The sequence below is a fragment of the Somniosus microcephalus genome, chromosome 12 (genome assembly GCF_052327205.1).
Source record: "Somniosus microcephalus isolate GS21.2 chromosome 12, FLI_Smic_1.0, whole genome shotgun sequence".
Lineage (NCBI taxonomy): Eukaryota > Metazoa > Chordata > Chondrichthyes > Squaliformes > Somniosidae > Somniosus > Somniosus microcephalus.
The window spans coordinates 74,822,643-74,966,821 of NC_140998.1; the positions used below are offsets into that span (position 1 = coordinate 74,822,643).

Below are 144,179 nucleotides of genomic sequence, written 5' to 3' on the forward strand. Positions count from 1 at the left end.
AGCTTTCCAAGTTTTCCAGCTGCATCTTTTGCAAGTGGACTCGATTCACAAAACAGCAAGATGAATACCAACAGCAACACTTATCAGTAGAACATAGCTTCCTTGGCATCAGGTCCTCACTGAGATACATAACCAGAGGTGAGAGCCACTGTATTGCCCAGATATACACCTAAATGCAATTTCAGACACAAATATTTTAAAACATTAACAAATTAAGAAATACATGCACATTCAAATGACTTGTTAAAAGTGACACAGGCAATTTTGAATGTTTAAGTAAAAATTAAGACTGGGTAATTTATTGATCTTATTAAGGACACAGATACAAAGTACAGTTGAAAGGCCACATAACATTAAATGAAAAGACCATCATTACTGCCACTTCAGAAAAGCAGCTACAACACTACTGGTAAACAACAAATTCCTTCACCTTTTCATACACCACCAGTTATAATGGCAAGTAGGCAATTTTAAGTCACAGCTACTATATTTAAATGTTTTAGTAAAGCTTTGAAGTGTACGCTGGTTGAAATACAATACTGAAAGAAGTCTATAGAAGATTTAACAAAATGCTACAGCAGAGCCAGTTTAGCACTGAGATTTGCATCAGAAGGATTTTTTGTTTGTTCTTGATCCACAGCAGTTAAGATTCTGACTTTACACACAGATAGCAGACTGTTTATGTAATCCAGTTCAGTCTATACAAAACAGCTGTCATTATCTGTATGTATACACTAAAAACAAAACTGTACATTCATGTAAATTACTTTTGTTCTCACTTTTGAGCGCTTAGGTGACTTGATAATTGAAGATACTCTTGTTTGCAAATGAAATCAAAAGGCACATCTGAAAAAAGATGCATGCTTACAACAATTAGTGAAAGAAATTCTTATTTTCTTTAGTTATTACTGCTTGTTTTTCATAAACCGACTACAGTATCCTACATACTAGTGCAGGTTAGACAGCTTTTCCCATTCAAAAATTCCAAATTAGTGTTATAATTTCTTCTCTAATATTTGCAGCAGCCAACCAATAGAACTTGAGATACAGAAACAACAATTTGAAAAAAGCGCCATATTTCATAAACTTTCTCAGTCCATTGTTGATCTGCAAATATTTACTGTATCGGTAAAATATCTGTAAAGCTCATACTAACAACTGAATAGTCACACATGATCAGCATTATAATAACCTTCCTGATGTCTGTAAAATTCCATCACTTAACAAGGCCACTAGAGCGCAAATAAGTCTCAAGGATTTATCTCGTTGGCTCAGTGCAATGATTGGTTCAAATAATTTAATTCATTTGTACAGTGCAAATGCAAAGTTGTGTTACACTTCAAGGTAATTACGTTGGCACTGCAAGTCTGAGGAAAGAAAATGCTACTGATCACCTGAGAGGAGATCACAACAGTGAACTGTGCTGTGGTCTGAATGAAAGAAACATGAAGATTCAGTTTTACTCCAATATCAGTTTCTTAATTGCACAATCTTCTTGAGTGCACAGCTACCAACAAGAAGGAGACAAAAAAGGTTAAAAACAGCAATACATTTTCTTGCCCCAGTGCCTTAATACAGATGCCTGATTTCCCACAGTGCTGGCAAGAAAATTTAGTGTCAGTGAGGAATTTCTGCATTTTCCAGCAATGACAGTCCACCTCTGTGCAAAGGAGGATGTGATAACTCTCGTTTGTAAGTCTTTGGTGGAAGTTTTGGCAGCTGCGGACTAGAGTTCTGTCTGGGAGGTATAGGTGGAGCAGAAGGATAAGTAGGGTTGTTGTGGTTAGAACAATGCCGCATAACCCTGGGAGAAGGTATCGGAGGAGGAGTACTGGGGGAACTGAGGTTAGTGCTGGATTCTCTGTACCAATCTTGATCCCGATGAAGACGGCCCTTTGGTGCTGGTTGAAGATTAAAGGGATCATTCATGAAGATCTCAGGAGGCCTTGTTGGTATGGGTGGAGGTGTATCAGGCAGTGGATCCCTTGGAGGAGGTGGAGGCGCACTGTGTAGTGGCCCATCAGAGGGACCACATAATACAGGAATCCTAGGCAGCCGGGGTGGAATAGCAGGAGGGCTATCTGGAATATTTGAACCTGTCTGTAAATAAAGAGATAAATTGAAGTTAGAAATTCTTCCAACTAATTAAGTGAGAAATGTCAACAGTGAAATATTGAGAATTCAACTGAAAAGGACAAAAACAGCATCAGAATCTGTAAGGGCTACAATGGTGAACAAATCTCTTTTTATTCCATATTCGTGCAGGACATCCACTTCAAGCAAATACCAGTTAGTCATGTGCAGATGTGTTTCCGACGCAAATCATATAGCTGAACTATTACACAACAACTTGTGTTAGGATCAAAGTGAAAATCAACAGGAAAAACCGACAGAGAAACTATCTGGGCTTCTCTCAATTAGTAAGGACATTGTCCAATGTGGAACTGACCCATACAAACCGGGAAGATGACAGGTTCAATCCCTCACTTATACTCATTTATGCCCCCTACAACACCAAAAACTCACCAAGTCTGACAAACTGGTTTGGTTCTTTACACAACGACAACAACTTGCATTCATATCTAACATTGCATAATATCCCAAAGCGATGTTGATGCAAGAAAAAAGTTATGGGAGATGACCAAAGGCATGGCCAAAGTGGTAGGTTTTGAGGGGGCTTTTGATAAAAAAGAGTGGAAGGATAGCAAAGTGGAGGCGTTTCGGAAATGCATTCAGAACGAGAGAGGAAAGGACGAGATGCAAAGTAGGCCGGTGTTGAAAGAATGCATTGGCACATGGGGCTAGAGGAGACTGCTGAGTTAAGGAGGGGCAAGTCCAGGGAAAGATTTGTAAATGAGGATAAGTTTTTTTGAATTCAATCTGCTGGGGCAGGGAAGCCTATTGCCACCTCCGTAACATCGCCCATCTCCCAACCCTGCCTCAGCTCATCTGCTGCTGAAACCCTCATCCATGCTTTTGTTACCTCTAGACTTGACTATTCCAATGCTCTCCTGGCCAGCCCCCTATTTTCCACCCTCCAAAAACTTGAGCACATCCAAAACACTGCTGCCCGTATACTAACTTGCATCAAGTCCCATTCACCCATCACTCCTGTGCTCGCTGACCTACAATTTTAAAATTCTCATCCTTTTTTCAAATCCCTCCATGGCCTCGCCCCATTTCATCTCTGTAACCTCCTCCAGCCCTACAACCCTCGAAGATCTCTGCGCTCCTCCAATTCTGACCTGGTGTGCATCCCCAATTTTAATCGTTCCACCATTGGTGGCTGTGCCTTCAGCTGCCTAGGGCATAAACTCCGGAATTCCCTCCATAAACCTCTCCGCCTCTCTACACCTTTAAGACGCTCCTTAAAATCTACCTCTTTGACCAAGTTCCTGTCCCAATATCTCACGTGGCTCAGTGTCGAATTTTGTTAATAACACTTTGGTGAAGTGCCTTGGGAAATTTTACTATGTTAAAGGCGCTATATAAATGCAAGTTGTTGCTGTTGTTATGATGGGGGTGATAGGGGAGCAGGAAAGGATGCAAGAGGCAAATTTTGGACAAGTTCTATTTTAACAGGATGCAATCCAGGAGGCCAGTAAGAAGAGTATTTGAGCCTGGAGGGATGAAGGCACAGATGCAAATTTCAGTGACAGCTTGAGTCAGGTAATGGTGGAGGTGGTGGAGGTGGATGGTGATGTAAGGATTAAAACTCAGCTCCGGTATAAACAGGACACCAAGGTTGCACACGGACAGGTTCAGCCGGGGTAGAGCTGATGGGGAGAGGATTGGAATCACAGGCTATGATGAGGAGCTTTTAGCGAGAGCTCAATTGGATGACTTTGTTAAGTTGGAATAGGTCTTCATGATCTACTACTTAATGTCAGACAAACAAATAGACTTTGATCACGTAGTGGAGGGTGGTGATGGAGAGGTGGAATGGAGTGTCATAAACATATGCATTGTTTCGTAAGCATACATATAGAAGCTGACTTCATGCCTACAGATGACGACACCGAGTGAGAGTATACTGTCATGGAAAAGGCAGGCCAAGAGATGCCACTGTAGGAGATATGAAGACTACAGTGGACAGGAAATACTGAAACCAAGCGGGAACATGGTCACAGAGATAGACCAAAGAGGAGAGATGGTGGAGAGCAATGGAATGGTCACTTGTGTCAAATACCATGGAAAGGCTGCAGAGGACAAGGAGAGACAGCGTACCATGGTTGGAGTCACTAAGAAACAGATAACTAACCAAGGCTGTCTCAGGTGTAGTGGACAGATTGGAAACAGGACTGAAAGGATTTGAACAGGCAGCAATGGGAAAGGGGACACAGAGCCAGGTGACTTCATCTATGAAAACTTTAGAGAGGAAAGGGAATTAATTGGAGAGAATAAAAGGAGTCGAGGGTGAGCTTTTTGAGCAGAATGGCATTTTAGCTGGGGAAAAACTGCCACTATGATTCCAGCCCAAAGACTTTATACAAGGTGGAAGTAGATGATGACATGTGACAGTGTCTATCTGTCACACCATGATGATATTTTTATGTGCATGCTACGTACAGGATTTCCCCAGAAACAATCAAACTAGGTTTATTCCTATATTGTGTGGGGGAAACTTAATGAAGAAAGAAATTGTTATTTCACTATTATTCCACACTGTACCATGAGGCACTTCCTTTACCTTAGAATTTGCCATGTCTAGATCAGGCTTCCTTCGTTGTGGGAGAGGTGGAGGAGTAGGTGAGTCTTCAACTGGCTTATTAAGACTTGAAATGGATTCTGGAAACAGACGGTTAAAGGAGAGATTAAATGCAAATCATTTATATCATGTTTATATTTTAGTAGCCCAAAAAACCCCAAAAGTAACTTGCATTAATATAGCCCCTTTAACTTAGAAAAATGCCCCAAGGTGCTTCACAAAAGACTGTGCCAAAAACTGATGCTGTGCCAAAGTAGGAGATATTAGAATGGGTGACCAAAAGCTTGGTCAGAGGTGGATTTTAATGAGGGTCTTAAAGGAGGAGAGGAAGGTGACGGCGCAGGTGTTTAGGGAGGAATTCCAGAGCATGGGGCCTAGACGGCTGAAAACACCACCGCCAATGGTGGGGCGAAGTGAGTGGAAGATGCACAAAAGGCCAGTGGGAGAGGAATGAAAGAAAGAACTTGCATTTATATAGCACCTGTCACGACCTCAGGACGTCCCAAAGCGCTTTACAGCCAATGAAGTACTTTTGAAGTGGAGTCACTGTTGTAAAGTAGGAAACGTGGCTGCCAATTGCGCACAGCAAGCTCCCACAAACAGCAATGTGATAATGACCAGATAATCTGTTTTTGTTATGTCGATTGAGGGCTAAATATTGGCCAGGACACCGGGGATAACTCCCCTGTTCTTCTACATCCAATAGAGCAGGATAGAGATGGGGGAAATAATAACCAGAGTGTGACAGGAAGGGACAGAATGTTTAAAAATAAGAGTGCAACAGAAAATGGGGCCAGAACAAGAAGAAATGGTAAAAAGACAAAGTTAAAAGCTCTATATCTGAATGCATGCAGCACTCGTAACAAGATAGATGAGTTGACAGCACAAAGAGGTACAAATGGGTATGATCTGATCGCCATTACAGAGACGTGGTTGCAAGGTAATCAGGGCTGGCAACTGAATATTCCAGGGTATTTGACAATTCGGAAGGATAGACAGAAAGGAAAGGGAGGTGGGGTGGCTTTGTTGGTAAAGGATGGGATCAGTGCAGTGGCGAGAAGTGATACTGGCTCAGAAGATCAAATATAGAATCGGTTTGGGTGGAGTTAAAAAATAATAAAGGGAAAAAGTCTCTGGTGGGCGTAGTCTACAGGCCTCCTAACAATAGCAATACTGTTGGACAGAGTATAAAATCAACAAATAATGGAAGCCTGTAAAAAAGGTACGGTAATAATCATAGGTGATTTTAATCTCCATATTGATTGGACAAATCAAATTGGTCATGGTAGCCTTGAGGAGTTCATAGAGTACATCTGGGATGGTTTCCTAGAACAGTATGTAATGGAACCAACCAGGGAGCAGGCTATTTTGGATCTGGTACTGTGTAATGAGACAGAATTAATAAATGATCTCACAGTAAAGGATCCTCTAGGAAAGAGTGATCACAGCATGGTTGAATTTCAAATTCAGTTGGAGGGTAAGAAAGTTGTATCTCAAACCAGTGTCCTGATCTTAAACAAAGGCAATTACAATGGCATGAGGGCAGAACTGGCTAAAGTGGACTGGAAAAATAAATTAAAGGGTAAGACAGTTGAAATGCAGTGGCGGACATTTAAGGAGATATTTCATAACTCTCAACAAAAATATATTCCAGTGAGAAAGAAAGATTTTAAGAGAAGGGAGCACCATCCGTGGCTAACTAAGGAAGTAAAGGATGGCATCAAATTGAAAACGAAGGCATACAATGTTGCCAAGATTGGTGGGAGACCAGAGGATTGGGAAATTTTTTAAAACCTGCAAAGGATGACTAAAAAAGAGAAAGATGAATTATGAGAGTAAACTGGCAAGAAACATTAAAAGAGATAGTAAGAGCTTCTACAGGTATATTAAAAAGGAAGAGGGTAGCTAAAGTAAACGTTGATCCCTTAGAGGATGAGACTGGGGAATTAATAATGGAGAACGGGGAAATGGCAGAGACTCTGAACAAATATTTTGTATCTGTCTTCACGGTAGAAGACACGAACAACATCCCAATAATGGATAATCAAGGGGCCACAGGGAGGGGGGGGAAACTAAAGACAATCACTATCACTAAGGAAATAGTACTTGGTAAAATAATGGGACTAAAAGATGACAAGTCCCCTGGACCAGATGGCTTGCAGCCCAGGGTCTTAAAAGAAGTGGCTGCAGAGATAGTGGATGCATTGGTTGCAATATACCAAACTTCACTGGACTCTGGAGAGGTCCCAGCGGATTGGAAAACCGCAAATGTAACACCCCTATTTAAGATAGGAGGTAGACAGAAAGCAGGAAACGATAGGCCAGTTAGTCTAACATCTGTCGTTGGGAAAATGCTGGAGTCCTTCATTAAGGAAACAGTAGCAGGGCATTTGGAAAATCATAATGCAGTCAGGCAGAGTCAGCATGGTTTTATGAAAGGGAAATCATGTTTAACAAATTTACTGGAGTTCTTTGAGGAGGTAACGAGCAGGGTGGACAAAGGTGAACCAGTGGATGTGGTGTATTTGGATTTCAAGAAGGCATTCAATAAGATGCCACATAAAAGGTTACTGCATAAGATAAGAACTCACGGAATTGGGGGCAATATATTAGCACGGATAGAGAATTGGCTAACTAACAGAAAGCAGAGAGTCGGGATAAAGGGGTCATTTTCCAGTTGGCAAACGGTAACTAGTGGGGTGCCACAGGGATCGGTGCTGGGGCCTCAACTATTTACAATCTACATTAATGAATTGGATGAAGGGACTGAGTATAATGTAGCCAAGTTTGCGGATGATACAAAGATGGGTGGGAAAGCAAGTTGTGCAGAGGACTCAAAGAACCTGCAGAGGGATATAGACAGGCTAAGTGAGTGGGAAAACATTTGGCAGATGGCGTATAATGTGGGAAAGTGCGAGGTTATACACTTGGCAGGAAAAATAAAAAAAGCAAATTATTTAAATGGAGATTACAAAATGCTACAGTTCAGAGGGACCTGGGGGTCCTTGTGCATGAAACACAAAAAGTTAGCATGCAGGTACGGCAAGTAATCAAAAAGGCAAATGGAATGTTGGCCTTTATTTCAAGGGGCTTGGAGTATAAAAGCCGGGAAGTCCTGCTACAAATGTACAGGGTATTGTTGAGACCACACCTTGAGTACTGCGTACAGGTTTGGTCTCCTTATTTAAGGAAGGATATTGGAGGCAGTTCAGAGACGATTCACTAGGTTAATTCCAGAGATGAGGGGGTTGACGTATATGGAAAGGTTGAGCAGGCTGGGCCTATACTCATTGGAATTTAGAAGAATGAGAGATGATCTTATTGAAACATATAAGATACTGAGGGGGCTCGACAAGGTAGATGCAGAGAGGATGTTTCCCCTTGTGGGGAAATATAGAACGCGGGGGCACAGTTTTAGAATAAAGGGTCGCCCTTTTAGAACTGAGATGAGGAGGAATTTCTTCTCCGAGGGTCGTAAATCTGTGGAATTCTCTTCCCCAGAGAGCTGTGGAGGCTGGGTCATTAAGTACATTTAAGGTGGAGAGAGACAGATTTTTGCAAGATAAGGGAGTGAAGGGTTATGGGGAGCGGGCAGGGAAGTGGCTTTGAGCCCAAGATCAGCCATGATCTTACTGAATGGCGGAGCAGGCTCGAGGGGCCAAGTGGCCTATTCCTGCTCCTATTTCTTATGTTATGTCCACCTGAAAGAGCAGACGGGGCCTCGGTTTAACGTCTCATCTGAAAGATGGCACCTCCAACAGTGCAGCACTCCCTCAGTACTGCACTGGAGTGTCAGCCTAGATTTTTGTGCTCAAGTCTCTGGAGTGGGACTTGAACCCACAACCTTCTGACTCAGAGGTGAGAGTGCTACCAACTGAGCCACAGCTGACATTTATGGTGTGTTCGGGGAGGGTTCTAGGACTGGAGAAGGTTGCAGAGATAGGAGCGAGGGCATGGAGGGATTTAATGGAGTAACAAATACTCAGCATCATTTTAAATTTCATCAGCAACTGATGAAGGTGAAAGCATTGAAGGTAAATGTGCTCAACTTACTGGATGGCGGCAGCAAGACAGGTGCAAAAATGCTGTTACTACCTGTAATGGAAAATGACAAAGGTTTTAGAAGTATGACTGATAATTAAGTCACAATAACATGTAAATTATGTCAGGACTATGCAAATCAATACTTGGGCATGTTTTGGAACACAGTGATTTATACAAATGGAATGTCTTGAACTCTGAGTCTTTTTATTCCAAATCAACATAACCCATTAAATTATAAATCATGGTCCATGGAGGTGCACATGTAAATTATGGCAGGCTTACCTTGTTGAATGCCAAATGTTTCTGCATCAAACCAATACATTTTTAAATTAAATTGTAGCTGTTCTCCCACAGCATTGCTCACACACAGCCTAGAGAAGCAGTGCATCCCCATGGTCTCATTCTGAACCAGGAAGAGAAGCACATCGGGGGCTGGAAAGTGGAGCAAGGTTGACAGGGGGAAATTGAGTTTCAGATTTTTTAAAATGAATAACCACTGGACCTTGAGAGAAGTAAGAGCTTACCTGTTTAATAATGCTGAAAACTGTGATGGCAACTGTTCTCAGAGATTTTTTTTTTTAACATAGTGGTTGGTTTTATGGATACTTTTAGCCTTTTTCACCCAAAATTTTCATATTTTTTAGTAATCCTTATATAAATGTTATTTATAGAGCTTTATATTTAGTTGGGTCAGAAGTCATTACAGTGACTGAAATCAATTTGAAAAACTAAATTGAATGACATAATTGCTTCATTTGTGTGCTAACTTCTGCTGGTTGGTTTTGTGCAGGATCTATATTCAAGACTAGTACCTTTCTAGATCTGTATTTGAGCAAATCAGTATGGTTCACTTAATAGAGTTGTTATTTGAGCTAAACAGAAAATCGTGACACATATTTGTGCTACAGACACATCTAAGGTGCCACCCTACACATTTAATATGTAATGTACTATACACAAGCCTTTTAATTAGATGTGTAGTTCTGAGTAAAGCATACTGTTATAACACTAGACTTGATGTAAATGCATCTTTTATAATAGGATTCAACATATGGTTAGCTAATGCAACAATATGACCAGTAGCACTCAGTTGTCATATCAATGGGCAAATGCAAATAAAATGAAGGAATTTGAATGGCTTTGTGAAAATTGCATATTATATTACTTTAGTGGCATTTAATTACAACTATGGTAGCAAACAATGAGAATGCTCAAAAATACTAGCACTCATCTTTGTAGATACAAAGTGATAAGAAAAGTGTTCATATTCTTCAGATTGTAGAGAAAATATGTGTTACTTATCTGCTAAGTAACCACAGCCAGACAAAAGCAGCAAATTAGTAACATTCATGCAAGTAGACTATGAAGAGGCCAGTCAAGAAAACAAGAAAGCCAACAGCAGAAGTGGAGACACTTAAAAACCCAGCATAAGCACGGTGGCATAGTGGTTAGCACTGTTGCCTCACAGCGCCAGGGACCCGGGTTCGAATCCGGCCTCGGGCGACTGTCTGTGTGGAGTTTGCACATTCTCCCCGTGTTTGCGTGGGTTTCCTCCGGGTGCTCCGGTTTCCTCCCACAGCCCAAAGATGTGCGGGTTAGGTTGATTGGCTATGATAAATTGACCCTTAGTGTTAGGGGGATTAAATACGTGGGGATAGGGTGGGATATGTGTTGGTGTAGGGGTTACGGGGATCAGGTGGGATATGTGTCGGTGCAGGCTCGATGGGCCGAAATGGCCTCTATCTGCACTGTGGGGTTTCTGTGATTCTGTGATAAGCTGACATACCACCAGCAATGTGAACAGGAGCAAAGATTGTGGAGGAGATGGAACTTGAACTACCTGCAGAAAACACACAAATAAGAGGAAGTGACAAGCACAACAGCCAGCAAATTAGTCACGGTCTGTGGGCTAGATTTTCAGTTGCTTGCGCCAGCAGTTAGCGCCTTAAGAGAAGTGATTTTCGGGCGCTATGCGTGTAGCGCCCGGGCGCAGCGCAGTTTGCGCCCCGCCCCAAATTAAGTTGGCCGTTAGCGCCGGCGCAAAGTTTAGCGGCCGCCCGGATGCGCGCGCAGAAAATGACGTCACATCCTCGTGCAACGCCGTTTGGCCGCCCCGAATCCAAACTTCAGTCGGACCGCCCCATTGTGCGGCTGGCGTCCAGAGCGTTTGTACAATGGAACGCAACACACCCTGGGGAGCGCACATTACAGGGCACTCCTCCTGCACTGTAGACGGCTGTCTACATGTGTCGTGTGGAAGGATCCAGTGTCGTGTGGAAGGATCCAGTGTCGTCTGGAAGGATCCAGTGTCGTCGTCCTCCTCCTCCTCCTCCTCCTCCTCGTTTCCCTCCCCCCCCAGACTCTGCCTTTGAAAAACACACATGCACCCTTCCCCTTTAAGAGCTCACTGGCACCAGAGTGTCTGCCGTGTGCTGCGCCCGAGCTCGGGTGTTGCGCTCTGCACCGCCGGCTTAGCGCCTAAAGATAGTAGTGGAACGCCTCTTTTAGCGCTCCAACAACCTCTTAGGGCGAAGCCACTGAATTTCCGGCAACGGGGCGCTACTTTGGGGCAGGCGCTAAGGTTAGCACCCCAAAACTGTCTATACTGAAAATCTAGCCCTGTGTGTTTATTGTCCCTACCATGTATCTGTCCAAATAGTTACTAATCACAGTCATTTTCAGTAAGGCAAAGTGCGATTTTAAAATTCATTTTTAACCTACTCTCCTCAAAATACCAACTTTAGCTGCGGTACGGTTAGACAGGCACCACCTGTCCTCCAGTACCTCGTTCAAGTGATAATTTTTCATGCATAAGCAAAAACTTCATGTGTCAGCAGGTTATGTGACAATGGAGGGTATTACAACCAAGTCTGAGGCTGCACACCATCAAATATATATAAATGGAAGGCAGCATCACCACCAATTTTTTCCCCTCCTGACCCCAAGGATATCCACTACTTTTGCGGCTGGAATGAACTAACTCAGCATGTACCGTGAATTAAACCTTCTGGTTTGTATGGTTTATTGCGAATCCAGTCAGTGCCATTACCTACTAGACTGTTGGGGAGCTCTGAAAAATACACCCGAGGATTCCCAAATATCCTAGCAAAAAAAAAGACTCGAATAACAAAACTCCACTTGAAACTTTATGCTTTTAGGGGAATAGTATAGGCATGTTAATTAACCCAGTGTTAATTTCAGTGACATTATACAGTACAAAATTACACTCACTGCCAGAGCTGGACAATTCCACATCACCAAAGACACTATCAGAAGAAGCAGATACATGTGGGGTTGATGGTGTGTTTGGAGAGTTTGGAACAGACATTGTTGATTCGTTCTCAGTTTCGGGAATTCTACTGAAGCTGATCTTGCGTGGCTCCCGTTCTAATGGCATGGGATTTCTTAAGGTTCCAGAGGTAGAGGTATGTCTCGTGGGATTAGGTCTTATTCCTGGAGATTTTAAAGAATATGAAGTTTTTCTTGGCTAAAGAGAAAAGGCAAAGATGATTTAGTGTCACTGCTCAAAATTAACTTCAATTCTTGCTGAATAATAAAATGTAACCAATGTCTAATCCTATAATGTTAATGTTTTTATATGGCATAAAAGAATGAATGTGGTAGACCCAACCACAATTTTGGGTTATTTCATTCTGCAGCCTTAATATCTAAAATGCTGCTTATTTAATTTTTGTGTCTTCTCAGTTTATAGAGATAATACAAGCGATGCCAGGTTCTGAAGAGATTGCTCATTGGTTGAGCTCCTCCACAATAATGTTTTTTGTGCCATTTATCATCATTTTAAACTTTCAAAGCTCATTGTTTTTAACCAGAATGGCACTGTAGATGATATATTTGACTAAAAAGAACAAATTTAGCCAGTTTTCCTCAAGTTCTCTTGAGCTACATTCACCTCGAGGAGCAGTGCTGCCACAATGTCAGACATGACGGGGTAAATTTTTATCCCCAATGCATGGCCGGTGATCTGCTGGTGGATTGCCTGCCCATTGTAGAGTGGACTCGATTGGGCAGGTTCCACAATGGGCACATGATTTGCTCCTCCAGGTTAGCTACTGGTGTGGATAAAAGATACAGTAACATTCCCTTTGAATGGAATTTTTTTTAAATTCATTCATGGGATGTAGGCGTCGCTGGTAAGGCCAGCATTTATTGCCCATCCCTAATTGCCCTTGAGAAAGTGGTGATGAGCCGCCTTCTTGAACCGCTGCAGTCCGTGTGGTGAAGGTACTCCCACATTGCTGTTAGGGAGGGAGTGCCAGGATTTTGACCCAGCGATGATGAAGGATCGGCGATATACTTCCAAGTCAGGATGGTGTGTGACTTGGATGGGAACTTGGAGGTGGCGGTGTTCCCATGTGCCTGCTGCCCTTGTCCTTCTAGGTAGAAGAGGTCATGGGTTTGGGAGGTGCTGCCGAAGAAGCCTTGGCGAGTTGTTGCAGTGCATCTTGTAGATGGTACACATTGCAGCCACAATACGCCGGTGGTGGAGGAAGTGGATGTTTAAGGTGGTGGATGGGGTGCCAATCAAGCAGGCTGCTTTGTCCTGTATGGTGTCGAGCTTCTTGTGTTGTTGGAGCTGCACTCATCCAGGCAAGTGGAGAGGATTCCATCACACTCCTTACTTGTGCCTTTTAGATGGCGGAAAGGTTTTGGGGAGTCAGGAGGTGAGACCCTCGCTGCAGAATACCCAGCCTCCGACCAGCTCTTGTTGCCACAGTATTTATGTAGCTGGTCCAGTTAAGTTTCTGGTCACTGGTGGCCCACAGGATGTTGATGGCGGGGGATTCGGCAATGGTAATGCTGTTGAATGTCAAGGGGCGGTGGTTAGACTCTCGCTGGTTGGAGATAGTCATTGCCTGGCACTTCTGTGGCGCAAATGTTACCTGCCACGTCATCCAGGTCTTGTTACATGCGGGCATGAACTGCTTCATTATCTGAGGAGTTGTGAATGGCGCTGAACACTGTGTAGTCATCAACGAACATCCCCATTTCTGACCTTGTGTTGGAGGGAAGGTCTTTGATGAAGCAGCTGAAGATGGTTGGGCCTAGGACTCTGCCCTGAGGAACTCCTGCAGCGATGTTCTGGGGCTGTGATGATTGACCTCCAAACACTACAACCATCTTCCTTTCTGCTAGGTATCACTCCAGCCAGTGGAGAGCTCCCCCCACCCCCCCCACCCCCATTTCCCATTGTGAGATAGGCAAAAGAAATCTACTTGAATACTTGTGCAAAATGCAAGGGATGTTTACTTTTGGCTGGCCAGTCAGCAACACTGATAATTTCGATCACATCCATATTGGGCGATGAGAAGCATCACTTTTCAAGTAAACAGTTTTTATTTTATAGAGGCAAGATTTTAACATTCACTAGAGGGACAATTGAGGTTCTAAGTCGATCTATTTTTGTGAAGGAGCCATTCACTTATAGAAGGAATACTTATAAAATATTTTATATTTACTGAGATAACAAGTTAACATTATACATGGATAGATACATTGAGTTACTATATTCTACTAACTTTACAGGATTTTAACCACTGAAGAAATGCTAATTTACTGTAATATTAAACAATCTAATTGCATAGTTATTCATTAATTGACATATCTTATTGACATACCATTGAGCTTTTAAAAAAAATTAAATAATAATTTTAAATGTCAAACTAAGTGACACACTGTACCATCTCTTTGTCCAGATACTGTCAATTGATTTAAAACGAAATGACTGACTCCTGAAGTAAAGTGAATAGCAAAATTAAACTAAACTTTAGGATAACTTACAAAACGTGGTGGTTGTTTGCAGTTACGTGGTTCGATTTCCAAGGATTTGTTGAACAAATAGTCTGTAAACTCTTTTTCATTCATATTTCCCATTGGATTCAGATTCTCAAAGAATTTCTATGCATCAACACAAACAGATCTTCAATGTAACTTTTAGTGAACTACTGTAAAGAAATTGATTCTCAAAATGGCTATAAAATGTGAACTTAAAAAAAGTTAGTACCACAATAGCTACCTTTATATCTGTTTCCACTTGTAGGCAGTAGGGCTGGTTTTGATACTGTTGGATTTCTCCTGTGATTTCAGCCACTTTCCTTCGCTTGCTAAAATTTATTAATTCTTTCCCACATCTCTTTAGGAAATCTGGGTTCCCTACTTCGGTCTTCAGAATATTTGTCAAATAAATACCTTTGAACGGAAATAATTTTTAAAAATTGGACTTAAACGCTAACTACAACATATTTAACCAATAATTAAAAAATCAAATCAAATTAATGCATTAAATTTTACAAATTACTGAAGAGCTGGAAAAATTTGAGAGAAAAGACTGGTTAAAAACCAATTTGACATACTACACAAGTTTAATTACATATAAATGTGGAATAAGTGGCTTATGGAAATAACGTGCCACCAATGTATGAACACAGAGAAGAGAAATTGGTATGATGCACAATTCATTGTTGAATCACATCAAGGTACCAAATTGATAAGTAGTTGAATTGCTTACCAAAGAAAGGCACACAAGGTGGGTTTATTGACTTAAGTTTAGCTAGGTACTTCTTGAAGTGGTCTTGACTTAGGTCCACTGCTTCTTCTAATGCCTTTTTCTTTCTCTCAGGCAATGCCTGTGTAAAATATACAATAAAAGGTGTTATAAAGAAGTTTAAACAAACTGAGTGCGAATACCCCAAAAAACATTCCTAGAAGTCAAATTCCATTAAATTGCATGACATGGTTATGATAGAATTTCAACATTTATTGGAATTAAAAATGTAATAAAAGAATGCAAAAACCTTTAATGATAATATTTCTGATGTTACACCCCAATTTTTCATACAAGAGTCACATTTGCCAAACAGGAAAAGAGGATAGGTGAGATTTTCAGCATTCCCAACAGGGAGGACCAGAGGAAAAGCACAAGGCTAAACACCATGATCTTCACCCTCAACAGAATGAGAGGATGATCTCAAAATTGTGCACTGACATCTCAGTCAGCACATAGAAACATAGAAAATAGGAGCAGGAGTAGGCCATTCGGCCCCTCGAGCCTGCTCCACCATTCAATGCGATCATGGCTGATCATCCAAATTCAGTACCTGGTCCCTGCTTTCTCCCCATACCCCTTGATCCCTTTAGCCTTAAGAAATATATCCAACTCCTTCTTGAATATATTTAATGAACTGGCCTCCACCGCCTTCTGTGGTAGAGAGTTCCACAGGTTCACCACTCTCTGGGTGAAGAAATTCCTTCTCATTTCTGTCCTAAATGGCCTACCCTTTGTCCTTAGACTGTGTCCCCTGCTTCTGGACTCCCCGACCATCGGGAACATCCTTCCTGCATCTAGTCTGTCCAGTCCTGTCAGGATTTTATAAGTTTCAATGAGATCACCTCTCATTCTTCTAAACTCCAGCAAGTACAAGCCCAATCGACTCAATCTCTCCTCATACATCATTCCTGCTATCCCAGGTATCAGCCTGGTGAATCTTCGCTGAACTCCTTCCATGGCAAGAACATCCTTCCTCAGATAAGGCGACCAAAATTGCACACAATACTCAAGGTGTGGTCTCACCAAGGCCCTGTAACAACTGCAGCAAGACATCCTTGTTCCTGTACTCAAACCCTCTCGCTACAAAGGCCAACATACCATTTGCCTTCTTAACCGCCTGCTGCACCTGCATGCTTACCTTCAGCGACTGGTGCACAAGGACACCCAGGTCTCGTTGCACTTCCCCTTCTCCCAATCTATTGCCCCATTTATTTTAGATAATAATCTGCCTTCCTGTTTTTGCCACCAAAGTGGACAACCTCACATTTATCCACGTTATATTGCATCTGCCATGTTTCTGCCCAATCACCCAACATGTCCAAATCATCCTGGAGTTTCTCGACATCCTCCTCACAGCACACATGCCACCCAGCTTTGTGTCGTCTGCAAATTGTGCAAAGCTCCACAAATTTCACTCCATCTTGCCAAAAATTGACCATTCTGTAAGTTGACATAAATTGTAGAGACAGAAATTTGCATGAATTAAACAAATTCATTATTTGTTTAACCCAGGATCAGAAAACAGGGACAACTCATGACCACAAATAGATGCAGTACTGTTCAAAGAGGTTTTTAGTTTTACACCTCAGACAGAAACAACTGTCACCAACAATGAGACAGAAGTGACAGGTAACAGACTACATGGGGCATTTTATATCATGCATGAAGGGGAATGTGCAATGCAAAAACAATCCTAGCTTAAACTGACATGTTCGGAAAACACTTCCTTTCTCCTCCTTCCCCCCCCCCCCTTAAAATACGATTTGTTGCTTTGTATCAATTGGGAGAGGGGTGGGATGAAGGAAGAAGAAAAACATTGATTTGTAATAAAGTAATACAATAAAAAAGTCAATGTGAGCATCACAATCTTTCAAATCATTGACAAGTTAGTTTTATGCTGAATATTAGGTAACCTACGAAGAACAAAACCAACATATATCATTTTCTGAATTGTGCAGCTTTTCTCTAGTAGCTGTTTATTGATCTGGTATTATAATGAAACTGTTAATTTACAGGTTTAAAAACTGTAATTGTCAGTTGCAGTACATACTGAGTGAAAGATTTCAGACTAGTTTTGAACAGGTCAATTACAAATACTGTGACTTTGATTGCCTGTCACTTACATACATTAGAGTAAAACAAACTAAAACCATCCATATACAATACTCACCTCAAAAGTATGATCCAGCCTATAAACTGGCACAGAGTTTACTGTACTGACAATCTCCAGCACACCATTAAAATTGTTGAGCTCTTGGAAAATCTGTAGGATCTCTATAACTCGACTTAAAACAGCCACTCTTTCCTCAAAACATTCTGCCTCCACAATACACCTGGGGGGGGGGGGGGGGGGGGGGTCAGGGTGAGGGGTGGAACCAGAAAAAAATATTATTCACAAGCAGAGAATCTGAAAAATGTCATGCATCAGAAAATTAATGCTGTACATTTGTAAAAATCTTTGAGTCACCCTGAAAAAACATTTAAATCTCGTCTCTCTTTTCTAGTTTGTATTGCAAGCGCAGTTAGCTGCCAAAATCAGACATTTTCACAACGTAGGTAATCAAATTCTGTAAAGAAAGTGAATAGAGCTGCCTGATTAGGCCACTTGGCTGAAAAGTTTTGCACAAAATCCCCCTGCTCAGCAGGGAGAGCTGTTCCAATTCAACACTTTCCAATCCAGCACTTCTATTTTGGGCTCCTTCTATATCTGTTTTCAATTTCAACCTAATTAGGTTATGGTCACTATTTCCCATCAGGTAGCTTACTTGTCCTGCTTCATTACCCAGAATCAGATCTTGTACTGCATCCTTCCTTACTGGAAGGCACTGCTCAAGGATAGTTTTGGCTATATTCCAAAGCTTTTCCCCATTTTGGCTATAAATTGTCAACGCTAGGGCAAAGTTGCTTTGTAAAAATGTATGTTAATTAATATATTAAAAATCTTACATCTGTATTTTGTCCCCGTCAACTTTTCCATTATTAAATTCTGATGTCCATGGAAGCTGTAATTACACTCTCTCCCCAGTGGAGGTCTCTGGCCTCTAACTCGGCTTCACACCTGATCTTCACTCTCAATGTACAACACTACAGGCGATCAACTGGTGCTTTAGCTATCGATCAGCTGCATGATCTTTGGAACATACCACTTGCATAATGTGTGGGATTGTAACCAGTTTAAAAATCGTCAGCTTCAGGAATTGATATTCTCCTGAAATCCAAAAAGGGGCAAAGGATACTCAATTTTTCTTATTTATTTATTTTGATTTGGCACTAAGTAAATGGGAGTAAAATCTGGCATTTTGGTGCTTGGGGAGGACACAACAGATGGCCCCTAAATTTAGGAGGTTATTTACTTTGAATGCTAAAGTCATGATCAGAAACATCACTCCCCCCAAAAAATTAAACAGCAGCCTGGGAATGAAGTGGTTGCCCTAGACTGACTGCCACTAGGGCCCACAAATACATGGTTATTGCATTCAGCCTGCCAAAAAAATACTAAAGGCAGCCACACAATGGAGTCAGAAGTGGGCCGAGAGGCCTCAAAGTTAACGACAGAGAACGGGATCCTAGAACAAGCACACGTTTCGCACCCTCGGAGAAGCCCAGCCTCGTGAGTAGAGAAAGCCTGCAATAAAATGCTTAATACTCCTGCACCGTTCAAAAGGGCTATGGATATGGAAGCAATTTAAAGTGATCCTTCAATGTAGCGTGACTCCTAGGCCTCATTCCTGCCTTAATTCTTAACCCCTTTGAAATTATATTTAGAGTTAAAGGCAGCTAGCACTACTTCCAGCAGGCCAGCAAAACACCTTTTCCATCAACTAGAAACTAAATTAGTTTCTTTTGCAACTCCAAAGTCAAGATAGGAAGGCATAACCCAGACCATACGATGGAGCAAAATATTACAAAATAGGTAACTAAACACTGAGGTAAAAGTTACACCACTCTTGCTGCTGCCATATTGTTGCCTGTATCGGGCTGTCACAAGGGAAAAAGAAATGTTCCCTAAAAAAGGCCTGGTTAAACATAGCCATGGACTGAAACCAAGATGACCAAAACCAGCACACTGCACCTAATTACAGGCTGTATATATTTGGCAGGACCCTCGTACCCATATTCTACACCAAAAAACACCCATTTTTTTTACTCTCATTCAGATGGTTCAGGATGATCCTCTGTAACAAGAAAAGACTTGAAGAATGACTGCAGAGTCAGGCACTTGATTTAGATGATCCACTGAATTATACAACCACTCTAGCCGAAAGGTGAAACCAAAAAGCTTCCCAAATATAGACCATACTCCTATAGCATTCACCCAAAGGGGTAAAGGCATTGGTTGAGCTTAGTGACAACGGGGCTCTATGCAGGTTATGGAACTGTGGGAGGAACAACACTAAACCCCCAGCTTTGAAGGTAATATTCACAAATATGTGGTTTTACCCATTTATACTCCAGGAACAGTCACATCCTCATATAGATTAGCATTGTACTTACTTTTCAAACCAGAGAGTAAGGTTTGTTGTATGACGAATCATTTTCAGCAAATTTGGAGAATTTAACTCTTTGTTTTCTTTTGTCCAGACACTTCCTACAAGTTCGGATGGCTGAACAGCCCTATTAAAAAAATAAAATGTAGAGAATGCTAAAATAGATTTCTAAAAATCACTGTCCATAATCAGAAGAACAAAGTCACATCTAATTACAAGGAGGGCTGAAAACAAAAAGTTAGTAGTTCAAACTTTATTCTGTGAGATTTGTAACATCGATGTTTTGGCTTTATGGAAATGTTATATTTTTCAAATTTACAGAGGTCATAAAATTATACATCTATAAAACACCTGAATAGAGAACATTTTCTGTAATTACCGGAGGGAAAAAGTTTCTGTTGTGATATTTTCTGACAAGTTTAATATCACAAATTGTGCATGCATGAAATTCCTACAACTACTACCCTGCACCCACTGCACAAGTGGAAACAATAATTAAATCAAAAAATATTACTGAGACTTGGCTCACCCTGCTAGATTTGCCTGCAAGTTGTTGTCCAGACCGCTTCTTCTGTATTTGTACCAGTCTCATTTCTCATTCATTGTAAGATCGTGCTTCCCTTCACCCAAGTGATTTCCTTAGTACTCCCCATTATATATTTCATTATGTTTTCACCAACTATTTTACTGATATTCCCTACTTGGTGCATTTTATATCCATCCCCTCCAGTTTGATTCCACTCAGGTCTCTCTCATTAAGTCCTTATTACTTCTAATGTAAAGTGCATCTCTGTTTCCCAACCCGCTTCTTAAAAGAAATAAAACAGAAAAAAATAAAATAATTGACGAGAAAATAAAAAGCATGATAGGGAAGCAAGTGTTAAAAAATAGCTTTTGTAAAATGTTATGCAGAATTGTAAGCACTTAAAATATGACATTACCTGAATTTTTCAAATGGATTATCACATTTCACTATGAAATTAATTAGCACTGCATGGGACTATATTATATTTAAATACTTGAGTATCAATACTGATCTTCAGCAGAGTACAATTTGTGTAATAGCCAGCAAGATTTAATGGCAATACAGGATGTTCATTATTGAATTAGCAGAAACTATTTTAAATGTGCTATTTTCAGGTACAAAGATACTTAAAAACATACCGAGTCAAAAAACACTATATATTAAACAAGTATTCAACTTTATTTAACATTTTTCTCAAGTATTATCAAGCTTTCAAGCTATCAGCACACATCTCATCACCTTTGACATGAATGGGTGTGTCATTTTGGGGTCTGTAGATGAATTATATTTGAGTGGTGTGCTTTAAAACAAAGTCTGTTTACACAAGTTTAAAATTCTCTTCACAGCATGTACTATAACCATAAAGAGAGAAATGTATTTGCTAATGGGCCAGGCTTTTAAGATATGTATTAAAGCAAGACAGACCAGTTTGTGGAATGTTAGCACTCAATATCTACTTCAAACTGAGGCAATGAGAAACTACTGATTTATCCCAGACTCATTAAGACAGGATGGTCCTATCATCTTGAGAATAGCAGATGGTTTCTTGAGGCCCACACACCAAGGGCTGAATTTTGCCGGCACTCAGAGGGCGGGTACGGAGGCGGGTCCGCTGTCAAAATGGCAGCGATTGACAGCGGGTTGAGAGCCCGCTCCGAACTGCCTCCTTGTTAATTTCCCAAGTGCCTGCGGTTTGCAGAGCTGGCACTAAGCGGCGGGTCAAGCAATTGAGATACTTAAGTAAGCTGCTTAAAGGTATTTAACCAGGACTTTACCAGATCCTAATGATTTTTCCATGTTTTTTTTTAATGAGGTTCCCAGCGCTCGGGGATCACGTCAGGTAAGTGCGTCGGGTTCTCAATGACTCTGCATTGCTGTGAATAGTTGACTGCTGCAAAAGTGGTAGCGGCTGGAGCCTTCAGGATTTGGAATACACTTTTCAGCTTTATGGGGGTTTGAAGTGTTTGGAGCAAACTCTCTATCCAGTATCACCTCCTTGGAGCAACCTCTCTCACCATTGACAGATCGCTTCGGTCATCTCAACTTCAGCTGCTATCTATTCCATCAGCATCGGCGCCCTTGAAAAAAATCTCACCTTGGTCCTCAGAATCTCACCATGATCAGCCCCAACACCAGCATCACCAGGCACACCAGCAGCACCAACAACAGCACCGACCTTCTCCACAATCACCTGATGCTGCATAGGACACAGGGCATCAGCACCCGAGCATATTGCTGTCCAGGATGCCAGGGATGGTCTCATCATGGCCTGATTTACTTCACTTGACGCTGTACACCCTGGCTGCCACATGATGTGCCAGGTTGGCACCACCCCACACCAACACCATAAAGCATCCCTACAATGCCCAAGCCATTCCTTTCACACTCATCACCATTGGGGCCGGGGGGGGGGGGGGGAATGTTATATCTCACCATTCATTGCAACTCCCTAAGCCACTTCCAAAGGTACACACAGATCTGTCCAAGAAGGCAAAGTGTTAAAAATAAAGATTTCAATGTTTGACAACACATTAACAGAAACTTTACATGAACATTGGTGATAACACCCAACTGCCTGCCCTTGTGTGTTAGTTGGTATGATTGGACAAGAAAGAGGGTGAGTGTGAGGGATGGCTAGTGAGATGGGGAAGTGATAATGTAGATAGCGAGGGATGCGTGGAGCTGCAAGGTAAGTTGGTGTGAGTAAGGATGTGCTGGAGTAGGGTAGGGAAGGCCGAGTGATGGGGATGTGATGTTCATTCCAGGTGGCAGTCACACCCCTTAGGATAGAGTCTTCTGATTTGATCAGTGGTCAGGGACAGGAGGATGTGACTGCGAGTGAGGCAGGTATGGGGACCCAGGAGGTGGAGGAGCCTCAGCCTTTGCAATTGTCCAACAGGTTTGAGGTTCTTGTGGCCTGTATGAATGAAAGCGGTGGCTGCAGGGTGGATGAGCAAACTGACCATGGCACCGAGGTACAGGAAGCCATTCAAGTGGGGGGGAGTTAATAGGAATATAGTGATAATTGGGGACAGCATAGGTCAGGGGGATAGATACAGTTCTCTGCGACCAAGAGCGAGAGTCCAGACGGTTGTGTTGCCTACCGGGTGCCAGGGTTCAGGACGTCTGCTCTGGGCTGGAGAGGAACTTGCAGTGGGAGGGGGAGGAGCCAGTGGTCGTGGTCCATGTAGGTACCAATGTCATTAGGTAGAACTAGGAAAAAGAGGTTCTGCTGAGAGAGTATGAGCAGCTAGGGGCTAAATTAAAAAGCAGCACCTCAAGGGTAATAATGTCTGCATTATTACCTGAGCCACGAGCAAATTGACATAGGGTAAATAAAATTAGAGAGCTGAATGCGTGGCTCAAAGAATGGTGTGGGAGAAATGGGTTTCGATTCCTGGGGCACTGGCACCAGTACTGGGGAAAGTGGGATCTGTATCGTTGGGACAGTCTTCACCTGAACTGTGCTGGGACCAGTGTTCTGGCGAGTCGTATAACTAGGGCGATAGAGAGGGCTTTAAACTAAATATTGGGGGCATGGGATCAAATCTGGGAAGATGTGCTAATTTAAAGATTAGAGACGAGGCAATAGAGAAAGGTACTAATATGGGAAATGATAAACCGACCGTGACAGGAAGGGATAGAGAGTACAAATCAAAGAATAAATCAACAGATAAGGCTAGAGGTTACATAAATAATAAAAGGAAAAAACTAAAGGCTCTGTATCTGAATGCACGTAGCATTTGAAACAAAACAGATGAACTGATAGCGCAAATAGAAATAAATAAATATGATCTGATAGCCATTACAGAAACATGGCTGCAGGATGACATAGATTGGGACCTGAATATTGAAGGGTATATGACATTTAGGAAGGACAGGAAGGTGGGAAAAGGTGGAGGGGTGGCTCTGTTAATTAATTATGGTATTAGCACAATAGGAGGGATGACCTAAGTTCAGGAAACCAGGATGTAGAAGCAGTTTGGGTAGAGAGGAGAAATAATAAAGGCAAGAAGTCACTTGTGGGAGTGGTGTACAGGTCCTCTAACAGTAACCACATGGTAGGATGGAGTATAAAGGAAGAAATAATGGGAGCTTGTCAGAAGGGTATGGCAATAATCATGGGGGATTTTAATCTGCATATAGACTGGAAAAATCAGATGGGCAAAGGTAGCATAGATGAGGATTTCATGGAATGTTTTCGGGATAGTTTCTTACAACAGCATGTTCTGGAGCCAACCAGGGAGCAGGCTATACTAGACCAGGTATTGTGGAATGAGATAAGATTAATTAGTGACCTCATAGTGAAGGCGCCCCTAGGTAGCAGCAATCATAATATGATTGAATTTTACATTCAGTTTGAGAGAGAAGAGTGGGTCCAAGACTAGTATTTTAAACTTAAATAAGGGCAATTATGAGGGCATGAAAGCAGAGCTAGCTAAAGTGAACTGGCAAATTAGGTTAAGGGATAGGTCAATAGAGTTGCAGTGGCAGACATTTAAGGGGATATTTCAGAATACACAGAATATAGACATTCCAACAAGAAAGAAAAATTCCAAGGGGAGGACCCACCATCCGTGGTTAACTAAAAAGGTTAGATAGTATTAAATTTAAAGAAAAAGCATAATTGTGCAAAGATGGGTGGCAGGTCAGAAGATTGGACAGAATATAAAAATCAGCAAAGAATGATTAAAAGATTAATAAGGAGAGAAAAATTAGAGTACGAGAGAAAGCTAGCCAGAAATATAAAAACAGATAGTAAGAGTTTCTATAGATATTTTAAAAAAAGTTAACAAAGTGAGTGTTGGTCCTATAAAAAGTGAGTCTGGGGAATTAATAATGGAAAATAAGGAGATGGCAGTTGAATTGAACAGGTATTTTGCATCGGTCTTCACTATAGAGATTACAAGTAACATCCCAGAAATAGCTATAAATCAGGAAATGGAAGGGAGGGAGGAACAAGAAAATTATAATCACCAGGGAAGTGGTACTGAGCAAATTGTTGGAGCTGCGGGCTGACACGTCCCTGGGTCCTGATGGACTTCATCCTAAGGTCTTAAAAGAAGTGGCTAGTGAGATAGTTGATGCGTTGGTTTTAATTTTCCAAAATTACCTAGATTCGGAGAAGGTTCCATTAGATTGGAAAATAGCTAATGTAATTCCTTTATTCAATAAGGGAGGGAGACAGAAAGCAGGAAACTACAGGCCAGTTAGCTTAACATCTGTCATAGGGAAGATGTTAGAAGCTATTATTAAAGACATTATAGCAGGGCACTTAGAAAAGTTCAAAGTAATCAGGCAGAGTCAACATGGTTTTGTGCAAGGGAAATCATGTTTAACCAATTTATTGGAGTTCTTTGAGGAAGTAACATGTGCTGTGGATAAAGGGAAACCGGTGGAGGTACTGTACTTAGATTTCCAGAAGGCATTTGATAAGGTGCCACATCAAAAGTTATTGCGGAAAATAAAAGCTCATGGTGTAGGGGGTAACATATTGGCATGGATAGAAGATTGGCTAGCTAACAGGAAACAGAGTTGGCATAAATGGGTCATTTTCTGATTGGCAAGATGTAACGAGTGGTGTGCCACAGGGATCAGTGCTGGGGCCTCAACTTTTTACAATTTATATACAGGAAACTTTGTGTTATCTGGAGGCTAACTGTGCAGAATGCTCAAGCCACCGGCAAAAATCAGGAGCCATTTTCGTTAGTTTTTTTTTCTTCTCGTTGCTTTTTTCCTCAACAGTCAAGCTCTGCAAGGTCAGCTGAAGCTGTTGCTAAGCTACAGAGACGCTTGGACTGTTTAGAAGCTGTTGCTAAGCAACAGGGTTTGTTGACAGATACGGAGCTCAAAAGCTTCCGTATCTTTCAACATTAGTGCTGGAGTGTCCGGCAGTTTTGAGGGAACGGCAACAGCTCGGTCCCGTATAGCACAAAGTTTCCTGTAAATGACTTGGATGAAGGGACCAATGGTATAGTTGCTAAATTTGCTGATGACACAAAGATAGGTAGGAAAGTAAATTGTGAAGAGGACATAAGGAGGCTACAAAGGGATATAGATAGGTTAAGTGAGTGGGCAAAGATCTGGCAAATGGAGTATAATGTGGGAAAATGTGAAGTTGTCCATTTTGGCAGGAAGAATAAATAAGCATATTATCTAAATGGTGAGAGATTGCAGAGCTCTGAGATGCAGAGGGATCTGGGTGTCCTAGTGCATGAATCGCAAAAGGTTACTATACAAGTACAGCAAGTAATTAGGAAAGCTAATAGAATGTTATCGTTTATTGCGAGGGTAATTGAATACAAAAGTAGGAAGATTATGCTTCAGTTATACAGGGCATTGGTGAGACCACATCGGAGTACTGTGTATAGTATTGGTCTCTATTTATGGAAGGATGTAAATGCGTTGGAAGCCGTTCAGAGAAGGTTTACTAGACGAATACCTGGAATGGGCGGGTTGTCTTATGAGGAAAGGTTGGACAGGCTAGGCTTGTATCCGCTGGAGTTTAGAAGAGAAAGAGGTGACTTGATTGAAACATATAAGATCCTGAGGGGTCTGGACAGGGTGGATGTGGGGAGGATGTTTCCTCTTGTGGGAGAATCTAGAACTAGGGGTCACTGTTTAAAAATAAGGATTGCCCATTTAAGACAGAGATGAGGAGAATTTTTTTCGGAGGGTCGTGAGTCTTTGGAATGCTCTTCCTCAGAGGGTGGTGGAAGCAGAGTCTTTGAATATTTTTAAGGCAGAGGTAGATAGATTCTTGGTAAGCAAGGGGGTGAAAAGTTATCGGGGGTAGTCGGGAATGTGGAGTAATCGGATGAGCCATGAACTTATTGAATGGCGGAGCAGGCTCGAAGGGGCAAGTGGCCTACTCCTAATTTGTATGTTCATATGTGTGGCACAGCAAGATGAGGCTGAGTGTGGCTTTGCAGTAACATTTTGTGATCTACTGAGATCATTGAAAAGTTTGCGCCACTGCAGCCAGGTCCTCCTGACGACATCCCTGCTTGTGCCCTCCTGTTCAATGTGCAACCAGGCTGCGTTGGTCTCCTAGGGAGGTCTCTTCTGCCAATTGGAAGGGAAGAGAACCTCCCTATGTGCTGTGACTTCCTCCATAATCATATGGAGGGAGTAATGGGAGAGCAGTGCTGGTCAGTGTATGCAGCATCTCAATGCTGCACAACACTGACAGCACAACTGTCAAAATGATTGTGGTCATGGCCCCTTTAAGGAAACCGGCTGATGACGCGCCATCAAGTGACATAATCAGATCCACTTCCTATTAATTGGCCAGGAACCTCGCAGGGCGGGCTTAACAAGCCCCATCAACGGAAAATCTTGTTGGAGGCCAGGATTGAGACAGATGTGGGGTCCCCACATACCATGGACATCGCCCGCCCCGGACCTGCCAAGGTTGGAAAAAAAGAAGCCCCATGGGTGGGAGGGAGATAGCAGTTTTATTGAAAGGCTTACTGTCAAATCAGTGAACAGGGAAGTAGTCAGTGGGACAGCCCTCTACTTCCTGGGAAAATGGAGAAAAATGGCAAAAGGACATGTGTGAAGGTCAGTCACACCAATTAGGTCTGGAAAGGGAGCCTTGCCTAGTATGGGAAGACTAGCTCATCTCAAGTTCGGAGCTTATTAGAACCAACAGGCTGACCAGCAAAGGTTAAAAAAAGGGCTTGCATTTATATAGTGCCTTTCACAACCTCAGGACATCTCAAAGTGGTTCACAGCCAATAGTGAAACATAGAAGATAAGCGCAGGAGTAGGCCATTCGGCCCTTCGAGCCTGCTCCGCCATTCAACCGCAACTGGAGCGAGGTGCTCGGCGAGTTGGGCAGAGGCAGCGCAGCGCAATGAGCAGCAGCAGCAGCAGCCAAGCCAACCCGCTGGAGCACATCGGCCAGCAGCTCCTCGGCGGGAAGGAATTCCGACTGGGAGGAAGGGAGCCGAGCATGGCGGCCAGAGGCCGACCCGTGAAGAGAGAGAAGTAGGCCCCGGGCCGTGGAGCCGGCGACGGTGAAGAGGAGGCCGCATTGGAGCATTAACATCCCGACGATGTGTTCGGCGAGTCGGGCAGAGGAGCGCAGCGCAACGAGCAGCAGCAGCAGACTCACGACACGCTGCAGCACGTCGGCCGGCAGCTCCTTTTCGGGTAACTCGCAGTCTGGATGGGAGGAGGAGAGCCGGGCATGGTGGCCAGAGCGGGAGAAGCAGGCCACCACACGTGGAGCCGGCAACAGTGAGGAGGAGGCCGCGGTGAGGAGGAGGACGGAGCGGCTGAGGGACATCGTGCTCCCACTGCCAGGGGAAGCCATTGTATTGACTCTGAACGCGGCGCTTTATGTATAGCTGACGTGTCCCTGCGGGGAACAAGCATTCCATTGTACTTGTTACATATGGCAAATAAATCTAATCTGAATCTGAATCAATGAGATCATTGCTGATCATCCAAATTCAGTACCCTGTCCCTGCCTTCTCCCCATATCCCTTGATCCCTTTAGCCTTAAGAAATATATCCAACTCTTTCTTGAATATATTTAATGATGAACTGGCCTCCACCGTCCTCTGTGGCAGAGAATTCCACAGGTTCACCACTCTCTGGGTGAAGAAATTCCTCCTCATTTCAGTCCTAAATGGCTTACCCCTTATCCTTAGACTATGACCCTTGGTTCTGGACTCCCCGGCCATCAGAAACATCCTTCCTGCATCTAGTCTGTCCAGGCCTGACAGAATTTTATAGGTTTCAATGAGATCCCCTCTCAATCTTCTAAACTCCAGTGAGTATAAGCCCAATCGACACAATCTCTCCTCATACGTCATTCCTGCCATCCCAGGTATCAGCCTGGTGAATCTTCGCTGCACTCCTTCCATGGCAAGAACGTCCTTCCTCAGGTAAGGCGACCAAAACTGCACACAATACTCAAGGTGCGGTCTCACCAAGGCCCTGCACAACTGCAGCAAGACATCCTTGTTCCTGTACTCGAACCCTCTCGCTACGAAGGCCAACATACCATTTGCCTTCATAACCGCCTGCTGCACCTGCATGCTTACCTTCAGCGACTGGTGCACAAGAACACCCAGGTCTCTTTGCACTTCCCCTTCTCCCAATCTATTGCCATTCAAATAATAATCTGCCTTCCTGTTTTTGCCACCAAAGTGGATAACCTCACATTTATCCACATTATAGTGCATTTGCCATGTTTCTGCCCAATCACCCAACCTGTCCAAATCGTACTGGAGTTTCACGACATCCTCCTCACAGCATACCCTCCCACCCAACTTTGTGTCGTCTGCAAATTTGGAGATATTACATCCAATTCCCTCGTCCAGATCATTAATATATATTGTGAACAGCTGGGGTCCTAGGACTGATCCCTGCGGTACCCCACTAGTCACTGCCTGCCACTCGGAAAACGACCCGTTTATTCCAACTCTTTGCTTTCTGTGTAGTTACTGTTGGAATGTAGTGAAATGCAGCAGCCAATTTGCAGACAGCTAGGTCCCACAAATGGGATGAATGACCTATTAAACTGTATTAGTAATGTTGGTTGGCCAGGATACCCGAAAAACTTCCTTTCTCTTTGAATAGTGCCGTGGGATCTTTTACATCCACCTCGGTTTTATGTTTCGTCTAAAAGTAAGCCAGCTAATAGGGATAATGTGGCATAGTTTTATTATTTTTCTTGTTCACTAGGAGAGATCTGAAGTTAATTGAGGTGAGATTTGATCCTAACTATTACTAGTTACAACTATCAGTTGCTATCTGCAAAATAAAGCAGCTAACAATTCAAATCAGCTTTATCTCACTCAAGTATTTTCAGTCTGCCTACTGAAAGATTGGAGAAGTGCACGTGTGGCCACATGCAAGAGAATATACAGTTCAAATCACTCGGGGGTCCTATCGTTATATCCCAGGGTTATACTGTACTATCATTTTATGAGATATTGGGCAGTCTGGGCACACTCTTAAAACCCTAAACCATTTGCATTGCTTATGGGGAATGAACAGCACTGAAAGAATATCAAAGACAGATCCAAAATTTGTAACGGTGTGTCTCAATGACAACTTTATAACTGTTTGTTAGAACTAATTATGGAGAAGATACAGCATTAACAGCGGGTACTCCTTTGCAAATATGCAGGAAATTATTTTAAATAGTTCTGGAAATTACTTGGTAATATTTACCTTTTGGATGTCAGACTGCAACAACCTCAAAAACCGATGATGTTGAACTTCAATAAAGTCTAAAGCTACATACTAAAAAACTGTTACTACTATTTTACCTGTAAAGGTCAGATTCTAAAAGCGTAAGCTGCCGTGCTGTTTCAATTGGATGAAGAGTCATGAGATCAAATGTCTCAATTTGTCCAGGTCGACTAACATGCCATTCAATTTGAGGTGGTGGGTTCGCAAAAGTAATGGCATGGCTGATTCCATTTACTTGAGTTTGTCCCTTGCGATTAATAATTTTTGTAATAGATTCGACCCACTTCTTCATGGCTTTCCCTGCAAAAATAAAAAATATTAACTTGTGTTATTTACAGTATAGATATGCAAATGATTTCAAAATGTATGCACTAAATTAGCCTAGTTTGAATGCTGTCTGCAAAGTTTGAACATCCATTATCCCTAGAATGGCATGGATGAATTTTCTCGTCTTGGTGTAATCAGGCTACTGGCACCACAGACGAGACAACTCATTCAACATCTTAGATTAACTTTTGACTTGTTGCAAGGTGTTAACAGTTGTGACTATGACAATGAGTCAATATGTAATACTACGGACGTTGAGTGACTGCACAGCTGGACTTAGTTTTCGGCCATCAGGGTCGAGAAAACGGACCCGCAGGTGGGCGGGGCATGGCTGCAAATAAAATAGACAAAAACAAGTACTTTAAATACTTCTTTAATAATAGGGAAGTATACAATTAAAAGTACTACAATAAAGAAAAAAAAGTTAAAAATAGTATTAAAAACTCTGGCAGAAAAGAGAATGGGAAATTGACAACAGCTTGAGCAGAAGTGGAGTTTTTAAATATTACATATTTTATTTGAATAAAGTTGGTACTTCAGGAATAAATCTATTCCTGAGATATAAAATATCAGCGTCACAGTGCATGATCTGAAACTTTTTACGGGTCGGCCTCCGACCTGACAGACTTAGTTTTTAATAATACGTACCTCGCACACTCGAAATAAATGCTTCCAACCTATTAAGTAACATATTATCTCGTTCAAAGTCATAGAAATGATGTTCTACCCAATGTCGAAAAACATTTAGTACCCTAAAAAGAAAACAAGTTTCAAAATGTGTAACAAAACACCACAAAATCCTTTTAGTTTAGACAGATTTCATCTATCATAAATTTTAAAGTCTTGCATCAAGCACACAACCTTCACACAGGTGTCACATTGGCCTGGAATTTGCAGTGGGTAATAACAGCGAACAAACAGCGTTCGCTGTTATTACCCCTTTGAAACTGACTGCAACTTCAGGATTTAGTGCATGCGCATCCTAACGCGGAAATCCTGAAGTTGTGGTCAGTCATTCACTGCTCCGACACTGGCTACGCTGTGGCTCCTCTCCCATAATCGGCAATTGGTGCAATCAGGGAAATCAGTAAAACTGTCGAAAACTTCGGCTTTTCCGCAGTAATATCGCTGTTAAATACCCCATTAAAAGTTAGACCTTGTTGGATTAGGTGTAACTGGGGTTTTAACAGCCTACTGACTGCTAAACAAATGCTATGGCCTTGAAAAACTGATTTTAATTTTGTGGAGCGTCAAATTTATTAATTTTAATAAAAATTACAATTTAAGAAAATATAATTTTTTAAAAGTTTGTTCCTCTTTATTTCAGGTTTACCTTTTCCCCATGTGAGAGCCCCAATCTTTGTTTTGCTCTCTATAACATTTTTAAAAAGTTAGAATAAAAGGAGTTTCTTCACTTCCTCGTTCCCTGTCTGTGAGAATTCTGCATTGTGATTGGCTGCTTAGACAGCTGGTTGACTATGGGATGCCCACTAAACCACGCTGATCTCAATTGCACGTCAAAAAAGCTGAACTTCTCACCACAGAGATCGTGAGATTTTTGTGGGAAGCTCTGTTCAGAGTCAGCGGCGAAAGCCTTTGCTTCGCCGCTGATCGCAAATTACAGGCCAGTTGCAGAATTTTTTTTTTTTTTTTTTTTTAAATAAAAGAGAGAACCAACCATGGCGAATGACATTTAGAATTACAAACTGGCCTCTGAGTGACCAGTTTATAAGTAGCTACAATCACCTGGCTTTGCCCATTTAGAGCAGTGGTTTTAACAGCAAGCTGCTAAACACTACGACCGTGCTCTGCACCAGAGACTAGTTATCAACATCATCACAAGAAATCCATCTGTTTACTAGAAAATTCAGTCGCTTCACTATTTTACAATAGTCATGTTGATACAAATACTGAGATTTACAAATAATACAGCTAGCATCTAATTGCCGTTCATTAAAGAGTACAACGGGACAGCTTATACACCACATTTTTCCCTCAAAAAACCTGTAAAAAATTAATGTTGTGAAAAATAGAAACCTGGAAAATACAACAATAAAAATACAAAGGGGTCATGCAGACTATTTCAAACATTTGCACATTAACAGAAGAGTCTTTCAATGTACAAGTACTGTCCTCGGGTGTTGCCATAGGTAAGAGGTGGTGGAAGAAATGCTTTTCCTTACTGAACCCTGTTGTCCCATGCTGTGTGGAATACATTCTTGGGACAAAGTCTCTCGGTTCAAATGAAAATTGGTTCCCTTTGACTGTTGCACTGCAGATTAGATACGTTACCTGTTGAATCTGAACTTTTTCAGTAGGAATCCCAAAACAACTCAAGCATTTTTCTGAATCAGTTCCATGTACCTTCCAACTTGCTTGCCAAACTCTGTTGCCAAACTCTGTTGCCAAAGAGTGACATCTTCAAGAACTTATTTTGGAAGGCTGCAGGAAAACTCTACAAGTCACACACATCTACTAAGGATAATATCTTGAGTTAACATCCCAGGTCCTGTATCAAATAGAATCTATAGCAGAGTGCAGCAGCAGTGTAATGTCCGAGTAGTTACTGATATTTGCCTGCACCTTATCCTGACTGTAGGGATGGTGTGGGTAGCAGCGGTACCAACTTGACTATATTTCTGTTGAAAATATAAACAAACCTGAGTTGCACTGGCTGGATATACTCCTTACGAAACCGTTTCAATTCTGCACTGATTGGCTGTTCACCCTTCTCTCTGGCAAGCCTATCTGCTTCAGTGGGCTCTGGGTCAGGTATTTCAAACCTACACAAAACAAAAATGTACATGTTTAACAAAAAATATTTAATACAAATGGAAAACTCCCAACAGCCCAAAAATGCAGCCTGGCAGAACAAGTATTGAAAATTATACATACCCGCCTTTGGCCTAGAAATTAGCTATAGCCCCGCCAGCTCGCTGGCGGCCAGAATTTACCGCTGGGCGCGGAGCCACTCGCGCCCAGCCGATATTCAGTTTCAGCGCCCAAAGTCGAGGACGGCCGCTGTTCAAGGGTGTGGCCGCCCCCGCTTGGGGCGCTGAAACTGAATATCGGCGCGCTATTGGCCGCAGCGCCACCCGCAGCGGAGCGGCAGGCTGCGGTACTGCAGGCCTTCCTCCCTCTCTTAAGGGGGAGGTGCCTGCAGCAGCCGGAGCCCCGATCGTGAGTGCCGGCAAAAGAGCCCGGCACAACGGAGAAGTGCCGGGCTCCCGGAAACCAGCCGGCAATGCCGCCGGGGGGGGGGGGGGAAAAGGAGGTGCGGGCAGGCGGCCGCCGAAAAAGCGGCCGGCCACACCTCCACCTTAAAGCGCCCCACTAAGGCTGCTGTACGGACCCGGTCTCCGAATGTTATTAGCGGCCGCCACAGAAGAGGCGGCCGCTACTGAAGATGGGGGTCGGGCCGGTGTTGGGGCGGTACCGGGGCGCTGCGCACACCGATGGCGTCATCGGTGGCGGCGCAGTGCTAACGGCTACCGCCGCAATTAGCGCGTCAATGAAGTTCGCCCGAAGTTTGCAGACTGGCGCAGAAGCCCTCTTTGGGCGGTAACTGGGCGCAAAGCCCACTGAATTTCTAGGCCTTTATATTTTATTGAAATCCTAGTGACAACACACACCATTTTCTAAAAATCTTTCTAGACAACGTTTTACAGGGTACCTAAAAGTATACTCTTACAGGATCTAGTTAAGACTTTATTTACTTACTTACCTTTCTATTAACAAGCTCAGCAACTCCTGGGGCTTGCAGAATGAACGATATGTCGTCAGAAAAGTGCGCACAAAATTAGGATCTGTAAATAAATATCAAATTACTTACACTGCAAACACAACAGCAGCATATTTATCAAAAACATACGACAAAATATTGACTCATGGCGCACCAAGAAACTAAAGGAGATAACTTAATCAGGTACAATGATGGGTGGATCAGTGTTGCAGGGTAGGATACTGTCTTTTAAACTGGTGGAATCTGAATTTGAATCCAACCAAAGTGGACTGATTTAAGTCTCCTCTCTCAGAAAACTGTAAATGACTAAGTGAAATTAGGTGATGTAGTGTCAATTAATTGCAGGTGCAACACCACAGCACAAAGTCAGTAGTACATGGATAGTTGGAATGAGTAAAATGTACAATATAATCAAAAATGTAAGTGACTAGCAAAATATTGAAAAATGTTTTAAAAATCACAATGGTGCAAGTAGGGGTGCTCTCAGGAGATTATGAATAAAGCCGATTGATGAGACAGTGTGAAGTGAATTCCACCATGAAAAGAGGGAGAGAGAGGCAGGAGGGAGGGAGAGAGAGAGAGGCGAGAGAGAGGAGAGGGGGCGGGAGAGAGAGGGGCAGGGGCGAGAGAGAGGGACGGGGGAAAGGGGGGGCGAGGGGGAGAGGGAGAGAGAGGGGCAGGGGAGAGAGCGGAGAAGTGGGAGAGGGAGAGGGGCGGGGGGCGGGAGAGAGAGGGGCAGGGGGCAGGAGAGCGAGGGGAGGGGTTGAGAGAGGAGGGCAGGGGAGGGGGGGGGAAAGAGATGAGAAAGACGAGAAGGGTAGAGACAGAGAGAGTATAGAGTAGCAGGGGGAGGGGAGTTGGGGTACAGCAAGAATGGGGAGAGTGATAGGAAACAAACTGAACAGAAAGGAAGATCAGACAAAGGTGGACCGGCAAGCACAAATGATAAAGAACAAGAGGAGAGCAAAAGAACCAGACTTCAGTAAAGGATAGGGGCAAAAGGAGGAGGCAGCAGTGGAAAGGACTAAGTAGGTGGGCGCCTTTGTACGGAGGGTATCAATCTTTGTCTAAGGTGGGAGGCTCATTATTTTTGCAAATGAGACTGGCAATCTTTGTGCACGGAGGATCGCATTATTGTGTATGCAAATCACTCCTTGGTTTTGATATGTATTTGAACCCCAGTGCTAAATGTTAGATCTTCTCTATTATCTAGATATTATCCTATGTACACACATTAACCCAATAGCTTTGTTCTCAAGTTTGCTGAATTACTTGCGATACCTGTCCAAACCCCCATTGTTCCCCTTCCAATTTTGTCATCTGCATTAAATTATTACAGGAAGTAAAGGTCGATTTAGGGTTGAGGACCCTTTTTGACAGGTGTACAAGACTAGATTTAAATTTTATTTCACATATCTGTCTGAAACAACAATAAAAAACTTTTTTTGCTATGTTTCCAATAATCAAGATGCATTCAGACAACAAGAAAAATAATTCCGGAGTGGTTTAAAATGAGCATCATTTGATTGAGTGCTGTAGAGGGTGACCCAAATAACACCACCATGGCACAAATTTATTAAAGAAACAGTATTCCCAGCTATCTTCTTCTCTTCAGATAACTACAATATCCGACTTATATTTAAAACAAACACATTTTTCCTTTTTTCCACATTCATTTACTTTGCTGCACAACTCAAGGACTTTGAACTAGTCAGTCAGAACACCTGACTAAAACTACATACTGTACACAAACTAAAAGCTACAGCGTTGATTAAAGTTGCATCTTGTTGTGGTCAAATTATTAAAAAGGATAAAATTAAATCCAGAATTTTTTTAAATGAGAAATTCCATCAGTCCCGCAGCAAGACATTTACCTGCATACATGTGGTACGTCAGTCTCTCAATTAATTTTAGCACAGTTCCTCCTTTTATGATTGGTATTCCAGATTTAGTTTGCACATTTTCTTCAAACACTATGTTCTCTTCAGAATCTTCTTCTGCGAAGTTATAGGCATCTGGACTCGGCAGTCTCAGTGGCTGCTCCTTCTCCTCATGTAAGAGAACCGTGTCCAACATTCGCTCCAGTGTACTCCGATACTGAAGTGAAATCAAAGCCGCCATCCAGTTGTTTTTATCTTCTGCAGATTTGGCAGCAAATATTATACTATTCTCATCCTTGGAGAGGATTTCAAACGCATGCTTGTGTTCACAAGAGTCATCTTTGTCAATGATTTGCACTTTTCGTATTAGAAATTTTTCTTTGAGTCTGTACTCAACATTGCTATAGCCCGGTAGCCTGGACTGACAATGATTGGTCCTGCAACTGATCATTAAACCATCCAAAAGGAAAATGTGTCGCTCATGCTTTGCTCCAATTCGCGTTAGTGCTCCTTCCATTATAAATTCATTGCAGCACTGTCCAATATCCTTCCCCTCCCATCCATCAATGCTTTTCTGAATTTCATTCATTTTCTTGATGGCAAGGTGTTTACTTCTTATCTGGTGGTTGTAGAGGCGAGGTAAAGGTTCACTACATAACAAAAAAAGTCAAATATTATTACATTTCATTGCATAAGAAACAGACCAACAGGAAATTAAGCTAAGCCATTTGGAAGTTATGGCAGACTATACTATAATTTTATCATGCTGCTGCAGAAGTGGGAGAGTTCAAAGATTAGCTGATTTTAAACAAAAATTACAAAAGAAATCATCTTAAAAAAAAAAAGTATGTTCATCAACATACAGGATGCCAGTGCTGGAGACTGGAACACATTTTCCACTTACGTAAATATCAAGCACTCTGAGAAGTACAGTATGGTTCAATGCAGAGTATAAAACCCATTCTACTCTGTCCTAACAATGTGCTTTTGTCCCAACTTAATACTGCAACAGTGTGAATTTTTCCACATCCTGCACTCGCCATCCTATGGACTCAATGAGATTACTGATTTAGCAGCAGTTTATGCTAATTAATGCGCACTTCTTGCTAGGGCCATACATCCACTAGCAACCGTCTTGAGACAATCCAAAACTCATTTAATTAAAAACCTTTACAGCCAGTAGAGACTTTCATCCCATCAGTTTGACAGATTCAAATCAGAGCTCGAAAGATGAACTGTGCAACCGCTTCTTTCCCTCTAACTCTTACAATTAAAGCTGGCTAAGAGTAGTGACTAGACCACTGTTAACCCACAGAAAGATCCAAATAGTATTAGCCTTTTTCCCCAAATTTCTATCCAGGCCTCCCTTATTTTGGATGCACTAATGTTAATGACATAAATTTATTAAAGGGACAGCATCTGCAAGTGACATTCCTGTTCATGTAACTAAAATATCCTATTTATATGCAGAGGCTAAACAAGATGCTCAACAGCGAAAATAAGAATGCCACATTAATCAATTGCTATAATACACAAGTGCCAATTCAGTGTAGTGCTGATTTCCATTATCAGAGCCAAAACAGTCAGGATGTGTTAGAGGACAGTACTGTGATGTTGTGCCAAGCTGTCATGTTAAAAAAAAAATGACCCTGCATATGTACGAAAGCAAAATGGTCCATTTTTCACATTTACACGAGTGAGCAGGATGTTTCACGTGTGCACACAGTCTTCTTTAATATCCAACAGCAGACAACTGCAGTTCTCCGGTCTGATTTTCAACCTTCACAGTTACTGGGCAACTAGTCCTGAAACCTGACTGACAGGTTAAAAACTGTCCAGGTGGTCACCCTAACTACCTCAGAGTAAAAATACTTGTTAAAAATGGAGTATACACTGTTAGAATGTATATATATCAAGGTTATACAGAATAAAGATAATTTTGGACTCACAACCAATTGTTTTGTATTTGTAGCCAATCTGACCAGGTTTGTCAAGGGGGGTCAAAATGCCAAAATAATTTAGCTTACCCTGCCCTGCGTTTAGGTAGATGCTTATTGCAGATACGTTCCATACTGCACTGAAGATTCAGCAAGGTAGTAATTGCTTGTTTCAAACACTCCCTGTCTTCTTCATCTTTACTTTTCTCCTGTAGTTGCTACAATTGTACACAAAAGAATGAAATGCTTGGATATAAAATTACCACCGCAGGAGGAAAACCAGGTCTCGCACTGTGAAAAATCAACATGCAAATAATCCCTTTACAGGCATTTTTAATGTGATACCAAGGTAGTGACCATATGACTTTCCTTTCCTCCACTGAAAAAAGGCATCTCTACTGGACTAGCATCAGTTCTTGTGGAAAGGTGGCAGAAAAACACATGAAAATATAATTACACTGAAACCTGGTCCTACGGACACTTGCAAACGACGCACAACCGTAAAATAGACAGTTCATGACAGTCCCAAATATTTTACATCATAAAAGATACAAGAGGCACTCTGGACACTCGCAAATTATGAACTATGGGCCTTCAATGTAACAAGTCCTATTTACTTAGTGTATTTTACACCTTAAAACCCAGGACATAGGCTTCTGTAAAGTTTTTCACGAACAATGTCACTGCTGCCCAAGTACAAGTGGCTGGTTGCAATTAAGTATCCCCATGTCTAATGACCATGAAATGTAAGGCATATGTTTTAAGTCAATTTCAGGAAATATTTGAGAAAGTGGCTGTTAATCCCAAGCGTAATGAGTTATCACGGGACCAAAACATCAAACTCATCAATCAGTCTGGATGACCAGTGCAAACTTCACTTCCTGGCCTCTCTACCCTGCTGTCCCCCTTCGCCCTGCCCACCCCCATGTCAGCAGGAGTTTGTCTTCTTTGACAATGAACTTCCCATTGAAGAATCCCTGAACGAGTCCTGGGAGCAAGATGTCTTTGACTCCTACACTCGCCCAAGTGTCTCAGTCTGTGGCGATGATGTCAGTGATGACCCAGAAGACGAGCAAGCACCCGACTCCACACCTGTGGAAGTTCCCATCTTCCAAGAAGTCTTTTCCATGATAGCCAAGATCCTCCCATAAGGGTTACAACACGTTGCTTTCCCACATTAGTGCAGCTAAATCTGATGCAAGTGACCATTACATGGAGTCAAAAGCCCATGCTGTCTAGGCATCAATCACTGACTATATCCTTACGTGACTCTAGACGAATTACAAATGTCTTTTATTTGTGTGAATGGGTAATTGATTGCACTTATTGATTGCACTTATTAATTGCTGACTTTATGAAAATAAAAATACCATTTAATAAGAGATTTGTTTGCAGGAATATCTGAGTATTTACCTGGTAAAAATCATCAACTGACCACTTGACTACATAGAACCTGACTAAAACTACATACAGTACAATTACCATTTAGACAATACAGACACCTGCAAAAAACTGACAACTGACAGCAGTCCCCTAATCTTTCGATTAGGCACTTTACAGCCCTCTGGACTCAACATAGAGTTCAACAATTTCAGATCATAACCTCGGCCCCTATCATATTTATATTTTTTATCCACACTTTTTGTTTGTGTTTTTTTTTCTCCCTCCCACATGGCAGCTGTCTTTCATTCTGCCAGCGCAATTTACACTTCATCCAGAGTCATCCTTTGTTTCTTAACCTGTCCCATTACCATCTCCTCTTGCCTTGAATATCTCTTAATGCCTCTTTACTTCTCCTGCCTTCCATCCTATCACAGACTTTCCCTTTTGTTCTTTCATCCCCTCCCCCATTTCTCAGCCCCTAAACTTGCTTTTAAATCTGCTCCATTTCCTGCTTTTTTCCAGTTCTGATGAAAGGTCTTCGACCTGAAATGTTAACTCTGTTTCTCTCTCCACGGATGCTGCCTGGCCTGCTGAGTTTTTCCAGCGTTTTCTGTTATTGTAGTCCCCTAGGTGTCTGTAATTCATAGGTTTCACTGTATTTCCAAATAGGACTTAAAGATAACAACAACAACTTCTATTTATATAGTGCCTTTAATGTAGTAAAACGTCCCAAGGAGCTTCACAGGAGTGTTATAAGACAAAAAAATGACACCGATCCACATAAGGAGAAATTAGGGCAGGTGACCAAAAGCTTGGTCAAAAAGAGGTAGGTTTTAAGGAATGTCTTAAAGGAGGAAAGGGAGGTAGAGAGGCGGAGAGGTTTAGGCAGGGAATTCGAGAGCTTAGGGCCTAGGCAACAAAAGGCACGGCTACCAATGGTTGAGCGATTATAATCAGGGATGCTCAAGAGGGCAGAATTAGAGGAGCGCGGGGTGGGGGGTGGTTGTGGGACTGAAGGAGATTACAGAGATATAGAGGGGCGAGGCCATGGAGGGATTTGAAAACAAGGATGAGAATTTTGAAATCGAGGCGTTGCTTAACCGGGAGCCAATGTAGGTCAGCGAGCACATTGATGAGTGAACGGGACTTGGTGAGAGTTAGGACATGGGCAGCCGAGTTTTGGATCACCTCAAGTTTACGTAGGGTAGAATGTGGGAGGTCAGCCTTGAGTGCGTTGGAATAGTTGAGTCTAGAGGTAACAAAGGCATGGATGAGGGTTTCAGCCGCGGCTGAGCTGAGGCAGGGGTGGAGACAGGCGATGTTACGGAGGTGGAAATAGGCGGTCTTAATTATGCTGCGGATATGTGGTCGGATGCTGATTTCAGGGTCAAATATGACACCGAGGTTGCGAACAGTGTGGTTCAGCCTCAGACAGATGTTAGGGAGAGGAATGGAGTCAGTGGCTAGGGAACGGAGTTTGTGGCAGGGACCGAAAACAAAGGAACAAAAAGGAAGCGGAATACAAATGGAAAAGTCCAACAGACAAACAATGCACCCTGACCGAGCAAGTATTGAAAACACCAGAATCAGAAAGAACTTGCAAAATAGAGGATTCAAGTGACTAGCTGCACACTTGAGGCCTTCGAGAAGGTGCAGAGGAGATTTACCAGAGTGGTTCCGGGAATGGGGGATCTTAGCTACAAGGACAGGTTGGAGAAGCTGGATTTGTTTTCATCACAGCAAGGGAAGTTGAGGGGTGATTTGATAGAGGTTATGACAGGATTGGATAAGCTAGACGGGGAAAGGCTGTTCCCATTAGTTGATTGTACAAGGACTAGGGGACACAGGTTTAAGGTTTTGGGCAAGAGATACAGGGGGGAAGTGAGGGAAAACTTTTTTACGCAGCGAGTGGTGATAACCTGGAACTCGCTGCCGACGGAAGTGGTGGAAGCGGAGACACTCAATGTTTTCAAGAGGAGACTGGATAGGCACTTAAGGGAAATAAACTTGCAGGGCTACGGGGATAGAGCGGGGGAATGGGACTGACTGGATTGCTCTACAGACAGCCGGCACGGACTCGATGGGCCGAATAGCCTCCTTCTGTGCTGTTATGACTCTATGACACCAGATAACAGATGACATCTCCCCAGTCTGTGGTTAATTTTCTCCTGGACTCACAGTAAAAGCTGGCTAATGGAAGTTTTTTGTGCGTGTGGAAGGCCTCTATCACCAAAAGCAACACCTCTGTTGCTAGTAATTCCTCCCGTTCAACAGCCAAGTCATCAAAGAGAACCCTGCTAGATCCAGGTAAAGAAGAAAACAGATTCTTCCTGTGGCCAAATAAAACCAATTTAGCTTTGTTCAATGGCAGGATTCCAGAAAACAAATAATTTCAAACCCAATATGGGATGACCAATATAAATTTAGTGCCCTCTATATTTTATCTTTTCAGTAATTCAAAGTCAGAGGAAAAGTAAGGGACATACGTAAGCTTCCAGGAGAACAATGAGTTGTCAAGCATCCACACTGTTAAATACCCATTTCTAGTTCTCTGCAGTATGGCCTTCTGCCAGCGACGTCCACAGCACATGGACCCCCCCTCCCCCGATGTTTGAATGGTGATGAAAGTTGCACTTCAACATGATCCTTTGGGGCTTCTTTCCTTTACCTGGTGATCTCACGCTCTTTAATTCCACATGTTGAAACCCCCGTCAGGCTGGTTGTGTCTGTGGCTACAAGTATATGCTTCTCCTTCCTAAGTTAGCATGTATGTGAGTCAATGAATGAAAAGCCTTAAAAGGCTAGTTTCCCCATGAATACCCATCTTGGAAGACAGCGTAATCCATTTGTACATGGAGGATGGATGAGGATGATTCTAACAGTCTTTCACTTTTAACACCCAAATTCTGTATCAAACACTAGGGTGGCACTGGTTACAGAAGTTGATGCTCTTTCATACTAGTGCCTTGAACTTGGTGCTGGAAGAATTGTCCTGACTGCACAATGTGAATTTTGCTTTTCCCACCTGAATTATCCTAGTAACCACTTATGTGAAGCTGCCAATTAGTACTAAATTATGAGTACGTTTGTATTGTGATTTCAAACATGGAAACTGGGTCAAGAGTGCTTACTTATTTCACTTAGCAGCTGCAACAGTGAAGATTTACATCTGCTCATTACCAGCTAAATAAGTTGGAGAGAATCATTTAAGCTCTAGGTTTCAAAGATCTGCAACATCTGTCTAGCATTGGTATATATTGTTTATACAATGTTTTAATCCACTGGCCTAGTAAACAACCTACACACACCAGTTTTTAGTGGTGGGAATCAAAGTGGTTTCATTAGAGCTAGTGTGAACGCAGACATACTGCTGTCTATTTGGCAATCTTAATCTTTTTAATCCCCTGCTCCTTCTGCGCTGTTCTTTACTTTCCTATTTTTCTCTGATCTTTCCTTTAACCCCCTTTGCTCTCTTTTCTGCTTCCTCATCTTGTTTTTACCCCCATGTAAATCCTGAGCAAAATATGGTGCCAGTGTGTCCCTGGAACAGATCCCCAATGGCATACCCCTGGCACGGGGTGGTGTTGGCTAGTCCTCAGCACCAAAGGGTGCTGCTGAGTGCTTAACAATATGTAATTCAGAGTGAGCATCTTTTTTATGCTTTTTCGGGTTTTCAATTTCGCCATCAGTAATGTGAAACATATGGTCCAAGTGCCCTTTATGGCATGTTTGTAGAACTCAAAGCAAACGTGGCAGGCAGTGGCATCATATTTTGACAACAAGAACTTTATACTTTAATAAAGCTCATTAGCAATCATGAATGGTTGGTGTTCACATATTGCCCCAACTGAGCAAGCACTTGTTTTGTCTTGCCGCAGGTCAACATTGGGGGCCACAACAAAACAACAGCAGCCCTGTTCTGAATGCAAATTCCAATTTTTGCATCTCAAGCCCCTTTGTTTGTGATCAATTTTGTTTTTGCTTGCTTTATGGGTCTTTTTGAAATGGTCACCAAGATCAGTCAAATGATTATTGCCATGAACTGCTTCATTTTGTATTATTTAATTGCAAAACATGGTTGCTATTTTAGCATTTACAAGCTTTTTTAAGGGACTATTTTGCAATAGCATTAAGCACCTGATCATTTTGGGAATTATGCAAATTTAGTAGTATTTTGGAAAATTAAGTTCATAAATCCTGTAAAAATAGAAAATCTGCATGCCTAAATGTTTCCTTTGTTTTTTAAAAAACTATTTGGTGACCAATGAGAAGTCAGTCGCTTATGATTTTGGTTAAATTCTTTTTGAAGTCTAATTTAGAGGTCAAAAGTCTATGTTTATTTGCATAAAACTTATCCAGAAATAGTTACAGCTTGCAAAAAACAACAGGAACTAAGGGTACAAGAAGAAAAAAAAGTCCCCTATCAATTTAGTGTAAATCTGATTTTAAAAAGTCTTTAAATAGTGTTCTAGTATAGATGCATCAATCTGATGAACTGGCAAATTCAAAAATGCCTGTGTTACTCTAAAGTGCCTGATCAGAGAGGTGTAGAGTAAAATTTAGTTGAAATCTGCCTAACCATTTAAATTTTCTAATTTAGTTTCACAGATGGATTAACAGCACTATAGCATACATCCCTTACTAAGTATCGTCCAATGTACAAGTTTATCTTAGAATTTAATTCTTTGCTGGAAGCAAAAATATTTGTAAATAAACAGCATTTAGCAGATTACAGTCTCACCTAGGAAGTTCCAAATTGAAAATTACATCAGGTTTGAAACAGTGGACTGTCAGAAGATGGCAGCACTGCTCAACAATCTTTAGAGATCATTTTAAACTAAGCCCAGCTTTACAATGAATATTCATGAAAAAGCAAAGTACTGTATTAAAAAACTACAGTACAATGGCATAAAAAGAAAAATGATTTTCCACTTCAAGACAGCTGAAGAGGAACTGATCAATTTACATCCTATAGAAAGAAAATCATTCATTTTCTTTTTATAATAATTCAGCATGCTTTAACTCAAATAAAAACAATATGTCTTACCTGTAACAGTTCGAAGTAATGCAAACAATGATAAATTGGGACTAAAAGTAGTTGTGGAAGTACATACTGAACAGCTTCTTTGAATCCTTCAGCAATAGACTAGAAAGCAAAAATGATACTGTAATTAGCAATGGACAGCTCTGCAAATTATTTGCATTAGATTGTAAAACATGAAAGAACTATGAAACCTTACAATAAAAATCCTAAATCTGTGAATGTAATTTAAAAAAAAATTATAACTGCAGATCTGTAGAAAATTAATACACCTGTAATGCTAGTGAAATTAAATATTTAAGACAGTCCTTTTATCTTTATGTCCTTTAACCTACTATCGAAGTGGAAAGTTGATCAGGTAATCTCACGGCAACAAAAGGTCAGTTCTCACACAGAATATAGTAACTTAAGAGGAGCAAAATATCAGTAGTCAATGCATCACTTATAATGCTAGCCTTCCACAAGAGACAGCAAATCAATAAAATTATTTCTGCTGGTAGGTCTACTGCAACCAAATTTTAAAAATGCAACCAAGAAGTATTGAACTTCTTTGATCTCTGATCATGACAAACACGTAGGACCAATGACAAGAACATTTACCCTTCAGCATTTTCTTGGGTTGTGCAGCTAGAAGCACAAAGGTCATATTAAGAATTTGTCCCTCTTTTTAAAAAAAAAATGTATATAAATGCTGCGTTTTACAAAGAAACATAATTTATCATCAATCTCAGCAAAAACTAAGATACTCCTCTCAAGGATTAATTTGACTGCATGTGGCAATGGTTTTGGTCTGCAGATTGCTTTATGGAGGAGAGGGCTTGTGTTGATAACAAAGTTCTCTTCTCAGGTTACATAGCTCCTGGGAAATCCTCAATTTTTGTGTGTTTTTCTTTTTGAAAAAATCTCAATTTAAAAAACAAAATCCATTTACATCTTCTCAGCTTAATGGCAATCATCTCCACAATCAACAGTAGTCAAGCAACTAGAATTGGGCATCTGGCCATTGGAAACCATTCTTATTTGGAATTGTTCTACTGTAAATTTGGTCAATTGCACCACTGTCATTAGTTATATTCCATGGGTTTATTTCCCTTTTACAATGTGCAAGTGCTAATTTGTGAGCAAAATCATGGAGCAAACATACAAAATCATACTTTCCACTCTACACCTGTGCAAACTGTGCATGGCCAGAGGGGGCACCTTCAGGTAAATGTGGGAAAGTGCTCAAAAGGACACAAAAGCAATACCTGAAAAGCTGCAGCAACATTACATGGCATACTAAGAAAATTAACCCATCATCAAATCCTCACTTAAAGATATAGAAGGTGGTCCAAATTCACAAAAATTATGAACACCAATAGAGGAGCCCAGCTTCTTGCATCAAACTTTCTTACTGGACTGGGAAAGATTAAAACCTGCTGCTCAAGGACAGCTAAACTACCTGAAAATACCTCAGCATGCTTCAAATTCCAATTTTTTTAGTTAGTTCTAACTGATTGACAATTTGGAATACTTTGTGCTTGAATAAGCCATGATAAACAAACAAATATACCACAATATCGTTCATGGACAATTCACACATCATGCATCTATCAACGGCATTGCTTTGTTTATATCTGTAAAGTGCACATTTCAAATTTAATTACAAAAATGATTCAGATTGTTAAAAATATGCAATATATCAATGCTGATGAACCAAGTATTTGTACACTTTGTGACAGAAACAGAGCTCCATCATGCCTCAAACATGAAAATGTATGCATTATCTTTTTATACAGTTACTTTGCATAGACAGAATAATACAATTTGAAGTTTGGCTTTGGGCAGTTGCATCTTTAAAATGAATTCTGGTTAGTGCCCTGGGAGAAAAGCAATACATGAAACAATCTAGAGGATAACTAGCTTGGCTAGTTTCCCATGTTTTCAAAATGTTAATGTATCCAAGTTTGCAGATTGGGAGAGAAGAAACAACATTATTGTAATGAAATGTGTTTGTCTTGCCTGTATTCGTTTTGCACTCATGTATATTACCCTCCCCCACACGGTGTATAGTTTCACTTCCTCTTTCCTGACTAACCTGGAATGTCCCAGGTCTTGGCTCTTGGCTCCGCCCCTGACTTCTCTTACATAAAGATCCCAGGATCTATATGACTCATTCCTGCGAGCCAGTCAGTGTGTTGAGATGTTAGCTCTGATCTTAGTGATTAAAAGCCAACTTGTTAAGGTCTATAACTTCTAGTTTTGTGGTTATTGAAGGCACATCAATTATCTTTTATGGCTGACAGTTTAGGAAGTTTAACTCTAGCCGATATGCATTGCTTTATGCTTCAGCAGGTGGGATACAGCAATATGCATCAGATTGCTTCTCATCATGCTGCACCAGTACTTTATATAATCTCTTCGATCTTGGATATTGAAATCGGTCTTTGGAATCTCAGGAAATTTTATAAGAGTTGTGGTGGTTTTCCTAGGATCTTAGATCCCTGTTCTGCACTGTTTTACAAAAGACAGTGAAGAGAAGCTCATTGCTCAGGTAACAATTTGTCAGAGGCTCAGTTAAAAGATTTCAGAAAGAACCACAAAGATTTATCCTGTTCCTAAAACAGTTGCAGTATAAGTATTATGTAGGTCAAGTATTGTAATACTAGTTACAGTATTTGCTGAGTTTCTTCTGTTTCTGTGTAAATTATCTTACTTGCAAATAAATTCTACTAGTTTTAGCTTTAATAATTTGGTAAGTGTGATATTTACCAACTTTTGAAGTGGACAGACGAACATAGTGGACAACTCACAAAGTGTGTGCAAAATTGCTTGGTAAAAGGGTACAAAAATATAGGTAGCTTGTTGATGCTGTGCACCTCATTACATCTACTAATTTGGCACAACACAGTCCTGATGGCCATTTCCTAGGCACTTTTGAGACAGACAGTCTTTATAAAGGGGTCTACAAGGTGTGCATGTCTCTCTTCAACTGGATTAACATGACTGAGTGGGCAGTTTCCTTAAAATCAACTACTTTCAGCTTTTAGAATAGGTGGTGTATATGAACTTAAACCAAATTTATCCACTGTCTGTTTCCTATATTGCTGTAGGACAAAAACTACAATGAAGCACATCTGCTAATCAGACTCCAAATGCAACTTTACAAATTCCAAGTTCAGCAAAGAATTTAATATTGTACTCCTATTGGCAGCTATGCTTCTAAGGCCACTCACTGCACTTAAGCATAACACAAAAAAGCTCATAATTTAATCAGTCATCCATTCTCATCTTCAGCCTCCCAACTCTCTCTTTCTCTCACTGTAATATTATTCATCACTATTTCATCAGTACTATGAACTTTCCTCTTACTCCTAAATTCCAAAAACACCATCCTACATGTTCTCCATCCTTGTATTCTCATCGAGTATCTCTCCTACTCTTCATTCGTGGTGATGTCCTGCACTATGGGCTTAGGCCTTCAAATAGGTTTTCAATATAATACTTTATTTTTAAAACTCAGGTAAACTAATATTGCTTATAGAAGCGAGAGGTGAAGGTTCACATCTGTATTTTCCAGATAGGGTCAGCCATTTTATCCAGAAGCTCCTCCGGGATTTTTATGGGCCTGGACTCTTTCACTGCTCATCTAATGCAGTGACGCCCAGCCTCACACGGAGGCCCATCTCCCAAAGATTATGATATCAAGGCTCAATTTCCCTGTAAGCTGTTCAGCCCTAGTTTTTGGAGAAGCAGTCAACTTCCTCCCGAGTGTTATTTTTCAGCTGGTTCAGCCAATTGTACTGTCATTACACACACTGGAAATGAATTGGTTACTATGGAGAAGAGGCCTCTCTCTGATGCTAGCTGGAAAAAGTGAGTGAAGACAGAAGGTATTATTAAAAATAGCACAGGAAAGCAAAATCACAAAGACCAAACAATTTCAAACAGACTTCCCAGTTTTCAACAATAATTAACACAGGTTAATACTTGGAATTATTTCACTACAATTAATCTGGACACTGAATTCAGCAGTAATACACCGAGATGAAACATGGATGTTTCATTAGGTCATTATGTGTACATGTGGGTCTCTTCCAGTAATTTAACAAAATCCACACAAAGAATGTTAATCCCCCTTAGAACCTCAAATTTTCTAATTATTTCACAAGTTCACTATTAGTTTTGATTTTAGTAAAGCCTTTCAACCAGGAACTCCATCCTCAGGTCAGTTTTCATAACGGAACAGAAAATAGCTGTATGATAAAAGTGAACAAAAACAGCTTACCTGAAAGTAAAAGGCTACCGGTGACCTGGACATCAAATTGTTGAAGTGCTCATGAAATTGTGGTGAAAGAATGTCTTGCGCACACACTTCATATGGGTCAAATACTTGTTCCTGTACACAAATTGTTTCACTTTTACTACATCTCCGATTTTGCTTAAAAGGCCGTCTATTTAATTGTAAGCACAGTACAATAAATATGCTGTTTGTTACGAATAATATTCTGCCGTACAGTTTGTATCCTGAAAGGACAACTCCATTTTAAAAGTTACAATGGACAACATCACTTTGAAATTCTCAGTTTCCCAAACAGCAAATTACTAATCTCAGTTGTGCCATGGAGAGGGGTGAAGCAGGGGTTTAAGCACGTCCCCAGAGGGAAGGAGGAAAAAACATATAGGGAGACTTCCACAGTTTGTTTATAGCAAAATCTTAAAAGCGTTCTTCACATGCATTTTTATGATTTTGTTATTCTGCCCCAAGGCGAGTGATAGGAACTGCTGTTGTAGCTTTTGATTCAGCTGTGAGGAGGTGCACATCAGTAAAGGCCTGAAGCAGATTACCTACATACGTTCTTTGTTGGGGTATGATGCATGACAGCCTATAGATGGATGAGGGAAATGACCAAAAGGATAGCAACAGAAATGCACCGGACTGGAAAAGACTACTGGAGTCCTTTGAGCCAGTCGCAAGATAGAAAAAATACCAGATGATAATTTCTCTCTCATATCCCTCGACTGAATTTGGCAAAAAAAAAATTCAGCGCCCTCCTGAACTGACCAACATTCTCCAGCTTGTGCCCCTCCAGAGCTAAATGACAATTTTTGAAAATGAACCTCACCCACAAAGTGAACACGAAATAAGTTACGGTTTAATCTTACCATGCTGACAAGGCAAACACAAAAAAGATCAGGGTCCCTCACCTCTAAAATTAAGAAAGGGGCTTAGAAGAAAAAGTTTCACTTACCAGTTCTGGCCCTGTCATTTCAAGCCAAATTTCCCTTCAGTGCTGAATTGTGAATTGGCCCAAAACTCCTTCCCTTAAATGCTCACACCAAAAAAAGCAGGTTGCTTTTCTTTTTAATTAGTAGGGGAATAACAATCCAGTAATGTTTTGCCAGGGTTTTTAAGCAATTGGTCATCTGCTGGCCTGGACATCCAGCTCAGTGACTCCTAATGCAAATAAGCTGTTACAGCACATAATTTTGTGTGGAATTTAATATGAAACATTTAAATCATATTTGTAAATTATATATATATTATAAAATTTCTGCTTAAAAACTACTAATCCTCTACAAAACTTTATGTAGAGTAGTATAACTTTAATTCATTCCTGCAATAATTCACAACACAGCAAGTTCTTATATTCTCTTAGGACGCAGGCTGCTCAAAGTGAATACTAACTGGGTCGAAACATTCGAAAAGAAAAAGAGCAGACTCTCCATTCAATATGGACTAGAGGGATATGAAAAGTCATCAGTGTGGGTAATGAAAGAGGGAAAATAATGGGGAAGCAGGATGAGGCAACTGCCCTTTCACATTCCTACATCTGTATAAAGTGATACCAGCATATTTTTTCTTAGAACTGAAGCCATCTTGAGAAAGAAGTGAAGAATGGGAATTTTTAATCTTAGTAATATTCTAATCACCATTACATTTTTAAAAATATCAATGTTTTCTTTTTAACCTGAAAGAAATCAAAACAATAGAATTTCTGTCCATGAAGAAAGTGATGCTAAGAAATGTCTTGGTATAACAGAGAATTAAATAAATATATGATTGTGCAAAACCCAGAGTGAGTGACAAGTGGTGTATATACTGGTTTTGCATAGTTGAGGGAAAACATCCAACAGTATCTGAATGCAAAGGAAAAGTGCCAATGTATAAGCTATATTTTACACAAATAATTAAGAGCTCTTCAAAGTACACTAGAGAAAAACATAAAAAGCTTCATTTATCTGTTGGATGAAGAGCTTATCAAACACCAATGTATGCCAACATATAAATCACTATTGTACTGTACCTCTGCCAGATCTTCAAAGCAGCTGCCAACTAATGGGTAAGGGCTGCTTTCATCCGTCATCTCAACAGTGTCCTCCATTAAACCTAGTAGCTTCACAGTCAGTTCATGAATATCCAAGATGTTACTGAAGATCACTTCAATATCCTATCAGAAAACAAAGTATATAAGTATATTTAGCCATTAGGTGTAGTGAACTTCTAAACAAAAATATCACAGGTCAAATGTGAGATAATGAAGAGCAATTAACCACGTGGTTTTCCTTCCCAGATCTCTACCAGCCATTCTCAAAAATCAGTCACTGAGAAGTATTGGATAGTGGCTGTGAGTAGTATGTTCTTCGATTTTTCTCTTTCCCAGTGGACACTCAGCAGCTGCAGCCTGGCACAGATCATAAATCTCATGTGTGGGAAATCAAAGGGCTGGATTTTAGCACCCAAAAGCGGGTGGGTTGGGGTCAGCTCAGAGGTTAAGATTTTAAAAATCTCAAACCTGACCCCAACCTGCCCACTTTCAGGTTTCACAGAGGCAGGCAGCCAACCTGCTCCCAGGAGGCAGGTTGGTAATTTAAATATTTTAGCGAGGCTGCGTGCCTCTGATTTAACCTGTTTTACAGGTTTAACGGTGGCATGCCTGGTTTCCCAGGCCTCAGGAAACCCGGCAGTTGAAGGGAGGCAAGGACAGCTTCGGGGAGAAGGTAAGTGCCTTTACAACACTGCTGTGGGCCGAGAAGCAGCAGTAATTCCCCCTGGATCTCCCCCCCCCCCCCATACAAAGACCCCCTGGATCAGACCCCACCCCCAGGATTGGACCCCCTTCCACCAGACCTACCGGCTCCTACAGCCTGCTCCGGAGTCCTCCCCGCCCAACTGGCAGCCAAGCCTGTCAATCAGGCTGACTTCTGGACAGTGAACCTGTCAAGTACAAAAGGCATACGCTGTGGAATTAAAACTCCACAGCCTGCGGGGAAATCTGTGTTCCCCGTCTGAAACTCCGCCCTCCCCCCTTACATAACCCACCCCACACCCACTACCGACATAACCCATCCCTGTTAATATCCAGGCCAAAGGCAATGAAACACATTTTACAACACACTGCCTTGTAGCCTACAGAATTCTACTCTTGGTTTAGGTTTACCCATATTTGGAGTCTATTACAAATTTTCAACATCATTTCCCTTAAGGAAAAGATAATCTGAAAATGGTATTTGTTCCAAAAATCAGGGCAAATAATGTAAGATAGACATGTATTTGTTAATTAATAACAAAAGTATCTTCATCACCATGACCATTTCAGAATCAATTAAACTATTTGGAAGATCTCAGATATTCAAATAGAACAACAGGCCTAACCATCATTTCTCCAGTACAAACATTCTTCTCTTTAGTTTATAAATATGCGTTTTACTTTTAAATAAGCTCGGGCATCCATGGGAATTGGGCATATTCTCCTACAGAACTGTTCCACAACTTAACAGTTTTAACTTGACCAGCTTTGTCTTATTCTTTCTAAAAGGATTATTCTGTCCATAATTTGAACCAAAACATATTGGGCCTGAATTTGCGGTCAGAGTTTTCCCGTGGGCAGATGCCTCTGAACCGCAATAAATCTACGCACCTACCTGATGGTCCTGGATCCATGGAGACTCGCGTTCCTGGGCCTGCAGGAGTAGGCCTGCGTAGAGGCCCACGTATCCCAGGGGCGCATGCGGTTCGCAAGAGCCCCTGGGATCACATGGGCCGGCCCAACCATTCAGAAAGGGGATTCCCATTATGCTTATAGGGTTTCCATTTACGTACGGAATCTCCATAAGCTTAACAGGAATCACCCAAAAATGCATGTACACAACCTTGAAATAAAAAAATTACATGTTTAAAATTAATTAAAATACAATTTCATTAAACATTTAAAACAAAAATGTAATTTTTTGATAAATAAATGTAAACATTTTTTAAGAGACCAAAAATAACAAGCTTATTTTACAGGCTTTTGAATGTTAAATTGATTTTTTAAATTTTATTTTAATATTTATTTTCACCTTTACGCTGGTAAAAGAAGGCCTTTCGCCTGTTTTTACCAGGCATAAGGGTTTCATGTGCATTTGCTGGGCAAGAGTTGGGCAAATAGCCCAACTCTTCACCAGCGAACGTTCATTTCCTGCACGTGCGGAGGATCTGTCAAGAAGATTCTTAACAGATCGCAAGTTTCGGGTTTTCGCCCATGTGTAAACCTGGAACTTGCAAGGCACATACAGCCATGTACGCGCGTACACAGTCATAGGCCACGGAAAATCCGGGCCATTAATATGATCACGTAGACACTTCATGCATGATGATTTCTTAGTAACATTTCATTAATGCTGTTTTATCTACAGCTCATTAAAATTCAGAGAAAGACAACCAATGGGAAGTAAACTCGTTTCTTTACATTTTGTAAGTTAAGAGCTACCAGTGAAAGCCATGAAAACAGAGATAGGCTTTGCAAGAGGGACGTGCTAGTTTTATAAGCAAGAACTATTGCCTAATTTAGTTCTGTACAAACAAGATTTTTGGCTTTTTCACAGCAATTTCACTCTCCCAATATCAACAGAACATTTTCAACAGAGAAAAGCTTTTAATGACATAAATGAGAGAATGATTTCTCCACTCACATTTTACTATACTGTACTTCATTCAGGTTTAGAATCTTAATTTCCCTTAATTCATCTACTCAAATATTCACATTTAATAGTTTTCTTGTTTTATCTTTGTCTTTTGCTGCTCTCAGAATCAGCAATAGATTCTGCCATTCTGACAAGCAATTATTTTAGTTACTGCTATTAATAAACACAGACTGCATATTCTACAGCCATTATCAGGCCAGCTGTGCGAAATTATGAGAACAAAATATTATAAACAAAGGATGGTGATTTGGAGGCAATTCTTTAAGCAAACCCAAAAGGTAGGAGAAAGACTAGCTGAATATTTATACAAGAGGAAGTGGTGGAGCAATTGCTATAGACAAGGAACTATTACTGCAAAAGTTGGTGGAGTTCCAGTGGAAATAAGATGAGGCTTTGATGGCTTACATCCTAGAATGCTGAGGAAAGTCAAGGAGGAAATAGCAGAGACTCTGACCATAATATTTCTAACATCCTTGGATACAGAAGTTATACCAGAGGACTGGAGATACACCAAAATAACACCTCCGTTCAGGAAGGGAGAAAGGGTAAACTGGGTAACTATAGATGTGACAGTTTAACATCTATAATGTGTACATTTCTAGATGCCATAGCACAGAATAAAATTAATATGCACTGAGAAAACATGCTAATTAAGGATAATCAGCAGAGATTTGTAAAACAGGTTGTATCTGACAAATTAAATAGAGTTCTTTGAGAAAATAATGGTGTGTTTTGACAAAGGAAATGCATTAAAAGTTGTGTGATAGAAACATAGAAGATAGGAGCAGGAGTAGGCCATTCGGCCCTTCGAGCCTGCTCCGCCATTCAATGAGAACATGGCTGATCATCCAAATTCAGTACCCTGTCCCTGCCTTCTCCCCATATCCCTTGATCCCTTTAGCCTTAAGAAATATATCTAACTCCTTCTTGAATATATTTAATGAACTGGCCTCCACCGCCCTCTGTGGCAGTGAATTCCACAGGTTCACCACTCTCTGGGTGAAGAAATTCCTAATTTCAGTCCTAAATGGCTTACCCCTTATCCTTAGACTATGACCCCTGGTTCTGGACTCCCCGGCCATCAGAAACATCCTTCCTGCATCTAGTCTGTCCAGGCCTGACAGAATTTTATAGGTTTCGATGAGATCCCCTCTCAATCTTCTAAACTCCAGTGAGTACAAGCCCAATCGACACAATCTCTCCTCATACGTCATTCCTGCCATCCCAGGTATCAGTCTTGTGAATCTTCGCTGCACTCCTTCCATGGCAAGAACGTCCTTCCTCAGGTAAGGTGACCAAAACTGCACACAATACTCAAGGTGCGGTCTCACCAAGGCCCTGTACAACTGTAGCAAGACATCCTTGTTCCTGTACTCGAACCCTCTTGCTACGAAGGTCAACATACCATTTGGCTTCTTAACCGCCTGCTGCACCTGCATGCTTACCTTCAACGACTGGTGCACAAGAACACCCAGGTCTCTTTGCACTTCCCCTTCTCCCAATCTATTGCCATTCAAATAATAATCTGCCTTCCTGTTTTTGCCACCAAAGTGGATAACCTCACATTTATCCACATTATAGTGCATTTGCCATGTTTCTGCCCAATCACCCAACCTGTCCAAATCGTACTGGAGTTTCACGACATCCTCCTCACAGCATACCCTCCCACCCAGCTTTGTGTCGTCTGCAAATTTGGAGATATTACATCCAATTCCCTCGTCCAGATCATTAATATATATTGTGAACAGCTGGGGTCCTAGGACTGATCCTTGCGGTACCCCACTGGTCACTGCCTGGCACTCGGAAAACGACCAGTTTATTCCAACTCTTTGCTTTCTGTCCGCCAACCAGTCAATACCTTGCCCCAAATCCCATGTGCCTTAATTTTGCACGCTAATCTCTTATATGGGACCTTATCGAAAGCCTTCTGAAAGTCCAAATACACCACATCCACTGGTTCTCCCTTATCTATTTTACCAGTTACATCCTCAAAAAATTCCAGTAGATTAGTCAAGCATGATTTACCTTTTGTAAATCCATGTTGACTTTGTCCGATCCTGTCACTGCTTTCCAAGTGCTCTGCTATTACATCTTTTATAATGGACTCTAGCATTTTCCCCACTACCGATGTCAGGCTTACCGGTCTATAATTCCCTGCTTTTTCTCTACCACCTTTTTTGAATAGTGGGGTAACATTAGCTACCCTCCAATCCATGGGTACTGTTCCAGAGTCTATCAAGTTCTGGAAGATGACCAGCAATGCATCTACTATTTCTAGGGCCACTTCCTTAAGTACCCTGGGATGTAGATTATCAGGCCCTGGGGATTTGTCAGCCTTCAGTCCCATTCATTTTCCTAACATCATTTCCCTACAAATACTGATTTCTTTCAGTTCCAACCTTTCATCAGACCCTATGTTCCCCGGCATCTCTGGGAGGTTATTTGTGTCCTCCTTTGTGAAGACAGAACCAAAATATGTATTTAGTTGGTCTGCCATTTCTTTGTTCCCCATTATAAATTCCCCTGATTCTGACTGCAAGGGACCTACGCTTGACTTTACCAATCTTTTTCGCTTCACATATCTATAAAAGCTTTTACAGTCAGTTTTTATGTTCCCTGAAAGCTTACTCTCATATTCTATTTTCCCTTTCTTAATTAATCCCTTTGTCCTCCTTTGTTGATTCCTAAACTGCTCCCAATCCTCAGGATTATTGCTTTTTCTGGCCAATTTATATGTCCTCTCCTTGGATCTTATGCTATCCCTAATTTCCCTTGTTAGCCACGGTTGAGTCACCTTTTTTGTTTTATTTTTATGCCAAACTGGGATGAACAAATTCTGTAGCTCATCCATTCGGTCTTTGAATGTTTGCCATTGCCTATCCCCCGTCAACCCTTTGAGTGACATTCCCCAATCAATCCTACCCAACTTGCTCCTCAGACCATCGTAGTTTCCTTTATTTAAATTCAGGACCCTAGTCTCTGAGTCGACTACTTCATTATCCATCTTAATGAAGAATTCGATCATATTATGATCGCTCAGACCCAAGGGGCCTCATACAACAAGATTGCTAATTAATCCTTTCTCGTTACATAATACCCAGTCTAAGATGGCCTGATCTCTGGTTGGTTCCTCGACATATTGGTCCAGGAAACCATCCCGTAAACACTCCAGGAATTCCTCCTCCACAATATTGTTACTAATTTGGTTGGCCCAATCTATATGTAGATTAAAGTCACCCATGATGACTGCTGTGCCCTTATTGCACGCTTTTTTAATTTCCCTTTTAATGTCTAGGGATTTTCAAAAGGCATTTGATAAGGTGATACATAGGATTAATGCAGAGGTGTGATACATTATGGGAGAAAGAATAAAGTAGAGGTAATATACACTAATTGGTCAAACTTGAAACAAGAGCAGAGACACTGAAGGGTTTAGGTACAGAAATCTTCAAAAGTGGGAGGGAAATCTGTAAAAAAAAACAAAAAACCCATGTGGCTTTTAAATTGAACAAAGTACAAAAAGCAGAGCGGTAATGTTGAACCTATACAAATCATTTGTATTGCATCCAATTTTGAGCACTGACTTTAGAAAGGGTGTCAAGGCCAGAGAGAGACATAGTAAGATTATATTAAGGTCAAGAGGCTTTAATTATGAGGGAAAACGGGGCCTTTTTTCACTAGAACAGTGTAGGTTATGTGGAAATCTGATAGGAGGTACTCAAAATTGAGAGGTTTTGATAATATAAATTAGTAAAAATTTATATTAGGAAAAATTATTTCCAGCATCAGAGAGTTAGTAACCAGAGGATAGAACAAAGGACAAGTTTAGAATTATTTGTTTTCTTAAAACGCAGAGGGCTGTTAGCACATAGAATGTCCTACTGAAACAGTGGTAGAAGCAGAATCTTTGATAGCCTTTAAAAAGGAAGTGGGCAAATATATTTGAAAAGTTTGTTTTTTGTTGTTGTTTTTTTTTGTTAAGGGGTATGGGACTAAATGGATAGCTCTTTCAGTGAGCCGGTGTAGGCACAATGAGTTGAATGGCTTCCTTCTGCCTTCTCTAAAATTCCATGATTCCACATCAATTTAAAACAATACAGAATATTTCCTCATTAACAGCTGTAAAACATTTGACAATGTCATATGGTGCTCTATGATGGAAAATCATGGAAGTAATATAGCTTGCAATTTGTGCCTGTAGCACAGCAAGTAGAAATAATGCACTATATTAAATTTATTCTCAGTTTACATAAGGTACAAAGTAAGGAAGAATGGCATAAGCAAAGCTATTTCACACAAAGATAAACATTCAAAATATTAAACACATTACAAGTATATTTGAAATAAAACCAAAGTGCAATCTAATATTTCAATGCAAATGATCTTTGACAAAGTATCAGCACATTAAAAACTTACACGAGCAGTAAAGAGCTTGTTGTTGGATGTAAATGGCTCTCTAAAGACTTTTATGATCAGGTTCAATTCCCGTAGATATTGCCTTTCCTCTGCAATTTCAGTTTTCACCAGGTCATAGTAATGCTGTTCATCTGTGGCATTTGGTCCATCATCTCCCAATGAAGACAGACCGATGTCATCCTGGTCAAACATGTCCATAAGGACCTGAAAAGAAAAATCGAGCCCAACACTGAGCTAAACACTTACTGTAAGAAAAAAAGTTGTATTATCTAAAAAATGGCCAATTAAAAAAAAATACACCCAAAGAATTAAGTATCTACAGGGCATTTGGATCAGAAGAATTTCACTAGAATCTTTAATTAACCAAGAGACTTGGATTAATATGCTTAGGAACTATATAAACACAGCCACTCTACAAAAAGACTGGAGGATAGCAAATGCAACACTGAGACTGAAAGGCATAAATCTAAAAATTGTAGTTCAGAAAGCTTCACAGTTGTGTTGGGGAAAATGCAGTCAATGTTCATCTAAAGTGCATCGAGACTACATAATATACTTTGTCTATTAACCTACTGGAATTCTCTGGGAAGGTAACATTGAAAGCTAACCAGTGGATATTCATAAAACATTTGATTAAACTCCACAGGTGACGCTTTTAAAGACGGTCAAGACAGACAGATTTAATGGCTAGTTAGCAAATGCAAACAGACTGGGGGAGGGGAGGCGGGAAGCAGCAACTGATAAAAACAAGCTCTAGCTTAAGAGAGACAGGATAAAGGGAACTCTGTAGTATCTTTATAAAAGATAGGACTGCACGGAGTCTTGATTTCAATACAATAAGGATACAAGGAAAGGAAGAGCAAGTGTACTTGGCTCTTACGAGGAAGATAGAAAAGTTAATAGGAGCAATGATCAACAATAATATTCAGACAAACAAGAAAGAGATTGGAGGCTAGAGGTGAGCAAACAAGTTATCTATCAGACAACATACTCTTTCTTGCATCCTGCCAGGATGCAAGAGGTTCTGCAAAAGCTATTCCTCCCAATAGCCCAGTTACTGTAATCCAGTGAGTAACTGAGCCATGAAAATCAGGATGTACCATGTTCAATCCCCAGTCTGTGCTGTGTTAGTGAACATCAACTGGGTAGCAACAGGGGCCCAACACTGTTCCCCCATGCCCGAGTTAGGGAAGGAAAAAGTCAGTTAAGATTTACATTCTTATCCAGTGCTGGAAGTGTGCATGCGTCAACATTCAAGATTAAATTGGATTGGTGAATGAAGGAAAAGGTGAAGGGAATTGGGAACGGGGCAGGTAAATGTGACTAGGACTATTTGATCGCACTGATGGTAAATGTCGGCATGGACTGGTTGGGTCTAATGGCATGTTTCTATGAATTTGTGTGTGTAAAAATAACTTTGTAAAAATAGCAAAATAATTTTATTCTTTGATCAGCTATGTCTTTAGGCACCCAACTGAACTGTTCGAAAAGCGTTAAAAAAACAAGCCTGAAGGCCTTGTGTCTTAATGCGAGGTGCATTCGTAATAAGGTGGATGAATTAGCTGCGCAAATAGAGGTAAACTAATATGATTTGATTGGGATTACGGAAATATGGCTCTAGGGTGGCCAAGGCTGGGAACTCAACATCCAGGGGTATTCAATATTCAGGATAAGCAAAAAGGAAAGGGAGGTGGGGTAGCATTGCTGGTTAAAGAAGGGATTAACACAATTGTAAGGAAGGATATTAGCTCTGATGATGTGGAATCTGTATGGGTAGAACTGAGAAATACCAAGGGGCAGAAAATGTTAGTGGGAGTGGTATATAGACCTCCAAACAGTAATGTGGAGATTGGGGATGGCATTAAAAGGGAAATTAGAGAAGCATGCAATAAGGGCACAGCAGTCATCATGGGTGACTTTAATCTACATATAGATTGGGCTAATCAAATTAGTAACAATACTGTGGAGGAGGAATTCCTGGAGTGTTTACGGGATGGTTTCCTGGACCAATATGTCGAGGAACCAACCAGAGATCAGGCCATCTTAGACAGGGAATTATGTAACGAGAAAGGATTAATTAGCAATCTTGTTGTACGAGGCCCCTTGGGTCGGAGCGATCATAATATGATCGAATTCTTCATTAAGATGGATAATGAAGTAGTTGACTCCTTTAAATAAAGGAAACTACGATGGTCTGAGGCGCGAGTTGGGTAGAATTGATTGGGGAATGTCACTCAAAGGGTTGACGGTGGCTAGGCAATGGCAAACATTCAAAGACCGCATGGATGAAGTATAAAATTTGTTCATCCCAGTTTGGCATAAAAATAAAAAAAAGTGACTCAACCGTGGCTAACAAGGGAAATTAGGGATAGCATAAGATCCAAGGAGAGGACATATAAATTGGCCAGAAAAAGCAATAATCCTGAGGATTGGGAGCAGTTTAGGAATCAACAAAGGAGGACAAAGGGATTAATTAAGAAAGGGAAAATAGAATATGAGAGTAAGCTTTCAGGGAACATAAAAACTGACTGTAAAAGCTTTTATAGATATGTGAAGCGAAAAAGATTGGTAAAGTCAAGCGTAGGTCCCTTGCAGTCAGAATCAGGGGAATTTATAATGGGGAACAAAGAAATGGCAGACCAACTAAATACATATTTTGGTTCTGTCTTCACAAAGGAGGACACAAATAACCTCCCAGAGATGTCAGGGAACATAGGGTCTGATGAAAGGGAGGAACTGAAGGAAATCAGTATTTGTAGGGAAATGGTGTTAGGGAAATTGATGGGATTGAAGGCCGATAAATCCCCAGAACCTGATAATCTACATCCTAGGGTACTTAAGGAAGTGGCCTTAGAAATAGTAGATGCATTGCTGATCATCTTCCAACATTCGACGGAATCTGGAACAGTACCCATGGATTGGAGGGTAGCTAATGTTACCCCACTATTCAAAAAAGGTGGTAGAGAAAAAACCGGGAATTACAGACCGGTAAGCCTGACATCGGTAGTGGGGAAAATGCTAGAGTCCATTATAAAAGATGTAATAGCAGAGCACTTGAAAAACAGTGACATGATCGGACAAAGTCAACATGGATTTACAAAAGGTAAATCATGCTTGACTAATCTACTGGAATTTTTTGAGGATGTAACTGGTAAAATAGATCAGGGAGAACCAGTGGTTGTGGTGCATTTGGACTTTCAGAAGGCTTTTGATAAGGTCCCGCATAAGAGATTAGCATGTAAAATTAAGGCACATGGGATTGGGGGCAAGGTATTGACTTGGATAGAGAACTGGTTAGAAACATAGAAGATAGGAGCAGGAGTAGGCCATTCGGCCCCTCGAGCTTGCTCCGCCATTCAATGCGATCATGGCTGATCATCCAAATTCAGTACCCCGTCCCTGCTTTCTCCCCATACCCCTTGATCCCTTTAGCCTTAAGAAATATATCCAACTCCTTCTTGAATATATTTAATGAACTGGCCTCCACTGCCTTCTGTGGTAGAGAGTTCCACAGGTTCACCACTCTCTGGGTGAAGAAGTTCCTCCTCATTTCTGTCCTAAATGGCCTACCCTTTATCCTTAGACTATGTCCCCTGGTTCTGGACTCCGCGACCATCGGGAACATCCTTCCTGCATCTAGTCTGTCCAGTCCTGTCAGAATTTTAAAAGTTTCAATGAGATCACCTCACATGGGATTGGGGCCAAGGTATTGACTTGGATAGAGAACTGGTTGGCAGACAGAAAGCAAAAAGAGTTGGAATAAACGGGTCCTTTTCCGAGTGGCAGGCAGTGACTAGTGGGGTACCGCAGGGATCGGTCCTTGGACCCCAGCTATTCACAATATATATGAATGATCTAGACAAGGAAACTAGGTGCAATATCTCCAAATTTGCAGACGACACAAAGCTGGGTGGGCGTGTGTGCTGTGAGGAGGATGCCGAGAAACTCCAGGATGATTTGGATAGGTTGGGTGATTGGGCAAAAACATGGCAGATGCAATATAACGTGGATAAATGTGAGGTTATCCACTTTGGTGGCAAAAAACAGGAAGGCAGATTATTATCTGAATGGCAATAGATTGGGAGAAGGGGAAGTGCAACGAGACCTGGGTGTCCTTGTGCACCAGTCGCTGAAGGTAAGCATGCAGGTGCAGCAGGCGGTTAAGAAGGCAAATGGTATGTTGGCCTTTGTAGCGAGAGGGTTTGAGTACAGGAACAAGGATGTCTTGCTGCAGTTGTACAGGGCCTTGGTGAGACTACATCTTGAGTATTGTGTGCAGTTTTGGTCACCTTATCTGAGGAAGGATGTTCTTGCCATGGAAGGAGTTCAGCGAAGATTCACCAGGCTGATACCTGGGATGGCAGGAATGACGTATGAGGAGAGATTGGGATGATTGGGTTTGTACTCGCTGGAGTTTAGAAGAATGAGAGGGGACCTTATTGAAACTTATAAAATTCTGACAGGACTGGACAGACTAGATGCAGGAAGGATGTTCCCGATGGTTGAGGAGTCCAGAACCAGGGGTCACAGTCTAAGGATAAGGGGTAGGCCATTTAGGACAGAAATGAGGAGGAATTTCTTCACCCAGAGAGTGGTGAACCTGTGGAATTCTCTACCACAGAAGGCAGTAGAGGCCAATTCATTAAATATATTCAAGGAGTTGGATATATTTCTTAAGGCCAAAGGGATCAAGGGGTATGGGGAGAAAGCAGGGACCGGGTACTGAAATTTGATGATCAGCCATGATCACATTGAACGGCGGAGCAGGCTCGAGGGGCCGAATGGCCTACTCTTGCTCCTATCTTCTATGTTTCTATGTTCCCACAGTCACTCAAGCAAAATGTGTAAATTACATAATTATTCCCCAACAAAAACAGGATTAAAATATCCACTTATCAGCAGCCTTCATGTACTTTAGTTTTATTATTTGTACATGGTCATTTTTCCCCCCACAAAACCTTACGAACATAGTGATAAAGTCTCATTGAGATAAAAACTCACTTCTAGAATCTCTAAGCACCAGACTGAATATTGATCCAAATCAGTCTGCTTTGGTTATTTGTTACACTAACCCCTGGTGGTCTTTACCATTATACTGCAAAATGTATTAATTTAATAAACTGTCAAAATGCTGTACTTAATGTCCCCCCTCACTGTCTTTCAAATCTTCTTTTTTCATTTTTCAGAAGATGCTTTGTAAATAACTGTCACCATTAGTATACCTTTTTAAATATCAAACGATTATCAATCAACTGTTACAAAATCCTTTTGTTTCCTTCTGTTGATTTTCCTTCAATATTTTTGTTGAAATAGTGAGATGCATCATAGATAACACTAGCTTCGATGAAGTTACAACAACTTGCATTTATATAGTGCCTTCAATGTAGAAAAATAGCCCAAGGCACATCACAGAAGTGTAATCAGACATAAATCGATGCTGAGCCAGGGGAGATATTAGATGGGATGACTAAAACCTTGGTCAAAGATGGCTTTTATGGAGGATCTTTAAACCTCTCTGCATTCTGCTTTTTTGAGAGCTAATTCCAGAACATGGGAATTAGATTGCTAAAAGCACACCTGCCATTGGTTGGGCGAAAGGAATAGGGGATGTAGAAAAGGCCACAGTTGGAGGAACGCAGAGTTCGCGGAGGGCTGGAGAAGGTTACAGGAATAGGGAGGGGCGAGGCCTTAAAGGGATTTGAACACGAGAATGAGAATCTTAAGTTTAGGGGACAATGTAGGTCAGCAAGTACAGGGGTGATGGGTGAGTGGGACTAGGTGCAGCATAGGATATGGGCAGCGCAGTTTTGGGTGAGCTCAAGTTTAAGAAGGATGGAAGGCTGGCTAGGTGTGCACCGGAAGGTTAAAATGTTTTTATTTCTATTTCTATTTATTCTTCAATTTTCCTTTCCTTACTTTTTTCTAAAAGTAATTTATTATCGGAACACATTTCACAGGTGGTAACACGATGCCTTGGCAAAGAGAAGCTACTCTTTATGAGAGAACCTGGGTTAAGTGGCTTTTCAACTGTGGATTGGTCATCACACAGGCAACCCCAGTCTTGTCCTCAGATGGCATCAACACATGCACTTTCCAGCAGGGACTGTTTAATTGTAATCAAGAGCAGGAAATCTGGACAACTTTCTACTATTCATGAGCCATTAAGTACCACAAAACCACCAAATTGCTCAAAAAATTCTTTACACGGTTTTCAGGTGCCATTTTTATTCTTCACTCAGGTCCGTGCATGCCGTTAAGTAGGAATGATTCATGCATGTCTAGGGTTTAATACATGATGCGGTATTTAACTTATTCTAGTTGTCCAACATTAAACCAACACAAATAAAATGAATTAAGAAAAATTCTGCCAATAGTCTCAATAAAGTGTAGCAAGGTTGGAAGATATTTAACTCTTGGCTTACCCGAAATCAAGAAATATAAAGCAACAGTGATGTATCTCTAACACTTTTGTCTTTCCCCAATGCTATGTACGTAAAGATAACACAGGTAAGCAAAACGGTTGAATTAGCTTGCTTTCAGAGTCACAGCTACAAAAATCTCTGTTTAAGACTAGAATAATAAAATGGCCTACAACGTTGTTGGCTTCAGAGTGGTTGCACCATCACATTAAATCCACTTCAGCAGTGATCTGGTTCAGTCTCTCTCAGATGTGAATGGCGCTTAGGTTAGTCCTCTAATCCCCTTCTGCTCCTGGTTCACCAGAATTCATCTCAGTTTCTTCTTATCCCATGCAGATCCTTATCATTTTGTACTATAATGCTTTGAACTCAACAAGTTATGTCACTGGATAACTGGTTATAAATACTGCTAAGGTTCTCTAAACTAAACAGAGTTTTATTAGACTTTTCCAAGCATACTACTTTCTCTCTTGAAAGCAACCTGCTCCTTTAACTTTCTTTCTAATCCCACTTATTTACCAAATGCTACTGCTGCCAATCGTCTGGGTCAGGATATCATCTCTACTGACCCCAGAGGCTATGCTGTGTTTTCACAGGACGGATCTGCGTATAAGGACTCATCACTTGTCTACAGCAGTAAATTAGTTTTTGGAAAAGCTTTTGCTTTAGCTGAATGTGGTCAAAAGGTTTTTTCAGGAACGGTATCAATTAGAAAATGTTCCACAGTTGAATGGTCAAAGAAAATTATTTTTAACTGCGCTTTCTCTACCACTTGTTTATTTATGGCCCCTAGCCTGACACAACTTTCAGTATCAGCACTTTAAACACAGAAACTAACTTGTGTTTAAAAAACTGAGTATATTATAAAGTGGAGTTTTAACCCTCTCCAATGGGCTTAATTCCTAATTTTTCCTATAGTTAGAAATCACAAAACATTTTAAAATACTCAAACAAAAATTACAATTTACCCATAAAATTGGTTATTAAAAATGCCTGGAAGAAGTCTCCCCCACAGAGACCTGGTCTTGTGTCGTGTCTGCAACCTGGGTCTCAAATTGGAAACTACATCTGAACCGTGGATTTATACTAGCCAAATTGTGTGTGTATCCAAATGTGTGTGAATGAGTGACTGGACACAGCAAGGTTCCACAAAAAGCAAATAAATTAATGAACAGATAATCTGTTGACTAGATAACAAAGAAGGAAACAGAACTTCTTAGAGGAAGCTTCAGCAATGGAAGAAGTGTCGGAGGTCCAATTGTGAAATGAGAAGACATTGAGACCAACAGATGAAGCACCGTGGATAAAGCCATCAAAAAGAAGATAGTATCAGTTGATTGGATGTATGCGAGACATGGAGAAACGGTATCTTAATGTAAACAAGAGTTTCATTGCCCCCTTAACAAGCACGGAAATCAGCATAGTGATGAAACCATTGCCCTATAAGAGGACTGAAGGTTAAATACATGGACGCTTTAAGCACTGATCTTGATAAGAAAAATATATTAATGGAAATTATATATAGATATATATCTAAAAAGGAGTTGACAAGCACAGTTCCTCCTACATTAAAAGTACGAATTTAATCTTTGAATAATCTTTTATTAACCTTATTGAAAACGCAAAACGATTTAAGCTCTTTAAAATACTAAGAAAAGAAAATGTCACAAGTTTCTAATAAGATAGGGCAATAATAAAAAATTTAAATAAAATGAGGATAATGGACAAAACTCAGCAAGATTACTGATTATTTAATTAACATTTTTATGTTATGCTGGGCTCTACTTGAGATAGCAAATCAATGCTCACCTTATCTGCACACATTGACACTTTAATGTCCTGTTGTGAAATTTCATAGTGTCGAATATTGCCAACATAGTTTCCAGCCAGTTTTAGAATGTCAGCTGAAATGTACTCCAGCACAGCCACTACATAAAGGGAAACCTGATAATCCGCTTTATAACCTAGCACATCCTGTAAACAAAACAAAACGTTATGGAAAATTTAAACAAAACAATCAATGATCATATCAGCGGAAATAAAAGGTTTAGATCATTAAGGACTGCTTTTATTTTTGTGTCTCAAAAACCAGGAGCAGGTTAGGGCGGGGGGGGGGGGGGGGGGGGAGGGAATCGTAGCCCAAAAAAAAAAAGAGTAAAAATTAGTTTGTATTTGGATCACTAAAACTCAGAAAATAAGCAAGGGACTAAAAGGCACAGTTAAGCTAAATGACAACCCACAATTATTTACACTGTACTTGCCTCAGCTCTGAAACAGTAATCCATTTAGGCTTCTTCCCCTAAACCCTTCTAAATGTTTCCCTCTCAGATGTTTAGCAACTTGCCATTTTAAAAATTACTATGGATTCTGCTCCCATGCGGTTTGTGGGAGGGTTACTCATGCTATACAGCCCTCTGCCAAAACAAACTTTCCCTCACCTCTTCTTTCACTCTTTTGGTGGTTATCTTACATTTATGCCCTCTAATAACCATCTCACCAGCCACTGGAAATAGCTTGATTGTTGGACTGTGAATACAGAAGTATCACAGCTGAGATTAAACTGAGATTCAGTCAGAGTCAGCTGATGCTTCTTTACCCCTAAAAAACCTTTCATAGCTTAGAAAACCTCAATTAGATTCACCTTTAATGTTCTCCAATTACTGAAAAAGCCCCATTTTTTGGACTCTTTCTTCATACCTATAACCTTTCATTCCTGGTATAATTCTTGTGAACCTTTTCCACGACTCTAATCTCCTTCCTATAATGGGTACCCAGAGATGCATGTGATACTCCAATTGTGGCCTTGCCATCAATGTCTTGCACAAATTTACCATAACTGCCTTGTTTTATATTTAAAAAATCATTCTTGGAATGTGGGAATCACTGGCAAAGCTGGCATTTATTGCCCGTCTCTAATGTACACAAAGAATTGTGTGATTTCCATTCTTAATTCTTAACTCTATCCATAGTGATTCTGTCTTAATGCAACTCCAGGACATCCTTGTGTTCTAGTGATAGTAGAAACCTTTACTAACACCACTATTTCATCTCCATTTTCCCCCTCCCCATCTCTCTTGATAACGTTAGAACTAGGAATATTAAGTTCCCAGTCCCGTCCAAACCTAAGCCACATCTCAGTTATAACTACTATATCCTAGCCATAATTATTAATGGTTCAATTTTGTTTTGAATGCTTTGTACATTAACATGCATACCACTCAAACCCAACTCCAATTTTTTAGAACATTGATACTGTTCAAAATAATACACTAAATATACAACACCTCATACCGGCTCCACCAACTCCATCCCCCTTCCTCAGATTAAAAATGAGAAGCGCTGTGGCCTCAAGGTTACAAATCTACAGAAGTTCTCATCCTGCATACATCTTAAGCCCTTCTGCAAGGTTCGTTACGGACCAGACAGTCTTTGTGAACATTCGGTGAGAACCTGACCTTTTACCAAGGGATTACACAGGATAGCACAGGTCTCACTGCAAATGGCAAGAAGATGTATTCCCTTACTATGGTGAAGCTCAGCAATACACTGACAATGTCTAGAGATGGGCAAAGAATTTGCATCAATTCCCAATAGCCTACTGCACACTGCGCCCAGAAGGTTCAGCCAAACGAACCTGAAGGGACAGAAAATGACAACCGAACAAGACTCCCCCAGAACTCCCCCTGGTGCCAGCATCTCCTCCATGATGGAATTGGCGCCCCTAGAATTCTGACACCCATAAGACAAACTTTATGATTTCCTGCTGGTTATACAGCTGGGATGCTTTGCTAATTGTATACTGCTTTTAAACTACACATAATGGTGTCAATAATGCATAACTGTATGTCCTTGCAAACCATAATAAGGACAGGGTTATATCACAAGGTAATCATTGCACACCTCAAGTTCAATTTAAAAATGCTACTACGATTCCAATACAATACAGAATACAAGGGCACAAAAAGCTTGTACAAAACTGATTGACACGGAAGCCAGAAAATGCTAGTAGACTCAGCCTGGAGGAGTACACCATAGACAAGCTGTCAGGGGAAACCAAAACTCTTGTCACAATCAAATCCACCCATTTACAAATCATGTTTACCTTCTATGGAGGTAAACAATGTCAGATTGTGGAATTAATTCACGTTTAACAAGATTAAAGTCATATCCAGTTGACCAAACATGCCATGATTCCAAAAATATCCCTAATTGCAGTCATTTCCCAACCAAAGTAAGCATTTAAGCAATATAGTTCAAGTTTTACAGTACAATTCATTCTAAATTACTTAAGCATAGGATCAAAACAAACTTGCACCTTTAATAAAGGATGTATTTTGTCCACTGGTAAAAGAAGAGGATTCCTCCGTCTACGTTTCTCAATAGCAGACTGTGCATCAGCAATAGCCCATTTGTCAATTGGATGTGGGAAAGTCTTCTGAACACGCTCCTAAGAGGAAAAGGAAAATAAATGTATCCATCTTGAATATAACACATGAAGAATGTCAGCTTAAATAACATCACAAGACAAGTTTTACTGCTCATGAACAAAATTCAAAATGTCTTCAAAAACTTAGAAAATGATAATTAAGCTGTTGCAGTAAATCCCAGCGTTCTCCAAAAACAAAACTTGAAAAAAACAATGTCCACATTCTCCATAACCAGAATATTTAACTGAGCAGCATTACTAAGTTAGTGTTCACGAAGTACAAACAAATTCCAGTATTACGTTTTTACACAGGACATTTGGCCATCAGTACCTTTTTCAAAATCTAGTGAGACTCCAGTTAACTATGCTTCAGTTACCTGCCAAAACATTTGCAGAATAATGCCTTGCGTGAGACGAATCCTCATTACTTAGCTCACTGACACTGGTTGCCTCTCATCTGACATAAATCAAGCTTCACCCCAAGAGAAATTTAATTTGTGTGTATTGTACTTGCCTTCATTCCTGTGCTTAAGGTATTGCTGCAGCATTTGTGCAAAATTTCAGGGAGCGGCAATTTTGACCAATTTCCATTAATCATCAGACAGGTCCCCTCCATCATGGTAAAGAATAGAGGTGGCAATTATGATTTAATTAATTAATTTTGTCTATTGATGCTAAAAAAAAATCTTTAAATACTGAGTGCTGGTACATTATTTGGAAAAATGACTTCAAAAGTATTCCTAATTCCAACAAGTGTAACTGAACCAAATTAATATAGGCCATTTAAACAAAAGTACTCTCATATACAGGATTAACAAACACATCTACTGCTGTTCAGCGAACCTCCTCATTACCATTGACTGAGGAAATATAGAACAGAAACAGATTTGCAGGAAAGTATTTTTTTTTGCTGCTGACCGTACATGCAGGATAAAATTTGTTCGCACAGGGACAAAATCCAGCTAGTTACCAGGCCTATAAGACTTGTTAAAAATATATACTTTCGTAGAACCAAATTCTAAATTTCAAAATCTACCTGATCACCAAAGTGATCTTTGATGGGAAACTCCATCACACTCTTATGCAAGCTATATAAAATGTACTGTATGTTGTTATTTTTGTTCAAAACTATACCTATCCATGGAGGATAATGACCCGAGCTATAATCCTATTCAAGGCATCCTAACTGCTGCAGGAGCCTGACCATCTGGCAATACTTCTCATATTGGTGCATCACTGCAGGAGATGCAAGTGCAGTAGCTTAAGATAATGTGGGTACTAATGACCTGAGGTTATTTGCATTGCAAGAGTGCCTGCATCTGGATCTTCCTCCCCCATGACCCAATTGTCTTGATTCCTACACAAGTACAGAAGCCCTATATCATCAACCTGACTGAGAACAATTAACTCAGCACAGACTAGGTATTGAACCAGGGACCTTTGTATAGCTCCATTCTACAAATGATAGTATATTTACCAAGTGAACTATCAGGGAACTATCCATTGTATGTTCTATGTTTTGCACAGGGGCCATAACAACTGCAATTACTATTTTTCTGCTCTGGTACCCAGTTAACATCCAAATGAACCCTTTTTGAGTTAAAATTTTGAGTGTTTTTTAAAGTAATTTTACCCCCAACTCGCAACTATTTTCTTTTATTAATTAATCCTCAAAGAAATATCACGCTTTCCCTCAACCTTTAATCTCATCTCGTAAGAAAATCACATCTACATAATTTCAATCAAATGCCCATAAAGAAGCTCTTAGTTGTTTTTTTCGCATTGGCTTACATTTGTGAACAGTAGCATAGTGGTTATGTTACTGGACTAGTAATTCAGAGGCCTGGACTCATGATCCGGAGACATGAGTTCAAATCCCACCACATTCAGTTAAATCTGGAATTTAAAAAGCTTGAACCATAGAATGGTTACAGCACGGAAGGCAGCCATTCGGCCCATCGAGCCTGTGCCAGCTCTCTGCAAGAGCACTTCAGCTAGTCCCAATCCTCCGCCCTTTCCCTGGCAATTTTCTTTACTTGGTATTTATCCAACTCCCTTTTGAAAGCCACGATTGAATCTGCCTCCACCACCCTTTCAGGCAGTGCACTCCAGATCCTAACCACTCACTGCGTAAAAAAGTTTTTTATGTCGCCTTTGGTTCTTTTGCCAACCACCTTAAATCTGTGTCCTCTGGTTCTCGACCCTTCTGCCAATGGGAACAGTTTCCCTCTATCTATTCTGTCCAGACCCCTCATGATTTTGAACACCTCTATCAAATCTCCTCTCAATCTTCTCTGCTCTAAGGAGAACAACCCCAGCTTCTCCAGTCTATCCACGTAACTGAAGTCCCTCATCCCTGGAATCATTCTCGTAAATCTTTTCTGCACCAAGGCCTTCACATCTTTCCTAAAGTGCGGTGCCCAGAATTGGACACCATACTCCAGTTGAGGCTGAACCAGTTTTATATACAGGTTCATCATAATTTCCACTCTATACCTCTATTCATGAAGCTCAGGATCCCATAAGTTTTTTTTTTTTTTTTAAACTGCTTTCTCAACCTGCCCTGCCACCTTCATCGATTTGTGCACATATACCCCGAGGTCTCTCTGTTCCTGCACCCCCTTTAGGATTGTACCCTTTAGTTTATAATTCCTTTCTTCATTCTTTCCACCAAAATGTATCACTTCACATTTTTCTGCGTTAAATTTCATCTGCCACGTGTCCGCCCATTCCACCAGCCTGTCTACGTCCTCTTGAAGTCCATCACTATCTTCCTCCCTGTTCACTATCCTTCCAAGTTTTGTGTCATCTGCAAATTTTGAAATTGTGCCCTGTACATCCACATCCAAGTCATTAATATATATCAAGAAAAGCAGTGGTCTTAGAACTGACCCCTGGGGAACACCGCTGTATACCTTCCTCTAGTCCGAAAAACAACCGATCACCACTACTCTCTGTTTCCTGTCACTTAGCCAATTTTGTATCCTTGCAGCCACTGTCCCTTTTATTCCATGGGCTTCAACTTTGCTGGCAAGCCTATTATGTGGCACTTTGTCAAACGTTTTTTGGAAATCCATGTACACCTCGTTAACCGCATTGCCCTCATCAAAAAACTCGATCAAGTTAGTGAAACACGATTTGCCTTTAACAAATCCGTGTTGGCTTTCCCTAACTGATCCACACTTGTCCAAGTGACTGTTAATTTTGTCCTTGATTATTGTTTCTGAAAGCTTCCCCACTACCAAGGTTAAACTGACTGGCCTGTAGTTGCTGGGTTTATCTTTACACCCTTTTTTGAACAAGGCTGAAAGTCTTGCTCCAACTGTTCAGGGCATTGGTGAGACCACACCTGGAGTACTGCGTACAGTTTTGGTCTCCTTATTTAAGGAGGGATATACTTGCATTGGAGGCAGTTCAGAGAAGGTTCACTAGGTTGATTCCTGGGATGGAAGGGTTGTCTTATGAGGAAAGGTTGAGCAGGTTGGGCCTATACTCATTAGAGTTTAGAAGAATGAGAGGTGATCTTATTGAAACATATAAGATTCTGAAGGGGCTTGACAGGGTAGATGCAGGGAATATGTTTCCCCTCGTGGGGGAATCAAGAACTAGGGGGCATAGTTTCAGAATAAGGGGTCGCCCATTTAAAACTGAGATGATAGGAATTTCTTCTCCGAGGGTCGTGAATCTTTGGAATTCTCTACCCCAAAGAGCTGTGGAGGCGGATTCATTGAATATATTCAAAGCAGAGATAGACAGATATTTGAGCTACAGGGGAGTCAAGGGTTATGGGGAGCGGGCAGGAAAGTGGAGTTGAGGCCAAGATCAGATCAGCCATAATCTTATTGAACGGTGAAGCAGGCTCGAGGGGCCAAATGGCCTACTCCTGCTCCTGCTCCTATTTCTTATGTTTCTTATGTTAATTTGAACTTGATCTTAGAGATCTCACATTTGAGTTCCTATTGCACTTGCTCTAAACTCATACTAGAATTAAATCTGCCTTAACATCTTATACCAATGTGAAATTAGAGTATGCAATTCAGAGCAGACTAACACGAGGGAGTTAAATGCTCAAAAACAGTCCATTGAGAATTCAGTCTGGCAGTGTAAATATACTATTAGTTACTAAGTTGCTGAGCAGAGAACGATGTGGAGAATTGGATACAAGGATCAATTAGTACAGTACTAGAGTACTTTATTTCTGCAGATCAAGTTACTGCACCTTCAGAAATGTATGCAAGGTTCTGCAGACCTTGCTTGGATTCAGAACAAATGCTGCAGCCTACTTAATATTAGAAATATTCAAGGGCAGATGACATGCAATATGTCATCATCATAGTCCATTTCCACGTTGTACTGGTATGCATCAATCACTGCCAGTAGAAAACCAACCCAAGGAGTGTTATATTTTACATTGGAAGTCACATTGCAGCAGATCTTAAGAGTCAATCTGGCCATCGTGTACCAGTCTTACCATAAGGGCAATTATTGTGTTCCACACGTCAGTTTAATCACCTGTCACAAATCAGTTCCCCCTTTCTTTTATTTGACAAGTTAATCACGGTAAACTAATTAATCATTAACACAAGCCCAAAATTGTGCAGAACACAAACACTATTAATGGGTGCAATTCATTTTTAATCAGTAAAAATACAAAACACCATCACTCTTACCTCTACATCTTGAACGGTCCGAGGTTGTGCAACACACAGCATATTTAATAACTGAAGAATCAATTCTTCTATGTAATAGAGGGCATCTTCTTTTGCTGAGAGGGTTGGATGCACCTGCCTCTGAACCTGTATCAAGAAACAAAACTGTAAATATCTTGTCTGAAAAATATTTAAAGATAAATATTTTAACTATTGTGAAACGCTCCCTCTGCTCCCACCATTGGAGCCTCGACCCCTTCCTTCCTTGAGACCCCCAACATTTCTGGCCTGCTTTCATTTGCAGCAAATTCAGTATCTCCCACTGTTGTGGGAAATCACCAAATCTGACCTGAAAGGAGAATCGCCAAGTAAACAGTTCCCCCATATCCAGAGAAGTCTTGCGCACAAAACGGACGTACTGGAGGCAGTAATCCATGCCAGAGGAGGCCCAATATTCACTGAAAAAACACTCCTCAGCTAAACTGGGGGAAAAAACTAAAAAACTAATGTTCAGAGCAGAAAATTTGCAAATCTAAAAAAAAATCAGGTGACAAACCTCAGAAAAGCAACAGAATTTGTAGGCTACAAAGCAAAAAAAAAAGAGCAGAGCAATATCTAGTTAACCTTTCCCTTCTGCCTGTGCACTCCTAAAGGAGGCCAACTCTAAAACCTAGAATCCCAAATTACACCAGCTAAGATCTAAAAGACAGTAGAGCCTCAGGACCTGATGAATTCTATAAACATCTCCACCCTTAACTCCCCAGAAGATGCCCCATCAGATACAATTGCACCAATAAACAAAGTGGGGGAAAGGACACCTCTTCATGCACACCCTGCAGACAAATAACTATAAAACATGCAACTCATGACAAACTTCCTGAACAATCTCAGGTGGACTTCTACTCATGAAGGTGAAGTGTGCAATGACTGAAAGAATCTGTGCCTATGTTGTCCACCCTGGCTAAAAACTGGCCCTAAAGAGTAATCTTCTGACCCAGAAACCAACATACAGGTAGACTATCCTTTATCCGAAAACCTCGGGACCAGCCATGTTTCAGTTTTCGGAAAATTTTGGATTTCAGAAGGTATTTTATAAGACTGGGAAATCTGTCGGGGGTGGGGGTCGGCGGGGGTGGGGGTCGGCGGGGGGGTCAGGGGTCGGCGTCGTGCGCACGACTTACGCTGAACGAAAAAACTTTCGGTTTTTAGAGGTTTTCGGAAGTTCGGATAAAGGATAGTCTACCTGTACCGGTAGCATAGTTCAGCTACAGCTACCAGCGCATATGGTGGATTTATCCAGGAGCAGAGGAAAGGATAACACCTCTACAAACGGAGGTTCATTAATCTGACATCTCAGAAGGCTAACAGCATCATCCCATAGGAAGACAAGGGAAAACAGTTCATCTACACCCAGCTAATGAGGACAAAGTTGTACAAGTTCTGGAAACATTGCTTTCTATAAGCATATCGACTTTAATATAAGCAATAGAGTGGCTAGCTAATGCTGTTAACTTGTCAGCTATCCAAATAGTCTAACCCCAAATTAATCTCACCAACTTTCTCCATCTCAGCCATTGATCTCAACTGTAAATTGATCATTAGAAATAACTTCATGCTGAATTATCATGAAATTATCATGATGTAGCTGAAGTGCCTTTGTAAACTCATTCATTTTGTCAGCTAACCGTATCTACTACTAATTTGCATACTCAATGTAAGTGCTGCTAATTATGACTGAGGTTTATAAGCAATTATTAGTTCATGACTTTAATGTCCAGCTTCTTCATGAAACAGGATTTGTCAAAAAGAGATGAATTCACTCAGTTGCTAATGGAAAGTTGGTAGTATAACTGCTAAAATAATCCAAACTGGTTGATACGAGACATTTCAGTGAGTCAAATTTAGGCATAAATCACTCCTAGGCATAGACTGGGTGTTACACCCAGATGGTTCTTTGACAAAGTGTTAAGATGAGGGGTTAAGGATTTGTCTGGTGCTCTTGATAAATATTCTCGTCAGTGTAACGATCCCAGTGTTCTGACAATACACAGGAGGCTGACATCAGAGGGTTGGAGGAGATTGCAGAGTTATAACGGGGTAAGGGCAAAGAGGGATTTATGGATAAGGATGACAATTTAAAATTTAATTCATTGGGTGGTGGGAGCCAAATTAGGTCAGGGAAGAGGAAGGTGATGGGTGTGCATGACAGGATATGCACGCAAAGTTTTGAACAAGTTAGAGTTTATGGAGGGTGAAGGATGGGAGCCCAGCAAGGACAGCATCAGAGTAATCAAACCTGGATGTGACAAAGCTGTGTATTTGTTTTCAGGAGGAGTTCACTAGTAGAATGCATAAGACATCTTTGTAATTCTGCATTCTTCCTTGGAGCATGTTGGAGCTCCAAGGACAAGTGCAGTGGAGGCTTCCATGATAGAGAAGACGACTATCGCTCCAATCTCCAAACGATTGGCAATTCAAATCTGTCAATCAGCTGTCTTCCTTTCACTCATAGCATTCCATTCATTGGGAAAAATGAAGTCAATTCTAAAAGTACTCATTTCAAATGCCTCTGCTGCTGCATGCCAAGCATATTGTCTTGAAGTAATATAGTTGTGTCAGCCAATCTCAACACAAAATATTCAACTTAACATTTAGATCGGTTGCATTATGCTATTCTATTAGCTTAGAGAGGAAGGGTACTGAGTAGAATCAGTCAGGAAAGTTGAAGCATCTATATTCATCCTCTCTCATCCGCCCCCTCAAAAATTCTCTTTTCTGCAACCATTTATTTCTTTGCTGCTCTCAAAGTGAGCAGAGGAAGCCATGGATACCCTAGCGTCACTTCAAAGGCCAACCAACAGGAAATGTATTCCCCATCATTCAATGGTTGGCAAAACATTTTTACAAAAGGGGCAATCATCCTATTTAAAAGCAACTATCAAGTGTCACATTACAGTTGTGTTCCTTGCAGACATAAAATATTCTGGCCTACAGTCAAAAATGCAAACATTCAGCAGAAGAATCGGGTGTTTACTAGATTCAAATAATGATTATTAAAAAAAACTCAATCTTCAACAGTTGTTAGAACATGCTTTGCAGGGTCCAACTAATTGGGACTGGCTCCAAGGCCGGTCTAAAATTGCAGCTCCTATTATTATGAATGAAGCCAATCTGAAAAGTAGGCAGCTCCACTCCATCAGTGACATCAACAGAGTGGCTCCGTTATCAAGGAGACCCAAAATGGCAGGTGTGTGTGAGGGAGCAAAACTCAAGGAAATTTGGTCACTAGCAATTCATAAATATTTTTAAAAAGACATTGGGGGAATACTTTAACAGAATATATGCTTCAATGAAACATTCCTTATTCTTTAAGGATCATTAACATCAATCATTTACATAGCAGAATCCTGAACCACTGTAACAAAACTCCTAACTTAATGACATAGCAATAATCATCAGCTACAGCTTTTATTATATATACATACAACACAATTTGGAAACTAGAGGGACATCATGCATATCCCACAAGTTTTCTCCCTGCAGAGATAGATGGGGAAAAATCTAGTCACATTCCACTGGTCCCATTCTATCAACGTACAGCACTTGATGTCATAGGAGAAATTTAAAATATATTTGTCTGTCCTTTACAAGCAGCTTTGATGCACAAAACAGAGCATGGAAAAGTGATTGAATAATACCAAATGAGTGTGTGGCTAGCTCCCTTTGTTTATACAGCTAAGAGTATGAGCCACTTTACAGAACGTACTTATCCCTTAAGCATGGGGGAAGGGGCAATGTAATTATTAATTATCTGGAGATTATTATCTATCCTGTTGCATGGTCAGATATGCAGGTGACACAGTAACCACTACACTTTGAGGTGTGTATGGAAGAAACTCCACTTACTCCCTCTTTCCTCACGTCATATCAAACCTATATACGGTGAGTGAGACAGAATGCTGGATAGGATGTGGATGGTGGCGTTCTGGATAAGTTAGAGTTTGTGTTGAATGGAGTTTGGGAAGTAAGTCAACAGAGTGTTGGAGAAGGTGACCCTGGAGGTTCAGAGTAGTGGGGTGAAGTAGAGGTGGAGACAGGTGGAAGATCTTAATGATCGACTGGATGTGGGCACTGAAGTTATGCTCAGGGTCAAACAGTATGCCAAGTTCCCACAGAATCAGAATTAGCGTGAGCAAGCAGTCTTGTCACCTACAACTGCATTTTGAACAGGCAGCTGGACAAAATAGCAGCAGTAATGACCCCGGAGTTTCCTGAAAACGCGCACAGAAACAACGGCATAAGTACAGCGCAAAAGATCAAGGAAATTCAGGCGGAAGTGACTTATGCCCGTTTTTACGCTGCGCCCAAATAGACTTGATTTTTTAATGCCAATTCAACTCTGCCAAAACCCCGTGCAAAACTGCAGCTCATGCAAATTTTGTTAATTTATGCCAGTTCTGAAGAGACTGTAAATTTACACCTAGAATTTTAGGTGCAGCAGGACCCAATTCATATTTCTGGTGATTAAGAGTTTTTTTTTCTCCCGAGACCTAAAATATATTTCCTGTATCTTTGAATGCATCTTTATGGCATCAGAATGATTTGCATTATAAACTGAACAACTGCCACAATTCATTTTCTTAAACAAGATTCTCAAGAAATTTTGGCACAACTCACCGATGGGAAGATCAGCAGAAATTTTGGCATAACTTGACTGTTACACCATTTCAGGAAATTCTGAGCCACTGAGTTGAGGGTGATGGTGGAGAGATAAAGCTGGAAATCACTGGCATATATTTGGGAAGCTTCCCCCTTGCTTGTGCATTCAAGGAGGAGATTGTGGGAACATATTTGCTCTGAACCCTCACTAAGAAAAAGGGTGCGACTCTCAAATTTAGAGCCCCCTGGATGTCACGGGGCATACAGGATAGGATAAGGCAAAAAAAGAGCTTATGTCGGATACCGAGAGCTAAATACTGCAGAAAGCCTAGAGGAGTATAGAAGGTGCAAGGGTGAAATTAAAAAGGAAATTATGAAAGCAAAGAAAGGGCATGAAAAAAATTGGCAAGTAAAATCAAGGAAAACCCACCAAAGAATTTCAATTTCAATTTTATTGGTCACATAACTAAATACAAGAAGTGTAATCTAGTCAGTGAAATGCTTTTTTCTTGACGAGCCGAGAGCACCAAGCAGCAAGAACACTTAGCTGCCTGGTACGCACGGAGCTCGCAAGGACGGCAACCATCTTCATCGGCGCCATCACAAAAAAAACATACCGACATATACACGCATACATACTTTAAATATAAATAAAGCAGAAATAAAATAAAGAGACATAAAAAGACAGCAGATAAAATGAACAAGCAATAATGTAAAAAAAGTAATTTCTACAGTAATTTACATTGATATTTCTACCCAGGCTTCTAGAATAATCTCTGGTTACAGGGTGGCCGCACTGGGAGAGCATCGTGAAGAGCTCACAACTTATAATTAAATTAATTTAATTAATTAATTAAATTAAATAAATAAAGTGCCCCCTCAGTCTTTCTCGATGTTTCCATCTTGGTCTCTCTCGATATTTCCCCTCTCTCTCGATGTTCCCTCTGTCTTTCTCGATGTTTCCCCTCGGTTTCTTCCACACACCTGGCCTGCACATTACCCCTGGCTGTCCAACTTGGCGTCCTGGTAACCGGGTTCCGCTCCAGCTCTCATCCTTCAAACTGTCTCCCCAACTCTCGTCCTTCAAACTGTCCTCTCTCCAGCTCTCGCTCCTTCAAACTGTCACTCCAGCTCTCGACCGTCAAACTGCTCTTTCCAGCTCTCGACAAAGATGTTTTATAAATACATAAAGAGCAAGAGGATAACTAAAGAAAGAGTAGGGCCTATTAGAGACCAAAAAGGAAGCTCGTGCATGGAAGCGGAAGACGTGGGTATGGTTCTTAATGAATACTTTGCGTCTGTCTTCACAAAAGAGAGGGACGATGCAGACATTGCAGTTAAGGAGGAGTGTGAAATATTAGATGAGATAAACAGTGGAAGAGGAAGTATTAGGGGATTTATCATCTTTGAAAGTAGATAAAATCGCCAGGCCCAGATGAAATATATCCCAGGCTGTTAAGAGAAGCAAGGGACGAAATAGTGGAGGCTCTGACCATCCTTTTTCAATCCGCTCTGGCTACAGGTGTGGTGCCAGAGGACTGGAAGATTGCCAATGTTGTACCATTGTTTAAAAAGGGAGAACGGGATAGACCAAGTAATTACAGGCCAATCAGCCTAACCTCAGTGGTGGGCAAGTTATTGGAAAAAATCCTGAGGGACAGTATTAATCGTCATTTAGAAAGGCACGGATTAATCAAGGGCAGTCAGCATGGCTTTGTTAAGGGAAGGTCGTGTCTGACTAAACTGACTGAATTGTTTGAAGGGGTAACAAGGAGGGTTGATGTAGTCTTCATGGATTTTAGCAAGGCTTTTGACCAGGTCCCACATGGCAGACTGGCCAGAAGAGTAAAAGCGGCAAGTTGGATCCAAAAGTGGCTCAGTGGCAGGTCGACACGTGTCTTTGTGACTGGAAGGCTGCTTCCAGTGGGGTTCCGCAGGGTTCAGTCCTGGGACCCTTGCTTTTTGTGGTATATATATCAATGATTTAGACTTTAATGTAGGGGGCATGATTAAGAAGTTGGCAGATGATACGATCAACCACACGGCCAATTTTTGTGAGAGAGAAAGCGGTAGACTGCAGGAAGATATCAATGGACTGGTCAGTTGGGCAGAAAAGTGGCAAATGGAATTCAATCCGGAGAAGTGTGAGGTAATGCATTTGGAGAGGGCTAACAAGGTAAGGGAATACACAATAAATGGTACTGAGAAGTGTAGAGGAACAGAGGGACCTTGGAGTGCATGTCCACAGATCCCTGAAGGTAGCAGGACAGGTAGATAAGGTGGTTAAGAAGGCATAGGGGATACTTTCCTTTATTAGTCGAGGCATAGAATATAAGAATAGGGAGGTTATGCGTGAACTGTATAAAACACTAGTTAGGCCACAGCTAGAGTACTGTGTACAGTTCCAGTCACCACATTGCAGAAAAGATGTGATTGCACTAGAGAGGGTACAGAGGAGATTTATGAGGATGTTGCCAGGACTGGAGAATTTTAGCTATGTGGAAAGATTGGATAGGCTGGGGTTGTTTTCTTTGGAACAGAGGAAGTTGAGGGGAGACTTGATTGAGGTGTATAAAATTATGAGGGGCCTCGATAGAATGGATAGGAAGGACTTATTTCCCCTAGCAGAGAGGTCAATAACCAGGGGGGCATAGATTTAAAGTAATTGGTAGAAAGATTAGAGGGAAGTTGAGGAGAACTTTATTCACCCAGAGGGTGGTGGAGTCTGGAACTCACTGCCTGAAAGGGAGGCAGAAAACCTCATCACATTTAAAAAGTACTTGGATATGAACTTGAGGTGCTGTAACCTACAAGGCTACGGACCAAGAGCTGGAAAGTGGGATTAGGCTGGATAGCTCTTTTTCAGCCGGCACGGACACGATGGGCCAAATGGCCTACTTCTGTGCCATTAATTTATATGATTCTATGTCATTGAGAGGCAGCATGCAGATGAGATGGAACATTAGGACATGCTGGAGGCAACTTGTGCAAGGATGAGAGAAGAGCCCATTGTAGGAGATGATCTGGCTATATTGGTAGAAGGACAGAACCACAGTAAGCCAGTGTCATGGATGTAGGCCACTGATGAATGGGGAGTTGTTGAGGAGATATAAAGCACTATTCTCACAAATTCCATAATTTGGTGGCTATAACCATGGCAGTCCCAGTGTTGAATGTATGACAAATGATAATAACAGGATTCATACAGAGAGTGGTGGAAGGCCTGGGTTGTGAGTACACTTTCAACAATTTTGAGAAGAAGGGGAAGTTAGAGATGGGGGAATAATTGGAGAAGACAGAGAGTCGTAGATGAGCCTTTTTAAGTGTGGGGGGGGGGGGACCATGTGAAAGGAGAAGGCAATGATGGCAGTTTGAGGAGAATGGGAATAATTTCAAAAGGGAACTTTTGGCAATGTCAACAACCACTGGACCAAGGGGTGGCAGATGAGTTATCAAGAGCTAAGGCTAGGGGACGGGGGTCATAGAAAAAAGTAGGGGTAGGCTAACAAGGAAATGATGAGTCTGATGGGGGTTGAAAGGGAGATGGGAAGAAGTTACAGTGTGGTCAGGAGGGTGAGGCAGTGGACAAGAGCTGTTTAAGCCAGCAATGGATAGCCAATTTTGGAGTTAAAGAACTTGCACTTGGCACTGGAGATAAAGATTGTGGGAGTTGGAAGAGAGGTTGAAACAGGTAGTTTGTGGTGGATAGAGGAGTTCAAGATTGTCCTCCATAATGATTCTGGAAAGGGGGGACTTAGCTGCAGAGAAGAGGCACTATTGCTTGAGGTGGTCAAGCCAGGCCTGATGTGGGTAAAATCAGTCCTGTTGTATGTCATTTGTGGTCAAGCCTGCAGCCCTTAGATTTAAACAGCTCACATTACTGGAACAATGTTGTACAGATGCTTTTACAGTCTTCAGTACTACCACCTGTACTAAATAAACATTTTTTTTTAATGTAAAAATATAAATGAAATCAGTGCTAATCTAAGGAAGTCTTCAAAGATTCTTCCAGACAGTAGTCAAAAAGCCAGACCCTGCAGTTGGAATTTCCACAGCAATTTTTAACCTTGACCATTGCTTTTTTTTGTGTGGGAATTGATAAAGAAATATGAACAGGTAGTGTTTCTTTTGTTAAACAGCCAGTTCAAGATATTTTGTGTGATTATTACATTTCCCAAATACAATGACCATAACCAGATTAGTCATTGCAAACAGTTATGACCAATGCACAATTTTTAAGTGAACCGTTTGAAACTACAGACTATTGGTAAATAGAATTCAGGAGTACTTAAGTAAACTGGTAACCATATATAAATGTAGAATCACTTGAAACAAGTTGTGTCAGAATATTGCATTATTTAACCCTTCCAGCTTCGTGGATAAGGTTATTTATTTTACACTACTGGATGGCTAGACCTAGTTATGCTCAGCAAGCAGGAACATTATTCCTCGATTTGATACATTAAGAATCAAAACGTTATCCGGTCACATAATTTAATGTTAATCTTCTAGATTTGGGCCATTATTCATTTTGGAAGCGAGAGCAAACTGTTAAAAAAAATGCTTTTCTATTTGGCTTAAAACCACCACAAATGTCTAAAATGAAATTAAAAACTTTTAATTTCACAGGAGAGAAACTTTTAAATTGGAGTTTGAATTTTGTTAAAACTGTGTCAAGTAAAGAGAAGGATGTCAGAGAGCAAATGAATGCTGGAGTGGCTGAGAGCGAGATGAGCAATATTATGTTGAATAAAAGGAAAATTCTAGATAAGTTAGTTAAACTAAAGGAAGACAAAGTGCCAGGGACTGACGAGATGCATCCTTGGATCCTGAGGGAGGAAATTATATTTCAGGGCACTGACAAATGTGGGCATATGAAGTAAAACTTACCTGAACCTACTCCTGAATTTTGCCATATGCTAGTGGACATATGCTAGAGGACTGGAGAATGGCCAATGTAGTACCCATTATTTTTAAAAAAGGAGGCAGCGCTAATCCAGGTAATTACAAGCCTTACCATCTGTGGTAGGGGAAATTTTAAGAGTCTTCAATTAGAGATGAAATTAACACATGTATAGATGAAGAGAAAATAGTCGGAGGAGCCAGGACAGATTTCAAAAGGGAGAAAAGGGAGAATTGTGTTTTACAAACCACATAAAATTGTTTGACTAGAGAACAGGCATGGCATAGGGAGGAAATACAGTGGTCATGGCGTGCATGGACATTAGGACAGCTTTTGGCAAGGTACAGGAAACTCTCGATTTACCGGCACCTAAATAACCGGATATCTCTGTTAACCGGCAAAATTCAGGAGTAGGTTCAGGTAAGTTTTACTTCATATTAGTGGCCGTTCCTGGATCTATGGCTGTGTAACCGGGGTTCCTGCACCTGTTGCTAAGCAACAGGGACGCCTGGATCTGTTGGTGTGTACCGGGCTCTCGTACCTTTTATTATGCCTCTCTGTAATCCGGACTTTTTGATAAACCGGCACCACGCCGGTGCCGGATAAAAAAAAGTTTCCTGTACTACATAGGAGATTACTAGAGAAAATTAAGGAGTATAGAATTAGTGGGGGGGGGGGGGGGGAAGGAGGATAACAAACTGGATTAAAAATCGGTTAGAAGGGAGAAAACAGAGGCATTAAAGGCAAATTTCCAGAGTGGTTGGAAGTGGGCAGTGGTGTCCCACAAGGGTCAGCTCTAGGGCCACTTCTGCTCACTGTTTATATCAATTGATTCAGATATAGGCCTAGAGGAAGAAGTGTTGAATTTTGCAGATGATATAAAAATAGGAAGTATAGTTAATTCTTTGGAAGACCAAAGGAAGCTGCAAAGGGATACTGATAAGATGGGGGAAATGGGCTATAAAGTGGCAGATGGAATTTAATGTCAGTAAGTAGGAGGTGATGCATTTTGTTAAAAAAAAGCAATAATTACACTCTAAATGGGAGTAGACTCGGCGCTGTGGAAGAGCAGTTTTGGTGGTACAGGGTCACAGGACCTTAAAGGCAGCACCTCAGGTGGAGAAGGATGTAAAAAAAAATCTATGGAAATTTAGGTTCGATCACAAGATGTTTAGAATGTAAAAACCAAGGAGGTAATGATGAGCCTATATAATACCTTAGTAAGATATTTTTGGACTCATGGGGAATCAAGGAATATGGGGATCGGGTGGGAAAGTGGAGTGAGGTCGAAGGTCAGCCATGAACTTAGTGAATGGCGGAGCAGGCTCGCAAGGCCATATGGCCTACTTCTGCTCCCAATTCTTATGCTCTTATGTAAGACTGCAGTTACAGTGCAGTGTGCAGTATTGGGGTCCACATTATAGGAAGGGTATTGAGGGTTTAGAGAGGATATAACACAGATTTACTAGGATGCTGCCTGATATAAGGAAATACAAATATGAAGACAGACTTGAAAAATTGGGGCCTTTTTTTATTATTTAGAATGCAGATGTAAAGCAAAATGATAGAAAAATGTTTAAAATTATTGAAGGTTGGGGCAAGGTAGATGGAAGCAGACTGTTTCCAGTAGTTAGGAGGTCAAGAAAAAGGGGCTATATAATACAAGATTAATTGCAACAGATTTTGAAGAGAGAGCATGAGAAACCTCTTTACAAAGAGTTGTGAAGGCTGTGGAATTCACTTCCAGGGTCAGTGATCGAGGCAAAAACGTTGTTAAGATTATATTGGCTAGGTGGAAGAATGAAAAGTCGCTAAAGGGATACAGGGACAAGCTAGGTAAATGCCAATACAGTTTGGTTGGGCCGAATGGCCCGTTTCCATGTTGTAATTTCTATGTACGAGCACAAACCCTTTCAATATTAAAATAGCAGTTCCAGTTTGAAATGTTAAGTTACTTTTGTTTTATGTCAGCTGATACAATTCAGCATTAAATTGAATGGAGACACGTTCAGCTGAATTGTTTGAAATCAAGACATATAGAACATAACCAGGAACATTTTGCAAATAAAATGAAAATCCATATAATGGGACACCTTAGGGCACATGGAAAGAGAGAGGGTTTTAATGATTACAATACCATCATTCACACCGATTTCCAAGGTAAAAGAACAGCTTGTTCCAGTTTTCTTTAATGGTTCTTAAGCATTAACAAATTTGTTAAAAATGGATGCTACAGTGTACAAATGTGCTCGAATAGAACAAGACCATCCAGTCAACCGACATGGATGATGTTTCTTGGGCCAGTTCCCACAAACTGCAAAGAAATCCAAAAGCCATTCAGGCACAACACTGCCAAAGCACAATACAGGTACTGCAAAAAAGAATTTGCAGTGGGAGACAAACTCGATTAGCAGTTGGGGCAAATTTAAGTTTCTTCAGCATGGTCTTTGAAGAATTTCTCCCTCCAATAGTATCTGTGGGCAGTTTCAGAGCAGCATTAAGAGAAGCAAACACAAATCGGTGGAAAACAGCAAAGAGAGAGACTCCTGCGGAGAAGGCCACATATCCAAATGCAAACCTCGAGTTTGCGAGAAGGGAAGAACACTGCAAGGATGAGCAAAGTGCCAATGCAAGTGTAAAATTTAGATTTTTCTTTCCCTAACTGAAGGGTGTGGGGGACTGTTACTTTTGATTATCAGCACAGCAGGTTTTTTTTAATATGTCATTAGTACAAGAAGCTCTGTGAGAAAGATAACAAATGAATACTCGAAGCATTTCAAATAAAATCCCTGACGGCAAGGCTGTTATGGCAGTAGGGAACCACAATGTAATAGGAATAGCAAAAGCATGGAAAGGAGCAGAACACTCAAAAGTTATGGAACATTCAGGAAAGAAAGAATAGTTAGAGGCTGAGGTAGCTCTATTTCAAAGATGACTGGGAGGTTAAAGAAAACGCCAAGGGCTGTGAAAAGCTACAAGAAACTTTGGGCATTTTTAAATAGAGAAAGGATCATGCTCGCACTACAGGCATGTGGTCGGCTTCAGAAGAAGAATAAGCATACTCTGGGAAGAGATAACAGCATGTGGAGACAGGAAGTTTATTTAATGGAAGATTCCAACCAACTGAATTGGAATCTGAACCACTTTCCAATTTACAATGAGTAAACCTGTGCATGTTAGGAACATAAGAAGTAGGAGCAGGAGTAGGTCATACGGCCCCTCGGGCCTGCTCGGCCATTCAATAGGATCATGGCTGATCCGAATCTAGACTCACGTCCACTTCCCTGCCCTCTCCCCGTAACCCCTAATCCATGCATGAATGCTTCACGATGGCAAACAAATGTGGCAAATATTTAACGAAATATTCCAAAATTTCCAATATACATTCCACTGAGAAATAAAAACTCCATGGGAAAAGTGATCCATCCGTGGCCAACTAAAGAGGTTAAGGATAGTATTAGATTAAAAGAAGAGGCTTATAATGTTGCGAAGAATAGTAGTAAGCCTGAGGATTGGGAAAGCTTTAGAAAACAGCAAAGGATGACCAAAAAAAAATTATAAAAAGGGAGAAAATAGAATACGAGAGTAAACTAGTAAGAAATATAAAAACAGATTGTAGGAGCTTCTACAAGTATGTAAAAAGGAAGAGAGTAGCAAAAATAAGCATTGGTCCCTTAGAGGCTGAGACAGGTGAAATTATAATGGGGAATAAGGAAATAGTAGAGGCTTTAAACAAATATTTTGTATCTGTCTTCACAAAACACATACCAAAAATAGTGGGGAACCAAGGGGCTAATAAGAGTGAGGAACTTAAACTAATTATCAGTGGAGAAAAAGTACTTGAGAAACTAATGGGACTAAAAACTGACAAATCCCCTGGACCTGATGGCCTACATTCTAGGGTTCTAAAAGAGGTGGCAGCAGAGATAATGGATGCATTGGTTGTTTACTTCTAAAATTCCCTAGATTCAGGAATGGTCCCAGCGGATTGAAGGTAGCAAATGTAACCCCGCTATTCAAGAAAGGAGCGAGAGAGAAAACAGAGAACTGAAGGCCAGTTAGCCTGACATCAGTCGTCAGAAGAATGCTGGAATCCATTGTTAAGGAAGTGGTATCAGGGCACTTAGAAAATCATAACATGACTAGGCAGAGTCAACATGGTTTTATGAAAAGGAAATAGTGCTTAACAAAGTTATTAGAATTTTTTGAGGATGTAACTAGCAGGGTAGACAAAGGAGAACCAGTGGATGTAGAATGTTTGGATTTCCAAAAGGCATTCGATAAGTTGTTGTGTGGCACTAGCACCGTGCTAAATGGGATAGATTCAGAACAGATCTAGCAGCTCAAAACTGGGCACCCATGAGGTGCTGTGGGCCATCAGCAGCAGCAGAATTGTATTCTACCACAATCTGTAACCTCATGGCCCAGCATACCCCTCACTCTACCATTACCACCAAGCTAGGGGACCAACCCTGGTTCAACAACGAGTGTAGAAGAGCATGCCAGGAGCAGCACCAGGTGTACTTAAAAATGAGGTGCCAACCTGGGGAAGCTGCAACACAGGACTACATGCATGCTAAACAGCGGAAGCAGCATGCTATAGACAGAGCTAAGCGATCCCACAACCAACAGATCAGATCAAAGATCTGCAGCCCTGCCACATCCAGTCGTGAGTGGTGGTGGACAATTAAACAACTAACAGGAGGAGGAGGAGGCTCCAGGGATATCCCCATCCTCAATAATGACGGAGCCTAGCACGAGTGCAAAAGACAAGGCTGAAGTGTTTGTAACCATCTTCAGCCAGAAGTGCCGAGTGGATGATCCATATCGGCCTCCTCCTGAGGTCCCCATCATCACAGAAGCCAGTCTTCAGCCAATTCGATTCACTCCATGTGATATCAAGAAATGGCTGCGCGCACTGGCTACAGCAAAGGCTGTGAGCCCCGACAATAGAAGACTTGTGCTCCAGAACTAGCCGCGCCTCTAGCCAAGCTGTTCCAGTACAGCTACAACACTGGCATCTAGCCGACAATGTGGAAAACTGTCCAGGTATGTCCTGTTCACAAAAAGCAGGATAAATCCAATCCGGCCAATTATCGCCCCATCAGTCTACTCTCAATCATCAGCAAAGTGATGGAAAGTGTCGTCGACAGTGCTATCAAGCGGCACTTACTCACCAATAACCTGCTCACTGATGCTCAGTATGGGTTCTGCCAGGAACACTCGACTCCAGACCTCGTTACAGCCTTGGTCAAAACATGGACAAAGAGTTGAATTCCAGAGGGGAGGCGAGAGTTACTGTCCTTGACATCAAGGCAGCATTTGACCGAGTGTGGCATCAAGGAGCTCTAGCAAAACTGAAGTCAATGGGAATCAGGGGGAAAACTCTCCACTGGCTGGAATCATACCTAGCACAAAGGTATAGGATTGTGGTTGTTAGCAGCCCCATGAAATCACTGCAGGAGTTCCTCAGGGCAGTGTCCTAGACCCGACCATCTTCAGCTGCTTCATCAATGACCTTCTCTCCATCATAGGGTCAGAAATGGGGATGTTTGCTGATGATTGCCGTTTTCAGTTCCATTCGCAACTCCTCAGGTAATGAAGCAGTCCATGCCCGAATGCAGCAAGACCTGGATGACATTCAGGCTTGGGCTGAGAAGTGGCAAGTAACATTCGCGCCACACAAGTGCCAGGCAATGACTATCTCCAACAAGTGAGGGTCTAATAACCACCCCTTGACATTCAACGGCATTACCATCGCCGAATCCCCCACCATCAAAATCCTGGGGGTCACCATTGACCAGAAACTTAACTGGACCAGCCACTTAAATACTGTGGCTACAAGAGCAGGTCAGAGGCTGAGTATTCTGCGGCGAGTGTCTCGCCTCCTGACTCCCCAAACCCTTTCCACCATCTACAAAGCACAAGTCAGGAGTGTAATGGAATACTCTCCACTTGCCTGGACGAGTGTAGCTCCAACAACACACAAGCTCGACACCATCCAGGACAAAGCAGCCCGCTTGATTGGCATTCCATCCACCACCTTAAACATTCACTCCCTGCACCACCGGCGCACCATGGCTGCAGTTTGTACCATCTACAAGATGCACTGCAGCAACTCGCCAAGGCTTCTTCGGCAGCACCTCCCAAATCCACGACCTCTACCACCTAGAAGGACAAGGGCAGCAGGTGTATAGGAAAAGTATCATGTGCAAGTTTTCCTCCAAGTTACACACCATCCTGACTTAGAAATATACTGCTGTCCCTTCATCATTGCTGGGTCGAAATCCTGGAACTCCCTCCCTAACAGCACTGTGGGAGTACCTTCACAAGGACTGCAGCGATTCAAGAAGGCAGCTCACCACCACCTTCTCAAGGGCAATTAGGGATGAGCAATAAATGCTGGCCTTGCCAGCGACGCCCACATCCCAGGAACAAACATAAAAAAAAGGTGCCACATAAAAGGTTGCTACACAAGATCAGGGTTCATGGGGTTGGGGGTAATATATTAGCATGGATAGAGGATTGGTTAATGGACAGAAAACAGAGAGTAGGGATAAACGGGTCATTTTGCAGTTGGCAGGCTGTAACAAGTGGGGTGCCGCAAGAATCAGTGCTTGGGCCTCAGCTATTTACAATCTATATTAATGACTTCGATGAAGGGACTGAGTGCAATGTATCCAAATTTGTTGACGATACAAAGCTAGGTGGGAAAGTAAGCTGTGAGGAGACAAAGAGCCTGCAAAGGGATATAGAAAGGTTAAGTGAGTGGGCAATAAGGTGACAGATGGAGTACAATGTTGGGAAATGTGGGGTTATTCACTTTGGTAGGAAGAATAGAAAAACAGAATATTTTTTAAATGGTGAGAAACTATTAAATATTGGTAGAGAGAGATTTAGGTGTCCTCGTACAGGAAACATGGAAAGTCAGCATGCAGGTACAGCAAGCAATTAGAAAAGCAAATGGCATGTTGGCCTTTATTGCAAAGGAGTTGGAGTACAAGAGCAAGGAAGTCTTACTACAATGGTTTTGGTGAGACCACACCTGGAGTACTGTGCACAGTTTTGGTCTCCTTATCCGAGAAAGGACATACATGCCTTAGAGGAGGTGCAATGAAGGTTCACTAGATTGATTCCTGGGATGAGAGGGTTGTTCTATGGGAGGAGAGATTGAGTAGGCTTATATAGAAGAATGAGAGGTGATCTCATTGAAGCATGTAAGATTCTGAGGGGGATTGACAGGGTAGATGCTGAGAGGTGGTTTCCCCTGACTGGAGAGTCTAGAACTAGGGGGCATAGTCTCAGGATAAGAGGCCGGCCATTTAAGACTGAGATAAAAGGAGGAATTTCTTCACTCAGAGGGGTGTGAATCTTTGGAATGCTCTACCCCAAAGGGCTGTGGATGCGGAGTCGTTGAGTATATTCAAGGCTGAGATATAGATTTTTGGACTCATGGGGAAATCAAGGGATATGGGGATCGGGCGGGAAAGTAGAGCGAGTTCGAAGATCAGCCATGATCTTATTGCATGGTGGAGCAGGCTCGAAGGGCCGTATGGCCTATTCTTGCTCCTAATTCTTATGATCTCCTGCACTAAGAAAGTCACCAGAGGTAACGCAAGCCAGGTATGACTTGTAATGGCAATTAAGGGATCCACATTACAGGGAAGTGTTGTTATGGTGCCCTTGTGTAATAATGATTAGAGGCCAATTAAGTTCATCACAATCTGGGGTTCAGCACTACTGAGAACCAGCAGAGATATATACAGATATTTTATTAATCATGGGGGATTGCTCAAGGCTTCCAATGATAATGGAGTACCTTTAAAAGCATAATGCTGAACATGCAGGATAAATACATATTCTAGGATTAGCAAACATAGACTAAACAAACGCAACCTTAAATGGATTAACAAAACAATACATAGGTGGGCCGAATGGGCTGTTTCTGTGCAGTATATTTTGTGTAAAGTGAAGGACGAAAAAGAAACTCTACAACTCCTGTGGGGAGACACTAGGATGAATACAAGGGTGTGCAACAGGGGACAAAATGGAATCTGGAAAAGAGATCAGCTCCAGACACTAAACACAACAGCACAAAATTCTTTCCCACACTTTTCAATTTTTTCTCATAACCATCTTGTGTTCTAGCATTCAGTCGCATGGCTTTTTGTTGCAGCTAGAATGTCTCCCTTGTGAATTGGTGACCAGAACTGAACACAGTATTCAAAGTGCAGTGTGACTAGAATACTGTACAATATAAGCATAATTTCCTCCAAGTTGCATTCGACTGTTTTGGCTATATAGAGTTCAGCATTCTATTTGCTTTGTTAAATGCTGCTTCACAGTGATTGGACATGATGAGCGCCAAGTCCACCAATACTCTGGGAACTCTCTCAATTTTGTCAATAGCTATTTTAACACAATTCATAAAGTACTTATGCTGTTCATTTCTTTCTACTATACTTTATAAGCCATATATTGTCTTCTCCCAATGCAGAATCAATTGAGGTGTTTAAAAAGCAGGTAACTACTTCATTGGGAAGTAAAGGTACTAAGGGATATAGAGGGGGGGGGGGGCAAGAAATTGGAAGGCAAGAAATATAACTGCCATGGATAACAAAATGGCAAAATATGCTCAATGGGGTGAACAGCTTATGGTCTTATATTAAATTTCAACTGCCATCATCCTGACTACAGTATTTGCATGTTTTGTCTAACTAATTTTAGAATTCCTGGACTAAATCCTCAGATTCAACTACTTCTCCTAGCTTGGCATCACATATTTCTGAATCCAAGTCGTTAATTTAAATTAAAAACTAAACTTTCGCTCTCCTCCATTATTGATATGGGACTGATGGGTCTGGCGTTTCTTGGGTAGGTTTTGTCATCCCATTTGAAAAGTGGGTAATTTTCAATCTAGCAGAACCTTCCAAGTGTTCAATCCCTCATTACCACTTAACATTTCAGAAATCTTGCCCCTTGTCTTTCTATGAACAGCTATGTTTTGCATATGCAGCATATAGTAAATTCCTAGTCACTCTTCTCCCTTTAACTTTACTATTACTTCCATACACCAAAAATACTTGATCTGTCTTTTTCTATCCCACTTTTTCCATACTCAGATGATAAAGAAACATCCCACAGCACTTCACAAATAGGTATGAGAAAAATGGACACTGAGCCAGAATACAGAAAGATCAAAGAGATGGATCTATAAAAAGGTTTTGAGAGAGAGAGAGAGAGAGAGAGAGAGAATGTAGTAGGCCCAAGATAGCTGAAGCCTCTGCCATTAATGGTGGGCAAGCGACAGGGAATGCACGGAAGTCCTGAGTTGGAGGATGAAGAGGAACACCAATTTGCATTTATAGAGCGCCTTTAAGAAAGAAGAGCATGAAACCAGGAAATTATAGAACTGTTACTCTAACATCTGTTGTGGGCAAGTTATTGGAATCTATAGTTAAGGGCAGAGTGACTGAGCATTGAGAGAAATTTGAGCCGATTAGAGAGAGCCAACATGGATTTTTAAAGGGTAGGTCATGTCTAATGAACCTAACTGAATTATTTGAGGAAGTAATTCAAGTAGTAGACTGAGGAAATGTCTATGGATGTAGTTTACATGGGCTTCCAGAAGGCATTTGATAAGGTTCCACATAAGAGACAGTTAGCTGAAATTGAAGGCAAATTATTGACCTGGTTAGGCAGTAGAAGATAAAAAGAGTAAGGATAATGGGCATGTACTCAAATTGGAAGGAAGTGACTAGTGGTGTACCACAAGAATCTGTGCTGGGGCCGCAACTATTCACACTATTTATTAATGATTTAGATAACACAATAGAGAGCCATATATCCAAGTTTGCAGAAGACACAAGGATTAGTGCCATAGTAAGTAGAGTAGTTGGGAGCGTAAAATTACAAAGAGACATTGATAGATTAAGTGAGTGGGTGAAACCGTGGCAGATGGATTTCATCACAAGTAAATTTGAGGTCATCTTTTTTGAACCAACAAAGATTGGATCAGAGTATTTTTCCAATGGTGAAAAGCTAGGAACAGTGGAGGTCCAAAGAGATTTGGGGTCCATGTACACAGATCAGTCAGGTACAAAAAATAATCAAAAAGGCTAATGGAATGTTAGCCTTTAAAACTAGAGGACTAGAATATAAAAAGGGGAAGTTTTGCTACAGCTATACAAAATACTGGTTAGACATCATCTAGAGTGATGGGTAAAGTTCTGGGCACTGCACCTTAGAAAGGATATACTGACCTCGGAAGGAGATTCACTAGAATGTTATCAGGGCTCCAAGGGTGAAATTGAGGGGAGATTACATAAACAAAGCTTGTTTTCCCTGGAATATAGAAGGTTAAGGGGTAATTTGATTGAGGTTTTTAGGGTTTTGAAAGGACTCGAAAGGACTCGATAGGGTAGATAGAGAAAAACTTTTTCTGCTGGTGGGGGAGTCTAGGACAAGGGGACATAACCTTCAAATCAGAGCCAGGAGAAAAGTTAGGAAACACGTCTTCACGCAATGGGCAAACGGGAGCCGCAAGCCTACATTTCGTTGTACCGCACTTGTGCACTAACAATGACAATAAAGTTGATTATGATTATGAAGTGTGGAATTCTCTCCCACAATAAGTAGTATATGCTAGCTCAATTAATAATTTTAAATCCCAGATTGTTGCTAGCCAAGGGTATTAAAGGATATGGAGCCAATGTGGGTGGATGGAGTTAGAATACAGATCAACCACGATCTCATTAGATGGTGGAACAGGCTTGAGGAGCTGAATGGCCTACTCCTGTTCCTATGTTCACATCTAAAAACAAGGGCACCTCACAGAGCCATATGGGGGGGAAATAGACGCTGAGTCAAAGGAACTACTTGGGTGGGGGGGGGGGAGCAAAAGCTTGGTCAAAGAGGTGGGTTTTAAGAGGAGAAGGAGGTGAAAAGGTTTATGGAGGAAATTCCAGAACATAGCACCAGGCAGCTAAAAGCAAGGCTGCCAATGGTGGGAACAAAGGGAGGGGAGTATGCAAGAGACCAGATTGAGAAACGAGATTTCAGGAGCACATTATAGCACTGGAGGAGGTTTCAGAGATAGGGAAGAGCAAAGCCATGGGGGATTTAAACACAAGGATGAGAATTTTAAATTTGAGGCACTGGGAGACGATGTAGTTCAGCCAGTATGGGGATGACGGACAAGGAGGGCTTGGTGCTGGATAGGATACAGGCTGCATTATCCCTCCTCAGTCTCCCTGCAGCCTTTTTGGATGAGCTGAAGCTGAAAGGGTGAAGGATGGGATGCTAACTAGAAGAGCACTGAAATAGTTGCTAACTAGAAGAGCACTGAAATAGTTGCTAACTAGAAGAGCACTGAAATAGTTGCTAACTAGAAGAGCACTGAAATAGTTGCTAACTAGAAGAGCACTGAAATAGTTGCTAACCAGAAGAGCACTGAAATAGTTAAGTAGAAGGTGCCATAGGCACGGATCAGGGTTTTAAGGGAAGTTGGGCTGAGGTGGCCCGGAGGTGGTCAATGTTGTGAAGATGGAAGTAGGCGATCTTAGTAATGAAGGGGTTATGCAATCGGAAATTCAGCTCAGGGTTAAATAGGATATTGAGCAATTTGGTTGAGTCTTAGACAGTGCCCAGGGAAGATGTGAAATTGGTGGCAAGAGTATAGAGTTTGTGGCAGGTGCCAAAGGCAATAGCTGTGGTCTTCCCAATGTTTAGCTGGAGAAAAATGCAGCTCATCCAAGACTGGATGTTGGGCAAGTTATCTGACAGTACAGAGGCAGTGGAGGGATTTAGAGAGGTGGAGGAGAGATAGAGGTAGTGTCATCAGCATGCATGTGGAAGCTGGCCCCATGTCTGCAGATAGTGTCAGCAAGGAGCAGCATGTAGATGAAGCGCAGGGGACCAAGTATGGATCCTTTGGGGACTCCCGAGGTGATGGTGCAGGGGTGGGAAGAGAAGCTTTGGCTATGATCGGATAGGTAAGAATAGAAGCACATATGGCAGTCCCACCGAACTGGACAAAAAAGGCATGTTGGAAAAGGATGGTGTAGCCAATTATATCTAAAGGCTGCAGGGAGACCGAGGAGGGATAATGCAGCAGGGTGACAATAACAGATAAGTTCGTTTGTGACCTTAGCTAGGGTGATTTCAATGGTGTGGGAGGGGCGGAAACCTGAGCGGAGGGATTCTAACAGGGAGCTGCAAAAGAGAAGGGTATTCATGCAGGGGGCGACAACACATTCAAAAGACTTTTGAGAGGAAAGCAAGGTTGGAGATGGGGGTGGCACTTTGCAAAGACAGAAGAGTCAGGGTCATGGGATAATGGTGGTGGTTTTGAAAAGGAAGAGGGCTGTGCCTGAAGAGAGAGAACCATTTACAATGTCAGCTAGCATGGGAGCCAGGAAGGAAAGTTGTGTGGTCAACAGTTTACTGCAAATGGGATTTTGGGATCAGGAAGTGGGTCTAATGGATGAAATGAGCTCAGGGAGCACAAGGGGTAAAACGAAACATGGAGTTTGGCTTGGTGGGCAAGAAGGGGAGGCAGCATAGGCAGCTGAATAGATGATCTCTATCTCGATGACAAAGAAGTATATGAGCTCCTCACACTTGCTGGAGGCGAGGGTGGACAGAGTGTTCAGGAGGGAATGTAGGGCAGGAGATTATTGCAGAGATAGGGTGGGGCAAGACCATGAAGGGATTTATAGATGAGGAATAGGATTTAGGACATCTATTGTTTTCCTTCTGCACTTGCAGAATGTCTGTCTCCTGTTGCACCAGTTGTAACATAAATTCCTACATCTATCTAACTTTTGTTTTTAAATGAAACGGGTCTGTGTTGTACACTGGCCTAACATCACCAACATGGGTTCAAATCCAACAAGACCGATCTGATGAAATTATTCTCTCTCTAATGGTTGTAAGGGACCTACGTGAAAGATGGAAGTCTCTTTCAGGTTTTTAAGTATACCTCCTTTCACACCAATTGGCAAACTAACTCAGAGCTCTGGATATTTGGTGTGGAAAATGAAAAATGCCACCATAGGGGAGAAAGGGCTGAGACTTTGTTGGCACAGTGCAGATGGAGCTTTGCTCTACATGTAACCATATTATACCTTGTTATGTCCGTGTATCTTAATGTTGTGTCCTTCAATAATCAGACAACAGACTGCAGGGAACGATTCAACAGGTGTTTACTGAATGAGGGTTACTCTAGAACTAACTTTACAGATCACTACTCAGGGTTTATATACAGGTGTGGTCACTGCCGGTACTACAGTATACAGGAGCTGTAAAAAGTAGTTCTCTCCCTTAAGGTATATATACACATTACATACCTAATCTGGAACAACAACTTGTATTTATATAGCACCTTTAACATAGTAAAACGTCCCAAGGTGCTTCCTAGGCGTATTAGAAGACAAAAATTTGACACCAAGCCACATAAGCAGAAATTAGGGCAGGTGACCAAAATTGGTAAAAGAGGTAGGTTTTAAGGAGCGTCTTAAAGGAGGAAAGAGAAGTAGTGAGGCGAAGCGGTTTAGGCTGGGAATTCCAGAGCTTAGGGCCTAGGCAACAGAAGGCATGGCCACCAATGGTTGAGCGATTATAATCAGGAATGCTCAAGAGGGCAGAATTAGAGGAGCGCAGATATCTCGGGGGGAGAGGAGGGGGGGGTTGTGGGGCTGGAGGAGATTAGAGAGATAGGGAGGGGCGAGACCATGGAGGGATTTGAAAACAAGGATGGGAATTTTGAAATCAAGGCTAAGGGTGCTGACTTTTTTTTAAATTTCGCTCCTAGGATGTGGGCATCGCTGGCAAGGCCAGCATTTATTGCCCATCCCTAATTGCCGTTGAGAAGGTGGCGATGAGCCGCTTTCTTGAACTGCTGCAGTCGTGCGGTGAAGGTACTCCCATAGTGCGATGATGCTAGGTTTCAAAAATGGAAAGCCTTTAATTTCCCAGCATTAACATTTTTCACCTTGATATGCACAAAAATTCACACACAAGAAAACTTGCATTGATATTGTGCCTTTCATGCTCAAGACATTCCAAAACACTTCACAGCCAATTAGCTGCTTTTGAGGGTAGTCACTGTTGCAATGTAAGGAAAAAATAGCAGCCAATTTGTGCACAGTATATTCCCACAAATAGCAATAAGATACATGACTAGATTATCTGTTTTAGTTATGCTGGTTGAGGGATAAATGTCACCCAGGATACCAGGAGAACACTCGCACTATGGGATCTTTTACGTCCACTTGAGAGGGCAGACGAAGCCTCAATTTAAAGCCTCAACTGAAAGAGGCCACCTGAAGCAGTGCAGCACTACCTCAATAGTGCACGCAGGTCTTAGCTTAGATTGTGAGCTTTCCTCAAGGCATTTAATGCTGGAAGTATATTTAGATATTTAGTAGCTGTCTGAAAAAAGCTTCCTTCCTTCTGCATCACAAGAATGACTCTTCATCCTTTGAGAAATGACAGAAAACTCTTCAAGGTTGTCATCCTCTACTCTATGACAGAATATCATATGATGTTCTTCAACTTCAAAGCTTTCCTTCCTGCCTTGGGGATGGGGGAGAAACTCTTCCAGTAAACATACAAAGATAGAATGTGCATTCATGTAATGTCTGTCACATGTTAAAGACAGCCCAAGGTGCTTCACATGCTAATTAATTACTTTTGAACTGTAATAATCTGGAGAAACACAAAGTGGAAATAATGGTATTTCAGTAAATAGCAAAACACAATAGACTGTCATCCAAAGCTGGGGATCTTGCCTAGTACTTGAAAACCTCTGCAAATGTACAACTGAATTAGGCTTAAACCTAGCTGCAGCCAAGCAACAAACGTGTCAAAATTAATCTAATTTTTTTTAATATAAAAGCATATTAGAACAGTGTAGCATATTTCCAGGTCCACCAAAAGGAAAACTTGTCAAAATCACCGATATGCAGCAATTCATCATTAATAATTAAGAAACTTAGGTAACAGCTCCTTGAAAGGGGTGCAAGTGGGGATTAAGATCAAGATGATTTTTAACTTCAAAGTATGACATATTGCTGATACTAGAGTAAGACATTTCAGGCTTATTAATCCAAATCCCAAAACTTTAACAAAGGCAAAGGATGTTGAAAATCTGAAATCTAAACAGAAGATGCTGGAAGTACTCAGTGGGTCAGGTAACATCTGTGGAGTGAGCAACAGAGTTAGAGATGTAACAGGTTTGAAGCAAGCAGAGGCAGGGAAGGGGGGGGGGGGGGGGTGAAGAAGAGGGGAGGAAAGATGCAGCACCTGCCCTTTCACCTCCTCCCTTCCCACCGGCCCAGGCCCCAAACGCTCCTTCCAGGTGAAACAGTGATTTACTTGTACCTCTTTTAATTTACTATACTGTATTCGCTGCTCACGATGCGGTCTCCTCTACACTGGGGAGACCAAACACAGATTGGGTGATCGCTTTGCTGAACACCTCCTTTCAGTCCACAAGTGTGACCCTGAGTTTCTGGTCGCTTACCATTTTAATTCTCCGCCCCTCTCCCACTCTGACCTCTGTCCTCAGCCTCCTACACTGTTCTAATGAAGCTAAACGGAAGCTCGAGGAACAGCACCTCATCTTTCAGTTAGGCACTTTATAGCCTTCTGGACTCAACATGAGTTCAACAATTTCAGATCATAATCATTGCTCCCATTTTTTCAGACATCAGGTGCCTTCCACCCCATCACAAACCTTCCCTTTTGTTCTTTCCTCCTCTCCCCCTTTCCCTGCCTCTGTGCTTGCTTAAAACCTGTTACATCTCTAACTTCTTCCAGTTCACAGTTTGAAAGGTCACTGGTTAAAACGTTAATTGTTTCTCTCTCCACAGATGCTGCCTGACCTGCTGAATATTTCCAGCATTTTCTGTTTATATCCCAAAGCTTTGATGTGAAGTACTGTTTAATTGGATTCTTTCTAGAGAGTGGTAAAGCCTTCTATATGATATACCTTTTAATAAAAGATAACTTTCAAGGTATGAACTGCTATTCTCCTGTTCTAAGCATTCGTGGAGGAGGTGAGCGAAAATGGCAAATGTGATGAAAGCCCATAATGTGCACCACAGGAGTGTTTTAATTGTCGGTGCTAAACAGAAGTCTCTCCATAATGGAGTCCAAGGCTAAAGCTGTGCCAAACAAATGTTTTAAAAATACTGGTGCTGAACTAAGTACAGATGCATGATTTCCATACTTTTGGCAGCACTCCTGCATATAAGTGAGCAGATTATGTTTGCAGGCTAACAGCACTGCTTTCCTAAGACCAGACCTGTAACATAAAAGGGTCCCAACATTTGTAGCTTTTCATTACAATTGTCTTCTTCTGACTCGAGCCATGAAAGGTTGGCCACCCCTGACCTTGATGGTTACCATATTTTTGTGTGGTCACAGGAAGAAATTTATAGTATATATACAGAACTGCAAATGTTTCCACTTCATTTCTATCCAGTCACTACCTTTATACTGGCAAAATGCCAAGGCTGCTATGGAGAAATTACAAACACTGAACAAAACAAAGCTATCCAGTTATAATGAAATCGGGTAGTTCTTGAGTTTAGCCAAGAGTTGGCATTTAAGAAGTTAGGCTAACTTTATGTTAATATCCGTCATAGAAGTAGAAAAATCATTCAGCTCCCACCTTGGAATACATTTTGTATACAAAGACTAAATTTATCAGCTCCCTAAACTATCCCGACAAGTACTGTAACATTTACAAATTACTCAGTGCTTCGCAGCTAAAACTTTAAAATAATCACAAACAACCAATACAAGACAAACCTTAAGAGTAAAAGACACCTTACAGAATCAGCAATTTAATAGTCATTGCACACAGGGAGTTAAGACTGAGTGCAGTATTCAGGTCAGGCAGGGTTTGGTTGAGGGGAGGGGGGGTGGTAGGCAATAATCAGAATGGGGAGCAAGGAGGAAGGGGTGCAAGGTGGAGAGGAGAGCAAAGAAAAGAGGAGAGCCCTTAGGTGGCCGATATGGAGAAAATTACTAGTGTAGGCTGAATGGGCAGTTTCAATATTGCAACACACCATGATTCTATAAAATTGTTTAATTTTACAAATGTCTACAAGATGTTTCCCCCAGACAGGCCTGCCCTTCTGGTCTAGGGACCAGGGCTGGAATTGAAAATCTCATCTTGGCTTTGGTTCCTGGGGATTTCCAGCTGCTGTGGACAAAGTATGTGTGCAGAGATGCATCATGGGGGTTGCACCACAAAAACCCAGATCACTTGACAATTAGACAGAATTAGGACTGGGAAGTTCTCACTTCTTGTTGATAAACTGTGTGTGTGGGAGATATATGCATCATTACAATTGTAGTTTTTATTTTGCTCCTGTCAAACTACAGTATCCCAGACTGTACTGCAATAACCTGGGGAAGAAAGTCATCAAGAGCTGTGGCAGGGAGAAAATAAAGTAACAATTGCAATTTTAATTTAAGCCAATTCTGGGCTAAAGCTTTTTTTTTGCATCAGTCTGGAAAATGTATGTTTGCATGGAATTCAGACGGGTATAGTAATTAAGATGCTTTGATGCTGGCCTCTGATTACCAAAGTCAACCAAGCAGACTTTGACCATAAAAAACAACTGCTCGTCATTGGAAACTCAACAGTGACATTAATGCTAGTTTCAGTAAGAACTAAAAATCCACCATGGAAAGCAAGGGATTTTTTTTTTTTTTTTTTAAATCATCGAACAGACTAACTGAACACAGTGGGTTTGAACTCTGCCATTCTTTAAAAAGGAACCTGAACAACTTTGAGCAAAAAGGCTACTTCCAGTTATAGAAGGCGAGTTGTTAGTTAGGTGGGACGGTGATGGGTAACGAGCTATGGCAGTCTCCTAGAACTTAGCTTGACTGCCTTGGGAGTTGGAAAGGAATTTTGCAAAGTTTTTCCTAAATTGGCTGCAGTATTTTGCCTCAATCAAAAAATTGTGTGGTTGAAGAGTTGATAATTGGTGTACATGTTGTACGGTATCTGAATAGGGTGGACTTGATGGATCTGATGGTCTTGAACTCTTGATTCATTCTTTCTTTGATATGTACATATGTGGTTTTAGGGAGGAAAGAGCAAAACTATTTGCATTTTAAACAAATTTTTAAAAACTGAGATGAATATTACAAGTGTTCAGTGTGTCTTTCAGTATCAGTAAGGCATGTCATATTTTTCCCTTGCGTCAATCATGCAACATGCTGCTTCAGTAAATTTGTTGTATTACAGTAATAGGTGAACCAGTCATATTTAGATTGCAACAAACTGTACACAAAGTACCAACACTACTAGTCTACTAGTGCTAATTAGAAAAGTAAATTTGTAGAATATAGTACAGAGAAAATAAATCTCAATTTCATTGTCTTAAAAAATTACACCACCCAATTCTATTTTGGGTCAGAAATACAACTGTACTCAAACTGTACCATACAAAACTAAAATACTATGAAAATTTATAACAAAAGCATTATCGTAACCTACAAATCATTTACCAGAGCAACCTGGCATCTGCTGACAGTCATTTATGAAGACTGGCTAAAATCAGATAGCAGTTTTAAAGTTATTAACTTGTAAAGCTACGTAGTATATTTCAACAACTATATGCTGCAGCAGCATATCATGCATTCATCTCCTTGCATTACTGCATGGGGAGGAATAAGCAAATATATAGAAGTTCTTAACCAAGACACATTTTGGAAAAAAAGCTTTCAGTACTGCCAGTACGCTGTTGTCACAAGAATCTCCCTACTATTTTATTTATGCCACCTCATTCATCCAATACCTCCTAACCATAAAACATAACTACTTACTAGAAACATAATTTAAATACACCTAAATGTTGTTCCATAAGGAATGTAATAGAAATCAATTTCCAAATAAAGTGAAGTTTCACCTGCAGCAACACCAGGAAATAGTGTTTCTTTGTAACATATTTCACAGCTTTTAAATGGTAAGTTTTTTTTGAAGAGTTGTGCGCAGTAGCCACATTAAACAAAAAGAGCAGCATGCTGAGGTCACAGAGTGTAACTCTTGTGGGACAACATATTAAACATAAAAGTGGTTGTAGAAACTTTACCAGTGATCTTCTGCTACAGAAGCTCACACCCAAACTGTATACACTGAATTGAACCAACCAAGAACTTTCCATTAAAGAAAGGTTTGATTTCTTATTAAATATGTTATTTCAACTCTAAGCACTGGATAAGTTTGCTTAGCCATCGTCCAACATCAAAATTACACTAAAATTAACAATCAGGTCTTTGTTATTTAATGGCTGGGAAAAAGTAGTTTTGGAACTAATTTTTAAGCCAAATGTCAATTTCTTTTAAAAGCTGCAGCAACCTTCAAAATGGACAATGGAAGCATGGAGATAAAAGTACAGTAAATAAATTATACAGTAAAAAGTCAAGAAAAAAATTATAGAAGAGAAAACAGGAGGAAAAAGGAACAACAGGGTGAGTACAAGTAAATAATTTGAAACATTTTATGTATGATTGTGTATAAGGGTTATTTCATTGATTTAGGATTAATGGCCCAGAAATTGCTGGAATGGTGTATCTCGCGGCAAGTGATGTGAACTGCACTTTTTAGCTCACCCTTCAGATCGCACTATATTTGTGCTGCAAATTGCTGGAAATGGGAATGGGTATTGGCGCAGCAATGTTAACGTCACATCTGGGACCTCAGGAACATCGTGCCCAATGGTCTTTCTCCTTAACCAATGAAATTTAAGAATAGAGAAAGAAACAGAGCAAACAACAGAGAAGGAAATAGGGTAAATTAGAGACAGAAAGAGAAATAAAGAGAGGGAAATAAAGAGAGTAGATTAAGAGATAGAGGGGAAAAAAGACAAAAGTAAGGAAAAAAATTAAAAACAAGCAGAAGGACAGTGTAACCCAGTTGTGTTTGGCAATTGTATTAGTCCTCAAGAAGTTATGAATGAATGGCAGGGTAGGTGAACGAAATGTACAAACATTCTTGAGCCATGAATTATTGAACCAGCATGATCATCATCAGGAACAGTGGAACTGCCTTCACAGGAACATACAAATTGCTGGATGAAAAAAAGACTAAAATCCATCTAGTTGGCCTTCTACTATTCTGGTATGATGCAATGATAATGGAGTTGCTGACTAATCATAGCAAACAATCTCTAGCAATTAGTCTACAACAGACCCAGACATGAGGTGAGGAAACCCCAAGTGGTGGAGAGCTTTGGGAATCGTCGGTCCAAAGTCACCTTTATCCTCCCAAGCATGCTACACTCATCATGCCATGTCTCAAATTACTCATACTGTATCCCAAAATGTTATTTTCTTAAAGAAAAATATCTCATTTGTATTTCCGAGCGTCGAAGCAGCATTGCATCCTGAAAATTATTGCTTTCAGATGCCAACAGGAGTGTGGATGGCAAGACTGGCACAAAAATACAGCCAAGATATTTTTTAAATCTCTAGGAATAATTTACTACCTGCGGGAATGAGACTGCATAGTTTAATTAGGCACTTTACAGCACTGTATCAGACTCAACATTAAGTTCAATAAATTCAAATTCAGATCATAACCACTGCCCCCATTTTTTCAGGAGCAGCTGTTGGTAATGATCCTGCTATCCCTATTTACACCCTCCCCTAGATGCATCTTTTGTTTCTTTTGCCTTGCACAATCACCACTTTGTCATTTAATCTCTCCTGCCTTCCACCCCATCACAGGCCTTACCTGTTCTTTCCTCCCCATCCCTCCTCTGTACTTGCTTAAAATGGGTTACATCTCTATCTTTTTCCAATTCTGATGAATAGTCATCGACCTGAAACATAAACTCTGTTTCTCTCTCCACAGATGTTGCCTGACCTGCTGAGTATTTCCAGCATTTTCTGTTTTTATTTCAGACTTCCAGCATCCTCAGTATTTTGCTTTTATTTTCCACAGTTTAATTGTTCCCTTTCTGGACCTTCAAGGTTGAGTGACATGTCAGCACCATAAATCACATCATTACCAGGGTCGTTATGACATAAATTACCAGCCCTAAATGACTGCGATGAGATTAATTTGCATTAAAGAATGCAAGTCCAGCAATTTCATGACATGCATTGAACTTAAATGGAGAGGCTCACAGCAAGGGTGCAATTTTTTTGCTTTTGTCGAAGCCAATGGTGGAGCGGTGCAAATCGTCCAGCAATTTGTAGAGAATCGGAACTCATGGCATATATTTTCTTCACCACAAATTTCTGGATTTATTACAAACTAATAATGGCGAGTGCAGAGAACTCGCCATTATTTTTCCAGCAATTTCTGGGCCATTACAATTATTTCTGAGGTTTTAGTAGTTTTATTGCTGTAAAGTATTGCTGTTTTTAATGTGTCAATGTGCAGTGACACACAGTGTCCCTGAAACCACTGGCCTTCTCAGTCTCACCTGCAGATCTGTTAACACTAGTTGTACAGCACAGAACATAGATTCAAAGTGTTTTGACGTGACTAAGACCCACTGTCCAGGGCCCCAAACACCCCTTCCAGGTGAAACAGCGATTTACTTGTACTTCTCGCAATCTAGTATACTGTATTCGCTGCTCACGATGCGGTCTCCTCTACATTGGGGAGACCAAACGCAGATTGGGTGACCGCTTTGCGGAACACCTCCGTTCAGTCCGTAAGGGTGACCCCGAGCTTCCGGTCGCCTGTCATTTTAATTCACCGCTCCATTCCCACTCGGACCTCACCGTCCTTGGCCTCTTGTATTGTTCCACGGAAGCTCAACGTAAACTCGAGGAACAGCACCTCATCTTCCGATTAGGCAGTCTGCAGCCTTCCGGACTCAATATCGAGTTCAACAGTTTCAGATCATAAGCTCGGCCCCCATTTCATTTTCTCTTGTAATTGTTCCACTCCTTTCCCCCCCCCTCCCCTTTCCTTTTGTTTCTCTCTCACACCTGGCAGCTATCTCTTGCCCTGCCAGTACACTTTACACCTAATCCCAGCCTATTACTATCTCGTCTAGCTTCTAATCTCTTTTACTTCTTTTGTTTCTTTTATTCTTTTGTCCGATCGCAGCCCTGCCTCCGATCTAGTTTCTTTTCTTTCCAGTTTTGAAGAAGGGTCCAACCCGAAACGTCAACTCAAATTTCTCTCCACGGATGTTGCCTGACCTGCTGAGTTTTTCCAGCATTTTCTGTTGTTATTTCGGATTTCCAACATCTGCAGTATTTTGCGATCGTAATAGATTCAAAGTGGTACTCTTAAACTTGGAATTACACCTGGGTATCACTATGAAATTATGAAAAAAAGCTTTCCAGATACTGCATAAAAATAAGTTATTTCCCTATTTTCAAAAAACTAAATGCTTCATTCTTTTTCTTAAATCAATTCCTTTTCATCAAAAAGGACATGTGAAGATGTGACAATGGAGTTTCCTTCTCCAATCTTCTCCCCTCAATAGTTCCACAGGCACCAATAACCATCCAAAGGTTTTTTCCAAGTGGCTATTGTTTACAAGTAAGTGTAAACATGACCATCAATAGACAGCATTGCCGCTATTGTTTCAATAATGTGCAATAGTTGTTGTGTGATTTTTCTTTTGTCCTGTGTCCACTTGGAACAAACACTCTGTAGTACACCACAGATCTTTGTCCTTCAGGGCTTTAGTTGCATTTGGAGAGAGCACTCACAGTTGTAGAACGCCACGTTGAGGTAGTGGTGGTTACAGGTTTGTCACGGACGGTAGTGGCAAGACATGAAAAGTAATTATCACACAAGATGCATATTGGCGCATTAAAGTTAATTGGATTAAGTGTGATATTTTTCCTGTAGCATACAGGTGCCAGTACACTAAGTAAGCCTGGTGATAATATTAAGCAGGTTATCTGACCATAGGAAAAATCATGGTCTAACCTGACCTGTCCTCTCAATAATAATAATCAACTTTGTCATTGTTAGTACACAAGTGCAGTACAACGAAATGTAGGCTTGCGGCTCCCGAGAGTGTACATTTAGATTGACATTTAAACATTCAACATTCATTTGGCTTGTAATACATAAACATAACCATAATAAAGTGCATTGGCAGATGTGCAGGCTTTAGAGTTTATTTGTGGAGTTCAGTAGGATGACAGCCCTGGGAAAGAAGCTGTTCCTAAATCTGGTCGTTCGGGTGCGAATGCATCTGTATCGTCTCCCAGATGGCAGGGGGGGCGAACAGACTGTGGCTGGGGTGGGTAGGGTCTTTGATGATGGTCCGTGACCTCCGTAAACAGCGTTTCTGGTATATGTGCTCTATGGTCGGTAGCCGGGTGCCGGTAATGCGTTGGGCAGTTTTGACTACCCGTTGCAGGGCTTGTGTGTCTCATGACACACATATTATTACACCAAACACATATTTCAGTAGAGGTTACTTGATTGTGATCACAAATGAGAACACTATCCATTTTGCTTCCCCCTCCCCAGAGACGGGGGACATTTTTTTTTTTTTTTTTTTTTTTTTTTTTTTAAATTTGTTCTCCGGATGATGCTGGCTAGGCCACATTTATTACCCATCCCCAGTGGTAGTGGGGTGGCGGGCCTTCTCCTTGAACTGCTGCAGTCCTTGTGATAACAAAAATCTAGGCTGACACTCCAGTACAGTATTGAAGGATTGCTGCACTGTCGGAGGTGCCGTCTTTCGGATGAGACGTTAAACCGAGGCCCTGTTTGCTCTCAGGTGAATGGAAAGGATCCCATGGCACTATTTCAAAGAAGAGCAGGGGAAGTTATCCTGGCCAATATTTATCCCTCAATCAACATCATTAAAACAGATTATCTGGTCATTATCACATTGCTGTTTGTGGGAGCTTGCCGTGAACAAATTGGCTGCTGTGCTTCCTACATTACAACACTTCAAAGGAACTTAATTGGCTGTAAAGTGCTTTGGGATGTGCGGAGGTCATGAAAGGCTCTATATAAATGCAAGTCTTTTTTTTTTAAACTGTTTACCCACAATGGTGTTAGATAGGGAATTTCAGGATTCTGACCCAGCGATAATGAAGGAATGGCAATAAATGTCCATCAGGATGGTACATGGCTTGGAGGGGTACTTGGATGTGATAATGTTCCCACAAAATTGCTGTTCTTATCCTTCTCAGTGGTAGAGGTCGCAGGATAGGGAGGTGCTATCGAAGTAACCTTGGTGAGCTGCTGCAGTGCATCCTGTAGGTCGTACATACTGAAATCACACTGCATCACTGAAGGAGGGGATGGATATCGATCCCAGTGAACTGCTCTACCCTGGATGGTGTCAAGCTTCTTGTCTATTGTTGCAACTGTGTCCATCTAGGTGAGTGGTAATTATTGCATCATACTCCTTACTTGAGCCTTGCAGATATAGAGAGGTTTTGAGGGGTCAGAAGGCACACCACTCGTCGCAAAGTACTTGGCCTCTGTCCTGTTGTTGTAGCCAGTGTTGACGCTGTTGGTCTAGTTCAGCTCCTCGTCAATGGTGACCACCAGGATATTGGTGGTTGGGGACTCAGCAACGGTGGTTTAATTGAAGGTGAAGGAGAGATGGCTATGCTTTTTCTGGTTCAAGATAATCATTACCTGTCATTATGTGGCACAAATGTTACCGCCATTGGTTAGCCCAAGCCTAGTGGTCATCCAGGTCCTGCTGTTGGCTGGCATGGGCAGCCTTTTTTACTGGAGGAGTTGTGAATAGAGCTGAACACTGTGGAATCATCAATGAACAATCCAACTCCTGACCTAATGGCGGAGGGAAGATATTGTTGAAGCAGGTGAAAATGGTTGAGCCGAGGACAGTGTTGAAGCAGCTGAATATAATTTGGCTGAGGACACTTCCTTGAGGAACCCCTGCAGCAATGTCCTGGGGCTGCAATAATTGACCTCTGACAACAAGCAAGTTATTGGTAAGTGTCACTTTATGGCACTATTGATGACTTGTTCCTTCAGTTTACTGATGATTGGGTGCAGGCAGATAGACTAGGAATTGGCCAGGTTAAAGTTGTCTTATTTTTTGTGGATAGGACGTATCTGGGCAATCTTCCACATTATTGGGTAGGTACCAATGTCATAGCTGTACTGAAAAGCTTGGCTGGGAAGCAGCTAAATCTGGTACACAGATCTTCAGCACCAGAGTCAGGATGCTGTCCGGGCCCATAGCCTTTATTGTGTCTACATCAAGGTTAGCTGTACACTTTCCATTGTTGTCCTGACTGAGATCAGCCAACGCAAATAGATCAAACTCAGACCCTTCTGGTCTATATAACTCAGTACTATAATCATACACACTCAACCATCTGGGAGCTTTTGCATTATAGGTTTTTAAAAATATAAAATATTTGTTCTTGTCTATCCCACACCAACCTCATGTGGGCCATCTAGGCAAAGTGGAAAGCTGAAGGCAAAAAGCAATGTACTTCCCCATACGAGAGAAGAAAAACCAGAGGGAGTTACTATACGCATACTTCCTGCAACCAGCTACACACGTGACATGGGTAAAAATCTGACTACGATAGGTCTGGAAACAGAATTTAACAACAAAATAAGTGAGGGATAATGAAATAACAAATAAAATATAAACACTTAACGAGCAGAATTTATTTCAAAAATTATTTTCAGAAAGAGGATCCATCCTGTGCTCTTGAAATATTTAAAATATCAGCCTAAAGCGTAGCCCGATGCAGGCATCGAAGCAGAGATTTCTTACAACAGGGAGCTGCAAGTCACAGCCAGTCAATGTAACAGGGATCTTGCCAGCTACACACCATTCCTTGCAACAGTCTCAGACAAGAAGTGCAGTATGACCATAGCCTTAGAGAACACTGACTGACCAAAACAATTAAAATGTGGAAGACAGTGTTTGCCCTTGATTACGTTTTGTAAAATGACACTGATCAACAATTTTAAGTGTTCCCATTTTCCATTTGCAACATAAGGGACGCTGCTTCCTTCACTAGCAATATTATTCTTGTAATTCTAAATGCAGTAACTAACAAAATGGAAACTGTTCAACAATTGAAACTTTCCCAACATTACAACAGTGGCTACACTTCAAAGTACATCATTGGCTGCAAAGCGCTTTGGGGCATCCTGAGGTCATGAAAGGTGCTATATAAATGAAAGCCTCAAAGTTTAAGCATGAATACAAAATACTGGATAGGAATCAAGCCATACCAGTAGCATAATTCTCGGAGGCAATCTTGCACTGCTTGAGCTTTGCATCAGGTGCAGTGTACCTGCAGTCCAGTGTGGAGTTGAGTTGAGTTCCCAGACAATCCACTGGATCACAAGCAATTATTTTTAATTGGGAAAAAAAAACTTAATTTTTAATCTTTGTCAACTGATCCCACATTCTCTTAATATTAGAACATAACTGACAGTCCAAAGGTATGCATGAACCTGTATGGTCACTAAGCAACGACACAGGAATAATTTGAGTCTGACTGTTCCATATAACATGTGCAAGATCAGTGCCTGTAGTGTGACAGGTCTTATTTTTCTACAGAGTAGAATTAAATAAAATTGCACAGCCCTATTTGGAACATAATGTATTAAAATACATATCATACTGATGACTGCATATCATACTTCCTTCATAAGGAAGGAAGTCCCTTATGAGAAAGAAATGCCTGTACTACACTGCTATATTCAACACAGCAGTGCTCTAATTGTATTTAAATTTATTCCAGAACACAAGGGTTAACTAATAAAAATAATTTACTTGAACACTGAAAATGCTGGAATTTACATTCCTACATAATTCCACAAAAAAGCTTAAATTGCATCTGCAAATGTTTACTCGACCTATAAATGACCAGTAAAGATGAAAAGTGAATTCTTGTATTCCTTTTATTCTTATTTTACCTATTTCCTTTTGGGACATCACACAGACATGAGTAGGCTTATATCTACTAAATTAATTCTTGGTGTGCCCACAAAAGTCACACAGTAAGATCCTAATTATTTAAAGCTTATTATTTTTCTATAAAAATACATCTCATCAATAAAAGCATATAGGGCAATTTTTGTTTGAGATAAATTGGACAAAAATAATTAACTCCACAGACTGCTGCAGCACAGCCACGTAAAAATGGAAAGTATACATTGGGTATAATGGACAATTTTTAATATAACCCCCTTCTTAAGTGAGGAGTTGTGAACTGTTAACATAGATTATGATTTACATATAGAATTATAATTTTATTAATTCCCAGACAGAAAATGTCACAAGGACTTGTTTTCTATGACACAGACTACAATTATAAAATGATGCAGGATATCACCACTACCAATTGTGAAATATGATATATGTATGGTCAGTAGCAATATTGCAATTCTATTGATCATTAATCTTCAACCACACTGGCACATCTATTGCTCATTTTTTTAGTACAGAAATGCAAAGCTCTAAAGCATTTGCCATAAAATAATTGCAACAAGTTACAATGCATACTTTTACATTTTTAACCAATCATATCCTGTGGAGAAAAAACTAAAAAACTCAATGTTTTTACTTAAAACAGTTCAGCACAGGAGCTACAATTCATACTGGAAACACATTTTAGTAATTCTTTGGTATGCAGCAGTTTTTAAAAGAGCAAATTATAAATGTCATCAATTTTGAAGGAAAGTTGTCTTTTTGTTGGTCTCAGGTTCCCAAACAGAAATGCTTGGCCATTTTATACTTGTTCAACACAAAAGTATCTTTGGTAATGTAGTACTGCACGGTTAACACAGAATTATGACTCCCCGTGTTAAATTCATTAACTTTGGCTAAGTGTAAAAAAGTTAAGTGGTAAAAAAAAAACTAATAATTATCTGGATTCCTTTAATTTACACCAGGGGTCAAAAGAAATCCAACAACTTGCCTAATGCAGTTTACTCCTCCTAATTCAATTTATCTAATAATTTTTAGCACTAATTTTTCACATCATTGTGAATTCAAATTATTGGAAATTTCAATTCTAATCACAAAGATGACTTTGAATTATCAGTAGACTACATACGTAGAAAGAAGCAAGCCAGAAGCAATTTGATAAAGAAATACACCAATTGTTATTGGCCAATAATAATCTAGCCTGTGCAGCCAAAAATCTTTTTGTATAATTCAATTTCAAATTTAAATACTTCACTTGTACCTGCTACAAATTCAGACTACGTGATTACACTTGAGACCAGTGACGCGAGGCGAATCTGTAGCGTACAAGTTGCACTCCAACACTTTCCACCATTATCGTTCTTCCTTTTCCGAAATATCGACGCTGCACTTTTAAAATATACATTATATTATCATTACCTTGCGTAAAGCTGGTACAAACAGCCCCCGCCATTTCGGACTGTTCTCCTCACTGAAGAAATCATAAGGCTGCTGCATGGCTCTTGGACACAACGCTCGGCATCGGCCTCGGCTCCAACCGGCGGCGACCACACTTGAGTCTCAAAAAAAAGCAGAAATACTTCCCCTCTGTTTTTATATCAAATAACAATTCATATCAAGTACGAGTCCCCGCAACTCTCACATTATTTAGCATGGCAGTCGCAGACGGAAAGGAGAGCAGAAAAACGAGAGAAATGATTGATCCGGCGGCCGAGCTGAGAGTTCACAGACATCCCTGGATAATTCCCCACACGGGTCTAACTTCACTCCGCTTATGCTGCTGTGTGAATTAGTCTCCTCCCAGATTGAGTCGAATCTTGGTCGGACAAACAATGTTGTGATCACCCATCGAAGAAAAGGCACAAAGCTCGCTGCTGTTTAGAAGAGCTTTCCGCTGGGGCTGCAGCCCGGCGGTGACTTCAGCGAGTGGCGATCCCCGGGCCTGGCGGTGTCCGCGCGCCGCTTCATTCTCCCTCGCTGGCTCGCGGACCCATTTTATTTTATTCAATACAACAACAAAAAAACCCAAATAGAATCACAACCCGTCACTCGCGCTCCCAGGGCATTCTATTTACCGCAGAGGCCACAGTGCGCACGCGCCATCTGGGCGGCCCCCTTCTTACGCACGCCTGCCAAATGCGGAAAGAGTTGAGGATTGAGGCTGAGAACATCAGGAGCGGACAGTGAAGACGGTGAGGTTTGCACTTGACTTAACTGACTCACTGCTGAAACCAAACCGCTTTATTTCGTTGCTCAGACATTTTTTTTTTGGGGGGGGGGGGTGTACAATACCTATTTCTCCCGTCTTAGAAATACATAGACGTAATATTAGTTACGAAGAAATCTAAAATGTATAGCAATTCAATACGTTGTGAGTATGTAGATACACTCTACATTTATATACACAATTTATTTCCAGATTATTCTCGCTGTAAAAAAAATCCGAATGTCCAGACAAGAGGGGCTTTGCATTAAATGTCACAATTTGCAGCGTTGCCCTTTTCCCTATGTCAAATTCCTAATACCTTTTGTATAGAGTGCGAACTAGATTTTAAAAAGAAAATCTAGACGATAATAAATAGCTGAGTGAGACTAAATATTTAATCCAAGTCATTGGAGGTGCACACTTGCGGTTTATGACATCAGAATTAGGCTTGTGGTTCTGCCACCTATTTATGGTATTACATTTATTTTATAAACAAGACTAAATGTATAACTCATTAAATGAATATTAACTCTATTAAATTACTGGCCTGAGTATTTTGATTCTACAACATACTTTATATTTTCTATTTTGTATATCTAATTTCCAGATGGATTACTTGAGGACTAATTTCTACCGAAGGTGAAATCATTCTTACAAGGTCTAATTATATGGTGCCCTTGATGGTAGTCATTATCATTTAATCACTTGACATCTCATTGTGAGGAATTCTGCCTAGAGTAGGAGCTTAGGGCCCAAAGGAGTAGCCTTGCTAAGAAAGAGTAGCAGCATTTTAATGAAGGCAATAGTGGCCTTGGCTGTAACTTTAGGCATATACAGACATATAAGCAATATGACAAAGAATGTGGCAATATCTAATGAGAATGTGCTGTACAGATAAAGAAGGAGTATCTTAAAATAATATGATCTGTGAAAAATAACAACCTTTTGTTGAGTAGATATCTGTATTGTGGGGTATACAGTTTACAACAAAGCATACACTACAAGAAAGGACACAACTTTTCACATCCTTAAATGTCCAGAACAGTGAATAGGTAGCGAAACACATCATTATGTATGTTACAGGAGCTACTCTTAAAAATATATATAACTATCATAAAGATCCTCAAAGGATAAAAATGCATACATAGCATTCAGCTGTGATACAATACACAGTACCTTCGAAAGAATAAAATAAGACAAAACAAACATTCGGTGTTATGTCACCAGATCAAATATTGGGAGTGGTGAAAGATTTTCATAAAGTTGGACAGAGTTAATTACTATTACTACTAATGGTTTTCCAGTTTTTATTCACAATTTATTCTAAGGGAAGTCTCAGAGTTAGTATATTTGGTCATATTCAGGGAGTGTTATGTCACTTATAATGTAATGAATCATAAACAGCACTTGATACCACCTTTTGAAGTGGTAAATAAATATTTTTGTGTCTGAAACATTAAATAATTACCAATTTTAAAGCTGTGTTACCAATTTTCTTAATATTACAGTTTTATCATGGTACTTAATTTTGCTATGATTTCCCAATTAATTCAGAAACACTAATTAGCCTTGAATGTGCTGAACATTGAAATAGAAACTTAGTAATGCATTGCTGTTTCTAGCCCTATGACCATACTTCCTACTTCAACTTTTCTTTTCAGTTCTATAATTTAAGCAACCTCATGAAGCATTGGAAATAGAAAAGGGTTTTTGTGGTTGCTGAAGTTAATGTAATTTCTCATGATAATGTCAAGAAGTTGTCACTGCATTTAGCCAGTGCAATATCTGGCCCAGGCGTGCTTTGTGCTATCAGTAAGTGCAAATGGAAAATTTGCTATTATCAAAATTGTGCAATATCATCCTTCAGTTTGAAGATTACAGATACATACAACACAAATATAACTTTCAAAGGATGTACTGGTTGTTACATACTGGACCAGTTCTTGACTGGGGCAGCGATTGCATCATATAGAAGAATGTGGATTAACAGATAACACATGGTCCAAGTGATCTCCTGAACTGGTTTTGATCACCTGATGGAGTTGGAAAGGAATTTTCCAGAGTATTTTTGCCCTTATTGGCCCTGGGTTTTTCTCTGATTTTATTTTGCTTCTCCCAAGAGCTTACTGTTTGGGGGTAGGAAGTGTCTACTCATGATATTCTAGCCATCATGTGTGTGGGGCAGGCTTAATGGACCAGCTGGTCTTTTCCTGCCCATCATTTTCGTATGTACGTATTGATCAAAACTTTCTGCAGTGCCCTTTACCAATTTTCTATCTAGCTGTAGTCTAACAATATGTCAGCCTTGGTTCAGTGGTAACATTCTTGCATAAGTCAGAAGCTCATGGGTTCACAGCTCCACTCCATAAATTTGAGCACATAATTTAGGTTGACATGAGTGTCAGAGGTGTTGAGGTTAAACCGAGACCTGTCTGCCCTCTCGGGTGGAATTAAAAGATTCCATGCCACTTTTCAAAGAAGAGCAGGGCAGTTGTCCCGGCCAATATTTATCCCTCAACCAACTAAAACAGATTATTTGGTCATTCATTGTTGTTTGTGGGACCTTGTGTGCAAATTGGCTGCTGTGTTTCCCTACATTATAACAGTGATTACAGTTAAAAGGTACTTCATTAGCTGTGAAATGCTTTGGGATGTACTAAGGTTGTGAAAGGCGCTATGCAAGTTTTTCTTCTCACCATGACTGATTATATTGTAAATAATGCAGTTTGCAACTGGTTCCTCTTTTCAGTTCTTTAAATGATTTGCTTGTATCTGAAACACGTGTTTATTGAGTCACTTCTTTTGAATATAGTTCAAGCTACAGAGGCCCATAAGAACATTTAACAAAATAAAAATTTAGTTGTATTCTTTGGCTTTTATATATTTTCTACTAAATTTCACCCAGGGCCTGAAAAATCCAAAAAGTTTTCAGACTTGTTTAGGTTTTGGATCTGAGGTTATAATACCAACTTTAGGACGTTAATAAATAATACTAACAAGGCACATTAACTGATAGATTCATTCTTATTTAGAGCTGATTATTTTATTCGCTTTATTAACACAATATATGATTTGTTCACTTGAATCAGTTTAGGACATGGAGATTTAACAGGTTGAAATTTTAAAACTGCTGACCACAACCAGAAGGGAGCAGTTTTAAAAGATTAATGCAGATTTAGATGTTTATAATAGATAATAAAATGCATTGCTTCAATGTTGTATATTCATTTATATTTTGGGTTTCCATTTTGTTATACCCTCCTCATTGCATCTTTCCCAAGAGGAAAGACAGGCAACCTACCAACATTAGAGTTAGCTAGTATATGGCGTAAATATGTGACTCCGATAGACTCACCATTTAACTTTTCCTCCCTTGAGAAGAGAAAGAAAGAGCCCTAAAGTTGAAATGTACCATACCTATGACTTGTAGGTAAGGTACTTCTCACCCTTCTCAAGACAACCAAACATAAGAAATAGGAGCAGGAATAGGCCACTTGGCCCCTCGAGCCTGCTCTGCCATTCAATAAGATCATGGCTGACCTTGGGCTCAAAGTCACTTCCCTGCCCGCTCCCCATAACCCTTCACTCCCTTATCTTGCAAAAATCTGTCTATCTCCACCTTAAATGTATTTAATGACCCAGCCTCCACAGCTCTCTGGGGCAGAGAATTCCACAGATTTATGACCCTCAGAGAAGAAATTCCTCCTCATCTCAGTTCTAAAAGGGTGACACTTTATTCTAAAACTGTGCCCCCGCGTTCTAGATTTCCCCACGAGGGGAAACATCCTCTCTCTATCTACCTTGTCGAGCCCCCCCAGTATCTTTTGTTTCAATAAGATCACCTCTCATTCTTCTAAATTCCAATGAGTGTAGGCCCAGCCTGCTCGACCTTTACTCCAGTCAACCCCCTCATCTCTGGAATTAACCTAGTGAATCATCTCTGAACTGCCTCCAATGCAAGTATATCCTTCCTTAAATAAGGAGACTAAAACTGTATGCAGTACTCAAGGTGTGGTCTCACCAATACCCTGTACAGTTGTAGCAGGACCTCCCTGTTTTTATACTCCAACCCCCTTGAAATAAAGGCCAACATTCCATTTGCCTTTTTGATTACTTGCTGTACCTGCATGCTAACATTTTGTGTTTCATGCACAAGGACCCCCAGGTCCCTCTGAACTGTAGCATTTTGTAATCTCCCTCCATTTAAATAATTTGCTTTTTTATTTTTCCTGCCAAAGTGTATATAACCTTGCACTTGCCCACATTATACTCCATCTGCCAAATGTTTGCCCACTCACTTAGCCTGTCTATATCCCTTTGCAGATTCTTTGAGCCCTCTGCACGACATGTTTTCCCACCCATCTTTGTATCATCCGCAAACTTGGCTACATTACACTCGGTCCCTTCATCCAAGTTATTAATGTAGATTGTAAATAGTTGAGGCCCCAGCACCGATCCCTGTGGCACCCCACTAGTTACCATTTGCCAACCAGAAAATGACCCATTTATCCCGACTCTCTGCTTTCTGTTAGTTAGCCAATTCTCTATCTGTGCTAATATATTACCCCCAATTCTGTGAGTTCTTATCTTATGCAGTAACCTTTTATCGAATGCCTTCTGGAAATCCAAATACACATCTACTGGTTCACCTTTGTCCACCCTGCTCGTTACATCCTCAAAGAACTCCAGCAAATTTGTTAAACATGATTTCCCTTTCATAAAACCATGCTGACTCTGCCTGACTGCATTATGATTTTCCACATGCCCTGTTACTGCTTCCTTAATGAAGGACTCCAGCATTTTCCCAATGACAGATGTTAGGCTAACTGGTCTATAGTTTCCTGCTTTCTGTCTACCTCCTTTCTTAAATAGGGGTGTTACATTTGCGGTTTTCCAATCCGCTGGGACCTCTCCAGAGTCCAGGGAAGTTTGGTATATTGCAACCAATGCATCCTATCTCTGCAGCCACTTCTTTTAAGACCCTGGGATGCAGGCCATCTGGTCCAGGAGACGTGTCGTCCTTTAGTCCCATTATTTTACCAAGTACTATTTCCTGAGTGATAGTGATTGTCTTTAGTTCCCCCCTCCCTGTGGCCCCTTGATTATCCATTTTTGGGATGTTGTTAGTGTCTTCTACCGTGAAGACTGATACAAAATATTTGTTCAGAGTCTCTGCCATTTCCCCATTCTCCATTATTAATTCCACAGTCCCATCCTCTAAGGGATCAACGTTTACTTTAGCTACCCTCTTCCTTTTTATATACCTATAGAAGCTCTTACTATCTGTTTTAATGTTTCTTGCCAGTTTACTCTCATAATTCATCTCTTTATTATTTTTTTAGTCATCCTTTGCAGGTTTTAAAAAATTTCCCAATTCTCTGGTCTCCCACCAATCTTGGCAACATTGTATGCCTTAGTTTTCAATTTGATACCATCCTTTACTTCCTTAGTTAGTCGCGGGTGGTGCTCCCTTCTCTTAAAATCTCTCTCACTGGAATATATTTTTGTTGAGAGTTATGAAATATCTCCTTAAATGTCTGCCACTGCATTTCAACTGTCTTACCCTTTAATTTATGTTTCCAGTCCACTTTAGCCAGTTCTGCCCTCATGCCATTGTAATTGCCTGAGATATTGGGAACTTAAATGAAGAATTGCAGTATGAACCTGGATCCTACTGCTCTGGGATACTGAGACATTACTTGTATACATTATACAGATTATTCATCTTAGCTCAGTGCTAGCATTCTCACCTTGACATCAGTAGCTTATTGCTTTAAGCCCTACTCCAGGACCTGGGGGTCCTTGTGCATGAAACACAAAAAGTTAGCATGCAGGTACAGCAAGTAATCAAAAAGGCAAATGGAATGTTGGCCTTTATTTCAAAGGGGTTGGAGTATAAAAGCAGGGAAGTCCTGCTACAACTGTACAGGGTATAGAGTACTGCGTACAGTTTTGGTCTCCTTATTTAAGGAAGGATTTACTTGCAATTGAGGCAGTTCAGAGATGAGGGGGTTGACTTATGAGGAAAGGTTGAGCAGGCTGGGCCTATACTCCTTGGAATTTAGAAGAATGAGAGCTGATCTTATTGAAACATATAAGATACTGAGGGGGCTTGACAAGGTAGATAGAGAGAGGATGTTTCCCCTCATGGGGAAATCTAGAATGCGGGGGCACAGTTTTAGAATAAAGGGTCGCCCTTTTAGAACTGAGATGAGGAGGAATTTCTTCTCTCAGAGGGTCGTAAATCTGTGGAATTATCTGCCCCAGAGAGCTGTGGAGGCTGGGTCATTAAATACATTTAAGGTGGAGATAGACAAATTTTTGCAAGATAAGGGAGTGAAGGGTTATGGGGAGCGGGCGGGGAAGTGGCTTTGAGGCCAAGATCAGCCATGATCATCTTGAATGGCGGAGCAGGCTCGAGGGGCCAATTGGCCTATTCCTGCTCCTATTTCTTATGTTTTTATGTTCTTATCTTGACTGATGCTTCAGTGCAGTACTGAGGAGCACTGCATTGTCAGAGTTACCGTCTTTTGGATGAGACATCACACCAAGACCCTGTCTGCCTGTTTAGGTTGATGTAAAAGATACCATGGCACAATTTGAAGAGGAGCAGGGAATTATTCTAGAGTCATGGCTAACATTCAGCCCTTAATCAACGCCACTGAAACAGAATAACTGGTCATTCATTTCATTGCTGTTTGTGGGACCTTGTGTGCAAATTGCCTGTTGTGCTTACTTACAAAACATTGGTGACTACATTTGTGCTTGAAGAGCTTTGGGAAGTCCTGAGCATGTGGAAGGTGCTATACGAGTGCAAGTTCTTTCTCTTTCTTTACAAAATAACCATGGTCAAGGATAATTTACAGATGTGCATCAGTGCCATATTTAATCCGAGTATACACACATATCAAATGCATCATTAACTTTATATGAAACTGAGTTTCAATTTTCTATTAGGAACATAAGAACAGGAGTATGCCATTCAGCCACTTGAGCCTGTTCGACTTGTTTGTTTATTTAAATAGGCTTCATGGAGAAGAAGACAAGAAAAAGTAAAAAGCTAAACATTGATATGCAGTACCAAAATCTATTTAAAAAGTGAAAAATAGATGATAAACATTTTTGGCACTTTACCTGTTTAATAAAAATAAATGCTCCAACCTCAAAGGTTTCCCTACTTTTTTGCTTTTAGACAGTCCTCCTTTAGCTACAATGAGGATAACTGGCAATTGGTAACTGACAGGCAATTGGACCCCACAAGATACAATTAGCACAGTACACCTAACCTTTATGCTTCACATCTATTTAGTTAACTGGATACGGGTTGAACTCTAAACAAGCATGCATCACAAAAATAACCACAAGGAAAAAAACTAAACTAATACATAACATTTTGCTTAAAAGTATTTTAAAAATTAAATGTGGAGCTTTTTCTTTTGATCAGTTGGGTGTGTAACACTCAGAAACTCCTCACCTTGGATTTTGCAGTAAAAATAATGGTGAGTTTATCAGTGCTCACTGTTATTAAAGAGTAAATCGGACAACAACTTCTGGTGACTGCACATGCACAGTTAAACGCAGAAATCAGGAAATTTCTGTCCGAGTTGCCCTGCTCCTCCAGAAGCTTTGCTACAACAGTATCTCGCCGAGAGACTCTGCATTCAAATATGTAGAAGGGCGTGAAGCTGCAATACTTGCCCACTAAATACACACTAAACATGCTAGGAAAAATTAGGGCTTGTCCATCCAAGTGCAAGTGAATTTTAACGGCGTGATAAGTCATAATTACTACCAAACAACCTCTCTGGCACTGAAAATTTACTTTTACAAGTGCGGAGTCTCATTCCTTCAGATTTTAATTATTGTTGGAGATTTTTAAAATTAAATAATTTTGTTTTCTTTTTCTGTCTCTCTTAATCCCATCTTTCTTTCCCTCTATTTTGATTTCTGTACATATTTGACACTATTCTAACTTACACTTCCTGATTCAGACTCCGAGGGGGTAATTTTAACAATGAAAAACCCACCTCAAACCCATCTACTTACGCTTTTAATGGAGGCGGGATGGGGTCAGGCGACCAACCCGCTCTCGGGAGGCAGGTTATTCAATTAAATATTTTAATGAGGCTGCATGCCTAGCGTTTTATCTCTTTTCCAGCTTCAACGCTGGCTGGCTGGGTTTCTCAGGCCTCGGGAAATCCAGCAGCTGAAAGGAAGTGAGGATTGGTGGATGGAAAAGGTATGTACTTTTACAGCACTGCTTGTGGGTCAGAGTTATGGCAGGAGAACCCCATGGAAATTCAAGGCCAGAGTATCTTGTAGTACCGATACTGGGTTGTAATCCAAAAGAGAAGTCAAGAAGGATGCGAAGAAAGCCAGTCTACCATATACCTCTATGAGAGATTTCTGTCCTACTTTGTATTACCTGACCTGATTTAACCGATGCCATTTGTTTATTTCCCTTCTCCCCAAAAAAGGAAATTAGAACACTGTAACATGGAATCATGCATGTTATTCATTGATTCAATGAAGAGAACCAATGAAACACCTGCGCAAGGTAACTGGATTTAAATGTTATTCAAGGCCAAGATTTACTCCTTTAATGTTGTAGAACAAATGAATATGCAACATACTGTACCTTGATCCTTATTTAAATAATTCCTTAAATCCATATCAACAGAGATTTGCTCTACAGTCACAGGCAGCAATCCTTAAATATGTGACATTTCACTAAATGAAGGATAGTTGAGTGAGTCTAAATATGATGATCTATAGAATGTGTGACAGATACGACCTTCAGGGAGAAGAATCAGTTAGCATATGGGCACACTGGCATTTACTTTGTGCTAGTATAAGCAGAATGATAACCAGCGGTCATCTGTAAATATAGACACACAGGTAAATGCAATAATTGTGAAGCATTATTTCAACTCGTATGTTAGAATTAAATTGCATTATTTTATAATAACTTTTATAATTGCATTGTGTGGTAAATAAAACAAAATAAAACCTGTTGCAAAATGGATTAGGTAAATGCCATTGTTAATGGTTGAAGACTTGTAAAGAAATTGTAACATGTCCCTGGAGGTATTCATTGACCTTATCATGAAGAGTACAGGAAACTTATTGACCTCTTGTTGTGTTGTTCCCAAAAATGAACACAGCACATAAGTTATTGCACAACTCAGTAATTACATCATGTTTCTGAGTCACTTTTTCCTCTCTTAGCTTTTGTATGTGCTTTAAAGATAGGCTGCAATTCAAAAATCAGTCAGCCTTCATATATTTATATTCTAACATTCTATTATGTATTTGATTAGAAATCATTTAATATTTTGCTGAAATCATAATAATTACATACAACTTAACCATAGAAAAGCTTTTGAGGAAGAGGACCTGGACGCAGTGCAGGAAGAAGTTTAATGACCTCACACGAGTGGTCAAGGTCAGTAAATTCATTTTCAAATGCCAATATCCCACCAACTGCACCACTAGCCTCACACACTGCTCAATGCACCATACTCCATCACTCACCTAGCAACAATCTCTACCAAATACAACTCATACCTCACATTCATAGCTTCACCTTACCCCCACATGCTTACCACTGCTGCAAGCCTCACACCCACATCTCACAGCTTGCACACACTGTCAGCTATTCAACCATGACAGGCATATCACGCAAACACATTACACCACACTCACCGACACACTTCCCTTTCTCTTACAGGACAAGCTGGGTCCAGCAGGACCTAACCGGCGGGGGACAGGCGCACCTGCATAACCCGACCCCGATGGAGGAAATGGTGCTGGCCATTATTGGTAGGCCATCGCTGAGCCCGTGGCCAGCGGCGGGGCTGAAAGAATACAAGATACCGGTATCCTCATGCGTAATCTTTCTTCTCGCATCCCATTTCCCCCCTCATCCTACAATCTCTTCTGATTTACAAACTGCACATGGTGTAAGCATGCACCTCTTGCTTTTCCCCACTCCCCTCACCACAACCTTACCCTTGTGCCTTTCTCCTTTCAGATAGCCAAGATCTGACACCTGGCCAGGCACTGGTGGAGGAGCATGAAATAGAAGAGCACCAGGACACTGATGCTGAAGACACAGGACCGTCACTTGATTTCACACTTGCAGCCTCCAGCTCAGATACTGACATTCCACGTAGTTTAGAGGATAGGTTAGAGGCGGGATCTGCATGTCATAAGACACTGGGATCGAGTGGCCTGCAGCCAGGACAAGGGGAAAAGGTAGCGCAGGTGCCAGCTCCCTGGAGGGCGAGGTTGCATGCAAGTTCTGCTGCAGAGGACTCAGGTGAGAACTTCAATGGGGCGGCCTACAGAACAACACTGAATGGTATGCACAATGAAATGCTTGGTACATTGGCAGGCCTGTCAGAAAGCCTGAGTACAATATCAAGGAGCATGGAGAAGTCTGGCACCAACCTTTCAGGACTTTACGCAGAGCTTGAAGCCCATGATTCCCAGCATGAAAGTGATGGGCAACTCCATTAGTGCACTTGTGGACCCAACCATGATGCAGCATCTGATCGCTCATGCCTCAGCTTCCGTTGCAGCACAAGCAGAAGCCACCAACATTTGAGTGCTGCAGTGGAAGTTCAGACTTCTGTCATGCAAGCTCAGACTGCTCTCATGTAGGCTCAGCTTGGTGCCACACAAGCTCAGACTGCTGCCATCGTGTCTGTGTTAACCAGTGTGGAAAGGGGCTTGCAGGGTGTCGCAGTAGTCCAGCAATCTGTCCTCCCAACAGATTACTGGGAATGCTCTGGCGCCGCCCCGGGAGGTGGTAGTGGCTTCGTGGAGCACGAACCTGTTGTCCTCTCTCAGGATGACAGCATTCGTCCTTCCGCCACTGCCACCCCACCAGTGCCCTTGCTGTTGCCTGTCAGCCAGCCAGCTGCTGCCCATGCCAAGGTGGTGCAGTCCACAGCTGGGCCTTCTAGGCCCAGAGCTGCTCGAGGTCATCCTACAAGGCCATGTGCAGTCTCCCCCACTGAAAGCCAGCAGCCTTCCAGCAGCCATGCTGCAGCCACTGGGGTAGCACTTCGTAGGAGCATGCGGACAGGCAAAGGCACACGGAAGACAGGCACTTAGGGAATGCACAAGGGTGATCAGTTGACTTTGTTATGTAATAATTGGATAGATTGATGTATAAAGTTCGATTGGAATGTTTCTTTTGTGGTGGCTTTTATTTCAGCATTGTTGCCAAGAGGACGCTGTGATGGTCAGTAACAGAAGGAAGGCAAGGTGTGGGACTATTGTTGAATGGGGAATTGGGGTAGCGTTCACTGGTACTGCAGTTGGATGAATCGATCACGGATAGCCCGGACAGAAAGGGGCTGTCTAGGTTGCCTCCTCCTCCTCCACTTCCTCCTCCTCCTCTTCCTTCTCCTCCTCGTCCTCCTCTCCCTTCTCCTCATTGTCTTCCTCCTCCTCAGCTGGTCGCTGTATGCCTGTTGGCAAGGGCTGTGCCCTCATGTTGGTGAGGTTGTGCAGCATGTAGCAGACCACAGCGAATCTTGAGACGCGCTCTGGTGAATACTGCAGGGCGCCTCCAGCATGGTCCAGGCAGCAGAAGTATTGTTTAAGGACACCAGTGGTCTGCTGCTCTATCAGATTCCATGTGGCAGCATGGCTTTTGTTATATGCATGCTGCCCACGTGTGTGTGGGTTGTGCAGCGGAGTCATGAGTCAGGTGGTCAGCGGATAGCATTTGTCACCCAGTAGCCACCCTCTGGTTTGTCGTGGTGGCTCAAAGACTGAGGGAACTTGCACAGGAGAAATGCATCATGACTGCTGCCAGGGTACTGGGCATTCACCATCATGATGTGCTGATCATGGTTGCACACCAACTGCACATTCAGCAAGTGGTAACCTTTGTGGTTGTGGTATATCTTGGCATTTAGATGCGGCACCCGCAAAGCCACATGCATGCGATCGACGGCGCCCTGCACCATGGGGAAGCTCGTTATCCTGGCAAAGCCACGTGCACGCTCCACCTGCATCTCTCTGATCAGAGAGAAGACAATGAACTCCCCTCTACTGTCATAAAGAGTGTCTGTCACCTCTCTTATGCAACAGTGGACGGCGAACTGGGAGATGTTACAGATGTCGCCTGCTCCAGCCTGGAAGGATTCTGACGCAAGGAAATTCAGGGCCAGGGTCACCTTCACAGCCACTGGCAGTGCTATCCTTGCCCTGGTGTGAGACTGCAGGTCTGGTTACAAGAAGTGGCAGAGTTCTGTGAACACCTCCTTCATAAAGCGCAGACACCTCACACACTGCTCCTGGCTCAGACTGAGTTAAGAGAGTTGCTCTCGGAAGATCCTAGGTGGGTAAGGCCTCCTGCTGAGAGCCCTTCTCCCCCTCCTCCTCCTCTCTGCGAGCAGCTTGTCCTCTTTGCTGCCTCTGCTCCATCTCCCTGTCATGCTGCAGGCCAAGGGGGATGACAACTACAGCACCCATGACTGGGAGCAAGTGGTCTGACCAAACCCTTGAAATTAGAACCAAGGCCTTCTCCACTTGCAGCACCACTACCTGTCACCTCACCAACTTTAAACAACTCTGGAAAGCTCCAAACACTTCCACAAACTTACACAGAGCCAGTACAAATGAATCAGCAACTAACCAGAGAGTAGTTGATCCCTTTAAATATCACTGGTGGAGGCTCATTGCAGCTGCTGAACGCATGTTAATGCCAGCATTAAGGTCGAAAATGCCATTTTCAACACAAAACAGCACCCGTAGCGCCGAAAAATCAAGCGCTATGGAGCCGAATTTCTAGCTCACAGTCTTTAGATTAGGGATACAGAATGATATGCTAGATAACTTATATTGGAGTACAAGATTAGATTTTCATCTAAGTAACTGTAAGGGCTTGTTGCCATCTTTAAACATTTCAGTTTACCTTGGGTATTTTGTACTGCTGGCGGTAGGAGCAGTTTTAGTACTAGAATAAAGGTGAGTACCATCAATGGAAAGGGATAGAAGCAACCTAGTAATGTGCAGGCCAGATTAGAAGAGTTTATTTATAAACATTATTTCACCCTAAATATTGTGTAACACATGACTGAGGTCCTACTCCACTGTTGATAAAACTCCAGCCATTTCTATGAGGGCTACTTTTAAAAAGTGGCAATGCAGTCCATCTCCATTTTTTTTCTCAGCTGATCCCAAAAATGCTGTAAATCAGATGCTGAGTGATGTCACCTCCATCCTTCACATACTGATTGTACCCATTCAGGTAGTAGTTATTACTGTAACTGTGGGAACCACTTGGAAAATATTATTGTGTCAGATTACTGGAGTTTTTTTGCAATAGTTTAACCTAATAAAAAGCACAAGATGGTAAAATGATCAACCATAGGAAAATCCAGACTAGTTTCTAGTTAGTTAATAGGTTGTGGTGGGAATGGGTTCAGTAAGAGGACAGCAAGGTTTCCTAGACCTTAGCGATTCTTTCAGCCTTCACTGTACTGCAATTTATAGTTAGCAATTCAAACCGGTCTAAAAAAATTAATGACTCTTCTGTAAATAAATTATCATAGAAGTTTGTTTATGAACAGAACATTCAAAGAAATTTAAATTTGTGGTCATTCTGACAGAAAGACCACTTATAGATTCATAGAATTTGTAGCACAGGAGGTTCTGATAGAACCTATCGTACCTGTACTGATGTTAACTCTTCAAGTGAAGCTATTTATTCCAGTTCCATTTTCCTGCCTTATCCCCATATTCTTCTTTGTGCAGGAGATGAAAAGGAAGAATAATCACCTCTGGAGCTGCCCAAGGATCTGTCCTTGGCCCCCTTTCCTTCCTCATCTTCCTGCTTCCCCTCAGCAATGTTATCTGTAAACACGGGGCCAACTTCCACATGTATGCTGATAACACCCAAGATTACCTCTCCACCACTTCTCTCAACTCAATGACCACCTCTGTGCTGTCAGGCTGGCTGCCTGAATTGAAATCATGGATCATAGAATCTTACAGCACAGAAGGAGGCCATTCGGCCCATCGTACCTGTGCTGGCTCTTTGAAAGAGCAGTCGTGCTTAGTCCCACCCCTCCACTCTGCTTTTTGTCCGTAACCCTGTAAGTTCCTCATCCTCAAGTACCTGCCCAACTCCCTTTCAAAATTATTCATTGGATCAGCTTTCACCACCTATTCAGGTAGAGCGTTCCAGATCCTGACAACTCTCTGAGTGAAAAAGTTTCTCCTCAACTCCCCTCTAGATCTTTTGCCAATGATTTTAAATTATCATCTCTGGTTATTGACTCACACGCCAGAGGGAATAGTTTTTCTCTATCTACTCTAGCAAAACCTCTCATTATCTTGAAAATCTCTATTGGGTCACCTCTTAACCTTCTCTGTTCCAAGAAGCACAGTCCTAATTTTTCCAACGTCTCCTCATAACTGAAGTCCCTCATTCCTGGTAACATCCTGGTAAACCTCTGTTCTCTTTCTAAGGCCTTTACATCTTTCCTGACGTGTGGTGCCTAGAATTGGACACAATACTCCAGTTGAGGCCTAACCAGTGATTTATAAAGTTCTAGCATGATCTCTTTGCTTTTATATTCTGTGCCTCTATTTAAAAAACAAGTAACCCTTATGCTCTTTAACCAATTTATCAACTTGCCCTGCCACCTTTAAGGATTTGTGTATATGGACACCAAGGTCTCTCTGCTCATCTATACTTTTCAAAATCATGACATTTATAGTGTGCTGTTTTTCCATATTAGTCCTCCCAAAGTGCATCGCTTCACACTTCTCCGCATTGAACTCCATCTGCCATGCTTCTGCCCATTTCAACATCCTGTCTGTCATCCTGAAGTCTACAACTATCCTCGTCACTACATTGCCAAGTTTCGTATCATCTGCAAGCTTTATAATGCTGCTCCCTTCACCCGGGTCTAGGTCGTTAATAAAAATTGAAAAGAGTAATGGACCCAAAACTGACCCTTGGGAAACACCACTGCAAGCCACCTCCCAATCTAAAAAACATCCATCCACCACCACCTCTGCTTCTTGTCAATGAACCAATTCCGTATCTATACCAAAGCAAAATACTGCTAATGCTGGAAATCTGAAATAAAACCAGAAAATACTGGAAATACTCAGCAGATCAGACGAAAGGTCATCGCCCTGAAACGTTAACTCTGTTTCTCTCTCCACAGATGTTGCCTGACCCGCTGAGTATTTCCAGCATTTTCTGTTTTTATTCCGTATCTATACCGCCACTTTCCCATTAATTCCATGGGCTTCCATCGTCTTAATGAGCCTCCTGTGTGGCACTTTGTCAAATGCCTTCCAAAAATCCATATATACAACATCTACTGCACTACCTTGAGCAACCTTCTCTGTTACCTCAGATAATTCAATCAAGTTAGTCAGACACGATTTGCCTTTAACAAATCCATGCTGGCTCTCCTTGATTAACCTGTGCCTTTCCAAATGAAAGTTTATTTTGTCACCGATGACTGGCCTGCAATTTCCTGGTTTATCCTTCTCCCCTTTCTTGAATACTAGCGTAAATTTAGCAACCCTCCAGTCCTCCGACACTACTCCTGTATCCAATGAGGATTGAAAGATTGTGACCAATGCCGCTGCTATTTCTACTTTTGCTTCTTTCAGTAACCTAGGATGCATTCCATTTGGACCAGGTGACTTACCAACTTTCAATAATGCTCATCTTTTTCAGTATGCCTTCTCTATCTATTCCTATCCAGAATTTCCCCCTCTTTTAGTGTAACCTTCACATCATTTGCTTCCTTTGTGAAGCCAGATGCAAAGTACTCATTTAATACTTTAGCCATGTCCTCTGCCTCTACATGAAGATTTCCCTTTGGGTCCTGAATAGGCCCAACTTGTTCCCTAGCTAACCTCTTACACTATATGTTTATAAAATGTTTTAGGATTCAATTTAATGTTGCCTGCTAATCTTTTCTTGTAACCTCTCTGCCTCCCGTATTAACTTTTTCAATTCCCTCCTGGTTATAATCTTCCTGGTTATTAAATGAATCTTGCTCCTGACATTTGTCATAAGTCTCCTTTTTCTGTTTTATTTTAACTTTTATTTCCTTTGTCATCCAGGGCGCGTTAGCTTTGGATGCTCTACCTTTTCCCTTCAAAGGAATATGCCTGATCTATCTCTCCCTGAATGCCTTCCATTGCTCCGTTACTGCTTTACCCTGCAATCGCCTTTTCCAATCTACCTGTGCTAGGTCCCTCCTTAAATCACTCACGTAAGCTGTTCCCCAATTGAGTATTTTTACCTTAGATACTTTCTGTTCTCTTTCCATAATTACTCTACACTGAATTATGTTGTGGTCACTGTTAGCTAGATGTCCTACTGTAATACACTCCACTTGCCCTACTTCATATTCCAGAACCAGATCCAACACTGCTTCCTTCCTTGTTGGACTAGAGACATATTGATCGAGAAAGTTCTCCTGTACACAAATTCCTCTCCTTCCCTACCCTTAGCACTATGTTTTTCCCAGTCTATATTAGGGTAATTAAAATCTCCTAATAGTAAAATGGATTCCATCTCCATTCACTTGGTAAGGTTGAACCAGACTGCACACAACCTCTGTGTTCTGTATGACTCAGAACTGAGCTTCAACCCTCATATCCTATCGATTACCAAGAATCTCAGCAATATTGCTCCGCTCTGCCCTACCTTACCCTCACTGCTGCTGGAATCTTCCGCTCTGCCCTACCTTACCCTCACTGCTGCTGGAATCTTCCGCTCTGCCCTACCTTGCCCTCACTGCTGCTGGAATCTTCCGCTCTGCCCTACCTTACCCTCACTGCTGCTGGAATCTCATACCACAACTTTAACACTTTGCCATTGTCCTGACCTCGACCCTCCATGAACTCCAAATCATTTAAAACTCCACCACCTGTATTCTGTCCCAAAATAAGCTCACCCATCACCCCCTTTCCTGCTCATCTACACTGATTTTTCATCCCCAAATTTATCAAACTTAAAATCCTCATTCTCTACAAATCTTTACACAGTCTCACTCCGCCCTACATGTGCAACCTTCACTAGCATTACACCCCTCCCATGCCCTACAGCCCTGTAACCCTACATCCTTCTAAGAACATAAGAAATAGGAGCAGGAGTAGGCCAATCGGCCTCGAGCCTGCTCCGCCATTCAATAAGATCATGGCTGATCTGATCCTAACCGCCAATCTACTATCACAGAACCATCTCCTGAATCTAACAGAATTAGACACATGAAATAGGAGCAGGATCAGGCTACACGGCCCCTGGGCCTGCTCCGCTACCCACAGGGCCATGTCCGATCCGAACCTAGACTCATGTCCAAATTCCTGCCCGCTCCCCGTAACCCTTAATTCCCTTTACTTCTAGGAAATTGTCTATTTCTGTTTTAAATTTATGTAATGATGTAGCTTCTACAGCTTTTTGGGGCAGCATATTCCATGGACCTACCACCCTCTGAGTGAAGTAGTTCCTCCTCATCTCAGTTTTGAAAGAGCAGCCCCTTATTCTAAGACTATGCCCCCTAGTTCTAGTTTCACCTATCATCGGGAACATCCTCCCCGCATCCACCCGATCCAACCCCTTCACAATCTTATGTTTCAATAAGATCGCCTCTCATTCTTCTGAACTCCAATGAGTAGAGTCCCAATCTACTCTGCTGCACCTTCAGTGGCAGAACCTTCAGTCATTTCAATCCTACTCTTCGTAATTCTTTCTCCAAACTCTTCGGTCTCTCTTTAAAAGCTAAAACTATTCAATCACATTTTCAGCCCTATTTTCCTCCTCCTATTTATTGCAGCTTTCAAAAGTCATTAACTTGCTGGCCAATAGCAAAGAACAATCCAATATGGGTGTTAAAAGGTCATGATCAGGAATCGGCGAGCTTAGTTTTAACCAATATCTCACTGGGCCAATCATGAGGTTGGCTTCATTAAGTGTTCACTGAGTATTTCTGGCCTGGTTTGGGGCTGTCTGCTGGAGTATACTGTCAGCAAATGTTGTGCATCTGCAGTTCTTAAAAGTTGTTATTTAAAGAGGCTTTTTCATTGCTGCTGTGCAGAAAAGGAATCACGGGTGGGCAAAGAGACAGAATACCTCTGTTTTCAGATGGAGAATTGAAGGTGCTGGTGGAAGAAACGCAGCAAAAGCAGACTTGCTGTCTGTGGCATCCCAGGACACCCTCCCCAACAAGAAATGTTCAGGCTGCTTGACCAGAGGTAGTTACCAGAGACGGTGGGTGGAAAGTCTAGCTAGCAATGAAACAGTGCATATGGAAACAGATGAGGAAAAAAGGCCTCATCTGAAGGGACAGTTCCCTCCGCGACACCCTGGTTCACTCTTCAATCACCCCCAACACGCCCTCCCCTTCCCACAGCACCTTCCCGTGCAAGCGCAGGAGATGCAACACCTGCCCCTTTACCTCCTCCTTTCCCATCGTCCAGGTTCCCAAACACTCCTTCCAGGTGAAACAGCGATTTACTTGAAATTCTTTCAATTTAGTATACTGTATTCGTTGCTCACGATGCGGTCTGCTCTACATTGGGGAGACCAAATGCAGATTGGATGATCGCTTTGTGGAACACGTCCATTCAGTCCGCAAGCGTGACCGTGAGCTTCCGGTCACCTGTCATTTTAATTCTCTGTCCCACTCCCATTCTGATCTCCCTGTCCTTGGCCTCCTACACTGTCCTAATGAAGGTCAACGTAAGCTTGAGGAACAGCACCTCATCTTTCGAATAGGCATTTTACAGCCTTTTGGACTCAACATGGAGTTCAACAATTTCAGATCATAACCTCTGCCCCCATTGTTTTGGATGGCAGCTGTTGCTGATGATTCTGCCATTCCCATTTACATCTCCTCTAGACCCATATTTTGTTTCTTTACCTGTCCCATTACCATCTCCTTTCTCCTTGTACCATCATCCCTTTTGTCATTTAATCACTCCTGCCTTCCACCCTATCACAGACCTTCCCTTTTGTTATTTCTTCCCCTCCCCACTTTCCCAGCCCCTCTACTTGATTAAAACCTGTTACTTCTCTAACTTTTTCCAGTTCAGCTGAAAGGTCATCGACCTGAAACGTTAACTGTTTCTCTCTCCACAGATGCTGCCTGACCCGCTGAGTATTTCCAGCATTTTCTGGTTTTATTTGAGGAAAAAAGGTAATCGCCTCATGACCTCTCACACATTAGGCCGAGCCAACACTGCACTACATCAAGTAGATGGGCAAAATATGAAAGCAACTAACAGTTTCCTCTCCTCCTCTGTTATGTTTTTGAGCCTGTTCTAACCTGCTTACACTAGATTATTTCAGCTCTTGCATTTTAAATTGTTCACTTAGATGAGTCCCAACTCCCCAAACCTCAGACTGTCTGTCCTTGCTTTGAGATTCAAGTAAGCTTTTGGTAACATGCTCTAGTAAATGAACAGCAAACCCTGTTTGGTAATACCTTTTTAGTATTCGACTATCCTGTGCCTCCATAAGATCTCACTTCAGTCTTCAAATGTGGAAGAGCATCATGAGACCTTGTTTAAAATAAGAAAGAAAATTCCAAAATGAACAAATTTCATAATCTCACGAGTTACATTAATTACAATAGAGAAAATAAGATGAAGAACTAATCTAATCATTTATAAATCACTTTTAAAAACACATAGTACTTCTGTGTCAGGAAAATGAACCTGTCTCTTAAGATTTTCATACAGGTTCTTTGCTTCCTTGAAATCTCAAGAATTACTTTCTCAAAGAATTTTCCAGCTACCTTTGGATTCTAACTTCTCAAAAAGGAATTGTCAGCCAAATACAAAGTGAACCAATCACAAGGCATGTGTATATTTAAAAATTGTGTTAGTCTTTCTGTCAAACCTGTTATGAGGGGTTCAAAACAACAAACCTTGCAAAGCTGTATCAGGATGGTACAAGGTACAAGATTTTGGCTTAGATGCCAGTTAAACGCTCTTAAGCACAATGACTGAGTTTTACAGAGACAGCCACTAAAATGAAAACCTAGACAAAAATGCATAATTTTTTTTTCATTCTATTACACCCTTATTGAGATTTCATTCTATGTTTCACAAAACACCTCTTTCTAAATTCACAAAATACCTCGGGGGAGAAATTCCCCTCCTTTGCGCCCCCCATGGGGGAGCGCTAACGGGGCGATGCGCCCGGAGATGATGTCATCTCCGGGCACATCGCCCAGGCAAAAAAATTCCCCTTCGCCCCCTGCAGCAGCGCCAGGTGATGGCAGCGACTGCTGCAGAGGACGTGAGCAGGACGGCCAGCCGCTAGCGGGGTGGAAGTTAAAGGTGTGGTGGCCAGCCACCCTGAAAAAAATGTCGGCTTTTTAAAAAAATGTTTTTTTTTTGCTCCGGACGCAGGGTCCGTGCCGCAATCGGTCAGCCCAGCATTCTGCTCGAGTGCCGGTCTGATTGCGTGGCACCCCCACTCCCTGGTGCTGCAGGTAAGTTTTTAAAAAACTGCAGAGTTTGCAATGTGGGGCCCTTCCCTTTAATTCAGGGAAGAGCCCCTGCAATGCTTCAGCACCACGCGGCCCAATGCGTGGCGCTGCTGAGCTGCGCGTCCCGGGTTGCGAACTTCTCCCTCCCCCTCTTGCGTGCCAAGAAGGAAGTGGAGCACTTGATTTAGTGCTCCACTTCCCTCCTGGAGCAAAAAGTGGGAATTGTAGAAAGGCTGGAAGAGGTTAGTGCCTGGCGCTAATTTTTCCAGCTTTTCTGATTTAGCATCCCAAATTGGTCTCACGGGGAATTTCTAGTTGCTCCTTTCTAACCTTCACATGCCTGTCCATACTGCAACAGGGCCTACTATATTACTGCCATTTAAAACTGAAACTGTTGTTCCAAGGCATTTTAGAAAGGTGACCTCTTAATGCATACTCTGCATGATGCATATTCAATTACTCCAACACTAGTTAGAATGCAGGATGGCCACCTGGCTGTCACTCATCTATGTGGTCTAAAAACTTCTAACATTTCAGCACTACTTTTCTGCTTGCAGGACAAAGTGGCATATAACAGGAGGAGCAGATCAGACATGGATGAGGTCCTTTTTATTTTAGTCGCCTCAGTCAATATGAACAGGCTATGCTGGACATGGTAGGGCCTGAGAACATAACAGGATGGGCCATAGTGAAGCTGGATGCCTCCCCAGAGCGCAGGACTAGTATTGTTATTCTTTATCTCACTCACTCACTCAGAACAACAGCTCAGTATGGAACAACAACGTGGCCAACTGTAGCAAGACCCCAATGACAGAAGTCCTAAGCCTTGCTTGATTATTTCTCATGAATGCTCAGACTGCTGTGATAAAATTCTTAGTTTCCAATCTCCAAGACCCTACCTTGTCCAATTTGAATATGCAGTGGAATTGAATGGAAACGGTTATTGTGCAGGACTTTCCTGCAATCATTGTTGCTTAGAAGTCTGCTCCCCGGAGATCAGACATGCTAAGTAGCAAGGGCAAGGCTGGAGTAGACAGAGACAAAGCTGTTGCCTCTCAAGGTGACAGCTCACCTAGCCCCTCCCTCAAATGGCTGTAGCTGTGGCAAAAATGCATAGGACTGTACAGCTATTGCAGCACTGTTTGTGTTGGAGCTAGTTGCAGGGTCACCTAATGATTCAGCACAAGGAGGCAAAAGCTATCTCAATCCCAAGATGTTTCCACTGACATCCAACAGCTAGCCACGTCACTTATTCCTGCCACTGGTGGAGTACCTGGAAGGAGCACAAAACAGAACACTGTTACCAAGGGGAAGCAGCAGTGCAACAAACACAAGACGCAGTCATCAAATCACTAGTAAGGCATAACATCTGGTTGTGATTTATCTCAACTGTCAAGTTTTTTGGGGATAGTATAGAATAAGGTAAAGACAGATGAAATTAATTTGATCCATGAAGCTTAAATTATTGCAGAGGCCAATGTTGGTGAAGGTGCATTTCACCACTCTGTACATATGGAGGACTGTTAATCCATTGAGTAGATGGGACACATTGGTGAAGGGCTTGTCATATGGCTCTCAAGACTGGAAAGATGGCTCAGTGAGAATCTCTGGCTCCTCATTGTCTTCAGCAGCCCCCTCCATTTGTTCCATGCTTAAGACTATTTGGATGTCAGAATTATGAAACGTGATGCACACTATAGAATCATAGATGATGATCTCTGAGTCCTTGGTAGGTCTATATTGTAAGATTCCCTCTGACCTGTCCAGATTGTAATATTTTTGGGTGTTTTCACTGTAGATATTTTTTAGACTACTGTTATAAGTGAACCTTGCTTCCTACTCCCACTCCCTATTACCTAGAATATTTTCACTTACCCTGATACCTAGGTAAAATTTATAGCACACCAAGGATAATAAACAGAAATCCGTTTAAGATTGTTTCATTATTGGTTCAACCCTGTGCTTCCACAGTATCCTAATTGGGCCAGACTTTGCAGTGGGTGTGACGGCGTACTTCATACGCCGTCATACCGCCTTTGAAATGGCCCCCAAGTTCGAGATTTCTGCATGCGCTAAATCCTGAACTTACGATCTGTCAACGTACACGTTGACAGATCATCCGCACGGCTAAAGAAAAACCAATTGCTGGCACAGAGTTGGGCTATTTGCCCAGCAATTGCGTGCAAAAATGTTACAGTTGATGCTAACAGGCGCAGGGCCCGTTTGCATCAGCGTAAGGGGATACCTCAGGCATGTTTTAACCATTTTCATCTCAGAAATCAGATTGGAGTTTTAATGATGTCGATAATTATCAGCAAAATTAAATTTTTACTAAGATGTACTGAAGTTGGTGGAATTAAGCTAATTAGGAATTAAATTCCAATCCTGTAAAGTAATTGTAATGAAATCTGATTGCAGGATTCCCTTCTGAAATGATGTAAAATCTAATTCTGATTGCTGATTGGAGGACCAGGCCCACATGATCCCAGGTACGCTTCTGCACAGGCTGCGCCCTTGGGATCCGTAGGCCATTAGGAACATAGAAACATAGAAGATAGGAGCAGGAGTAGGCCATTCGGCCCCTCGAGCCTGCTCTGCCATTCAATGCGATCATGGCTGATCATCCAAATTCAGTACGCTGTCCCTGCTTTCTCCCCATATCCCTTGATCCCCTTAGCCTTAAGAAATATATCTAACTCCTTCTTGAATATATTTAATGAATTGGCCTCAACTGTCTTCTGTGGTAGAGAAGTCCACAGGTTCACCACTCTCTGGGTGAAGAAATTCCTCCTCATCTCTGTCCTAAATGGCTTACCCCTTATCCTTAGACTGTGACCCCTGGTTCTGGTCTCCCCACCAATCGGGAACATCCTTCCTGCATCTAGTCTGTCTAGTCCGGTTAGAATTTTATAAGTTTCAATGAGATCCCCTCTCATTCTTCTAAACTCTAGCGAATATAAGCCTAATCGACTCAATCTCTCTTCGTATGTCATTCCTGCCATCCCAGTTATCAGTCTGGTGAATCTTCGCTGAACATCCTTCCTCAGATAAGGCGACCAAAACTGCACACAATACTCAAGGTGTGGTCTCACCAATGCCCTGTACAACTGCAGCAAGACATCCTTGCTCCTGTACTCGAATCCTCTCACTATGAAGGCCAACATACCATTTGCCTTAACCGCCTGCTGAACCTGCATGCTTACCTTCAGCGACTGGTGCACAAGGAAACCCAGGTCTTGTTGCACTTCCGCTTTTCCCAATCTATTGCCGTTCAGATAATAATCTGCCTTCCTGTTTTTTGCCACCAAAGTGGATAACCTCACATTTATCCACATTATACTGCATCTGCCCAATCACCCAACCTGTCCAAATCATACTGGAGTTTCTCTGCATCCTCCTCGCAGCGCACACGCCCACCCAGCTTGCACGTCTGCAAACTTGGAGATATTACATCTAGTTCCCTCGTCAAGATCATTAATATATATTGTGAATAACTGGGGTCCTAGCACTGATCCCTGCGGTACCTCACTAGTCACTGCCTTCCACTTGGAAAAAGACCCATTTATTCCAACACTTTGCTTCCTGTCTGCCAACCAGTTTTCTATCCAAGTCAGTACCTTGCCCCCAATCCCATGTGCTTTAACTTTACACACTAATCTCTTATGTGGGACCTTATCGAAAGCCTTCTGAAAGTCCAAATACACCACATCCACTGGTTCTCCCTTATCTATTCTACCAGTTACATCCTCAAAAAATTCCAGTAGATTAGTCAAGCATGATTTACCTTTTGTAAATCCATGTTGACTTTGTCCGATCCTGTCACTGTTTTCCAAGTGCTCTGCGATTACACCTTTTATAATGGACTCTAGCATTTTCCCCACTACCGATGTCAGGCTTACTGGTCTATAATTCCCCATTTTTCTCTACCACCTTTTTTAAATAGTGGGGTTACATTAGCTACCCTCCAATCCATGGGAACTGTTCCAGAGTCTATAGAATTTTGGAAGATGACCAGCAATGCATCTACTATTTCTAGGGCCACTTCCTTAAGTACCCTAGGATGTAGATTATCAGGCCCTGGGGATTTATCGGCCTTCAATCCCGTCAATTTCCCTAACACCATTCCCCTACAAATACTGATTTCATTCAGTTCCTCCCTCATTAGACCCTATGTTCCCTGACATCTCTGGGAGGTTATTTGTGTCCTCCTTTGTGAAGACAGAACCAAAGTATGTATTTAATTGGTCAGCCATGTCTTTGTTCCCCATTATAAATTCCCCTGATTCTGCCTGCAAGGGACCTACACTTGACTTTACCAATCTTTTTCTCTTCACATATCTATCGAAGCTTTTACAGTCCATTTTTATGTTCCCTGCAAGCTTACTCTCGTAATCTATTTCCCCCCTCTTAATTAATCCCTTTGTCCTCCTTTGCTGAATCCTAAACTGCTCCCAATCCTCAGGTTTGCTGCTTTTTCTGGCCAATTTATATGTCCTCTTAAACTAAAATGGCAGGGGGTTGGGAACCTGAGCAGGGAGACAGAGGAAAGGGAAACAAGGATAGAAGCAAAAGACAGGAAGGAGAAAAACAAAGGTGGCAGTCAGAGAAATCAAGGGTTTAAATCAAACATGGCCACAGTAAGTAATAATTCTAAAAGGTCTAAGAGTGTTAAAAAACAAGCCTGAAGGCTTTGTGTCTTAATGCGAGGAGCATTCGTAATAAGGTGGATGAATTAGCTGCGCAAATAGAGGTAAATGAATATGATACAATTGGGATTACGGAAACATGGCTCCAGGGTGACCAAGGCTGGGAACTCAACATCCAGGGGTATTCAATATTCAGGAAAGATAGGCAAAAAGGAAAAGGAGGTGGGGTAGCATTGCTGGTTAAAGAGGGGGTTAACACAACTGTAAGGAAGGATATTAGCTCTGATGATGTGGAATCTGTATGGGTAGAACTGAGAAATACCAAGGGGCAGAAAATGTTAGTGGGAGTGGTATATAGACCCCCAAACAGTAATGCGGAGGTTGAGGATGGCATTAAAAGGGAAATTAGAGAAGTGTGCAATAAGGACACAGCAGTTATCATGGGTGACTTTAATCTACATATAGATTGGGCTAACTAAATTAGTAACAATACTGTGGAGGAGGAATTCCTGGAGTGTATACAGGATGGTTGCCTGGACCAATATGTTGAGGAACCAACTAGAGAACAGGCCATCTTAGACTGGGTATTATGTAATGAGAAAGGATTAATTAGCAATCTTGTACGAGGCCCCTTGGGGAGGAGCGATCATAATATGATAGAATTCTTCATTAAGATGGAGAGTGAAGTAGTTGACTCAGAGACTAGGGTCCTGAATTTAAATAAAGGAAACTACGATGGTATGAGGCGCAAGTTGGGTAGGATTGATTGGGGAATGTCACTCAAAGGGTTGACGGATAGGCAATGGCAAACATTCAAAGATTGCATGGATGAACTACAGAATTTGTTCATCCCGGTTTGGCATAAAAATAAAACAAAAAAGGTGACTCAACCGTGGCTAACAAGGGAAATTAGGGATAGCATAAGATCCAAGGAGAGGACATATAAATTGGCCAGAAAAAGCAGTAAACCTGAGGATTGGGAGCAGTTTAGGATTCAGCAAAGGAGGACAAAGGGATTAATTAAGAGGGGGAAAATAGAGTATGAGAGTAAGCTTTCAGGGAACATAAAAACTGACTGTAAAAGCTTTTATAGATATGTGAAGAGAAAAAGAATGGTGAAGTCAAGCATAGGTCCCTTGCAGTCAGATTCAGGGGAATTTATAATGGGGAACAAAGAAATGGCTGACCAATTAAATACATACTTTGGTTCTGTCTTCACAAAGGAGGACACAAATAACCTCCCAGAGATGTCGGGGAACATAGGGTCTAAGGAGAGGGAGGAACTGAATGAAATCAGTATTTGTAGGGAAATTGACGGGATTGAAGGCCGATAAATCCCCAGGGCCTGATAATCTACATCCTAGGTACTTAAGGAAGTGGCCCTAGAAATAGTAGATGCATTGCTGGTCATCTTCCAAAATTCTATAGATTCTGGAACAGTACCCATGGATTGGAGGGTAGCTAATGTTACCCCACTATTCAAAAAAGGTGGTAGAGAGAAAACGGGGAATTATAGACCGGTAAGCCTGATATCGGTAGTGGGGAAAATGCTAGAGTCCATTATAAAAGATGTAATAGCAGAGCACTTGGAAAACAGTGACAGGACCAGACAAAGTCAACATGGATTTACAAAAGGTAAATCGTGCTTGACTAATCTACTGGAATTTTTTGAGGATGTAACTGGTAAAATAGATAAGGGAGAACCAGTGGATGTGGTGTATTTGGACTTTCAAAAGGCTTTCGATAAGGTCCCGCATAAGAGATTAGCGTGTAAAGTTAAGGCACATGGGATTGGGGCAAGGTATTGACTTGGATAGAGAACTGGTTGGCAGACAGAAAGCAAAGAGTTGGAATAAACGGGTCTTTTTCCGAGTGGCAGGCTGTGACTAGTGGGGTACCGCAGGGATCGGTCCTAGGACCCCAGCTATTCACAATATATATTAATGATCTAGACGAGGGAACTAGATGTAATATCTCCAAGTTTGCAGACGACACAAAGCTGGGTGGGCGTGTGCTGTGAGGAGGATGCAGAGAAACTCCACTTTGATTTGGACAGGTTGGGTGATTGGGCAGATGCGTGGCAGATGCAGTATAATGTGGATAAATGTGAGGTTATCCACTTTGGTGGCAAAAACAGGAAGGCAGATTATTATCTGAACAGCAATAAATTGGGAAAAGGGGAAGTGCAACGAGACCTGGGTGTCCTTGTGCACCAGTCGCTGAAGGTAAGCATGCAGGTGCAGCAGGCGGTTAAGAAGGCAAATGGTATGTTGGACTTCATAGTGAGGGGGTTCGAGTACAGGAAGAAGGATGTCTTGCAGTTGTACAGGGCCTTGGTGAGACCACATCTTGAGTATTGTGTGCAGTTTCGGTCGCCTTATCTGAGGAAGGATGTTCTTGCCATGGAGGGAGTGCAGCGAAGATTCACCAGGCTGATACCTGGAATGGCAGGAATGACGTATGAGGAGAGATTGGGTCGATTGGGCTTATACTCGCTGGAGTTTAGAAGAATGAGAGGGGATCTCATTGAAACTTATACAATTCTACCAGGACTAGACAGACTAGATGCAGGAAGGATGTTCCCGATGGCCGGGGAGTTGAGGGTCAGGGTCACTGGCAAGGCTTGGAAGCTAAGCAGAGCCAGGCCTGGTTAGTACCTGGAGGGGTGACCATCAGGGAAGACCAGGTGCAGAAGGTCACGGAAGGAGCCCCGAGGAGGGGCGGTTGGTGAGAAGGTCACGGAAGGAGCCCAGAGAGGGGCGGCTGGTGAGCAGGCCCGGGCGTTGGGCTGAAGATTGTCGGACAGGAGGAATGGTGGAAATGGAATGGCGGCGCGCACAGACGCAGCGGCTTTGCTTCTCCCAGGACGGTGCTATTTACGTTTAATGTTAATGTTATTTGTACTGGACTCATGGGAGCTTGCAAGATCACATTTCGTTGTTCATGTACTTGTGCATTGTACAATGGCAATAAAGTTGAATTATTATTATTATTAAAAGGATAAGGGGTAAGCCATTTAGGACAGATGAGGAGGAATTTCTTCACCCAGAGAGTGGTGAACCTGTGGAATTCTCTATCACAGAAGGCAGTTGAGGCCAATTCATTAACTATATTCAAGAAGGAGTTAGATATATTTCTTAAGGCTAAAGGGATCAAGGGTCATGGAGAGAAGGCAGGGACAGGGTACTGAGTTTGGATGGTCAGCCATGATCGCATTGAATGGCAGAGCAGGCTCGAGGGGACGAATGGCCTACTCCTCCTATCTTTTATGTTTCTCTCCTCGGATCTTATGCTACCCCAAATTTCCCTTGTTAGCCAATGTTGAGTCACCATTTTTGTTTTATTTTTATGCCAAACAGGGATGTAGTTCTGTAGTTCATCCATGCGATCTTTAAATGTTTGCCATTGCCTATTCACCGTCAACCCTTTAAGTAACATTCCCCAATCCATCCTAGCCAACTCACGCCTCATACCATCGTAGTTTCCTTTATTTAAATTCAGTACCCAAGTCTCTGAATCAACTACTTCACTCTCCATCTTAATGAAGAATTCTATCATATTATGATCGCTCCTCCCCAAGGGGCCTCGTACAACAAGATTGCTAATTAATCCTTTCTCATTACATAATACCCAGTCTAAGATGGCCTGATCTCTAGTTGGTTCCTCAACCTATTCGTCCAGGAAACCATCCTGTATACACTCTAGGAATTCCTCTCCCACAGTATTGTTACTAATTTGGTTAGACCAATCTATATGTAGATTAAAATCACCCATGATAACTGCTGTGCCCTTATTGCACGCATCTCTAATTTCCCGTTTAATGCCATCCCCAAACTCAGCATTAGTGTTTGGGAGTCTGTATACAACTCCCACTAATGTTTTCTGCCCCTTGGTATTTCTCAGCTCTACCCAACCAGATTCCACATTATCAGAGTTAATATCCTTCCTTACTATTGTGTTAATCTCTTTAACCAGCAATGCTACCCCAGCTCCTTTTCGCCTGTCCTTCCTGAATATCCCTGGATGTTGAAATCCCAGCCTTGGTCACCCTGGAGCCATATCTCCGTAATCCCAATTATATCATATCTGTTTACATCTATTTGTGCAGCTAATTCATCCTCCTTATTATGAATGCTCCTCGCATTAAGACACAAAGCCTTCAGACTTGTTTTTTTAACACTTAGTCCTTTTAGAATTATTGTTTATTGCGGCCATGTTTGATTTACACCCTTGATTTCTCTGACTTCCACTTTTGCTTCTATCCTTGCTTCCCTTTCCTGTCTCCCTGCACAGGTTCCCAACCCCCTGCCATTTTAGTTTAAACCCTCCCCAACAGCACTAGCAAACACTCCCCCTAGGACATCGGTCCCGGTCCCGCCCAGGTGCAAACCGTCCAGTTTGTACTGGTCCCACCTCCCCCAGAACCGGTTCCAATGTCCCAGGAATTTGAATCCCTCCCCCTTGCACCATTCCTCTAGCCACGTATTCATCTGAAATATCCTTCTATTTCTACTCTGACTAGCACGTGGCACTAGTAGCAATCCTGAGATTACTACCTTTGAGGTCCTATTTTTTAATTTACCTAACTCCCTATATTCAGCTTTTAGGACGTCATCCCGTTTTTTTACCTATATCGTTGGTACCTATATGCACCACGACACCTGGCTGTTCACCCTCCCCCTCCAGAATGCCCTGCAGCCGCTCCGAGACATCCTTGACCCTTGCACCAGGGAGGCAACATACCATCCTGAATTCTCATTTGCGGCCGCAGAAACGCCTATCTATTCCCCTTACAATAGAATCTCCTATCACTGTAGCTCTCTCGCTCTTTTTCCTCCTGTCCCGCTGCCCTCCATTACGCAGCTTCAGAGAGCAAGTTTAGGAAGGAGGGCCGCCATCAGGTAAGTGCATATTCTTTTCACAACTCCGTGGCGTACTTTGAAGCTATGCTGTGGACCTCAATTTTTGGGCCACATCTTCAAAAGTGACAACACTACACCTTGTTTTAGGGCTTTACTGTTTCATAAATGTTTGGCAAATAAGAGAAGAATCATAACATTTACAGTAGTTTTTAAACTTCACTAGCTCTTTGTATAATTATGATGACAAACTATAATAACTTTTTATATAGTTGTTTTGTCTTTAGCTATTTCTTCTATGGAAATTGTCTGGGTTATCTTATTCTTTAGAACATAAGAAATAGGAGCAGGAGTAGGCCAATCGGCCCCTCGAGCCTGCTCCACCATTCAATAAGATCATGGCTGATCTGATCCTAACCTCAAATCTTCTATCACTCTGCATCCACCCGAACCCATGTGATCTCCCGGGAGAGGCGAAAAACCAGGTAAAGACCCAATGGCCAATTTGGGAGAAAAAAATCTGGGAAATTCCTCTCTGACCCATCTAGGCGATCGAAATTCTTCCAGGAGATCACTCTGTCCCTATATTTTCTACAGTACTTACCTTCTGTAAAGGCGATCTCCACCCCAGCCAGGAACAGGAATAAAACCATCTCCTGAAATCTAACAGAATTAGAACACAGTAGGAGCAGAACAAGGCTACACGGCCCCTGGGCCCACTCCACTACCCACAGGGCCATGACCATTCCGAACCCAGACTCATGTCCAATTTCCTGCCCGCTCCCCGTAACCCTTAATTCCCTTTACTTCTAGGAAACTATCTATTTCTGTTTTAAATTTATTTAATGATGTAGCTTCCGCAGCTTTCTGGGGCAGCAAATTCCACAAACCTACCACCCTCTGAGTGAAGAAGTTTCTCCTCATCTCAGTTTTGAATGAGCAGCCCCTTATTTTAAGATTATGCCCCCTAGTTCTAGTTTCACCCATCATTGGGAACATCCTCACCGCATCCATCCGATCAAGCCCCTTCACAATCTTATATGTTTCAATAAGATCGCCTCTCATTCTTCTGAACTCCAATGAGTAGAGTCCCAATCTACTCAACCTCTCCTCATATGACCACCCCCTCATCCCCGGGATTAACCGAGTGAACCTTCTTTGTACTGACTCGAGAGCAAGTATGTCTTTTCTTAAGTATGGACACCAAAACTGTATGCAGTATTCCAGGTGCGGCCTCAACAATACCTTGTACAACTGCAGCAATACCTCCCTGTTTTTATATTCCAACCCCCTAGCAATAAAAGCCAACATTCCATTGGCCTTCTTAATCACTTGCTGCACCTGCATACTAACTTTTTGAGTTTTGTGCACCAGGACCCCCAGATCCCTTTGTACTACAGTACTTTCCAGTTTCTTGCCATTAAGATAATAACTTGCTCTATGATTTTTCCTGCCAAAGTGCATAACCTCACACTTTCCAGTATTGTATTCCATCTGCCAAATCTCTGCCCACTTACTTAGCCTGTCTATGTCCCTTTGCAGGTTTTTTATGTCCTCCTCACTCACTACTTTCCGTCCCATCTTTGTATCATCTGCAAACTTTGATATGTTACACTCGGTCCCCTCCTCCAAATCGTTAATATAGATTGTAAAGAGTTGGGGACCCAGCACTGACCCCTGCGGAACACCACTAGTTACTGGTTGCCAATCTGAGAACGAACCATTTATCCCAACACTCTGCTTTCTGTTAGAGAGCCAATCCTCCACCCACACCAGAATATTACCCCCAATCCCGTGATTTTTTATCTTGAGCAATAATCTTTTGTGTGGCACCTTGTCAAATGCCTTTTGGAAGTCTAAATACACTATGTCCACTGGTTCCCCTTTATCCACCCTGTATGTTACTTCCTCAAAAAACTCAAGCAAATTTGTTAAACATGACTTCCCCTTCATGAAACCATGCTGAGTTTGCCCTATTAAATTATGTTTATCCAAATGTCCCGTTACTGTCTCCTTAATAATGGACTCTAACATTTTACCAACCACAGATGTTAGGTTAACAGGTCTATAGTTTCCAGCCTTCTGCCTACTACCCTTTTTAAATAAGGGTGTTACATTAGCAGTTTTCCAATCTGCCGGGACCTTTGCTGAGTCCAGTGAGTTTTGGAAAATTATTACCAATGCATCCACAATCCCTACCGCTACTTCCCTCAAGACCCTGGGATGCAAGCCATCAGGTCCAGGGGATTTATCCGCCTTGAGTCCCATTATTTTACCAAGTACCACTTCCTTAGTGAT

The 144,179-nt window shown here is 41.5% G+C and overlaps 1 protein-coding gene across 1 annotated transcript; it reads right to left on the reverse strand.

The window, feature by feature from the left end:
* Window positions 1-262: 262 nt before the first annotated feature.
* sos2 (son of sevenless homolog 2 (Drosophila)) lies at window positions 263-111,780 on the reverse strand. Its single transcript, XM_086003137.1, has 23 exons — window positions 111,095-111,780; window positions 73,232-73,357; window positions 68,451-68,582; window positions 65,945-66,109; window positions 57,717-57,920; window positions 50,642-50,785; window positions 48,622-48,732; window positions 44,361-44,459; window positions 38,021-38,148; window positions 35,988-36,643; window positions 34,096-34,177; window positions 33,032-33,154; window positions 31,020-31,123; window positions 30,122-30,344; window positions 19,815-19,934; window positions 17,491-17,653; window positions 15,282-15,399; window positions 14,790-14,962; window positions 14,555-14,671; window positions 11,984-12,239; window positions 8,762-8,803; window positions 4,691-4,788; window positions 263-2,100 (listed from the first exon to the last, which is right to left on the reverse strand). The coding sequence occupies exons 1-23, from the start codon at window positions 111,170-111,172 to the stop codon at window positions 1,618-1,620; spliced, it is 3,945 nt and encodes a 1,314-aa protein (XP_085859263.1). The 5' UTR covers window positions 111,173-111,780; the 3' UTR covers window positions 263-1,617.
* Between the last annotated feature and the right edge of the window lie 32,399 nt (window positions 111,781-144,179).

What these genes read in the sequence shown, in the direction of transcription:
- sos2 (XM_086003137.1), bottom strand. Translation starts at nt 111,172, where the DNA reads ATGCAGCAGCCTTATGATTTCTTCAGTGAGGAGAACAGTCCGAAATGG. An exon ending in GGACCGTTCAAGATGTAGAG is followed by an intron (nt 68,583 to 73,231) that starts GTAAGAGTGATG and finishes TTTTCCTCTTAG; the next exon opens with GAGCGTGTTCAGAAGACTTT. An exon ending in AAATACATCCTTTATTAAAG is followed by an intron (nt 66,110 to 68,450) that starts GTGCAAGTTTGT and finishes TTTTGTTTACAG; the next exon opens with GATGTGCTAGGTTATAAAGC.